The following is a 144,179-nucleotide window of genomic DNA, read 5'->3' on the forward strand; positions in this document are numbered from 1 at the left end:
TACATTCATTTTCATTCTCTAAATGTGCTGTTGAGTAATTGCCACAAGAGCACCTAAATACAAAGAAAACCACACCAATCTGTTGACTAATGATGTATTCCGAATCATCGTCAGGAATAGAGTTATTCTCAGAATCAGATGTTGTGGAGCACATTTTCATTTCCATTTATACGTATACAAAGAATTGATCTAAATAAAAATGAATACATAGTGATATACATAAATGAATACATAATGATATACAATAAATTGATATACATAAAAATAAATTTGATTTCAATTTATACGTATACGTAAAACGTTAGGAAAATACAGAATTCTTATGCTGCAGCACAATATATTTTGATGTTTTATACATGGCATTTAAACCCAAGTTCCTCGCCCATGAGCACTGGCACCAGTCCTTGCTTGTTGTCGCTTCGCTCGGTCAAGTTTCATATATGCAAAAAGTATATTCGTGTGAAAAACTTAGAAATTTATCAGAAAAATCAAAAACAAAACTTAATCTTAATTTTTAGTTGTTAATACTGTTAATTTATAAAATAAAAAAAAATTGGGTGATATGCACTTTAATTTGAATCTTCAAATTTTAATTTCCAGATTCTTCAAGTATTAAAAGATTTCTTTTAGGTGTTCGTGCGCATTCAAAATGACCACATCGAAGGAAGCCCATTTACGTTTCATGTCATCAAGTCTGTTGGTACCTTGTTCAAAATTGGCAAAAAGGGCAGCAACATTGGAGAGTTCAATGGTCTGTTTGGTGTTGCTGTCGATCCGGTTGAAGGAAGAATTGTAGCGACTGACTGTCATAATCATCGTGTTCATGTATTTAGCTCGTACGGAATGTTTCTCTTTTTCTTTGGTAGAAAAGGTGAAGGAAGTGGGGAATTTCGATGTCCCACTGGTGTTGCCATTGATGTTGATGGGAAAATCATTGTTTGCGAAAGACTCAATTACAGATTACAGGTAAAAGTCGTCTAATATGATTGTATTAATTAAGGGACCATGTTTGAATTCAAAATAGCTTAGTTCTTCATAAATTTATAAAATGTTTTTTCAAAAAAGCTGACTTACGACGTTAGACGTGGCTACAGATTTATTGTTAGTGAGATGGTATGACTACTTTTACCATAGGATATATAAATATTTTTAGGTGTGTATATATGTTAATACGTATATGTATGAGAATGATATGTACACGTATGATAAAGACAGGCAAACAAGAAAGCAGACAATACTATAAAGTTGTTGATTCTGTATCTTACTGCTCTAGTGTGATCCTAGAAATTTTTTATATAGCATTTGGAAAGATTATTATCTGTTCCTCAAACATTCTTAATTACCAGAGTCATTTCTAGATAATTCTAGTTATCTTTAGGTATTTCTAAGAACTATTAAGTGTTTCAGAGAAAAAATTAAATTTAACCATAAAGAAAATGAAAATAAACGCTTAACTTTTTAATAAAAAGTAGGTTGTTCATAAAGTAAGCAGTATTTCACGCTTCCTTTTCAAATTATTTATGCCAGATGTTTGAACGTAATGGATCATTTTTACGCGAGTACCGTATACCTGATCTGAAAGCATCTACATTAGCGGTTGGCAAAAAAAATCAATTAGTAGTAGCTGATTCAGCAAATCGATGTGTTTATGTCGTCAATATGGATACTGGTGAGTTGCGCACTTAGTTTAAGATGCGTACACACTCAACGATATATGACATCGATCACATATCACGTGTTCTTGCTAAGTATGTAAAGTCGCATGCAACTGCGTCAAGCACTTCAAGATTGAAAAAAATCAGATAAAAATTTGTGACAATATAATTTTGTGTAAACGCATATTTTGGATAATAAACAAAAGTAGTTTTGTTTTTGATCTGATGATCCAATCTAATTTTCTATAGAAATATAGACCTTTTTTCATACATGTTACCGTCATTGACTCTTTTGAAGACGAATGTTAAGTAATCAAAACCTGATGTTTTTTTCACTGCAGATTATTTGTTATATAATTCAGGCCATTCTTTAAAGTTTGGCTCTTTTGGAGATAAAACTGGGAACCTTTCGTATCCCTGCTACGTTGCTGTGAATAACAAATCTCATATAATTGTTTCTGATATGCACAGTCATGAAGTAAAGGTAATATTTTGTTACAAAGTCTAAAAACAGAAACTAGAATGAAAAATAGGACTTTTAGCTATGAAAAATTTTCTAAAAAGTAAAAATGTGTTCCTATGTATGCAGATAAACCTTGAAATTTGGCAAAACAGCAAAGTATATTTCATGATGACTAGGTAATTTTCTCATGATCACTATAATTTCTAAACTAAACTATTTCAGATTTACAATTAAACAAGCTTTTATCATATAAAAAGATATTTATCATAACCAGTAAGCATGACACATGAACCAATTTTAACATTCATGTAATTATATAATTAAAGACATGTTGGTTACATTCTGTTTGTATTTGCAAATACAATGCTACTAGTGATTGCTGTATAGCACACCTTGCATATACTTACAGAAGATAATAATCTAGTGAAATACCTAATAAACATTTATGGCATCAAGCTTTCCTTAACTGCAAATTTTCACTCTGATAAATTTTGCTTAATCTTTGGCAGAAAAAAAATTTGAGTTTGCTGGCACTGATGTGGAGATGGGTAAAGGGTTACAATAAACTTGCATGGTTTGAAGTCTGAGCTTTTCTATATCTATGAACTGTCACTAGTAGTACCAAATTTCTAACTTAACTCATTACATAGAGGTTTGAATGGGGGTCTCTAGGGGGTCTATGCCTGACAAGATGGTAGAAATTTTTAAAGACTATATCTGTTTTTGAATAGCATTATTTTAAAATAAATTTTACGTTCCTAGACATGGTAATGAGCCTAAATATTTCAAGTATTGTTCACTTCAGTTTTTTTTAAAGAAACGTAATCAAAATGTGTCGTTTTTACGCAAAAACGATGCCCACAAAATGCATTTTGTGTTGCTCTAAAACGCTGAAAATGGCATTTCCAAGGCTCTGAAATTCAAATTTCCCAGGGGAGAATGCCGCAGACCCCACAGGTGCGCAGCGCCATCGACGTCTTATGACTGATGTTTGAAAAATACTACAACCGCCCCTGGTTTACATAGAGTTAAATTACAAAAAGTTTGGTTTTATGCTGTGTGGTTTTTATACCAATCGAGGCAACAAAGTATATGAAAGGTTAATGGTGGAAATCACAGTAATAAAAAGCGTCAGAAGTTGCTCTGTGCAACTATGAGGAAGGATTTCAATCCGTTCACTCTGCCAGATTGCATTCCAGTCACCTACTCAAGGTATTCGGGATGGGCGTTTGAGTTTGTAATATATTTCTGATAAATATTGACATATCTATTCGTGAATGCATATCAACACGAAATGCATATAGGCCAATCAGCTTTTCAGCATACCATATAAATTTTGTTTTCATAAAATTGTTTACATACATGTAATGTATACAGGGTGATCCTAAAAAGGCACTATATAATATTCCTAAGTTAACTCATAGCTTCAGCTTGCACACATAGAATTTTATATTTAGGTAAACTGAGATGATTTTATTGAAAATTTTTTTGTTGATATAAATTAAGATGAAGCAAATCAACATCACGAAACAGGCACATAAACAATCAGAAAGAGAAGAATACTGCAATGGATATGGGTGGTGGCACTCAGATAGTTTTATAAGAGTTTGGTATATCTTGCAAAGTTTTAAAACAATTTGAAGAGTTTTTTGTATCCAATTCATGCCTCTATCCTGCTGTTGAAATCTAGGTCATGCTAGTTAACAATATAAAAGAAAGTTTAGCAAAGAATCTCTTTTCATAAAAAACATGAACAGCAATCCAATTTGCGATTGAAGAGAAAATCATCAATAAAGAAGCATCAGCAATGACGAAACTAGTTTTTTTGATATGACTTGATAACATTAAGATCTAAATCTACTCGTTGAAGTTTTTTTCATTCAAGTGGCCAATAACTACATTGTTCACAAAATAAAGATAATGCTGCCAAGTGAACCAAATTTCACCCAATACAGCAAGTGCTTCTTGTTGAAGGGATTGATATTCTCGAAAAACTTCATCCCTAATCTTATTCTTTTCTCCATAATACTGAGTAACACTTGTTTCCGTCGTTTGTTGTACTACATCTACGATGAACATTTTCATTAAAATGTAAACTAGCCAGTGCAAGCATGAAAGGTGAAAATACTTTCGCTGTCATTCTAAGAGTATTTATCATTCTTAGATTTTAATCTCACAATGTAACTATCATTATAATGGACATGAAAATTGCCCATTCAACTGACCATCACACCTGTTACATTGTGTACGTATGTACCCATCCATGAAAAACCATTTTTGGATGCCAGTGTTTTAGATTTGCATGGAAAACCTTGATGAAACATGTTTGTGCATCTGTTAATAGCCTCTATATATCATAAGGAGTATAGTCTTGGTCAGTATAGGACTTAGCTAGACAGTGAGAGTTAATTTTAAGCAGACAATCCATCAAATACATATAACTAATACAAAATGATACAAAACAAGGGTATATCTAATCAGTAGCGGGTCTTAAATTATAAATTTCAATACATATCATAGTTATCAAATTAATAATACTTACCACGCTTGATCCAGTTTCGTTCTTCAGTTCTTCATGGCAACACTCCTTAAAAGGCTGGCCCGTGATATTCTTGTGCTCATCAGAGATATGGTGTTAAAAAGATTTCCATTGTCATAAAATCATGTATTGAAAGCCAATCTTTTTCGATGCAGCGCACCAATACAAATGGTTCCAAGCTATTTTCATCCAAGCACATATAACCCAAAACATTTAATTTTCCCAGCTTTTTACATCTTTTTAGTAAATGATCTAGCTACATGCGAAATGTCAGAGTAATATTTTGTTTCAGGAGCAAAATCTCCGATCTATTTGTTCATTCTCATATGTCTATTAAAGAGAAATGTTGTGATGCCATGTTTTTTTTCCTTCATGAATTGAAAGCTTCTTTTCGAACTTTCAAGCTCAGTCTATTTGCTGCTTCCCGTTTCATTTGCCTATAATAAAGGTAAAAGTTGAAATATAAACATGTACAAAATAAGAAAGTACTAACAGAATAGCTGCATGCTCTTTTTAGAATGAGCATTTATAGTAATGTATAACACTATGTTTGGTTCACATAAATTAAGGCAACAGTTTGGTACTATCTCTTTACATGAAAAGTCTCAAAATGGATTATCTTTGTGATACTTGTGCTAAACAAAAAGTATGCACCATACTTGGCTGACTGCCCAATTTAATGCTCGGGCAAAACTAGAACGTTAATTAGGGGTATATATTCATATATTCAGCCCTGCCCTGCTGATTTCTTTTGTTTGCGATGTAAATATCAAAAGAAGTCAGCAGGGCAAAGCTGAATATATTAGTATCCACCCCCCCCCTTTAGCGTTCTAGTTTTTCCACTGATTAAATGGAAGCGTGTATCAACAGCCCACACAATTTCTTGTATTTGTTTCAACTTCTGAATCATCTTGTTCCTATATGTTTCCCTATAACACACGAAGAATGGAAAAAGGAAATTATTTCGATTGTTGTATAAAGTGCCAAAAACGGAGGTGCCTCTTACTTAAGGAGACACCACAATTCAATACAGCAAAGTTCAACAAAATACTTACTTTTGGATACAACGTGATATATTTCTAACGTGATATAAATACAACGAGATCTATTTCCTACTGAATATTTTCCAAATACAAGAGGTTGAGACTTCCAGACTAATGAATTTTCGCCGCAAGTAACGCATTGATATTGCCTGCTTTTCTACATTTGAATCATATTGTAGTGAACAGATGAGCCAGAATTGAATAGAATACCAGGAATTTTGTCCTATCATATGGAGGAGTTTAGGAATCGATCCTAAAAATAGTAATAGTGTCATGCTATTTCTCTGTAAAAATATGTAATAAGAAACCAGCTGAATTTGAACCTTATGAAGCTCAACTTTCATTTTCCCTGTGGATCAAGATGTATGGGTATTGCATGAAAAAATTTAACCACAAAAGCTTCACATAAAAGTCATTGAAGTTGAGGCCTCTGATAATGAAAGAGCTTGAAAAATGCAGTGAGAAACTTTGTTATAAGTAACCACATAATAAATGGAAACTTATTTGATTCTTCCATTTTTAGAATCATCGTATCAATTACATCATCATCATCATCATTATCATCATCATCAACAACATCGTCAACATCATCATCATCATCATCATCATCATCATCATGTGGTTTGAGTTTGACGAGTAATCGTAAGTAACGTTTAAAAGTTCTATTTTAGTCTGTGTAATATTTGTGGCCATGTGATTCATTTTATAAAAAACAATCATTGTTGTTACTCATACGTATTCAACCAACCATAAAGCTAAATAATATAAAATATGTATCAAAACGATAGCTCTTATTACTTTTGATTTTATCATTTTTAGCACCATTGCATTTCGTCAGTCTGCTTAGCAACACGCTTTACACCAGTATTTCAGTGGATATAACATCTCTAATAATCTATTAAAAGATCAGAAAATCTGTTTATCAGACCAACAAAAAGTAGTGTTCACATGAAATATTTGTAATTATAGTAACGCGTCATAAATTACCAAATCCAAATACTGAAAAGGAAGATATTTAGAATGGATTCGGCAAGTACAGCGCACTCGTAAGGACTTTCAAGGTCCACCATTGCCGTACAGATCGTCAGGTTGGCAATCGTGTGTTGTTTGTTATGACCACTTTTCAAAAGACTGCTTGAAAACATGAACCCTCTAGCAACTTCCCTTTGCTACATAAGTCAAGCACGTCTCAAATTGGATGCTATCCAAACTATTTTCAAACGAAAGGCAGAAGCTGCAACAGCAGTTCTTCTAATGTGTCGGTTGGTGTATGTTCTAGTGGCAAAATTAGAGATGCAAAACTAGATCGTCGGCCGGTAGATTATATATTTTTTCGTATATGCCCATTTTGCTGATTAGAACACCATTGAAATAACACCCTGTCCAGCACGGATGTGACAAATATTAATTATTTCTGTTTTTGGTTTTATAGATGCTTTCTTCACTTGTGGCTTCTTCAACATCATCAGATTCGGTTAATGAGCCTGTGGAGCCCATGATGAGGGATTGGAATATTTAAGTAATATGGGCGGCAAAGAGAAAATGTTTTCAGAAAAATATGTGCAAGTTAAAATGAAGGGTAAAGTAAATCGTGCTTATATGCGTATCAAACGTACATACAAAGTGTAGAATTTCCATAATTATTGAATAGTTTTGCTAAAATTTCACAAACAGCTGGCTATAAATGCGTAGCTTAACTGCTGTATTGTTATTAGGTCGGGGGGAAAAATTGTTTGCTGCTAGCAAGGAGAGATCACTTGAGCTATTTAAAGAGTGGAAGCCTTCTATATGTAAACATTTGTACTGGTGTGCTAACAATGGAGAAGAGAAGCCTGTCTGAAAAGCCCTATCTAACCACGTGATCCACACATTCCAGCCTGCAAACATGGTTAACTAGCGGAACGGAAATATTTAAGCAGCTGTAAGAATAAATATACTCTGAGAGTTCTAGATACATCTAGTGAGGTCTTATTAGTTTTTTTAAGAATTTGTTTTGAGCGTTTTGATTTATTTTAAAATTAAGTGGCTTCATATATTTATTATACATCCGTGCATGTAAAAATTGTTGTAAAGTGTAGTTTAAAGTGTAAAAAAAAGAATAACATGGACTATGAATTAATCATACCTAGCTTTTTTTAGATTATAAAGCATATGCTCGACTATCTGAAGTTGCATTCAAGACGACTGTGATGAAGGATGTTATGCAGTTGTCTACAAACCGTATCACATCAGGAGTTGAATCATTCCATTCCCTGCCAAATCACATAGCTCCAAAGAGGCTACATTATAGTTATCATGGAATGAAAGCAATGTAATTGTGTAAAAAATGGCAAATTTAGTTGAATAAGTTTTTTGTATGTTTAGGTACCAAGCTGCTGTTCTTCATCACAACGAAAATGTGAAATGCGCACAGGCTAAGACGAAGTGGGGAGAGGATAGATAGGAATTCCATAATTTTAGTTTGAACAAAGGTATATTGCTCAACAAAAATCTGATCATAGTCTTATTCCAATAATATGCCTGAGCTAAAGTACAGTATTTCGTTAATATTTCACAAACATCTGTGATGATTTTTGTGTTTGTTTAAGAAACTGAGCACCCGGAGGCGAAGGACCATTCAATCACATGACCCAAGGAATTTTTAATTAAACTCAAAATTTCAAATGTTGTCGGAGCTATGGTCGAAGCCACGAGGGCTAGTCGATTCATCGGTAATTCTAGTTTTGTATATGTAATAGCATGGTTTCGAGTACAATTTGGGAAAAACGTGCACGAGTGAGTTTTTCAAATACTATCAAAATTGCTCGAGTCCGAAGGACGAGGTTATTTTAATATACGTTAACGTACTGTTGCTTTAAATTTACAATGCACAACACATATCCAGTTCTTTTTTACCCGTGTTTAACAATTTTATCGATGGCGGTCAATCAAACACAACAGCCATTAATGTACAATTGGTACTACTCCAAAACTTAACAGGTACAACTCAGGTACAACCCGGGTACATACCCAGGTACAACTCCAAAACTTAACACACAACAGATGATTTGATGGAAGCTTCCGAACCAAGACCAACTAGATGATATCAAGGAAAATTTGGAGTAAGCAGTCTAAATATTATGTAAAAATTATTTTTATTATTCTTTTCCACTTGTCAATAAAAATCGGGTCATATATATGTTTGGATTAAAACAATTTTTAACTTTTTCTACTAATTGGAAATTTCTTAATCTAAAAATGTTATGGATATAGAACATTTACAACCATACATTTGCAAATGATGTATCTATTAGCTTGGTGGGTTTAACAATCAACGTCATAAAAAGTATTTTAGAAGTGTGCTCAAAGACTCAAAACAATGAATATTTATGTTAATCTGTCATTTTTCGTAACTCTATGTTTACACCAGCTGTTTTAAAGTCCTGAACCTATTTAATAACATGAGTTTTTATTTATAAGTTATGCTAGCCTCTTTTTACCTGGAACTGAGAAAGACACGATATGGAATGCAATATGCTGGAAGTATTAGATAAAAGATCAAAAGATGGATTGGCGATAAAACAATAAACACTGAGCTTGATGAGTGAACTTTAAATATGAAGTAGTTTTATTTCATAAGTTGCACCTGTTGTAACAAAGCCAGTTAAGTCAATATTCAAGTCTATTTACCTGTCATTTAAAGATATTTTATGTGCCACACACCAAATATTATAACTGACACATCTTATTTTTAACAAAACTTTTCAGAAATTTTGTCTTTACATCTTTGATACAACCGGTCTTACTTAACTAATCATGATTTCGATTAAATTTTGTTTTAAAATACAAGACATAGACTCTAGAAGCAGTTTTTACCAAAATAGTTTTGTTCTTATAACTGTATGGCTTATTATGCATCACATGTGAAATTACTTCATATATGAAATCATTTCAAATATGAAGTGTTTCAATTTCACATAAGGTTTCACATATTTTGTATATGAAATTCTAATGTGAACATTTCGTAAGGGAACGTTGAAATTCAACGTTCAGCGAACGCTGTTTGTACGGCTAATTTCTACACCGATAACGAACGTTGTATCAACGTAAATAAAACGCCAAAATGACTGCTTTAGATGATGCTCTGATGCTAAGAAGCATGAAAAATCTAAGTGGCATTTGACTGTTTTTGACACATGGAAAACGTATGGAGCTAGTGAACGAATTGATTGTAGTATGTCCCTCGCTAGAAGAAATGAGATTCAGCGTCACAGTGAGGAGGTAAGACCAAATCAAGAAATTTTAAAAACTGCTACTGAGGCAGTGCTGTATCTGTCAAAGCAACAGTTGCCATTTAGAGGTGACGATGAGTCCGAAGGTAGCTTGAACAAAGATAATTATAGAGAGTTGCTCCAATGTTTTGCTAAGTTTGACTCCGTATTTGAGCGTCGACTGCACAGTAGACTAGCAGAATCTGATATAGTTTGTGAAAGAAGATTTACTGAAGTCTCCCCAAAAATTGAAAATGATCTTTTTAGCTGTCTTGATTTCATTATTGAGGATAAAATCAGAAAGGAAATAAATGATTGCACATTATGAGTGTTCAGGTTAATCTGATGTGTCCACCAAAGAGCAGCTAAATGTTTTTGCTCAGTTTGACAAAGCAAGTGAAATTATAGAGAGGCAATTAAGATTTGTGGATGTAACTATAAACAGAAATGCGACAGCAGTAACACAAGTTGTCAAAGATAAAATTAGTGAGTGTTCTGATATTAAAGACTAGTTTTGCAAACATATGATGGTGCTTCTGTCATGTTTGGCCATATCAATGGTGTTCATGCATTGGTTCTACAAGAGTCTCCTTTTGCCCAATTGGTTCATTGGGCAGCTCATAAATTGAACTGGGTCCTATGCCAGTCAGCCTCGTCAATTTCTCCTGTTAAATCTTTTTCATTAGTATAGGTACATTCAGCACATTTACAAGCAATGCCACAAAAATAAAAGCTTTTCTCACACCTAACAACCTGGTGAAACAAGATGGTATTATCGCTCTAGATTAATCAATGTATTGCACAAAAACTATGGAAAACTTTTAGATATTTTTGAGGGGGTACTTGAACAACCAGCTGGGTGGGATGATGAGTCATTAAGTAAAATAAGTGGCTTACTGCATTATTTTGATAGCTTTCTCTTTTGTTTTCTAGTGTGTGTTTTTTACAGGATTTTAGAACAGTCCACAATTTTGTATTCCATTCTTCAAAATAGGGAAACCCATTTTAACTATGGCATAAGCAAGATTGACAATTTCAAGCAGTTTATTGTGTCACTTCGCACAGATCAAGCTTTCGCCGAGTTTTACCAAACTGCACTAGAAAAAGTATGTCCACTAGCAACCAGAGCAGATAGTAGATACAATTACAAATAGCTTAATTTTGAGATTATTGATTCCATTAAAGTCATGTTAAGTGAACGATTTCAAGATATTAATCAGTTCGAGTTTTTAGACCTTGTAAATCCTAAACTATTTACTACATGGAAGGGCATAGTTCCACAGGGCATAGTTCAATCTTCTCAAAGATAAGTATAGTCCTCTTTTTGACATCCAAACTTTGGAGAGTCAAGTTTCCTTCATTTACAACGACAAGGACGATTACAAAGAGTGCAGTAATGGGGTGCTTAAATACATCTACAAATTTTATCTCCAGTAGAGAGGACATTTCTTGCTTGAAAAGGGTAAAAAGCTATGTGAGGAATAGAATGGATCAAGGTCGGCTTAGCTCTTTGTGTAGAATATCTATTCACAAAAATATCATTGAACAAAAGAGGAATCAGATGTGTTGCAAAATGAAGTGTTTGAAAAATTTGTAGAAAAACCCAGGAGGCTGGCCTTTCTTTATAAATGATGGGTATTGTACGCGTTTTAATATTTGTTCTTATGGTACTTCATTGAGAAAATTGAGCATTACTATAAGGAAAAAGCCATCTCACTTTACCTGCCCAAATTAAAGAAGTGTAAGCTAACTAGTGGAATGGTAAAGACAATCTCTCCCTGTGCATTTTAGGAAGTGTCGTATACTATGTTTGTTTTTGTGCTACTACAAATTTCTTATGTTTTTCAGGGCAGTGATGAGTACGATTCATTATGTTTTAGGGAACAGTTGTTCCTGCGTAACGTTTCACTGAGCCACCTTTAGTACATTTTTAACTAGTTACAGTTTCGACGATTTACACATTAAGAATGCAGCTAGTAAAAACGGGTTTTTATAACTTATTGTACAAGGAATAATTCGCCCTCCAAATTTCAAAATTTTCCTGTGGAGTATGTCCGCCGAACCCCCTAGTGGGGGTCGCGCCTCTGGCGCAACAATAGTGGGCGGGAGTTACTGTTTTCCCTGGCTACGCCACTGTCGTTCATTATGAAGTAAAATTGCGTAAAGAACATACAAACACACAATAGATTTCTCTATGTTATCTGTATGTTACGTTCTACTTGCAGTTTCATCATACTTTATCCAACGATTCCATATTTCATCGATGGAAATATGCTCATCAACGCGTAATATGAACAATGATGAGTTAGATTATAATTTATATGTTACGTATCTAACATGTTGTACTAGTCCAGATTAAATCACAGTCCGTGCTTTACAGCATGCCTTCCCGTGAATTCCGTGTAATATGAGACTTTCAAAGCCAATGTATACATTGCATACATATTTACTTCTCCAACAACAAGCATTGTCATCCTGTCTACTCAATAATCATAGTAAGAGGTGATCATTAGTTTGTTTTCTGAATTTTGTATAAAACACTGCAAGAAAATGGACAAATCTTAAACGAGTCAATTAATCCCTCGACATCGAAAAATATATTTGCATTGTTACACCAAGACGTATGGAATGGCCAGCTCTAAAACTATTTGGCTTCATATTCTCTTGTTCGTTCTCAAGCAAGAATTATTGAAAGGTCAGTCAAGCCCATACATTATGTAAAATTAAGCAGACGAAGTGTACTTATTAGAATGAGTATTAGAAATTCTTTGCTGCGTATTTTATAAGAAATACCATGTTAAATTAAATGAAGATATAATCTTCGCACTTTGCTGGACAATTTAAGCAATCGTCTCAGGACCTGAAAAAATCAGGTGACTCAACGGGACTCGAACCCATGACCTCTGCGGTGCCGGTGCAGTGCTCTGACCAACTGAGCTATGAAGTCACACAGTGGTGAGCAGGTCAATATTGTTGGGCAAAGTGCGAAGATCATATCTTCATTTAATTTCAAACACCGCACTGCATAAAACATTCATACGACATTCCTTTCACGAGAAAACATGAGCCCAACAATATTGTCCAGCAAAGTGCGAAGATCATATCTTCATTTAATTTCAAACACCGCACTGCATAAAACATTCAAATACCATGTTAATTAAATTTCATATTGATGAAATGGTGTTTGAACAGGTTTTACGTGTATTGATATGATGGCAGATAATTGCCAATGTTATGTTGTCAATTGTCAAAGAATCTTTACAACTAATAAGATTGTAATCCATGCATCGAGTGTACGCGAGACATTTATTAAGTGACAATTTATATTAAAGAAACGTGAATAAGGTAATAAAAATAGTTTATTTCAAAGTAATAATGACATTAAATTTGGGCCTTCTTTTTATCTTTCTTTAAAGGGGAACTCCACCCAAAAATAATGTTGGTCTTAAAACTTTGTCTGTCCCGTGAAAATAAATATGCGGCAATTTTTTTGTTTGTTTGATTCAATATTTTCACAAAAAATGAGTTGAAATGCTGCAGCTAGGGCATCTGGTGCGTGGGAGCAGAAATATGTCAGCGGCTTGTATTGACGTCATATCGTCAATTGCTCCTCAAAGCTTTATGTAAAGTCATTGCACAGTCATAATAAACTTGCGTCAAAATGCTTCTCCTAATCACAAAATGTTTCTTTTCGAAACGTCAGAATTTTTTATTCGTAGGTATATACACAAGCAACTTTTATAGCTTACATGCAAATATTGAGCTGGTTATTTGTATTCTGTTTTAATAGAACGGTTTCACATCCATAAAGGCCATTACGCACAGTTTCCGCACTACATATAGAACTTGAATGTCGATTAATATTATTTTTTAAAAAATACGGAGGTTTCTTTGTGTGGAAACTGTGCGTAATGCCGTTTGCTTGTCCTCCGAATTCAACCTTAACAACAGTTTCCACTGATGTGAACCCAATCTATTGCCCTTAATAAACATTGAATAATAATAAACATGGTTGTGTAACTCATTACGGTTAGAAAATAATCCTACATAAAACCATTGTAAAAATAGCCTTTCGTGCATAGAATTAAGGTGTAGTTTCCTTGACGTAAAGTATGAACTTATAGTTTCCTAATTATTGTACATAATTTCCCTTTTTTAAGTCACATTTGGGACGAAAATTTATTTCCTACGCACGAAACCATTGGTATAAATAGAAGTAAAATTAGAGACTACGCAGTAGAGTTGTTATTTGATAAGAAAAGTCGTACTTCTTTCTTAATAAAAATTCCATAACTAAGAATCAGAGTGCAGATCAATTTGGACGAACTAAACGAATTCTGCGACAATGGTCAACTGTTGTGTTCCGGGTTGTACAAATTACTCGTCGAAGTCAAAATCTTCAGGTGTTAGTTTCCACCTTATTCCGAAAGACCCCTCACGTCAAAAGGCATGGATTGCTAGAATACGGAGAGAAAATCTACCTCCTCTCCAATACTGTTACGCTTGCAGCGAGCACTTTGCTCCCGATTGTTTTGAATCGGACCTAAGACAGAAACTTACACCATGGCAACCTTTAAAAAGGCGACTGAAGCGGGATGCAGTACCATCGATCTTTTCATTTGGCCCTCAACCCAGTAAAAAGCGTCTGTCTAGCGAGCATCGTACAGAGAAACGTCAGGCTGATCAAGACAAGGAGGAAGTTAGTAAAAGCATTTCTTGTTAAATTTTAATCAAGAAAAAGTTATAGCCTAAAGTATATTCTAAATATTTCTATTTTTTCTATTTTCAGCTTTCAAATGTTTTAGAACAATGTTCCTCCACAAATACAAATGTTTCTTAGTGGTTGAGCCTGAAGCAAATAACAGTTGTGATTTGGATGCGTCTGACAGTCCTGAAGCATTGCCAACTAATTATTCCTCCACAAATACAAATGTTTCTTAGTGGTTGAGCCTGAAGCAAACAACAGTTGTGATTTGGGTGCGTCTGACAGTCCTGAAGCCTTGCCAACTAATTATTGCAAGCCAGAAACCAAAGATGCATCAACACAGTGTTCATTTGTTGTGAGGAGTTTACATGCCATGGAAGTCCAAACTACACTGTCGATGCTGAATACTGTGGATGCAGAGGTTGAAAAACAAACACCCTCATATTGATCACCAATATGATGTGTGGCATTTGTCTAAATCTGTCACAAAAAAACTAACAAAGAAGGCTAACATTAAGGGAAATGATGACTTGACCCATTGGATTAAGTCCATTTCTAATCATCTTGGGGGTGCTCTGCATGTTGTAACAAGAATGCAGAAGAATTGATGGAAAAATGGAAGTCTGTCCTTAACCACATTTCCAACAAGCATTTCTGGAAGGGGAACACATATTTTCATCAATGTTGCCACCAACAATTAATTCATCGACGTTGAATCAGTGAAGACAACTTTTGTACTACTTAAAAAATGTTCATTCTTAAATATTAACATAGCAAAACCTTTTGCTATAGCTAGTTTCACCACTGCATTACACAAACTATTTATGTAATTAATTATAGTTATATTATAACCAGTGTAATAGCCAAGCCAAATTTATAATCATTTCTTTGTAAATCTGTTTTTATTTTTTTGTAATAAATTAATAATAATAAATGTGCATAGCATGACCTATATATGAGCTGGCTATGCCACTTTAATATTGACATACAAAGTAATTGTAATGGGTATACCTATATCATAATAAAATACTTCATTCATCAACATAGTGAAAGCCTTCAAATTGAAGTTCCTCTGCAAGGCCAGGTGGAGGAAATGTTTCTCTAATGCGAGTAACTGCGCATGATGGCAAGATGACTCTCACTCTCTGTCCAAGACACCCCAGCACCATCTTGCCAACTGTCTATATGCAATATGGTGGTACAGTTTGTCTTCAGGCCCATCATATGCTACCTCATATTGCTGCTTGTACTGGTACCAAGCTGTTTGTAAAAGCCACCTGTTAAGACAAACAGGCTCAAAACCAGGATGTTGTGTAATGCACAAAGGGACTTCGGTGGTCTCATTCGTTTCTACTGCCTCTAAATTTTTGTCACAAATATTGGAAATCTCTTTGCAGCATAAACATTCCTCGTTATTATCCATTATTTGGCAGTTACCACATTGACACCTGAATATGTTAAAAGAAAGGATCTTGAAAAGTAAATGTCAACACTTCAATAAAAATTGTATCTTACAATAAAAACTTTAAAATCTAAAGTATTATGTGTGTGTGGACGTGGTCAACTTCAAAAACTGAAAACGTACTTTTGAGATAGAAACAATGGTCTAGAATAATATAACATTTTACTACCCACCATTCAAGATTGTCGCGCCGAGATTCATCGTCAATATACAAAAATTCCTGTTCTTCGTTATCCTCAAACTGGTGAGCTTCTTCGTGTTCATCAGCCGGCCATTCGGGCTCAAACTGATATGGCCGAATATTGTTTGTTGTATTGTCTTCCATTTCACTATCGATTGGTGAATTAGGCCGAGGTTCTTCCAAAAAAGCCATTATAAGCGATTGTTTTGTTTTTGTGCTAGGCTGTGCGTTATTATTTTACTTTGTTGTAAACTCAACTCCAAATCGGTTTGACGATATGACGTCAAAGTAATTTCCGCTGACGCTTTCTGTGCCCACTCTGCTAAGCCTCAAAACAGCTCAAATAGCGCACTTGAAGACGCGATTTTGTCAAAAATAAAATAGCTGATGTAAAAATTTCAAAATATAGTAACCTTTGCATAAAAATGGAACTTTTAAGACCAACATTATTTTTGGGTGGAGTTCCCCTTTAACACTAAACGGGAAAAATACGAATTTGAAAATACAAATTTTGGCATTTCATAGTTTATACCAAAGAAAGAGATGCAAATCATGATAATACCATGACCTGACCACTGGTGGCTTGCACAATTTAATATCCATAAAATGAAGTAGATTCTTGAAATTAATTCATAAATTGTAAATCTGTAAATTTTGTAAATCTCTATTAAACATCAATATGATCAAAATTATACTTGAAAAATTCTCATGATTTAAACGATTTTCCTTGCGCCTAGTTCTCAGTTAAAAATTGGCCAGTAACAGGCTTAGATTGCTTGTCACGTGACATCACACGTGCTGAAATCATGGAAAGTTAATTCCTTAAGGTGGTACTATGACGAAAATTTTGCCTCTCGTTTTTTTTCATAGATTGATAGTGTATGTAAAAAATGTCTTCTGGCGAAATTTTAGCGCAATGTATTTCATGCTGCTCGGGCTACGTAGCAATAAAACTTGAACTTTAAGAGCCGCCATTAAAATGTGCCATATTTGAATTTTCAAGAAGGAAGGTGTTTGTGACGTCATAGTCTTAACTCACGGCTGTTTACAATATAACACTATATACAAATAGAGATTTAAAAGGTTGTATAACTCAATTTTTTTACATGCCTTCAACACCCTGTGTCGTGCAAGGTTGCAGTAATAAGTCTGATAGAAGTACAGGCATTTCATTACATAAAAGCTCAAACGACGAGTCTTTGAGAAGAATTTGGGTTAAATTTGTTCAGACGAAGCGCACAAACTTTAATTCGATTTCGCGCGAAATTCGATTTATGATTTGTTCGAATCACTTCTCGGATGATTGTTTTGAGCGTTTATTCCATTTGGGTGGTATGACTAGACGGCTCAAACATGGTGCCGTACCTACTATTTGGAAGAAATCACAAACACCAACAACGTCAAGAGAGCGGCGTCAGGTTAGCACAAGTTGCAATTATTATATACTTACACATATTGCAGATGATAAATTTTCACAATTTGGGAGAACCAATAATACATCCAGGCAAACCTTAATATAAAATATACATTTATACTAAGGTTTTAAAGGAAATACAAAATGAAGTGTCCGTATCATGCGATGACCTTTGCTCTTTAAACGTAACGAAGCTGCTTGAAGAACAAATTCGTTCTGGCAAACTTCGTTAAAGCCAGGGTGATCCAAAATGCATTTCCTTTCATCGATTTCGAACTGATACATTTTACCACGGCATTGCTCTATTTCCATGAAGCATCGGCACTCTTGAGGGTTGACAACAAGATCCAACGAACAATGGCCACATTTACACCTTTAATATTGGCCAAATTGTATGTTTCCATAAAGTTATCATAGCTAACGGCAGACGATTCAGATCAAAGTAACACACTAAGAATGACATCTTACCATGAAGTAACATCAACACGGGCATCAAAACGATCTTGCAGCATGTCTTCAACCCGCCGTTCTTCTGCGACTGTAGCTTCGTACTCAGCAATTTTATCGGGCGAAGCAAGCGGTTCAATATTATGCAAATGGAAAATTTCTGAATTAGATTCGTTCGAATTTGCCGTCACAAATTCCGATGAAGAAATCGATGCGTTTGTCTCGATCAAAGACTCAGAGAGCGAGCTAGATCTCGATGAATTTGACATTTTTTGCTCTGTTTATGTATTACTTTGTATACTTTCCAATGTGCGCTTCTTGCCGTGTTAAGACTATGACGTCACAGACCTTTGCTGATTGCAAATATTCAAAATGGCCGATTTTAATGGCGGACATGAAAATTAGACATTTCAAATGTTCATAACTCCCTCGTTATATTATTATTTTTGCTTACATTTTACAAAAGCAATAATTGATATGTGTTTAAACTATTGAATGCTAAAATCGATGATTTTTTAACGTTAAGTTTTCGTCATAGAACCACTTTAACTTACCTCGTGCATTTTAACGACAAATTTACTGGCATTTGTCATTGAAATTAAAACCAGTTTTAGTTTCGTTACTATATGCCATCAACAACTTGTATTCAAATACATTATTGCATGTTTTAGACACCGCTCACTAAACCGTTGAATCAACTTGCATATGACCTATAGACTATAGTCAACTGTCACTATGCGGAAACCCTACAACAACGGACATAATTTCTAAATATCTGAATAAAAAATTCTGAATTGAAGTAATCGGTTTTACGGTAATAACTACAGGTACTTTATGCTCCCCACACACACAAAAAAAACATCTTCATTGTTGTCTTTTTTGAACATATGAGCATATTATTATACTCTAACGCAGGTAACATATTTTAATGTAGGCGTGACCCGACAAATAGTATTAGACTAATACTTTATAACCAGAACAAGACAGCAAACTGGTGTAAATATTTTTACAACTTTGGAAATTTCCATCACAATTCCCGGAATACGAAATAACCGTGCCATGTTGATCTTCTATGTAGCCATGCACCGGGTTGACATTTACATAAACACCTCACTTATTATTCCATTTTTTGTTGTTTTGTTGTTATATTTTTTTATATTATTTTGTAACTAAGATATTTCCGACGATTGCGCGTCGACTGCAAGATAGTTTATGTTTGAATGCAAAGGCTTCGCACACTGCAAAAATTCATCCAATAAATTGTTCATAAATACTTCAAATGGAAGTATTCATTCTATAAATTCATCCCATATATTGCATTCTTCTCATGGTTGTTAAGAATTATTGTTTGACACGTCTGATATGAATTTTCATATTACATTTTTAAACGTTTCTTTTTATTTTCACGTTATGTGAGTCCAACACGACCAGGAGATCATTTTTTTGTCTATAAACAATTATTGGATGAGGTTGAGCATGATATCAAGAATTATTTAGACCGAGGTCAATGTTATATGCCGAAGCAAAGCTGAGGCGGATAATATTGACCTCGGTTCGAATAATTCTTTATATCATGCAAAAAACGAATTTAATAATTGTTTTATTATTCACCTCAACTAACTGAAATATTATTAAAACTGATCAATGTAAAAAATTTCAAATCTTCTCTAATGTTCCTTGTCGGACATTTTTTCACGTTCTTCTCGTTTTAATATGCTGTACATATGCTCAAAACCTGCCTGGTCCCTTTTTTAGTGTTCTCTTCATTCTCTTTGCTCAAATATAATAGTAATTTTTTTCTTTTTTACTTTTATTTCCGTTGTATAATCCTTTGTAAGTACTTCGGTGTATTAACAGTTTCACTTCAAAATATAAGTGTGTTAAAACTACACGAAAAAGCGTATTTTTCTTTGTCCATTTTTACCACACGTTAACACGTGTGTTATATCTGCACGGATAAACATGTGCTAAAATTACACGAAGAAGCGTGTGTTTTTTTTTCGTCCACTTCTACCACACGTTCACACGTAAGTTAAATTAGCACGGATAGATATGAGTTTAATTAACACGATGATATGTGTTGAAACCTTACGAGAAAATGTATTAATTTTTCTCGTCAAAACCACACGGCAACATGCGTACAATAACGACACATTTTTCAAATGTGTTAAAACAGCAATATATACAATACAAGTGATGTTCATTGCTTACATTGCATCAATACAAATGAAATGTTTATATCTAGGTAAAAATAATGAAAAGCAAAGAATAAATTAAAAAGACACATGTGTAAGAAAACAGGAAATATATATGCATGCATCATACTTACGTGACTGATCCTACTGTCACTGTAACTACAGAGTACGTAGATTGTCTTTTGCTTCATTTGGTCTTGACTGAATCGACCACTTTTTGTAAGAATTTCATGTCTGCATTGCGAAAGATGAATGTTTAGGTGCAACAAATGTGCTCAAGAATGCTGGAAGCCCTTATAAGATGATAAAAAAGTGATCAGTTATTACCAAATCAAAGTAAGCAATATCTTATCAATAATGTTGGGTCTTGATATTAAACCAAAATATAAACAATATGAAAGATTTATGCACAATGCTTTGACTTTTTAAATTTTAATGAATAATAATCACAGTGGCTTGCGTTTTTTGTGCTATTTTAACATACATGGACGCAAGTCAGCACGCGTGTTTTTTTTCATTTTAGCACACTTATTTTTTTGCAGTTTAATTAAAAAGAAATCTCATAAAGCGAATAATATGAAATTTTACATAAAAAGTCCAAACTTGCTGAGTGCATAGTGTTTATGAAAATAACTTTTCTGATAAAATGGTTGGATGAAGGCTGTGAAATGTTACTGAAAGTGACCTTTCATATAGATACAATTGTCTTCTGAGTTTTATTTTAGTTTCATTGATATTTTTACGTCGTTTTAATGTGCACTAATTATTGAATAGCAATAAGATGTGTTTATAAACACACTTAGAAATGACTTTTTGAGATAAGTTAAAAGGTACTTAGGATTATTTAATTTTGTTTTTTTTTTCGACACAAAGGCAGAGCAGTTGCGTCTACAATCAGGCCAAGTACCAAAATCATCATTGTTGTCAGCTCATTTGTTTCATCAACCAAATTTACAGACAGCATAGAAATTTTGGCGACAATACCATCCTCCGCAAGTTTTCCAACTGTGCCTACGAGTAGGGAACACACAGTCACAGCAGTTACGTTTACCACCACGCAAAGCGTCGATCAAAGAGCAAACCAATATGTAACTTCTTCATCTTTACCTATGGGTAGTGATCAATGCAAGCATGATGCTAAATCAAAACTACACCATCACGTTTGGCTGTTGATATGGATTGGTGGTGGGATGTTTGTTTTGATGCTGCTTTTCATCGTTGCTTTGTTATATGTAAGTTACAAGTGTTTGTATAAAATCTTATATTCCAATTTTTTGTGTCAGGAAAATATCAAAATCTGTTTATTTTGAGTAAAACGTTGGAGCGAGTGAATTCCAGAAGCTGATATAAAATTTAGTTACAGATGCTAAAAAAATTAATCACTCTTAAAAATTGTTCCTTCTATGTTTTAAAACAAACTCACAGTTCTCTTAAACGCATGCATGGAAGGAATAATCAGCATGTCTATACATCAGAGATAAAATTTTATCACATGGGTAACGCTTTTAACAGTTCTTTCTAATTGTCTATTTTCTTAGTATAAAAACAGAATGCTAACGAGGCGAGTAAGGTCTATGAAGGACTTTAGTCTTCCGATTAAAGAAAATGGGGACTGGATAGATAATCAAGACATTTCTCTTTGGCACAAGAGAGCTTCAGAATTTATGTCTGAAAATCCTGTTGCCCTAGAAAATCTTAATGATACTACTTAGTTATGAAGGCATTAACATTCATTACATACAGCTGGAAAATCTATCTTTCTAAAACCATACTATCACGTATTTAGTTTTACTTAAGATGTGTTTTAATCAAATATTGGTAGGTATAGTGCAATATCGAACAAAGCCAACTTTCAAAGATTCTTTGCTGCATTTCAAGAATGGACTTGAAATTTCAAATAATTGTTAGTAGCTAGTAGTCACTACACTGTAAATTTTAGGGGGTAAAAGTGATCTTTTTTAGGGTAGTATTTACTACCTTCAGAAGGGTAATTGACTAAAGAGTAATATTTACTCTAAAATCTTGGGTATTTTGCTATCCTTAGTTTAAATTTTACCCTCAACATAATGGTAACATTTACAATGACCGTCTTTGGGTGTAAATGCAACATGTGGGTGTAAAACTACTCCGTGTGTTTGGTGCAATGCCAAGTGCAACGCATTTTTTAAAATCAACATGGCGGAATTAAGCAAGAGTGAAAGAAACATGCTTCTTCGTAAACAGAGTCCAAACCACTTTGTCGGAATATTAACATTTATGGTCCATTTCTCCAAGATTTCTTGAATAAAGTAAGTATATATTATATATATAAATATACAAAGTGTATAGCAATGTGCCCTCCCGGCTATCACCATATTAAAATGGTGACTCCTGCACTTGGGACACAGGACGTACGGTTACACATAGTCTGGATTGTATTGTAGAGTCATCACAGTGCTCAAACCTATAAGGTGAGCTTTGCATATCGGCAAACGTCTCCATATGGGACTCTCTACACAATCCGACAGTGCTCAAACTACGCACGTGCAGTGAGCGTAATATACAAAGTGTATCTCCCGGCTATCACCATATTAAAATGGTGACTCCTGCACTTTTGGACACAGGACGTACGGTATATATATATATATATTGATTTACAATATATTTAAATAACACCACGTAATGTAAGAGTTGTAAACGACTACTAAATACATGCTCTCGTTACTCTGAAAGTCTGAGCTCCCTTGTATCTTGAATAGCCTCTTGTATTAAAAACCATTTAAGATATTTGGGTACTATGGAAAAGGCTGCATTTTGGCATTTCGGTTATACAAAGATGCCTGTCTGTACGGCTCAGAGAACATGCAACCAGACTCTCTTCTAGTGCAGTTGGCCCAGCATTTCTCTGAGCGCGAAAACGCTCAATTCCTGGCGACTCTACAAAATCAGTTCTCATAACTCAATGATCTCCCTTCACCTCCCAAAACTCCCTCTCTTATAGAAAACCTTGTATTCCACAACTATAAAATACTTCACTCAACCAAATCTATCAACTACCACATTCTTGCTTTTCTTGAAGCACTACTTATTAAACATAACAAACTTTTTCTCAACACGGGACTTAAGGCTAGCAAAGAATTACTACTCTTTTCTTAATTTATAACACACTCATTCTACCAGTCGGGTCGGCAGTTTGAATACATCCTTTTGAAATACTACACCTCTTCCAACTCATTGTAAATGTCACACTATTTAATTTCTTATGAATGTTTTATGCAGTGCAGTGTTTGAAATTAAATGAAGATATGATCTTCGCACTTTGCTGGACAATTTAAGCAATCGTCTCGGGACCTGAAAAAATCAGGTGACTCAACGGGATTCGAACCCATGACCTCTGCGGTGCCGGTGCAGTGCTCTGACCAACTGAGCTATGAAGTCACACAGTGGTGAGCAGGTCAATATTGTTGGGCTCTTGTTTTCTCGTTTCCAACATTCATACGACAGAGAAAAGAAAATGTGACCTGCTCACCACTGTGTTTCATTCAGTTCTGATTTCGAATCAAGTCACCTGATTTTCCTGAACCTGTCACAAAGTCATATCTTCATTTCAAACACCACAACATTCATACGACATTCCTTTCACGAGAAAACATGAGCCCAACAATATTGACCTGCTCACCACTGTGTGACTTCATAGCTCAGTTGGTCAGAGCACTGCACCGGCACCGCAGAGGTCATGGGTTCGAATCCCGTTGAGTCACCTGATTTTTTCAGGTCCTGAGACGATTGCTTAAATTGTCCAGCAAAGTGCGAAGATCATATCTTCATTTAATTATTTAATTTCTGTTGCTTATTTCCGTTTACTTATTTCATGCGTTGTAAATATATATGTGTATGTATGGTTTTAAATATCATTCTGTCTGAGGATGAGTTTGAAATAAAGTCGAAAATTTACAGTTTACTTCTCGTCTTGTTTTGATTCATATTTTGCAGTCTCAAGATGTCTTGCTTCTTCGGAATTTGTTTTATACTATATTGTTGCTCTTGATCAACTCAAATGCAACAGAGGTTGTGTTTTTTTTTTTTGGAAAACATATTTTCTACTAGAGGAGGTTTATGCTTCTGATTATGTTTTATTTCATATTATGCTCGCCTTTTAATTCATTTTCTCACTTCATGACGTTGATTCCGACCCCGATCTCACACGCGTGCCACTCAATCCTTGTAATTTGATTCCAAGTAACACCAAAATCTTATATCGCTGTAAAAATAATAATCCTAATCAACTTCTCATCTTAGAAGCACCTTTGATAAAACGCAATATGCCACAACTTAATAGTGGTCTCAAAGCGTGTAAGAAATTATCTGTATTTTAATGTAAGCAGACCTCTCAAGTCTAACGATTTTGTCGTGAGACTCACGGTTTTCAGTTCAATCTCACGGTCTCACGACAAGACAGAAAAATCTCACGATAAATAGTGGCGCAAGTTGGCAGAACAAATTTTTTGTTGTATTATTTCATTTTTGGCGTTTCTTGCGCCAATTCAGTGCTAATCCGTAGTTAAATTTAACAAACCGTTACCCAGCTATTTAGTTCATGACGGACTATCGACTATGGCCATATATAGAGTACTTGTTCCAAATTACGTCATCATTACCAGTCTCTCACATTTTATCACGTTTTTAAAATGGCGGAAGTTGCGGATGAACCTAATGAATATATATCCGACGATCAAGAAGAGAGAGGTTCAGTTTTAAACACAAAAGGAAAAGACAGAGGTGCAGCGAAATATAAAACCAAGTTCAACACAGAATGGGAACGTGCGTATCAAGTTAAACGTGTTCAAAACGATGCATATTCATTTTGGTGTGTTCCTTGCAATAAACGTGTTCGTTTATTGAAAAAAGACTGTCTCTGAATCAGAACCTGTGTTTACTTGGTTTTGTCTGCCGGTAGATCAATCACCAGATTTTTTTGCATCAGTCTCCTGATTTTATGTGTTTTGAGGTTGAGAGGTCTGTGTAAGTATACTGTCTGATTGTTTAGTTTTATAGTTCTCCAATTACATAACTGTCATTTCCGCTTGTAAATATTATACAAAAGTTTCGCAGCCTGCATTGTAAACTATAAGTCTGATAATGTCTTTGGAAAGCTATGTCTATTTATTGTCTTCTCGGGAATTTCAATGATGGTTTTGCTCATTGGTTTTTCAAAAATACGACTATAATTATTTTTTTTACTTTGTTTGATTGAAAACCTTAGGTAGCTTGGAAAGACATTTATAGCATTGTATTCTGTAAATGAAACTGTTTTTGGGCAGGATGGACAAAAATTTGAGGGAGAAACTCGTCAAATCCGGCGTAGAAGAAGCAACAGTTTCTATATTGGAAAATCAAAAGTAAGTGAAGTGCATCTTGCATAAATCATAATGTCAAATATCGCATTGATTTCCAAACTTTCTCTATTTAGTTGAATGACTGTTTTATATTAAATGAAACGGATATCAGTGTTTTGGTTTTGTGTGGAGTAAAGTCAGGTGATGCAACTGACACTGTCATCCCTATATGCTTTCCGCGTGGTAAATCTATTATCACAATATAAGGAAAAATAAAGAAAATATAACATTTTATAAATGCTAAGTTGTGTTAACTTTTAAACAGACTTTGAAACAACAAGTTCAGTGATGCTGTTAGTCCATTTGCTAACCAAGAAAACGTCTGAAAACAGCCCAGCATGATGGAAATGCTGTCGGTAAGCAATGATAAAGACTTCTTAGTGAATTGCATGCAACGCTTGTGTCCACGTTCTTCTTTAATTTACTAGGAACGTTTTTCATACAGTGCATTCATCGAGGCAACTTTCAAACACTGAAGCCTTTTCTTTTTTGTGTATGTTTTATGAAGATGATGATTTGCCGAACAAAATAACTCGCACCACCTATCCATGAGTTTTGGTTATTGGTGAAAACATACTGAAGCCTGACCGGCTACTATTGTGCGTCCATGGACGACAACTCGTTGACGTAACTTCATTTTCTTTAGACACAGTCCTTTTTACGCTCTATGCAACATACTATGTATTTTCTATAGCTTATCCACAAGATCATAAGGATGTATTTCTTTTTATTAATTCCGTTTGTTGGGTTGCAGCACATTGCTACCAATAGAATTAGCTTGCAAAAATTTATTAAAGCTCTTACCAGTTTAAAGTAAGCATTAAGTGGACATTCAAACCATTACACTGGACATTTAGACCATTTTTTCTGTTACGGTGTACGCATGTTTTATGTTGGCGTAGCTAGCTCAATTATTGAGGGGAGTACTCGAGGGCAGCGGAGTATCGAAAATTGGGGGGCGCTATTATTCATTTTTGCCCGTTCTACTTTACATTGAAATTAATTACTTTTAGGAATTATAGCATATGAATATATGAATCCCCCCCCCTCCCAATTATCAATGTTCTGCCAATGGTAGAGTATTTATGTTTGCCAATACTCTGTCAATGGTTGAGTAGTTATGTTTGCATGTTGAACCTCGTTACTTTTCCTTGAATCAAATCTTTTTTATTGATAATAACGCGCAATTTTAATATTTGCCACCCTTCACTCCATTCTCGAGATAGCTACGCTCATTCCTTTTCTGTTGAAATAAAGAGATTGTTTTTTTATCCATTTTATTTTATTCTTATTATAGATTCAGAGTTCGTGTTAACCCCATTGAAGCATTACCTTTTGTATTTGTGCCCTAAAAAATGCAGCATTCTGTGTAAATTCTTTTTACCCCAAATTTATGGGGGAATTGCATGTCTATCAAAATCACCCTTTTAAAATTTACCCCATAAATTTTACCCCTTGTTAAATTTCACTACTTAATAGAATTTACCCCTAACTAAATATTACCACAGTAAATTTTACCCTTAAATAAATGTTAGCCCCATAAAACGTTACCCTTCAAAACCGGGGCATTCTGTGGCACTCATTTAACTCCTAACTTTAAGGGTAATTTTTACCCCCCAAAATTTACAGTGTACTTTGACATTTTAAATGTTAAAAAACAGTTCGTTGCACGAAAACTCTTGCTCCCAATACATCCAAAAGTACATTCAGTATATGTTCAATAGCTATTTCTTCAATAATATGCCAAATATATTTGTATATATATATTTTATGGTATATAAGTATATATACCATAAAAAATATGAAAAGCAAAAGCGTCAAAAATGTGAAATTCGTTATTAAAACTTTTTTTTGTAGATCTTCGTGCACACGGTGTCACCCTCCCCCCCATGATCAGAATGGCAGGGAAAAATAGGTTCTTGCAGAGCAAACGAGACGCTGCGCAGAATTGTTTAAGCCGTTTCATGACTTATGAAATAAAATAAATGACAAGGAATGATTTTCAGAATAAGTTTTCCGCTTTTCGCGTCTTTAAATTATTAGTTGATACGAAAGTATCATTTTAAACTATAACTTTATAATCACACTCTGATAACGCGTTAGTAAGTAAAGTCTGGCATTTGGTCTCTGTCGCACTTCGAGACCGAAGTAAGTAAAGTCTGACATTTGGTTAGTTAAATTCTTGATATTTTGTACCTACAGGCACGTCAGCAGGCAGATAAATATGGGCTAATATCCATGTATACATGTTCTACTTTATTAGATTATATTATTGATTAAAGGTGAGTATAAGAATACGAGCTCACCAGCCCCCAATTGTCAATCTTTCAGTATTCCTCATCTAATTAAACACGAGTAGTATGTAAAGTGCATATGCAATCACGCGTATCTTCAATTTAACCTTGGTGACCCCTCCGTTATTTAACATACATTACATTACTATTGTCACAGAATAGATATCTTGACAGAAGGCCCACTAGTGTCAGAACATTTAATGTTCGTGTTCCCCACTTTTCTAAAGCAAATTCTTAGCAGACACGCCTTCCAGCAAGATACTTCCGCTAGATCGCAATACAAAATATAGATGTTTTTACAAATATATCGTTTTGCACTGCAAAAGATTGGAACCTTATTGTCTTTGCAATATGATAACTCTTTGTAAAACTCTTTGTGAAAAAATATGCCACGATTTTAGCCGAGTGGGCCTTTTTGTTAGATGTCTATTTTGTGCTATTATGCCGCAAAAAGATAATTATTAAAAATAACAGCACTATCTTACACTGTTTCAAAAATGATAATAGTCTTGTATTAAGTGAGCCACTGTTCGTGCAAACTGACTGTGTAATATTATAATAAACTAAAAAAGCGATACAAGCATACGAACTTTTACCTCATAATTAATATTATTATTAGAAAGTAGCTTGTTATACAAAAACAGTCCTCAAAATCGATAACAATTAAGTAGAGTGAAAATAAAAACTGCTTAAATTGCGCTATGATAGTTTTTATAGCAGAAAAAATAAACAATATCAACAATCAGTGAATGAGGCTCAGCTTGATATCCAGAATCATTCGGACTGAGTTCAGTGTTATCTGACGAAGCAAAGCTGAAGTACTGAAAGCAGTACTGACTTGTAATGAAGTGATCGTCCAAACATTCTGGTTATTAAAACCAGTTTGATTTTCCAGTGTGAAGACTTCCAAGAAGATAATATTCTACAAAAGCTTCAAGTAGACGTAGGTACATTTAGTTTTTTTAATTTTTCACCTAGCTATTTAAGGTTGTCGGGTGGTAACGTTTTAAGCATCACAGGCTATGCCAATGCTTTAGGCAGTACTTTCTGCCCATGTGTAAACTAGTAATAATACTCAGACTATTATGAAGGGGAATTGGAAATAAGGCGTGAGATATAAAAGAAGAGGCCTAACAAGGAAGAAGTTATACCTGTGGATGAAAACGTTATACATGTATTATGTGAGCAGTTAAGGGCTTTAAAAACAATCAAAATATAACTATTATCTGACTGGATTATAAGTATTATTTTGTCTTCATCTAGCCAGTTTAAAAACACATTGCAAATATTCTATAATTAATATTGTTCTGTTGGTAGTAGACTTCTAAAGTACCATCGTCAAAATATATGTTGATACGTACTGAAAACAAAGTCAGTTTCCTTGATTAGTCGTTAAACATTTTCAATTTGAGTGAGTTGTATTACTTAGTTCCATAATTTCGTAGCAGCAAGATTGAAATGATACATTTAACGTAAACGACAACTTTTTTAAAATTTTTTATTGCAAAAATGTTTCGGCAAAGTTATGCCATCTTTAGTTCGGTTTAATGAATTAAATATTTACATGGGGGTATTAGGTTATTTAAAAATTAAAGATAGTATTGACATGCTGAATTTTGTTGTTAAGATTAGGCTTGAGTTTTTTTATGTACAATGCTTCTTTTAGTTTTAAAGAGGAAGGAGTGCGGGCACTGTTCAACATACGAAAGCGAGATTTTGAGTATTTATATTTGCAGTTAGGTGATGAGAGGAGGAGTTTAAATATGTCATAGTTTTTGTCAGAAGTGGTATGCTCTTTAATCCGTGTGGAGAGGTGGCGGCAGGTTTCGCCAATATAGCGGGAATTACATCCCGCACAAGAGAATTCGTAAACCACATTGGATTTGACGACGAAAGGGATAAGGTCTTTGAAGCGGAAGAAGTTTTTGATTTTAAAAGAGGAGAATACTTGTTTTATGTTTAAGTTTTTGCAGTAACGTCAGACCAGGTTATGTAGTTTTCCTATTTGTAATTTGTGAATAGTGACAAATATAAGGTAGCTTGAAGTAATGGATTTGGGGCTTAGCTTGTGTGTGGTCTTGTTCATTATTAGTTGTTGTTAGAGTTGTTAAATGTTTTTATTACTTGGTTTATAAAATGCAAGGGGAATGAGTTAAGTTTTACAATGTCGATAAATTCGTTTAGGTCACGGTGATAGCCTGTCTGTATGTTGTTGATTTTTTTATGCGATAAAGAAGAGTTTTTATGATTCCTGTTTTGTGGGACATCCTTTCAACATTTGATCGCATCCATTTCAACATAGCAAATAACCTGAACTATCAAGAAGACTATACTCATATCTGGAACGAGCTAATCTACATTGCACAAAACTACACCTCTTCATATCGCTACGCCTTACCGTCTGACTTGAAAAAAACATCGCATCCTGAAAAACATCAAGAATAAAAAGAACATTATTGTACTAAAACCAGATAAAGGAATGGACAGAATGGTATACAATAATTCTTGTATGCAAACATTACATAATAAGTCATATTCAAAATACTGAAAAATATTTTACTCACTCTTTTAAGTGAAGGTATATTACAGCGTTTTATTTCAAAACTTAAAAAACAAGGATCCGTAACAGACTACGTATACTCGAGTATTTTCCCCAGAGGGTTACAACCTGCCCGTTTTTACGGTCGTCCTAAACTACACGAACAGAAAGATAACAAAACTACTCCTCCTCGCCATGACCTATGGTCTCCTCTATCAATTCTTATAACTACAACATTGCTAAGTACTGACGCAACCTGTTCAACCCTATCATACCAAACGACTATAAGACTAAAGACTCCTTTACTTGTGTTGACAAACTTCATAGCCAATTAAGATATTAAAAACAATGACATAGTTTCTTTTGACGTCCAATGCCTATTCACCTAAATTCCACTAAATGAAACCATTGACATTGCATTAGACCTTATTTACTTACATCAACCTAACCTCCCCATTAACAGACATGACCTCAAACAGCTTCTTCTTATTGCCACAAACCAAACACACTTTCTGCTAAACGGAAACTTTTACAACCAAATTGATGGAGTTGCAATGGGCACCATTACTAGCCAATATTTTCATGGGCTACCATGAAAGGAATTGTATAAAACACTACAACGGACCTGACGTACTTTTTTACAAACGCTACGTAGACGATATTTTTTTTATTTTTAATAACGAAAGCGATGCTTTATCTTTTTTCAAATACCTGAATCAACAACACAAGAATACTACATTTACTTTGACAAAGAACATTTACTACATTTACCTTTTCGGGATGTAGTTATAACTAAAAACTCTAAATTTAATACCTCAACGACATCAATTTTTATAAGAAAACATTCACTGGACTTTTATTGAATTTTTTTTGCTTCACTTCACAAAGCTACAAGACGAAATCATAAAAACTCCTCTTCATCGCATTAAAAAATCAACAACACACAGACAGGCTATCAACGTGACCTAAACGAATTTATCGATATTCTAAAACGTAACTCAATCCCCTTGCATTTCATAAACCAAGTAATAAAAATATGTAAGAAAGTCACTAACTCTAACACAACTAACAATGAACAAGACCACACACAAGCCAAACCCAAATTCATTATTTCAAGCTACCTTACATTGGCCACTATTCACAAATCACAAAACGAACACTACATAATCTGGTCAGACATTACTGCACAAACTTAAACATAAAACTAGTACTCTCCTCTTTTAAAATCAAAAACTTCTTCCACTTCAAAGACCCCATCCCTTTTCTCCCAAAATCCAAAGGGGTTTACGAATTGTCTTGTGCAGGATGTAATTACCGCTACATTGGCGAAACCAGCAACAGCCTCTCCACACGGATTAAAGAGCATACCACTTCTGATAAAAACTCACAGATATTCAGACACCTCTTCTCATTATCTAACTCCAAATCTAAATACCCACTGTCTTGCTTTCATATATTAGACAGTGCACGCACTCCTTCCTCTTTAAAACTAAAAGAAGCATTGTACATAAAAAGAACTTAAGCCTATTTATGCGACGAATTTTAGTCCCCCTTTTTTACTAGCTAAATTTAAAGTTTGAACTATTTGATGGAATATGACATGTCGATGGACTTAAACAGATAAATATAAGCTCATTAATTTTGCTTCTGAAGTTGGGTACTATTTGCTAACTTTTTACGACACATATTGAAACTTGTGACGTAATAGTTGAACACGCTTGTTTCCGTCAATATAATATTATATCATCGTAGATGATTTTATGTCGATTTTCTTGTTTTACAAACAAATAAATACACATATTTCGATAAAAAACAACAAAGCTAACAAGAAAAAGTATTCTGAAGACTTATGGCTTCAAACCATTGCTCAGAGAATTTGCAATCGATGTCTGAATCTGTTTATGATTCGAGCTCGAAATCCTTGGGTTGTGTCGGAGCAATCAAATAACTTTGCGTACGACGATGCACCGCTTGCTGAAACTGGTGATGAGTTACGCACTCCAAACGATCCTGATGGAATTCTGCCTTCAACATTAGAGGAACGTAACGGTATAATTCCACTCAATGAATGGTAAGTTGTTGTTTTTCTCATATGCTGCATTACTTCCTGTTTTCTCCCATTTATAAAATACCTAAAGTCAATTTACAACTCACAATGCTACGACGTGTTATGTGTAATTGTCAATGCTGTCATATTGAATTGTTAGAAAGAACATTACAGTACAGGTGTTGTAAAGAAATGGGAACAGTTTTACAGAAAATGAGTTTCAATAGCAGCATTGAGAAAATATTGTGCATTGCACAACATGCAGAACTGAGCTTTTACCCCACGAGGCTGTTCTTAAAAACCTAGGGCCACTGTTGAGAGACAGAAATGAACGTGTAAGATAGTAAGATTGTTCAAGAATTTTCTTATTAACAGTGTTCCATCAACAATAATTTGTCAAACCTCAATTACCTCAGGTACTTGAGGTTGAGAGCTGTGGCATGAAATGGTTGATGCCATGGTTTTGTGGATCTATGAGAGGGGAGAACAGTCGGCCTTTACCTGCTTGTGCTTACCACTTTATTTGGAAGGCATATCTAAGTGGTAACACAAAAGGATACGTACCGTCTGAGGGGCGATCATAAAATTCTGTTGACTGAAATTGAAATGATCAGGAAAAATTCCTAGATAAAGACCAAGCAGGTGATATATGTATGCACTATATAAGTTGACATGCAGTATACTGGTTTGAAACAAGAGGATGCAGTAAAGAGGCAAATACTGAGAGGTTAAATGAAACAATTAGTGTAAGAAAATCTTTTAACCTTTTTTACAATGTCATTCTCGCGAAAAAAAGATAAAAGAAAAAGTATAAGAAACTATATCACAGCATATTTAAATGTAAACATGGAAAATAGCATGCCACATGAACTTATTATATGAGGTCTTTGCACATGAATGCACTGTATCAGCAAAGGGCATACTTATCAATGGTCATTCAGAGCTTCTAAGTGCTTTAAACTTTCCTCGCCAAGTGCATGCGCTTAATTTAGCGTAAATAGTTCCCATTTATGCTTAAACCAAGAGAAAACCTATTTTCCTTGTTTTTTATTTTTCTAAAATTGCTTCCCATACTATTTTTTACTGATAACTTCTGTATCCCCTATTTTATTTTTGCAATGCGAAAACACTTGTTACGAAGAAACATCACATTTTACAACAGTTTCGCACTTATAGCTACTTAATATGGAAAGTAGAAAAATACGAGTTCTCTTGACCCTTTCCATACACACAGCAACAAAACCCAATATTGTTCTTAAGTAATGAGAAATGAAGCAAGTAGACGTTGGTAGCAGCGTAAAATTCTTAACTCAGAAAAACTTGTGAATGCTGAATTAGTACTGATGAAATAACAGCTTAAATTTTTCTGAGCAAGAATCAAAGTCATGATAGTACAAGTATAATTTCAGAATGTTACAGAACTTAATGGCATGAACAAATAAATCTACACAACCTGTTATCATTACAGCTTACTACAGGTTCATCCTGCAGTCAATTAAAAGAAGGCACATTACAAGCTGAGTCTATAGCCTGGGATAGAACACACACCTATGACACTTAACAAAGGTCTGTAAGGAAAGCTTTATGGCCATCGATAAGTTAAATGAGACATGGATGTCTGCAGTGATAACAAACAAACAGCAGCTCAATTATGGAGTGAAAAGAGTTATTTAAAAAGTACAAGCTAAGCGGAACTGTTTAAACAATCTTTTTAATTGCATTAAGTATAAAAAGATAGATCAAAGCATCCACATTATTGCATAACAAACTCACTTTAATGCACTGAAAATTTACTCTTAAATTCTGCTAATGCCAGAGGTTGATGTTGTTATAATTATTTAAAAGTCACTAAATCTAATGAAAAATTTAATGTGAACAACTTTTACACTTAAAAAAAACAAACACATCTTCAAAATCAAAAATGTGAATTAAATTACTTTTGATTTCAAAAACAAAAGATGTTTACTGTGTTTGCACAGGGTTATACAAACCGAGGAGACCTTTGAGAGAACTTGAGAGCTGATCACCGGCTTGAGAGCTCTCACAAACATCTCCGAGGTTTTCATAAGCCAGTGCAAACACAAAAAAATATCTTATTTCATTTATAAAATACGAATAATGTGAAAAAATAAAACGTTTTAATGTTCTTCTAACTTTTATTTATGATTGATTTGCAAATTCTCTTTGATTGATAGATCGATTTGATTGGTTGTGCTCAGATCGTTTTGCACAGGCTTATGCAAACACAGCTCAAGACCAATCAGCACACGCGTTTTATGGTGATTATTTTATAAATCAAGTTGAACATATTTTAATAATAAATCCATATAGACTGTGAAGATGACTACCGTTAAGTTTGTCGAAACGTGTCAGCATCAACACCAACAGTCCCTCTCAGGACTGTGCTAACCTGCACGATCCACATCTAAAAACATGTAAATTCCATCTATTTTGCTGCATAAATGCATAAATGAGTAAATTCAGCTCGGTTTTTATTTTTTGACAAACACAATGCTGTCTACTTTGCATAAAGCAGTTGAATTAAAAAAACAAGATTTTTGTATTTCTTTTGGGTCATTGGGTAAACTGCCAATTAATTAGTAGTTTATCCTAAATAGAAACCGACATATGTTCAATTTTGCTACATACACCTTTGCTCACACAATGTTGAAACAACATCAATCTCATAATAAAAGAATGATTTTCAAATTTTTCTTTATAATTCGACTGATTTGATGTATGTAGCTATAAATGCACGATGATTTTTTTCTGCAGGATTTCCCTTAGCCGAGGGGTTAGGGTTTGGGTCAAGTTCATTATGTATTGAAAAAGAAACAATTGTACAAACTATTGAGAATTAATATGCATTGTATATAATATCTTTAGATTACAACGTTTGGATCGACTAGAAAAAATAAAATTCTGGATCTTGCAACCACATTATGCAACGTACTTTGACGTATTCAGGATCGATTCCTGGTTACGTCACAGCTATCAAAATAGCTGCATCTGTTATTCTGTGTAAATTAATGATCTTTGTTTGTGACAAAAATGCTAATTTAACAGTCAAGTATCAAATAGATATTAGAATAGTGGTTAAATTGTTTTTGCGTTATCGTTCTCTGCAGAAATAAACACAAAATGTTCAACTTTTGCAAAAGCAACTCAAAAAACTAGAACATACAATTGGGAGTCCCAGGTTTGAAAATAAAACTGTCTATTTATTCTATTTCAAGGACTGTATTCGAATGACTTAAAGTCATTAGAAAAGTAAAAATCAAGGAATAATCATTATCAATGACAAATGCATTATTTTAATTTTTGAGGTACACTTGTCTATGGCAAGCCAAACTGGACAAAAGTATATTGAGAAGTGTAAGCGTAAGTCAAAAATTGAATACAAGACTTACGAGATATGTATGTTATACTCTAGCAAAGTGTAAGTGACAGTCGAGAAACATTCTCAACTGTCAGTTACACTTTGTTCGATTATAACATACTTGTATGATAACGCGTATATTGATGCAGTTCTCGACTTGCGCTTACACTTGTCGATGTACATTTTGATGCAGTTTGGCTTTCCATACTTGTAGTCTTTGTATATATTACACGCAAAATATCATTGAATCTTCAACCATCTATTACCATTTAGAGTTTGACGACAGCCTGGTTAATAGTTCTAAAAAATTACCTGTTAGGGGCTTGGGTTATGGTTTGGGATCAATCTCGCATATTTGTAGCACAAAAAATAATTACCTGCTATTGATTGATGAGTAGTGTTTTAAGCATGTTAACGTTCCAATGACGTTCGGTGAGCCTATGATAGGTTGCGTATTTTTCAATTAAATTCTCGAATTACGATATATTTATGCATTGACACAATTGCAGTGAAACTTCCCATTAAACCGAATTGCTTCCCATTGAGTTACATGTGAAAGAAACGTCGTGTATTTTGACAAGAATATTTGTTTGCAGTTCTAGCATTCAAACGGTCAGAAGAAAATATGAAGACCATGCTCATATTTGTTCTGTTGTTCTTTCTCCATTGTGCTGAGTGCCAACAGACTTTGAAGAATTCTCGAGGTTTGTTAAAGATTATAAAAAATAGCAGCTTGATTTCAGATGCAAATATGGCTTGCTAATTGAAGTGTATGTCGGCTTTATTGCGGGACTCGATTATTGTTTAATAGCTCCCCAGAATATAGTGATTCGTAAAGAATCGATTGATCACTACAAAAGATTTTCAACAGAAATAACAATAGCTTAAATTTGAGTTGCTTTGTAAGTGAATTTAAGTTCCATAACTTTATCAAGTAGGAGGCACGTATGTTTAACACAGTTCTGGTGGTAATGTGTGGTATTTATTTGAAAATTGTACAGTATTTGTGATTTTCAAGCATTGTATTGTTGATTTGAGTTTAAGAACACAAAAAAAAGAGGAAAAAAGGTATTAATTTTTGTTTGACATTGATAATAAGATATCAAGTTTTAAATTTTGCGCAAAGGTCGAAGGGTAATGTGAAACCGCAATTTTAAAGTGTTTTTACTACGAAGTTTAGCCTTACTTTTTTTATTGCATAATTTGAAGATTTGAACAATTTGAAGAACTATGACATGTTATGGACTTACGCAGACAAATACAAGTTGATTAATTTTGTAAAAAAATAGTAAAAGAGTTTGTATGCATTTCATTTACCAGAAGTTATGTCAACTGTTTTTGGGTAAAATTACGATTACGAACAACGTGGATGTGTCATTTCCTCAATCCGGAACAAAAGTCCTGAAATTGAGACCCCCCCTAAAATAGCAGTGTCGGCCTAGCTCTAACTTTAAGAAAAAAATAGGAATAAAATTTTTTGTAGTGTTTAAAATTTTTAAAAGGTTCACTTTTAGGGGTCGTCATTGGAGGAAAAATTTGGATAAGCTTATTTTTTACTGAGAAAATAACCGTACACCAGCTATTGTCAAATGCCAATTTGGGATAAATTATCAAATATTCTTAGCAGAGATCGAATTTTCCTATTTTCAAAGAAAAAATCATATAGGAAGAATAACCACGCACAACTCACTTTAATTATTTGTTGTCTCAAGCAGTTGACATTATTTTTCTGGTATACGATAGATTATATTTCCTATATCATTCTGATGAAGACTCGAAGCACCGAGTCAAAAGCTCACTAAAATAATTTAACAACAATCCGTGGAAACTTTCATTTTTATAAATTAAATGCCTGGATTACCAATTTTCAAGCCTAGATTATATTTCGTATACCTTGCTTCTAAACACCCCTTTCGTCATGTTTTACCGTCTTGTCTGCTTATTATAGCCGAATCTTAAAAGTTTTCTGCCCATCTTGTACAATTTCATGATTACTGATGACGAAATAATATTTCATCCCCAGTTTTGTCAATCTTAGACGCAGTGCAGAGTCCTGTTGTTTATCTTAGAAAAACGAATTATTATTATTATTATTAAAAAAAGGTATTTTGTACACGAACATTCTGTTAAATTTGGCGCCATTACGAACTGTCGTCGATTTTCTGCCTCCCGCTTTATGGACTTCATTTAAGAAATAAAAGATGTTTACTATGTATGCACTGGCTAATGCAAACCGAGGAGACCTTTGGGATAACTCGAGAGCAGATCAGTGCAAGCCCGAGTCAAAAGGTCGAGTCGCACCTGCTCGAGGTTGAACCTGCTCGAAAGTTCTCACAAAATGTATTTATTTTCCTCTAATATTCATGATCGATTTGCAAATTCTCTTTGGCAGATTGATTGTTATGATTAATTGAATTGGTTGTGCTCAGATGTGTTTAGCACAGGATAATGAAAACACAGCTCTAGGCGAATCAGCGTACGCGTTTCGTTTTGTTTATTTTCTTAAATATCTTGATTGCAGTATCGTAAATAAATGCATTGTATAATAGTAGCAATTGAAAAAATGAAAATATTAGCGTTATCCGTAAGGGAAAAACCTCTTATAGCACATTTAGGATCTAACTTCAAAACATAGCTCTAAAAATAACATTTAGATCACGTGCAAGCTTTCGTAAAATTATGTCGCATGCTTTTTGACTGGGGTAATGTATTTTCTGCAAGCGTTACTTCCATTGAGATTTATAACAACTGGAGAGGGGTATCCATTGAACTAAATACAACTGGAAGGCTATCTTCATATATGTATTGTTAACACATGAAACGAGGCAAAAATTTTCCGTGATCTAAGTTCAGCCTGGCGATGCGTGACTGTAACAAAATGAACAAGTATAAACAGCAGTAATAATAAACAGCATGCTTATAACGGGAATTTCGGCCAAGCTGCAAAATGGAAAATTATCGGATTATTTCAATATTGACGACTTCGGCTTTAAATTTCCTGGCTTTAAATTTCCTAAGTAGCCTTTGAGATATATTTAAACCCTGTTTACAGATATATTTATACCGGATCAGGGGCGGATCCAGCATTTTTTCTTGCTAGTTAAAATGGCAGGAGGCGTTCGCTGTCAAGGGGGCATCCAGTGGCATGCACCCCCTTGAAAAGGAGTTTGTTTAAAAAAAAAGCTTAAGACTATGGAACTTAAACCGTTTCGCTCAATATCAGAGCTCATCAGCATGCCTAGGATGCAGTTAATTAATGCACTTTATATACACTGCGGCATCCGACATAGACGGCCAGGTCTTTGCAAACCCAACCTTAAAAATTTCTTCATGATGAGCCACGATAATAAGCAGTTGTGAGCATGCTCATTATTACTGAAGGCACACCATCAAAGCACAAAACATGCCTTAAGTCCCAGGGGCGGATCTAGGATTTTTCAAGAATATCAAATTTAAATGTACAAATAATATGGAAGGCACACTTCTTACGAAGATGATTTCCGACACCCGAGGTTTATTTTTCGTATTGCGTGGATTCTGCGTGTATGTGAGCGATGAATATCGCTGCATATAATTTAAATAAAAACAACAGATAGACAAATGGTCGTGGTATTTTGAACAGACTATTGATCTAACCAAACTTAAAGGTAATTGCAGTATATTGTAGTATAATATATATTTATAATATTGACATGTTATTCGACACATTTGCATTCAAGTAAACAAAGACAAATTGTCTCCTGTGATGCTTAATCATTATTGTGATCAACTAAATGGAAATGTTTAGCAGTTTAGAAATTAAAAAATTTATACCCATACACATTTATTTAACTTTAAATGTGTTGAAACCTGAAAGCATAAAGCAAATTAAAGCACAATTTATTTTGAAATTATTTTGCCTACTGGTATTACATATGTAAGCTCTCCATCACTTGTTCTACAGTATAAACAAATCTAAATCAACTTATCAAGAAAGGTAAGATAACATTGAAAATTCTAGAAATTTTATTCTCCATTTCCCTGGTTTTTTGTTAGATGATGGTTTGATATCACTTTATGTACTAAATTTTTGACATATTTTTTATAGATTATAATCTTGCCAATTGTGTTTTATGCTTTGCATGTGCCAGTGGCAATTTGTTAACAACATATTCATGTAGTATAAAGGGAAAATCAGTAATAGTCATTTTACATTATATATGTAACATTTAAATGTTCAAGGTAACTAAGTAACTAAGGAAACTAATTACCATCTTAGATATATATTACATATTTGTAAAATAAAATCTACAAGTTTTTGCTGTCGCTATTTGTACATATTTGTATATATATCAAAAATGGAAAGTTGCTATTAGTCACCTTGAACATTGAAATATTGATAAAGTGGTTACTTTTTGTGTGCATGCACACATGAATGTACATGCACATATATATATAAGCGCGAAGCACCAAGTCGAAAGCTCAATAAATCATTAATAAAAATCCAGAAAAACTCTTACAATTGAATACAAAATATAACAATTCTTTCTATAGTTACAACTTTGAGTTTCCTCTAAAGCATTTTATTCTTTTGATTCATTATACGCGTTTTGGACACTTCCAAGTGACATTTGTCTTGTGGAAAACTGAATCTGGCATTGTTGGTGAACACTTTTTGTGGAACCACTCCAAGCATTTGTCACACTGAGTACACCATAGGTCAGGGTTTTCAAGATCTTTCTGGTTCCATGGCATTCGACAGTGGCACATCAGTGAAAATTTCAATTTTCTTTGGATTTGACTCTTGTCATCAATGTTCCTTTTCTTTGTCGAAGGGAAAGGAGTGAACTCATATTTTTTCAGACAACTCAACAAGTGTGATCGCATGGAACCTTCATTATACATCAAAGTTGTTGGATCTTGGTTAAAAAGTAATGACACAAGAAATGCAATTGCAAACACCCACAGTCAACGTAATTGGATTGATACTGGACATGTGGTATGTTGATTGTGATTGATGGTGATGGCTCATGGAGTAGGTTGGCAATTTGTTTTTTTGTTAAAGAACTGACTCTTCCATTGTACAAACTGTCATATAAATTGACTGAAGCAGGCTGACAGTCAATATTTGAAACCAATACCCAGTGATGAGTACCTGTGTGGAGAATCTGGAAAAAAGTACCCCGATGTACAAAAAAATTGGTGACAGGGCCAAGTGTTGTGTTTTCTAAACCAAGTACGACAGGAAATTGTTTCTGTAAACATTATGTGCAGCACCAATGATGTGATCTGTTAACTCTTTTCTGGTGATGATTATGTTCATGTCAATGTCACTAAGTTTAAAAAATCCACGCTTTGGGGTCTGAACGATCTTTTCCAATTTATCACCCGATTCTTTGTTCAAGGGCTCAATAGGTCTGTAATGGGAAGAGTTTATTTCATCTGTCACAATATTTGAATCATTTCGTCCAATCTTTGCTTGCTTTCCTTCAATTTCTGTTAATGTTGAAGCATAACTTCTTTTTAAAGTTGCTGCTTTTGCACCACTTCGACCTGACCAGGGATTTTTCTTTGCCGGTTTTGGGATGGGTTTAAACGGATTTACTAAACACTTGCTATTTTTGACGCGACATTTTGGGGCAGATTTCTTTGTATCTGGCACTTCCAACACTAAATCATTTTCCTTTGGAGAAACATCAGTCAGTATTTTATAACATTCATCCAATTTGACCTTTACTTCATGCAAAACATTGCCATTTCCCCATCCCTCAGCAACATAAGTTAAATTCTTTATTTGTCCCAACCGTTCTCTGCACCTTGCGGCTTCTGTTCTAGGTGAAGATGGCTTTCGTTTTAGCTCAGCTACAATGGTGGGGAAAATGTTCTTGTCCTTAGTTACGTGGATTTCGTTTTCCTCTGGTGCTTCGACGGTTTGTGAAGAATCATCGGAGTGACATTGGCTTACCTCAAATGTCTTTGTTTCCATTACTGACGTGCAACCTATTCGATCAACTGTTAAAAATGGAGATTCCGTGCACGACTTCGGTAGTTTATCGAATGACCAAAATGGAAAGTTCTTGAAAATCGCAAAGAAGTGCTTACATGGCAACCTGTGTCTTTCCCAGTCATAACAATCACAGCTTGGAAGATCACCTGGATCACTTCCAAACGACAATGTATAAAACTTGCATATGTCGTCTTGACTACGAACTTTGAAAATTCCATGCACTTCGTCAACAACCATGATGTGTGATGCAAGGGTATCTTTTGACGATGCAAGTCTTTCCATACAATGCCTAATCATAGAGTGTGGTCTTTCGTGAAGGTATGACGGGACATTATAATTGTACTGCCTGTAATTGCTCTGCAATTTCGTATTTAATTCGACGTATCTGTAAAATTAGACAAGAATTTCCAACGTTGTTGCTGCTAAAATACTAGCGCTAACAGCAGCAGCGAATTCCCCAGCCCGGTTTTTGTACCTCTACAAATCATATATTTTTGTGTTTAATCAATGGAAAGACAATGAATGGAATCGAATTTCTAAAGAAATGAACAATAATTTTGCTGAGAAATCTGATTTGTTGGAGGAAAAGATCGGGCTGGCTTCGCCTCTTATTTACAAGAAACTTGTTCAAGTAAATAAAAAAAAATAAGTACTTGAAGTAAAGGTCGGGCAAAAAGTCTTCAATTAGCACTGTCAGCATGACGCTCAACGTTGAATTCTTGTAACCATCCAAATATTCATGCTTGAAAGCTTTGTTTTGCCTTTCCACGCCATTATTTGTGTTTATGACTGTTAGCAGTCGATCTTTTCGAAAGGTCCACACCCATTTCTATAAATTTTGTCCGCGCGAGAAAATTAACGGAATCAACATGTATTGTAATTATTGATGAGCAATGTAAGAATGATATTATTAGCAAATTATAAAATTCTCTTGCCTTGTATTGGGATAACCATGTATTGCCAATCCAGTTGCGCAGTTTTGGGTTTGTCTTCCATTCTTCTGATGACTTAAAATTTTTAACATTTTCCTCGTAATCAGCCTCCGTCCTCGCTCGGGCAATTAATCGAAGTTTTGCAAGAGTCATATTTTTAACGGGAGCAGTCCGTTGCTGCTTTTTGAAAGCCATCGCTCCCACGCTTGCTCTCGATGGAAATCGCAGATGTACGTCTGACATTCTGTAATATATAAGTACAATTAACATGAAGTGTATTGACTAGATTGTATCTTTTACTCCACCCCACAAAAAAAGAAATTTGCATATTTCTGCCTCAATTAAAAACAAAAGACGTGTGTAGCATTGTGTGTGCCTTTGAAAGTAGTTTAGTTCTAGGTTTCTTGACTAACCTGGGAATACTCGGTTTATCACCGACATTTCCTCTTCAGAGTAATCTACCATGAAATACGCTGGATTCCACTCGTTGTTCCAACCTCTTATAACTTGAAGAGCCTCCGCAATAGCGTACGATGTTTCACTTTGCAGGACAAAAGAACCAACCACTTGATAGCTTACATTGGTTTCTACCACAAGAAAAAACAAAGCGAGGCTGTATTTTGTCGTTTTGTAAGTGGCATCTAGAAGGGTAAGTTCGTTACCATATCTCTTTAGAAGACGTTTCTGATTAACAGTCTGGTGAATGAATAACAATCCATTTTTTGACTCTGGCAAAACTGTGTTGTCATCATCATCGTCATCGTCGTCTTTTTCGTTATCAACACTATTTTCTTGAGTAATCAAAGACTCTGCTGAATATTTAGCAAGCGGGCGAAAGAAGAAAGACTCGTCGGGACACCTCAGTTTCCAGTCTTCGATTTTCTTTTGAAGATTTTCTTGGTCAAATTTTGAAAATCTTTCTTTGATGACTGCCTTGTAAATGTGGCTGCGTATAGTTTGTTTGGAAGGATAAAATCTCCGATTGGTTTTAGCGGGTGCCTTTGTTGCTTTGTACAGGTCTTGCTCCACGTAGATTTTAAGATGCCTCCTAACTTCTTTAACTGAGCAAGCCCCAGCAACAACCAATTCTTGGATCTTGGAGACAAGCATCTTATCAATTCCTTGATGAAGACCTCCAGCCTACATATAAAGGAGCCGATTATAAAACGTAAGGTTTAAAAACAATATAGCAAGACATTGACTTGCACCGTACGACAACTAGGACTAAATATATCCTTACGCTTCCTATAGGGTGAGTTTTGTGCTCAGATAGGCAAGGCAACTGGATATCGATCCACCTTTCTCCATTGGCATTTCCACCTTTTTGTAAGCATTCCCTAAGTTTTTTCGACATCGATTTTTGTCGCCAAACCGTTTGCTCTTTAATCTAAAGGCGCGTAAATTTATCAAAAAACCTGTGTGAGTAAAGTTTCAAGGCAAATTGATTTGGACACCTCGAGACATTTTTGTTGTTTACACCTGACAGATCGAGTAATGCATACGAATAATCGCTGTTATTTAAAATTACCCTAAAGTCTGGAAATCTGATGTATTCTCTCATGTGAACTTGTGCTGAACAGTTCAATTTTCTTGTTCCTTGAACCATGTTTCTGTGCTTCTTAAACGAGTGGTCGCTAGAATTTGACTAAAATATATAAACATGTTGGTAAATAATTACACCTAAAAGGAAAGGTAGCTGAAGAAATTCATGAAGAAGAAAGAAACCAAGATTACATGACAATGTTAAAATACAATAAAACTCAAAGTTTCCTTCAAAGCTCTTCACACTTGAAGTTTAATTGCAACGTACTATAAGGTTGGCAACGTCGTTTCACTTTTATTTACTTTTATTAAATCTGTAGTATTGCATTAGCAGATGAATAATATCTATTACCGTTCTGTTTTTCTTCTTTTGGCTTGAATACCTATCTACCCCATGACGACAATCGTAGACCCTATGGTTCACTTGAACGAACGGTATATTGTCAAATGGAAGCTGGCCATCTTCCCACCAAACCTTGTGATTGGCACTTGTGAGATTTAACTTTTTTTCGATTAAAAATAGAATAAGTGATTTCATTTAGTTCAAATTGAACCATTATATTCAACATTGCTGTGTGATTTACGTGGTTGTATTCTGTACACATTAAACGAAACCCTTTTTAACAAAAAACTGTGCTTTGCCTCTTGCCCTTTTTTAGACTAAAGTACTACCTATGAGTTGGTTTTCACCTTTTTTGCGATGAGTGTAGTTTCCCTATTCCTTGCTCGTTCGACACACAACGACAGACTGAGGATAGTAAGACTCAAATGTGCATGGACATTATTATAGTACTTCTTATATTAAAGAATATGACAACATTCAGGTTTCATATAACAATTTGATCTGGACAACAGAAATAAGGAAAGCGTATAGATTAATATAGATTAGTTATATTTTGAGAAAAAAAAATACAAACCTGTGTTCCCAAATCCTTTTTTTTCTTCATTTCCACAAAAATTAGTTGTGCTTGCCAACTCGTACTCTCTAAGGAGACTTTCTGCTTCCTCTACATTTTGCACAAGTCCAGAGCGTTCAGACAGTTTGATTTTAAATAAAGAAGTCGCTGCTGAAATGTCAATACTTTCCATATGTATAAAAATATGTGCTTGTTCTTATAAGAACAGTTTACCAGCGGAAACATAAACAGAAATTTAACTTCGTTTGTATTGTGTGGTGATGTACAATATGCAGAGACTGTTTACTATTTCAAATTATTTCCATTTTCCCGCGATAAGTTTTAAATTGCCGCGAATTAAGGCTTTACACGCAAATTTATCACGCAGAATCCACGCAATACGAAAAATAAGCCTCGGGCATAGAATAGAAAATATATAGAAGGGCAACTCGCAGGTGAAAAGCGTGGCATATTTCTGTGCGCATGCGTTAGGTCCGCCATTACTCTGGCCAGTAACTTGACGCTGGCGTACTATAAAATAATATTGGAAAAGTGCGATTTTGGGATAATAATCGCCTAAAACGCAAACTGTTTTGGAAGATCATGGAATTTTGTGACAAAACGTGAAAGAAATAAGGTGAGAGACCATTATTTAATTGCATGTTTCAATGTGGGGTGTTTATTTTACTGCTATAGAGTTGTCAGTATGTTAGGTGATTAGAAGTCCAGAAGTAAAATCTCTTGCGTTTTCGTCCATTCTGAATTATAAATTTCAAACTTTTGAGGTGTTATTATAAATGTATTATTTAAAACACAAACTTGTCAGAGTTTTACTTGTACCAACGCTGTAATATTTCAGGTTGCAACTTGCCAACTTGCTAAACTATAAATCAAGTTAATCAACCAGCTAACCAAGTAATCCAATAATGATTCATGATGCTTGTGTGTGAATTATAACTGATAATAATTTGCAACATTCAGTTTCAAACCATGGAGGGTTTGTTTATCATTTTAAGCATGAGTGAAATGTTAATATGTTAATAGTTGGGCATTTTTAATACCAAATGTAGTTTTAGTGAGGTATACACTCTGTTTGCCTTATTTATAAATTTTGCCTTGCTGTGATTTGTGCTCTATTAAATTTATTACCAATAGTTATGATTGATTTTCTGATATTTTTTTCTAGTTGTTATTTTGGCATTCAGTTCTAAAGTGAGGATTATGTTGCAAGTGTCTTGTGTTATGTAGTTTTAGTATGTTGGATTAGATTTTAGTGGCTACTTGTTGCAGTAGCATGTTAAACTTTGTTTATTAAATTCTATTACGTTTTTATTATGATTGGGTGGTTTTTCTAAGGGTGCTCTATTAAACATTGATCACAATTTCTTCAGCTTAATTGTTTAGTATACCAATATTTATAGAGAAATTAGCATTTCTTCTGCACCCCCATCTAGCTTAAGCTAGGAGGGCTGCACACCCCTCTCTTATACCCATCTCTGAATAAAGTTGTCATTAAATTTTTAAATGTAATTATGTGTACTGAATTGCTGTATTTTTTTCTGTATATTCTATTGCATGAAATGCACACATTCTAAATTTAAATTGTTTTGTGTTAAATATTTTTGTGCAGCATGTAAATCTTTAATGACAAAGACATGTTTTTAGCCTTGTAACCACTAAGAAAATATAATATTTATTATATTGCTGTTATTTTGTACATATTTTTCACTCAGAAATGTCTTTATCAAAATAAGTTTCCAATGTTATTCAATTCTCAAATTGCTCAAACCATTGTATATTGGGTTTGCTGTGTATCTTTCTCAGGTGTGTGTCTCTACTGCAACTTTTTGATTCGAGATTATAAAGTTGTACATTTTCCATTTTTGGTACTATTCGTCACCAGGGAGGCAATAGTGACAACCCCACTCCAACCCAATTTATGCAAGCATTTAGAAAGCTTTTCTTCAGTTCCCTTTTAACCTGTTCATCTGGAAATTGTGACAACGACCTTGATTCTATGCTGGTTGAGTATTCCAAAAATGTTGCAAAGAATTAAGTCAGCAAGAAGAAAACGGTTCAAGTCTTTCCACCTCCGCACAACAAATTTTAGCAATTGGTCCTACTGACTACAAGGAGCCAAATTTTGTTACTAAATGAGGGAAAATGCCATTGCATATGTGTCTGGTTTTCTTCTAATGAAGAGTTTCAAACTCCACTCTTGTCTGAAATGCACCAATGCTCTTTCATCTACAGAGCTGGATGATAGCAGAAAGTTATTCTGCCACCTTAAAGCATTCGATGAAAAGAAATCTGATTGAGGAGGACTACAATCACCATCTTATCCTTATCTGGAATACATCATCAAACTTGAAGACACATTTATTAAGACGTTTTCTGTCTACACAAAGAGCGAAGGTGTTGGTCGAAGTATATTAGACACCGTCAATTCCATACCAAAGGAATTTGATTGCTGTGCGGAATTCCCATTTGAGTTCTTGCAGAAACTTTTTGTAAGAATGCGCATTTATTACGCCATAAAATTTGCGAACCGCATATTCGCAACAACTAAAAAGAATGACAGAAATTACATTAAAGTCACACACTTTTGAGGGCTTTGTGCATATAATTTTTTGTCCTTTATAAAACTAAATTGAAAACAAAAGCTTTTTATATCACAATAATATATTTAACATGTAATACATCCAAGTTCATTCAAGTCCTCAGGACTTGTGAACCTCAGAACCTGTTCAAGCTTTCCGACTGAGTTTCGCTAATAAATATATTAAATAAATGCATTTGTTACATGATATATACAAAATACTTGCCTTTTTATTTCAATTTCTTTCAAAAAGATGCCAAAAACAGCCAACAGCTCAAAAAATCTACATTTTAACCCACTTTACGGCTTCCACTCCGTATATTTTCATAGTAAATGTTGTACACTTTACTGGCCAGAGTAATGGCGGCCGTCACATTTCCGGTATGCGCGAAGCAAACTGCGCGCCACGCTTACATCAAAGGTTACCGACGCGAGTTGCCCTTCTATATATTCTCTATTCTATGCCTCGGGTGTCGGAAATCATCTTCATAAGAAGCTTCCGAATGCGCCTACTTTTGCTAGATGTCCGAGTGTGCCTTCCATATTATTTGTACATTTAAATTTGATATTTTTGAAAAATCCTAGATCCGCCCCTGGGACTTAAGGCATGTTTTGTGCTTTGATGGTGTGCCTTCAGTAATAATGAGCATGCTCACAACTGCTTATTATCGTGGCTCATCATGAAGAAATTTTTAAGGTTGGGTTTGCAAAGACCTGGCCGTCTATGTCGGATGCCGCAGTGTATATAAAGTGCATTAATTAACTGCATCCTAGGCATGCTGATGAGCTCTGATATTGAGCGAAACGGTATACGAAATACGAAAAATAAGCCTCGGGTGTCGGAAATCATCTTCGTAAGAAGTTTCCGAATGCGCCTACTTTTGCTAGATATCCGAGTGTGTCTTCCAAATAATATGGGGCAAGATTTTCTGAATGCTCTGAACGAATTTTTTCGTCTACTTGTTGCGTAGAGAAGAATTTGATCAATTCGTCTATTTTGATTTAGCGCACGCAACATATATACAGGGGCGGATCTAGGATTTTTCAAACATCAGTCATAAAACGTCGGAGGCGCTCCGCACCTGGGGGGCGGGGTCTAAGGCATTCTCCCCTGAGAAATTTTGAATTTCAGAGCCTTGAAAATGCCATTTTCAGCGTTTTAGAGCAATACAAAATGTATTTTGTGGGCATCGTTTTGCGTAAAAACAACACATTTTGCTTACGTTTTTTTAAAAAAAAATAATGAAGTGAACAATACTTGAATGTTTTGCCAAATATTTAGGCTCATTATCATGCCAAATATATGGCTCATTAGCATGTCTAGGAACGTAAAATTTATTTTACAATAATGCTATTCAAAAACAGACATATTCTTTAAAAATTTCTACAAAGTTGTCAGACATAGACACCCCTAGAGACCCCCATTCAAACCTCTATGTAATGAGTTAAGTTAGAAATTTGGTACTACAAGCGACAGTTCATAGATATAGAAAAGCTCAGACTTCAAACCATGCAAGTTTATTGTAACCCTTTACCCATCTCCGCATCAGTGCCAGCAAACTCACTTTTTGAGAAAAAACTCAAAATTTTTTTCTGCCAAAGATTAAGCAAAAATTATCAGACTGAAAATTTGCAGTTAAGGACAGCTTAATGCCATAAATGTTTATTAGGCATTTCACTAGACTATTATCTTCTGTAAGTATATGCAAGGTGTGCTATATAGCAATCACTGGTAGCATTGTATTTGCAATACAAACAGAATGTAACCAACATGTCTTTAATTATATAATTACATGAATGTTAAAATTGGTTCATGTCTCATGCTTACTGGTTATGATAAATATCTTTTCAGATGATCAAAGCTTGTTTAAATGTAAATCTGAAATAATTTAGTTTAGAAATTACAATGATCATCAGAAAAATTACCTAGTGATCATGAAAAATACTTTGCTGTTTTGCCAAATTTCAAGGTTTATCTGCATACATAGAAAGACATTTTTACTTTATAGAAAATGCTTTGCATACGCCTTTATTTATGTCAATAGCCTTTATGGAATTTATGGAATTTATGGCAAAAAATCTGGTATGAGCCGTAGATTAACACACCTTTACATCTCTACATGAGGTGTTCAGTTAGAAAAGGCGACAAAATGTGACATGGGACAACATTTCATGTATGTGAAATACTCAGGTTTAATACCATTCCTGTCAAATTGTCAAAATAAAAAGCTTCATGGATCAGAAGACTCAATATCACAGGTTATAGTAAACAGCTTCTCATGTAATTAATGTTAGTTTCCTTAAATCTTAAACAATATGTAGTATAACTGTCCAATGATTGAATGATCAATGATCATAAACTGAAAAGTCCCAAACATTTGTTTATGATAAAGTAAATAATAGTATGGCGCCTTATGGCTACAGATTTTTTGTCCATTGAAATATATTTTCAGGAATGTAGGTATTCGCTGCCATATAACGGTCACGATTCCCCAAGCACTAAAGAAATCATAGCTAAAAGTCCTTCGGCGGCAACAATTTTAGAAGCATCAATCTGCTTACCATACGCCATATTAACAAAAATCGCATCACACACTCGCATAAATTGACTTTGATATATTACATTCATGCATACACTTCACTAAAGATTTCCATAAATTCCATCTGATTGTAGTTTAGTTTCTATCATGCTTATAAAAATTACTATGAAACGATCGAACATTCAATTCAGACAGTGAGCTTGACTATGTTAGTTCAGTTGGCTATCAGTCGAAATCCGTCAAACCAATCACAATAAAACAAAAATTCAAATGAACCAATTGTAAGATAGCAATTGGACTCCCTTATACGTCCGGCCACCCCTATTATCAGTCGAGACCATTCCAGACTGTCCACTGATCTGGCCATTGACCAATAAAATAAGCGTTTTGGCGTTCATAGACTGCTTTATCCGTAGAACCAGTCAAGGCACCCCGCTTAACAGTCGGTTATTCCAGTTCAATTAAAATTCAACTGATCTGGTTACCAACGAGATATTCATTGGATTAGTCATTAGTTTTCAATAATAAATAAAGCTGGATTTTTATCATGAAGTAAATGCGATAATAAAGTAAGAATAATTAATGAACTTTTAATTAATATGAATATGTAATTTTTGAATTTCAAACATCAGTCGCGCGACGGATTTGACATACTCTAGATCCGCCCCTGTTAACTCCATGACAAACGCGGAATGAAGTACACAGATCTTGCAACAATAGAAGCAAAAACAATCTACATCTTTAAGGAAAACAAAGTATAGGTTTTTCAGTACAATACTTCATATGAAATAAACTTTAAAATAGAAAACGCTTATGCTGGTTGAAGCATCTGATGTAGTAATTTCTTTTCAAGCAAGATGTACATTGTTAGAAGTTGTAAGTAAATAAATTGTATAAAGGCACTAAAAACAATTTTTAAATTTCACGAGGATAGCTTTTAAACTACAAAATAACCAATTGTATCCATAATGAAAATTCATGAGAGCGAACTGTTAACAACGCCCACATCCTTTGCGGTATAATACATTTTCTAGCAAAAAAGCAAGGCTCACTGCTTTGCACAACTTTAATAGTAATAGCAAATTAGCAATGAACTGAATAAAGCAACAATGATTAAATTCATTCATGGTGCACTTTCTGCCAAAATGTGTAAACAAAGTTTACTGCTTGAATAACGTCGATAAAAACATCATCAACACACAATCCATACATACAACAACATGTTTACAAACCTTATTGCAATTAAATCCGGATTGTTGTCCTTGGTAGCAACAGGTATGAAATTTTCCAAGTTAATGTTAAGATAGATATCCACCCCGATACGTTGCGCTAATTCTCCTTCGTGTAAATTTTGCGAGATCGCAAAGACGATAATATTTCTTCTTAAATCGACACCAAAGTTTCTACATCTTTGCTAGATAAAGCGGCTGCTAACACGATGTTGAAACAACGCCATCCTCAAATAAGGTCTAGATCTAATTACAAAAAATTTGACTGATCGACGTACAAGTGCAAGAGGATTTTTTGTTCTCCTGGATTTCCACATAACCGAATTTTGGTAAAAACGAAGACTCAAATACACGCAAAATGACGTTTATGATTTTGACCAATCAGATGTCGAGTTTAAGCTTACCCATGCCTCCAACTTAATCAAAACATGCAGGAAACGACGTAGTTAATTAAAGATTCATCATTCATATTATATATAGAATATTATAGCCTCGGCTTTCGGCTTAATGAAATTCTTCATGTAATTTACTTATAGAAATATCAATATGGCGGAGACATGCAATTTGCGAGATAAATATAAATGTGAACACCCCATAAAACTTCTAACGGATAGGAAATCAGAGTTTAGATTTTTAAAATTTTAAAAGTAAACTTTGCGTTACTTTTTTAAGTACTATTAAATTTGAAGAATATTAGTCAAACTTACAAACTCAGCCGAGTCAGAAGAAGCTACGATTTTTTTCTTAAATATAGATTTTCAAAACAGAGACTTTATTAAGTCCAGGTGGTCTTCGATTGTTCCAACATCACATCGCAGCTTTGCAAATATCAAAAACGTCCGCGTTTCTCACAGTTTGCTATGTTTACATTATTGCAGTAAATGAGTTTTCACGGTTTCTTCAAAAACACTAAAGTATCTTGTTTCGGCTGTGTTTATCACAAGCGTGGAAAGAGTGGAAACAATACTGCAGACTTCGGCTTCAAATTTCTGACGAAGGTATTCTTCCAGTTATATTTAGATCAACTAAGTCACTAAGTAAGATATATATCACTGGACCATTTTTAAAATGTAAGAGGATGTGAATCATATAAACTGTTAGTTTTATAAAATCCTTTAAATCTTGAAGTATTTTTACGTATTTTTCGGCATTTAGTCCGTCATTATTGTAAGAGTCATTATTTCAGTGGGGAGCTGATTAAAATTTAACTTCATGATTGGCATCAACCAATCATAAACTAAACTGTAAGAGTTGTCGTTCCAGTTTATATTAAAGTTCACTGTCTCAATCACGGCTTTAGAAATCCGATGTTGTCAAAACATGGCGGACCTATTTCCGATGAGTTTTACCAAAATTATCGTTATTAACAATTTTCACTCCCCCTCCCCGGAAGAACGAGCAAATAAAAACGTGTGTGTTTGGCATTAGACAAGCAATTTTACAATGAATATAAAGGTAAAACCTAAAATTCATAACAGCGAGTCAATTGTGGTTGCCAGTTTTCGGATCCTACGAGAGATGCTTTTTGTAACTATCAACGAAGGAGCAATTGTCGGCTACATATGAATGCAAATGATGTGCGTCGTTTTATTTCCAGCGTGAAACTTGTTTTCTCGATTAAAATCTTTAGTCTATAAAAGAAGTATATCAAAGTTTATCTACACATTCACGAAAGAAAAGTTAGCTCATTTGTTATCATTATGTTTTTGCTTCTTTTCATGGATTGGGCAATAGCGTTTTTGTCACAATTGCAGGATTTCTACTTGTTGCTTGATAAAAATAAACAAGAAATATTTGAATATTTACGGCTTGACTTAATGTACAGGATTTTCTGTCATTGAATTTCTTATTGAATTTCAAAATAACTGAAGTTTGAATAAGTTTTAGAAATGAAAATAAATAATATTTTATAGAAATCACTGAGTAACTTTTTGTGGTGTTCTGAAGTGGAAGTGTATAAAATAAGTTCGTAAAGTTCTAGCACAATTTGATTTTGTTGTATTGATAGATATAGAGCAAATAGCAAATAATCGTCAAAACACCTGTGCTTGCAATGGTAGTAGAGAGCCTGCAGGTATGTTCCCGTAAGTTGCCGGAGCTCTTACACGTGTCAATTAGTTTCCAGTCCGTGAAAATAAACCGGGCGCGTGCGTGTCAACCGGAAACTGGTGAAATTTGAGTGTAATAGGTTAATATGATGAATGGGAATTGAAACAATTGTAAATAGCGGTAAACATGGCGTTTGTCAAATAAAAAGATTCCTACTTAAAAATAATTTAAAAAGAAAAGCATGGCGATCTTCAAAGATCTTGCAGCTCAAGCGGTTTTTTTAAAACTTTATTAAACTTTGAGAAATGAAGGAGTTCAGATATCTTCAGAGATTATATTGACGTCAATCCTGTGTTAATTGGGGGGGGGCATATTCATATATTCTGCTATGTCTGGCTAATTTTTTGTCAAAACAATTCACTTTCAAAAGAAGCAGCCTGACATAAAAGAATATATGAATATGGTCCCCAGTTATCACAGGATTGACACCAATGAGAGATTATAACAGAAAATGTTTTGATGAAGACCTATGTTTGTGTCAAAGCTGAAGAAGTGTAAAAATGTAAGATGGCATACGGACAATTTTTGCCATCATTTTATTGGTGTAAACAGGAAAACATTGATAATAGACTACATGCAAGACCACGAACAAATGCACCTGTATACAGCTGAAACATTCAAATATTAACTTGAATTTTATTTAGCTTTTTGTTGCAATGATAAGTATACGTAAACGTGTAAGTTTTGAAAACTATGGGATTACTGTAAATCATATCATCAAATTTTATTACTTTAACGATCAAAGGGTCTCTAGACTGTATTAGCTACAGAGTAAAACTGGAAGTCCTTGGTAATATGTTAAGATGTAAATATAAACTTCATCCAATAAAGCACCAGAAATCGCTCCGTTTATATTTATTAGTTAAACGAGTATATCACAGTGATCTCATTAATTTGATTGTGCTGGAATTTCTCATTGAAAAGATTCACTAGTTACGAAGATCTGAAAACGATGGAAGTCATCCTGAACCTTTGGCAGATTATGAAAACTGTTTGGAAATGTTGACAAAGGAAGATCGATATGACAAAGAATGATCGTGCTTAGGGTTTTATCAATCGAGAACATGTGCGGCCTGGTAAATCAGAAGACTTTAAATTTCTAAAGTACCTTGGACCAGCTCATCTCAGAAGATGTACGTTGAAAATCTGTTAAACGAAACTTGGGTAAAGCTGATGTTAATTTATACAGAGGTAAAAATACCTCCTTTTTTTCATTATCTTTTTGCTTTTGTTGACAGTAGCTGTGAACTAAAGTATATATCAACTGTGTAATTGCTTCGACTGATATAAACTTTTCTTGATATTCCACGTTGCTCTCAGATGTGCGTGTACTGTTACTTGATGAGCTCGTTATTAAAAAAAATCGGAGAATTGTGTTTGCAAACGAGGAACACGATCATTACCACCTATCACACAGATGAGCTCGAGCTTAAAACCACTTATCACTGCTCATAAGCACTGCTCAAATGCTCATGTCACATGACTCACACGAACACTTTCATTTACATACAGATATACATAATGGCAATAGCATGAGTTAAGATTGCACCTTCATTGGTTTTACGATCAGATGAGTACTTGCTCAAAACCACTTATAATTGCTCATAAACACTTGCTCAAATGCTCAAATGCTCAAATGCACATCGATACCTGAAAACATCACATTTTTTAAAAGATATTACTCAGAGAATGAGCATCAAATATTGTGGAAAAATATTTAATCGAGGCTTTAATTACGTCATCACGAGAAAGAGTACTGCCCACACAGGGATCAGGGAGAAATGCCTTATTCAGACTCATACAGTTAGGATATACAGAGTGAAGACAATGCTTCGACAAGTTCCACCGATGAATCTAAATTTTTGATGTCAACAGAAAGGGATGCTTAGACTGAAGTGTAAACTAATCCTTGGATACCATACCAGGGTTTATAGAAAACGACGACTTTGATCCACAGGAAGCTATGGAAGCAGCTGTTAAGAAGGGAAAGTTCTTTATGAACAGACTTTTAAAAGAATACATCTTTACTGAAACTGTCAATGATGAAGATGATTAAATGTGATCATCGAATTTTTGTTATATAAACCATTGGATTATGTTAACATTTCAATGTTGAATAAATTAAAATCAACTATTGTTTATAGTGTGAAAAATCTTCATGTGGAACAAGAACCTTTATCATGGTCTCTGTTTCTATCTTTTATCATGAAACATAATAATCATCAACCATATATACAGCACGTGCGCAAAATTTTGGAGTTGGGTATTCGAAATTGTGTTTACAAATGAAATTAATTCATCCATTGAGGAAACAATTGTATTTTCACAAAAAAGCATTAAAATATCTCAAGACTAAAGCAGTTCAAACTTCAAACTCCCGTGAGCGATATATTTATGAGACCAAATTCCCATCATCACGCAGAAAATAGGTCAACGAAAGTCGCATCAATATTTATTGAGCTGAAAGATTTTTGTTCAGTGATTGGTAATTAATTTTTACAACATAGCTAAATGCATATAGCGCTGACATTTTTTAGCTGTCACTAAACACGACTATCGAAAGTTGTTGATATAATTCTGTTTTTATGGAAAATAATACTGTTGATCAAAAAGTGTTAGCTTTCTCTTTTTTCAAAGTATTCGACAGTTGATAAATTTTGCAACTGAATAAATTCCTGTAAGGTTTTAGGCAGGATTGGACAAGTTCTTTTTCGCACAGTAGACATGAACGTGAAGTTGATTGCTCTGTTCTTTTTCAACTACTCATTAAGCTAAACCGATTAAAATTTTATGACTTAGGATATTTTTAGACGGCGATCTATATAATAGTTTGCTATTTTGCATAAGGATTAATCATGCCCCAACTGAAAGGATGGGGGGGGGGATTACCGATGATTTTTTTAACGGCATGTTCATCTTTCAAATGTTATTGAACTATAGTTCCGAGTTTCACGAAGATTTGAGGTATTAGCTATGTATTTTTTAATTTACTTGCTCTCTTACAGTCTTACATCGCGGTAGCTTTTTTTTTTATTTTCAGAGTCTTTATTACAAGTTTCATTAGCTGTTTAGTAAACTAAAAATTGACTGATTAGTAAACTAAAAATGACTGATTAGTAAACTAAAAATTATTAAATCTTGTTCAAAAAATTCATTGTTTCTTATTTCAGTAGGTCTTTTTGCTTTGTCAAAAATATCTTTCTCCAGTCCTTGCAGGTATACTTGATCAATTCTTTCATTGTTCGGCATCATCAAACCTTCATGGCGTTTTTGCGAAGGTTGAGTAACACTGCAGCCGTAACAGTCTTTTGCAACAACACTTGATATTATGTACCCTATTTCTTCGACATATCACTTTAACAATCTGTCTTGTATAATTTTATGACTTTCCCCTAAAGTCTTGTACTCTTCATCGATATCAAATGCTTCTTTATATTTCTTTGCTAGTTCAATGCAACCGTTAAAGCCATTTTTATTGTCAGAAGAAAACTAGTCACTTTATATAATTGTAAACTCTTTTCTATATCGGCAAATAGTGGCGGATTTTGAGTATGTGTATCCATGTTGTTCGCAGTGGTTGTTTGTCATGGTCATTTTACCCGCAAACAGTTAAGATTTATTCTAGTAATCGAAATGCATACAAACTCTAATACAGGTCCTTGACTACCTGTAATGTTGGGTATTATTTGCGAACTTTGTAAGACGTTGTTGTTGGCACTTGTGACGTAGATAGTTAAACACGTCTGCTTCCGGAAAAATAATATTATATATAAATATTAGATGAATTGAATCTTTTGATTATCGTTTGTCTTGTTTTTTGAATGAATACACACAATTGTTTATAAAATAAAACGAATATACTGAGAAAAATTATTGCTAAAGTATGGTGTCCAATCAATTGTCAGCTTGACATGATAACTCAGTTATTCTGAATCCGTTTCCTCAAGTCGAGCTATAAATCATGTAGCTATGTCGTTATGTCGAAATTTTATGAATTTGTGCACGATTAGGAATTACAGCTTTCATCTTTTTTATCCTATTTATTCTCTTAATTTCTAGAAATATTATGTTTTACAAAGCACATCCTTTCGTGACAAAAGTAATTTTTTTTCTATATTACACGTACTTGTTTAAACATATCGTTTGTGGGTACATCCCATTCTGTTTTATTAACAAGTTAAAACTAAATTACAAAAGGTATTATACAAATACAAGCTTTGCAAAGGATATGCAAACATTATTATAATTAAAATATGTGAATTGACAGTAGATATTAAACGTAATAACTATAAGCACGTAATCCATGGCAAATTTTGATTATTTTCCCGTCAGGAAAATCGTTAATTTTGTCTTGGATCATCTGCTTGAATCATGTGGATATATTGTGAAAAATATTGATGAAATTAAATGTCTTGGGTCATAGTTCCACGTTTAATGATGTACACAATATACGATAGGCTATGATCAAGATAATGTTTAGAGACAGAATTATTATTCTCTTAGGCGTATATTCATAAGAAACAACATTAATATCGGAATTTCGTTAAGTTTTCCTTCTAAGTGGCTTCTATTTTCCCTTTTAGCTCCTGTCAATCCATATGGATGGTTCAAAATTCATAGCGAAGGATATAAGAAATGTCTAACTGCAGTCTATACCTCGACAAGAAGATACAGTTATTATTTGAAATATTTAAAAGGAAAGCTTGTAAAAAGCCGTAAAGTGGCTTCTCAAAAGGCCCGATTAGTTTTGAAACACTGTTCGGCAGCTTTTGATCAAGATTGGCGATGGCTTTCAACTGGTCATTTACAATCATCCTTAAACAACTATTGTCTGACTGTTAGAAGATCTTCACAATCGAAACTATTCCAGTACAAGGCATCTATTCAACCATGTATTTTACAAAGTGGTTACAAGCAGTGGACTTGTTCTGGTGGTTATTTAAAGCTAAAATATAAAAACTTGTATCTCATTCCATACCTGTTTAAAAATGCACCAAGTGGTGGAGTAGTAGCTAGAAGAAGTATAACAACCAGCTGTAAGTGGACACGCTACGGAACATCAAATACAATATGCGAAGATGGTAAGATCTTTTACGTTAAGTCAAAAATATTCCCAGAAACAAATATGCCATAATTTCAGTTTGGCAAGTGCTGTAGTATCATTGCTATATATTTCATTACCCACTGCAATCTTCATTAAGCAAGAAAAAATGATAAAGCCATTGTTTGTATGTTGTTGAAAAATATCCAAAACACATTTGGGAGAGAGTGGCACACATCAGAGAGACAAGCGTGGGGCCCTTCTCTCCACCCAGGCAGGCTGAAATTCAGATTGTGCTGAAATCAGAAAGATTAAAAAATAACATACCATGATGTGCAAAAATATCCGTATATTAAAACAAGAACGTTTGTACATGTATTTAAAATTTTAAACTCTCATCCAAATCAGCTTATATCAATAATATTAATTGACAATTATATTGAGAACTGATTATAAAGTAAAAATTAAACTTAATCAACCAGCTAAACCTTCTTAGGATTCAGTATACATGTGTGTGAAATGTACGTTTAAGTAATGTATCATATCTTTTACTAGAATCTCATTTTGCTTAGTAAAGTTGTGTTTGCGGGATTTCTTTAGAGCAAACTTGTTTACCATGGATGACATGTTAATGCTGCAAAGCAGATCGTTTTCGATGCTAAGTAGAACAAGGCTGTTTAATCGCTTTTGTGTCATACGAACTGATTCTTACGGTGGCCCACAAGGGCAACGTCAATTTCAAATTATTACACTACAATTAAATTCATCACACCAAATTCAAATACATCGCGCCAAATTCAAAATTTCAATTCGTGCTAGGCCCATATGGGATATTTACTAGTACTTTATGTTGCTTATTATTTTTTTGTTAATTTAAACCTCTCGTTAATTTCAAAATGGGAAATTGGCATTTTTGCGATGCTCAAGTCGCACTTCTGGATAAATTTTGTAATCAGAGCGGAATTAAATTGTGTTGTGAGGTTGTAGCAATCAAGTACTAGTGTAAACAAGGCTATAAATACGACACGATAACAGAATTTTTGGCGAAATTTCATGACGTCCATATTTGTATTCGAACTTTGAAAAGCCGCTTGAAAACATTAGGACTCTCTTGAAAATTGAGGAAATACAAGGAGTTGGAAGTAAGAAGAAGAATTATGCGCGAACTTAGATTCACCAGATTGTATGAGCGGATATCGGGGAATGTGGCATATTCTTAGCAGGAAAGGATTTATGATACCGAAGCAAAAAGTTCAAGAGTTGTTAAAGGAATTAGATCCTGAGGGCTGTGAAACAAGACGAGCTCATCGTTTAAGGCAGAGAATTTATGTAAATCCGTGTCCAAATTTTTGTTGGCACTTGAATGGATATGATAAACTGAAACCGTTTGGGTTTTTTTATCAAGTCTCATTCAACAAGACTTGAACCATGTAAAAGATCATTGGAATACACATTATATAAGAAGATCAAGGTTTGACACCATACCAGGAAGGCCAACCTGTAAGTCAACAACAGTGTGACCAGGTTCTATGACCAATTACCTTGATGAAAACAAAAAGGGAATAAGAAGAGTACTTTGTACATGTCATGGATCAAGCAGGCTTAGAGCTGCCTTTAGACTGGAGACATGCCTTGCATCTTTACAATGAATTAATTTACATAGCAAAAGACCATTGATTTTATACCTATTTGAGTGGATTGCCTTTTTAAGGTCAATTGATGACAGAATATTGCAAAACGACTGTTATTACAAAAAAGCTGAAATTGAGCATTTCATTTTACAAAATATGTTTTTTTAATTGTTAAGTTAACATGGTTATTTAACATCAGTAAACCTAAAGCTTGTGGAATCTTTCTGATAATAACATTGTATATAATTTTCTGTTTACTATGTCCGAATAACTGTGGTGACATCTTATAAAATTTACGATATTTTAAAGTAAAAGCCAAAAGATTTGCTGTGAATTAAAAGCAACATAAACTAATGTGTTATGTAAACTAAACCATACTCTTAAAGTCTGTGTCAATTATACAGTTTCAAATGCTTCTCTTGTTTACAACTTAGTTTTGGAAAATTAAGGAGTTGCAAAAATACCAATCTTACATATTCCTAGCAAAAGAGATGCTGAAAATCACCAGTTTTGCTCATGTGTGCAACAGAGATTGTTATGCTACGGCCACAAGCTCCAACAATAGGAAAGCAGGTAGTATGATTAGGATTCCTTAATAGGCAATTATGATCAAATCTGACAGTTATTTTTACAACATCACCATTTAATGACCTATGATTTCGGCCTGTAAGCCAACCTAAGATCCTGAAGGTGTCAGATTTGCCATTATGGAATGAGTGCTTTCATCCAATTTTTAATCATCAGCAGCATACATTAGCGGGGTTGGTATCATTCCATGAAATTTACTCTTTGTATCCAGATAGGTGATTATCTTCCAGTGCCATGAAGAAATCTTGAACGTTATCCATGATGGTTTCTTCAAGCATTCTTCTTGAAGTACCATCATCAGAATAATCAGGGCACAGCAGAGAAAAAATATAATTTGCATCTACATCGTGAGTTTCTTTCCCCTTCACCAAAACATTTTTGGCTACTTCTTCATTTTCTTTAACTGCTTGCAGTATACTGCAAACATTTAGCCCTTCAGCAAACTCCTAAAGAAAAAGAATTCGTTTGCCAATTGTGCTCACCATAACAGTTCCTATTATATCATGAGTGTGAAAGCCATCTATAATGCCGGTGTACCCACTCTCAATAATGAAATCTCTGTGAGTATGAACATCTTTCTTTATACTTTCCAAGAGCTCACGATCAGCTTCAGTAAAGTGCTCTTCTAATACTAAGTTATTCATATCAATATTAGGGTTAAGCATCAAGTTGTAAGTACTTTCATCCAAAATGCATAGTGGAGGACCTCTTTGAGAAATGGAAGTAGGAGCCATTTCACCACAAGCTCTAAAGTTTCCATTCTAATTATTGTACACGGAGTCAATTGGTGCTCCATTGGGAAACATTGTCGAACTCATTTGCGAGATTGTTTCAGATAAAAATTCTTTAGACATGGCACCCGAGTTGATGTATTTAACTCGAAGTACTTTTGGGGGGTCAGATCTTTTGCATTCTCGCTGCCATGAAGATCAAGATCGAAGAATAGAGGCACTGCGTCGCACAACAAGGAAAAACTGTCTATTGTAGTCCACTTTTTTCTCAATGCCTTTCATAAATGTGGAAAGATCGACGTTGTCAACTTTATATGAATTGGGAATGTCTCTTGGTTCTTCACTTTCAGTGACAACAGTTGTGGGCACTGGTAAATCATCATCAAGTTCAAGGTGTAACGTTTTGGCTAGGCTCTCATCTCTCACAACTTGAGAATTAACTTGTGAGAAATCTTCAAAGAAGTGAAGATTTTCATTAAAAAGTTCTGCATCTTTACCATCAGATGCCTCACTTGAAATCTCTTCCTGGAGGTGGAGGCTTTTTCTCTACAAACTTCTTCTTCCTGTAAAATAGAATCAATTTTGGTGCATAAATACGAAGTGATCTTGTTATAATCTCTTCTTAGTTCTTCTTTGTATTGTTTTAAAGTAAAAAACTGCTTTTTTGATCCAGGAAGGAAAAGAGCTTCTTTTCCATCTTGAAAAAGGAGCATGTATTCTTCATAATCATCGTAGAGATTACTATGAAAAGCTTTCCACTTTGTTTTTGCATTTTTCAAAATTTCTTTGTAAGGTGCTTCATGTGACACTTCCAGTGCCATTCGCTTTCCACGTTTTGGATTTAAGCTTTTTTCTTTTTCATTGAATTCAAACAGACCAATAAACACTTTAACAGTCTTGTCAGAGCTTTCCCCTTTCGTCCCTTCCCTTTTGAAACAGTAGATTTCCATTGAGACCCTTTAGTTCTTTGGTACTCATTAAATGTTTTATTGATTTCTTTCTGTGAGTGGATGCAGTTTTTAGATCTTCATCTACAAATTCTTCATATTATAATTCATCAAAATGTAAAAAAGATATTGACTAGTTCAGCTATATTAAAATCACCTACTGATGTTGGCTATATTCCTAAGAGCTCGTATTGTAATGTCATGACCAATCTAACAAATTTACCACTCAAAATTCAAGTCTCATAAATTGTATAAATGCAAGATGCTTTTAGCTACAAAAAGATTGGCAATTTTAAAGGTCACAATTTGTAGTATGTATTTGTGTTATCTTCAATAATTTTTTTCCTGAATTAAACCAGTACGTTAATGCTATAAAGGCAAACAAAGGTGTTATTAAATTACAGCACATGTCGTCGGGCTTCATATAAATGACAAAATGAGCAATATCAAGCATCAAAAAGATTTGTGTTTTTCTTTATAAATTATAAAAATGAGCTTTTGTATTCATTTAGTGAGTTTAAACTTTAAAATCAACAATTATATCAGTTCACCTTATTTTATCTGTTCAGATTTGATGATTTGACCAAATTCATCTACTTTGGATTGAGCTGGAGAACACTGAATAATAGGAAAAAAAATTTAAAATAATCTCACATTCACTTACTCATGCTGTAATATTCAGAAAATTAGTCTCATCAGTAAAATGGAAGAAGTTCAAATATGTCATTATCAAAGCCACATATTTCTTGCTAGTAATGAAGTAATAAATTCCATACACAGAATGTCATTCGCATGCAGTTAAAGGCATAAAAGCATTACAACAATTGCACTGATATTTATAGTACTCAGCACCCAATATTTTCTCGTCAATTTAAGTCTCGTCAATATTCGTATCTAAACCTGTGAAAGACTATGTTTATCAATAGTTCCTGTACAAGCTTACCTTTTCCACAGTTGGGGCTAAACTTGCAATCAACATGAGCATTTAAGCAATGACCACCATGATTGCAAAACATGATGGTCGCCAAATGAAATACGCACCTCTTCTTTATGATTTGTGTAGTTTCGCCACGTTTTTCTCATCAAAATTGCATCATTACATGACGTAATGAGTGTTCTTGAACAAAGCCGCTGAGGGCATGCACGGGCATAAGGACAATGCATGATGATGAGTGATAAATTTGAATTTGATGTGACGAATTTGAATTTGATGTGACGAATTTGAATTTGATGTGACGAATTTGAATTTGGTGCGATGAAATTCAATTTGATGTGATATATTTAATTTTAGAGTAATGATTTGAAATTGACGTTGCCCTTGTGGGCCACCCTGGATTCTTGATTAGCTTAAGTTCAGAAAAGGACCGTTCTCCAGAACAGTTTGAGATCATGAGACTAAGATATCTCCGCAGTGCAATTATAGTGCTTGGAAATAGAGTTTCGTGATTGTTCTCCAGAAGACGTCTATACATGCACGGTAAAATAAAGGTAAATAACAAGTAGTGAACCAGATGAGGAGCGAACACCTCGACACTGGTGCTTTTTTTCCGTCCACTAATACACCGAAAAAAATTAGAACTGAGTATAGAGCGGGGCCCATAAAGAGAGGGGTCCCCTTGGGCGGACGCCCCTTCTGCAATATGGTTAATCCTGCCCTGGATGTCCACCGCTAAGTGTGTCGAAACGTCAATTTCAAGTTTCAACACTCCTTCTCAACGCTTTGCTTAGCAACCTGAATGATCTACATCTACTAACATCTCAGTTTACTTACGAATGTATTTTGAGCTACAAACTAGTTTTAAGAAATATAATTGTATTTTACAACGACAGACTGGTACCACTGCTGCAAATAATTTTATTTTGCATAGACAATTTAGTTCCATTTCAAGTAAAGTCTAAATGCACACTTTTTCTTGTACATTTCAACTTACTGTGAGTAATTTAGCATTATTTTAGACTAAGACTTGCTTCCAGAACGTAAATTTGGCAAAGTAAAGCAAGTACCAAACAATTATTTATAGTCACGTGGTCAATCCTTCAAGTGAAAGACCTGTAACTTTCATTTGCCAGATATAAATTCTTTCATACTCTGAATAGTTATGGTTGCACTTACACAGGCTGAAAACCTTTATTTCCAGGCTTTTAAAATGTTTTTTTAACTCAGCTTCGTTATCACGTTGAGGATACCAAATGGCAGAATTAAAACACGTATAGAGGTTATATTAGGAGCTGGAAACAGTGATATTCTTTAAAAGGATCAAAAGACGGTTATTTTAAGCTCTATTCTCTGCGTCTTCTAAAAATCTATCGAAAGTGCAAAATATAATTATTCTAGGATACTGCTACGCGATTATATTATCACGAGACTAAGTATATTTTGCAATGTAGGCTGCAACCACAGTACCATTATACTCGCCAGCTTAAAGCGAAGCGAGGGTAATATTAATCTAAAAAAAGCGTATGAGTATTTAGTCCAACTTCAACCACTTAGGTAAGATGAGAAATAATTATAATTGGTGATTTTAGGTTCCAGAGTTTCGTTTGTATAATTTTTAATTTGTTGCTGGGTTGTGTAAATATGTGAGCTAAGAAATATTTAATACGCGACGTTCAAATAGTGGAAATAAACAAAATACCGTCCGAATTACAATTTGCCTAGCCTTTTGAAGTTAATAAAGATACATTGTCTGGTAAAATATCAACTCTTAAGGACTGGTCTTAAATAATACAGGAAAGAATTGATCTCGTGAGCTTCGGAAAGATGTAAATAAACTTGCCATTAAACTGAGGTCAAATTTACAAGGGCCTGATTATATATAGGTGAGCGGGCCCGGATAGCGAGCTAGCCCGCTAGGCGAGAGAGCATTTATCAAAATATTATTTGGCCAACCGGGCTGGGAAAATTACGGCGTGCAAAAAAAGCGCGCGTTTACAATAACAACACAACTCAATGAAAACATGAAAACATGAAAACATTTCAAATTTTGCATTTCTTTTTGTTGCTCTTGGCCACATTATCACACTAAACTTCTATATATGCAGGGGCGGGTCTAGAGTATGTCAAATCCGTCGAGCGACTGATGTTTGAAATTCAAAAATTACCTATTCATATTAATTAAAAATTCATTAATTATTCTTACTTTCTTATGGCATTTACTTCGTGAGAAAAATCCAGCTTTATTTATTATTGAAAACTAATGACTTATCCAATGAATATCTCGTTGGTAACAAAATCAGTTGAATTTTAATTGACCGACTGTTAAGCGGGGTGGCTTGACTGGTTCGACGGATAAAGGAGTCTATGAACGCCAAAAACGCTTATTTTATTGGTCAATGGCCAGATCAGTGGACAGTCTGGAATGGTATCGACTGATAATAGGGGCGGCCGGACGTATAAGGGAGTCCAATTGCTATCTTACAATTGGTTCATTTGAATTTTTGTTTTATTGTGATTGGTTTGACGGATTTCGACTGATAGCCAACTGAACTAACATAGTCAAGCTCACTGTCTGAATTGAATGTTTGATCGTTTCATAGTAATTTTTATAAGCATGATAGAAACTAAACTACAATCAGATGGAATTTATGGAAATCTTTTACAAATTCATATATTGACATGAATGCTGCTGTCCAAGCTGTGAATTTTTTCAAGAGGGTGAAAAATTTATAAATAAATTGTAAATGCTTGGCAAAGACGATCTCGCGAGCGACATTTCAGTCATTGAAGTAAATGGTTTGAACCCGGGAGTATCGTTATATGTTTGTAAATGATGATCGTTCAGGTTAATAAATGAATGATTACTTTAACAAAATGGACACCCTTGTTAACGACAGACAAACGTACGAACAACTCAAACGAGACCCAACACCATAACTAGTACGCAAACTTAACAGCAAGATCTTCTCTATGAGAAAATCTAACATTATATCTGAACGTATTTACTATCGACTCAGATGTTCAGTACCACGACCACCCAGACTATACGGACTACCAAAACTTCACAAACCACAAATACCCATGCGACCAATTGTATCATTCTGCGGTTCGCCTACTTACGAGCTTTCAAAGTACTTGACTAACATACTGCAACCACTTACAAACAAATCAAAACACAAGCTACAATCCACTGAAACTTTCATTAAAAAACTGAGCACTATACAAATACCGGACAACTATATACTAGTGTCCAGTGGCGTGGTGGCATAGTTTTTACTGCGGTGGCCAACACAAATTTTGCGCCCCTTTCACCTTTTGTTATTGCTATTTTCAAGTATTTTAGTTATTTTCATTTTATAAAACACAAACATGAATCTTCATAAAAAGAAAGTAACTTAAAAACAAAGTTTCATCAAGCAATTATATGTCTGTTACGTTTTTTGTTTTTCATAGAAAAATATATTTATATTAATGCCTTTGCAAGCGTTGGGGAGGTTTTCCCAAGTAAAGTTATGATTCTATCTTTGTGGATACAAATGAGAGTTTCCCTTCCAACGTTCATTAAAAGCAATGATTCCAGGTGTTCCTGTACCATCGTAGATCGAATCCTCGTTTTTACTCTCTTCAGCGAAGAAAAAGAACGTTCAGCAGTTGCTGAGCTAATGGGTATGGCCACTGCAATTTAATAAACTTTGCATAATGTTGGGTATGCGTCAACTAAATGGTACTTTGGAAAACAAAGCAGCTTCAAGGCATCTAAGAATGACGGAGTTTTAGCCTTCTCGGTAATTGACGCATTATTCGAATGCTTACTTATGTCAGTATCAGAATGATTTTCATCATCATCATCACCATCACCATCATCAATAGTTTCAAAGTTCTGCTCATTATGATCATGGTCACTTTGAGTTGTAAACTGAGTACAGTGAAATTTTTTAAATGTTTCTGCAAAGCTTAACAGTTCAGTAGCGCATCTTTGGGAGTCTATCTTATACACATCACAAAAGGCTTTCACTGCAGATTGAAGATCTTTTGAAGATGTCTTGTACTTGCTCGAGACTTCGTCAAATTGATTGGGTGCGAATAAAGCAAATGATTTCATTAGTGGTCGATTCTTTTCAAAACGATTCTTCATTGAAAATTGAATGGAATCTAGCACTTTATAAAATGTGTCTCGCCTCCATTGTGCTTTTGGTGAATCTGCCAAATCATCTCTGGCTTGTTCTCCGTCCATTGGTCGTCGATGACGAGGTCGTGTAGACCTCTATTCGACATCTAATGCAAAAGAATCGGACATTTCAATGATTTTTTCTGGTTTGTCACGTATGATTTGAATTCTAGAAATTGAGCTATCAACCATATCCATTGCTTTTCCAAAGTCAGCATTTACGCTCTGTAGATATCGACTTAAAGGTCCAGTAATTCCAAAATTTCTTGGAAAGACAGGCAGTCGCAACAAATTGCTTTGTCTGAAAAGCTGCTTGCAATCCATTTGCTGTTGCTCGCTGACTTTCAGTGAACGATCTTTCCTCAGCTACTTTTTGGAGCACTCGCATGATGCACTCGAATCTCAAAAGAAATACGTTTAGACAAAATTCTCTTGCATTCCATCGAACTGTATTAAGACGTTTAATCGAAAAAATTTTGAGGTTTTCATTCTTTTGAACCAATTGAAACAATTCGTGTACTTTATGAGAATTATTAAAGAGAACGTGCAGTTTTTCGAGAGAGTCAAAAAGAGTAATGACATCAATAGCAACACAAGCTGAATCGGACAAGACGTGATTTAGTGTATGCGCATAGCAGTGAACAAATATGATGTGGTTTCCGATTTTCTCTTTTACAATCGTGCAAACCATTATAACATCCGCTCATAGTGGATGCTCCGTCATACGTTTGGGCAACAAGTTTTTCAAATGAAACTCCATGCAATTGTAATATTGTTGTAATAGCAGTGCATAGGTCATGTGCAATTGTTCCAATTGCTTTTTGGCATGACAAAACGTGTTCAGAACACTCGCCAGTTTCATTAACAAGCCTTACGCATATACTCAATTGCTCTGTATGAGTTATATCGGGTGTTGTATCAGCAATCAATGCCCATGCTTTGCAGTTGCGTATTTTTTTGTACAATTACAGAATATATTTCTTTACCAATGATATTGATTAACTTATTTTGAATATCATTGCTCAAAAACGTTAGCCATGAGCCACGTCCTTTGATTCCTTTTTCATCAGTTTTACCACCATTCTTTGTCGATTGTTTCACTTGGCGATCACGAACTTTCTCAAGATGCTCATTGATTGGTTGATCGTACTCTGACAATAATTTAAGCGTTTCCAAAAAGTTTCCTGTATTAACATAGAAATTTGTCAGTGATTAACAGTGACCCCTAAAGGAAAGCCCTTGTCTTCCAAGAAACATAATAACATCTATCACACGTTTCAAAACTGTTTTGTTTAAAACAACTTCCTTTTTACGTCTTTCAGACTCGATTTTCCCCTGGTGATGAAACTGATCCGATATTGAGTTTTCTTGAAGGAAAAGACCTTCTGCAACTTTTGCGTTTAGATGAGAATTGCATTTTTCATGCTCCAGAATTCTAATATACTGCTTTTTCCATTTGGAGAAACCAATGTTTGCAAAAGCTTTTCCTTGATTTGACCGAATATTTTCTCCCCTAGACGTTACATCTGTAAACAGAATGCATGGTATGCTAAGCAAGCTGTCTTCACTTAGTGAATAGGAAATCCATTTTCGTCTTGTCCCATCATCGTGGAAAAAAACCTGCTTGGAGCAATAGCGAGTGCGATCTCCTTGTACTATCCTCCTTTGTTTCAAAACAAACAGGGATGGTTGGCATGGATTCATTTTAAGTAAACACCTTTTTTCGCTAATGCTGAGATTAAGATCAACAATTGTCCCAGGATCAAACGTGTTTTCTTTCGTATCAATAGAGGAATTTTGATTCAATTCATTTTCAGCAGATTCTGAGATGCCTTCGCCTTCCTTACATTCATTTGAATTGACAAAGCTGTCAATATCAGGGCATTCACCAACAGAATCATTGCTTTTGATTGATTTGAAAGTATGCTCATCTTGATCGTTTACTTCTGTCGACTCAGATTTTTCTTGCGCATGCACTTGTTTAAGGTCTTCACTGATGTTCGGCGTTTCCCTGAGTTTTAATTCTAACTTCTCTGTTGTTTGTGACAAAATGCATGGTGGGTCATTTTGTATAGGTTTAAAGTAATCAAGCAAAACTTCCCCAAGTTTTGAAAATTCTTCTTGTCTAGCTTTCTTTAATCTTCGATACTCAGCACCCGACTTTTTTCTCTTTGTGGTGTTGAAAGAATTAGACATTGCAGTTAGTCTTTAACATTGCACCATGATCCATGATGTACATTAAATAATATTAAAATAGACTTCCCAACACAAAGGGAATTATCAAATGAAATGTTTGTTGTGTGAATTACATCGGTATTACATCTGCTCAAAATGAGAGTTTTGCATTTTGAGACATTAGTTTAATTGGTCTTCAAATGTTGTTGTTTAAAAAATATTTTAATTTTAATTAAATATATGCTGTTATGCACATTCGATAACTGCTGATAAATGAATCTTGAACATTTACGAAGAACCTTTAAGTGATTTAAAAAAGTTTTACCGTATAATAACTTGCTTTACTACTAAAAATGACAAATGAATCGTCGTAACGATGAAAATGTAAATAACACAAAACAAACAATGCAGTACATGCTGCGGTATCATTAAGGGCTACTTCATTTTAGACTATGCATTATGATAGCAATTTACCAATGACTGCACTACTGTCATTTTTGAAAAATATATTATTACGCTCGGATTTATAAGATACAATGCCAGTAACGATTACAGTCTGTGAGGGAAGCAAAAAACATTGATTAAGATAGGCAAAAAATTACACATTTTAGGCCTTGTTGCGTCCCTTAAGAGGACAATTTGGCCGTGTACGCATAGGCGAAACTAGAATGCTAATTGGGGGGTGGTGTAAATATTCATATATTCAGCTCTGCCTTGCTGTTGATTTCTTTTGTTGGCGATGTTAAATTCAATAGAAATCAGCAGGGCAAAGCTGAATATATGAATATTCACACCCCAATTAGAGTTCTAGTTTCTTCCCTGCATGTATGTTGTCTACAGTCATCGTGACAAATTATGCAGGTGTTGTGGCCACAAACGAAACATCTAATTATAGAATTCTCGTCAATATCCTATTCTTTATTCGACCCCCTTACAAGGTTTCATTTTGGTCTGTCTACTTTTTACCTAATTCCCTAAAGTTAACTTCATTCACTGAATATATAACTGCGAAAATAACTGTTCTGTTTCAAATGCGTTTTTAATTTTTATAGCCCATTTTTAAAACTTGATGACTCGTATTCAATTCAGCGCCCCCCAAAATCAACAGCTAGGGGGCCCTGGCCCCCCTGGCCCCCCCTTCCACCACGCCACTGCTAGTGTCTTTTGATGTGAAATCACTGTTCACCAGTATTCCACTTAATCTGGCACTTACTTGTACAAAAACCCTCATTACAAACACCACGGACGTACTGCCATTACCGACAGAAGACATTATGGAGTTACTGGAGCTCTGCCTCACCTCGACTTACTTCCAATACAAAGGAACACACTACAAACAATTACATGGGACGGCAATGGGCTCGACGGTTTCCGTTGTAGTTGCTGAAATTGTAATGCAATCTATAGAGGAACGGGCGCTCACGACTACAAACATGCACTACCATTTTGGTTTCGCTACGTAGATGACACAATCACAGCACTACATGCAGACGACATTAATGACTTTCATACTCACATCAACAAACAGAACAGCCACATACAATTTACCAAAGATATCGAAGAAAACGGAACTCTTCCTTTTCTCGACTCTTTGGTAAAACATGACAATCAAAAACTACAAACAACAGTTTATCGCAAGCCAACACATACTGGCCGACTACTAGACCAATCATCTTACAACCCTACATCACACAAAGCCACCACAATCCGAACAATAACAAGACGTGCACAAATCATATGTGATTCACTGGACGCTCTACAAAACGAAAACAATTATCTCAAACGTGTTTTTGACAAAAACAACTATAACTCTGACTTTATCAAACGCAACACTTACAAACCCAACGAACCCAACGAAACGAACAACTCAGTGACAACAGCAACGATACCTTACATCAAAGGTACGTCTGAGACTATCTCGCGTATCTTACGACCATACAACATACGTGTCGCACATAAACCAATCACAAAGTTACGACAAGTACTAACGAACATAAAGGACAAAGAACAACCCAACGAACGACAAGGTGCAGTTTACAAAATAAACTGCTCCGACTGCCACGCCTCCTATATTGGGGAAACTGGCAGGAACTTAAACATAAGACTTACTGAGCACAAACGAGCTACTAAGAAACAAGACAAAACTGATCACATTGCCGAACATCACTGAATCACAAAGCACAACATTGACTGGGATTCGGCAAATGCATCACTTACAGTACTGACTATAGACAACGGCTTACATTAGAAAGTTGGTATACCAACTTGGAACAAACCCCCCGAACAGATCACAGCAATTACCTGCACCTTACAAACGACTTATTCACAATACAAACAAACGATCAACTAAAAACACTACACTTCAAACTAATTCACAATGACAATACACATTTGACACCCACACATTACAACTAAAAACGTCACACCTAAATCACACATCACAACGAAAAATAAAATATTTCACTTCACACTAATCCACAATGACAATACACATTTCCTGTACACACAATACAATGACGTAAGAACCAGATAACAAATACGGCTAACCTGACGTTTACTCCTCATTTGACTCTGAAGATGACTACCGCTAAGGTTGTCGAAACGTCAGTCAACAACAACAAAAACAGTCCTTCTCAGGACTTTATTAACCTGGACGATCATCATTTACAAACATGTAACGATACTATCGGGTTCAAACCATTTACTTTATTCATGTAATTATATGATTAAAGGCATGTTGGTTACATTTTGTTTGTATTTGCTAATACAATGCTACTAGTGATATATAGCACACCTTGCATATACTTACAGAAGATAATAGTCTAGTGAAATGCCTAATAAACATTAATGGTATTAAGATGTCCCTAATTGCAAATTTTCACTCTGGTAATTTTTGTTTTATCTTTGGCAGAAAAAAATTTTGAGTTTTTTCTCAAAGGTGAATTTGCTGGCACTGATGTGGAGATGGGTAAAGGGTTACAATAAACTTGCATGGTTTGAAGTCTGAGCTTTTCTATATCTATGAACTGTCACTTGTAGTACCAAATTTCTAACTTAACTCATTACATAGAGGTTTGAATGGGGGTCTCTGGAGGGGTCTATGTCTGATAACTTTGTAGAAATTTTTAAAGACTATATCTGTTTTTGAATAGCATAATTGTAAAATTAATTTTACGTTCCTAGACATGCTAATGAGCCATATATTTGGCATGATAATGAGCCTAAATATTTGGCAAAACATTCAAGTATTGTTCACTTCATTATTATTTTTTAAAACAACGTAAGCAAAATGTGTCGTTTTTACGCAAAAACGATGCCCACAAAATACATTTTGTATTGCTCTAAAACGCTGAAAACGGCATTTTCAATGCTCTGAAATTCGAAAATTTTCAGCGGAGAATGCCTCAGACTCCCCCAGGTGCGGAGTGCCTCCGACGTTTTATGACTGATGTTTGAAAAATCCTAGATCCGCCCCTGTATATATGTTGCGTGCGCTAAATCAAAATAGACGAATTGATCAAATACTTCTCTACGCAACAAGGAGACAAAAAAAATTCGTTCAGGGCATTCAGAAAATCTTGCCCCATATTATTTGTACATTTAAATTTGATATTTTTACCACTGGAGGCCCTTTTGATATTATTTAAATTACTTAGTGCGCATGCACTCAATTTGCAAATATCTTGGTCAGTGAGCTATTTAGTTTATATACTGTCTGAGCTAGCCAGCTCGCCTCAATATAATAAGGCTCTAAGTATAATATTACCAAATTGTACCCAAACTCAGCTAATTTAAGCCTTTCATTGCTTTGTATCGTTAAAACACGAAGTACATTAAATAACGAAGCAAAGTAGTTGCTTTTTGTAACTGAGCAACTCTGTGGGCTTTATTCTTATTCATTTATTCCTCTGTTTCAATTGTATGGCATGTACAAAGTAAGAGCAAAAGTTATATGCATGCAATTATGATTATGAACGAGTCAAATATCTAAACATGAAGGTAATACATTTAATGATAAATTATAGTCCCATAACAATGCTACTACTCCTTATTAGACGTGTGTAAACAGCTTATCAAAATTATGTGGTAGTCATTGCCTCATTCCATGTCAATAATCTTGCTGGTACTTGGTAGTGTTAGTAGATAATTTATTGTGAATATCCCACCTAATTCAGATATCATTCTCTTTATAAACTGTTCTTTCCCATTTAATACAATGCTCCTGTAGCCTATAGTTAGCAGTTAGCTCATTTTAATGTATAATTTTTAATATACAATGTTTGATTTTGAATTACCTGTATATTTTGTACTCATTTGCATTTGTGAAGGACAAATGTATATAAATGTGCATCTTTAGTAACTGTCGAGCTACACATATATGTAGCACATTATACTGAATATTACTCAAATAAGTTATATTAATGCATGACTATGCAGGTAATCACTTTGAAATGATTTTCTAGTTTTGCCAATGCCACTGATTGTATGAATGTAAATACCAATAGTTATATGAATGGCAATACCAATGACTATATGAATGACTGTGACAATACCAAAGACAGAATGAATGTCAATACCAATGAATACACTAATGTTATTTATATGTTTGAAAATTGGTGACTTCATAGCTCAGTTGGTCAGAGCACTGCACCGGCACCGCAGAGGTCATGGGTTCGAATCCCGTTGAGTCACCTGAATTTTTCAGGTTCTTGAGACAATTGCTTAAATTGTCCAGCAAAGTGCGAAGATCATATCTTCATTTAATTTCAAACACCGCACTGCATAAAACAATCTCTCATATTACTAATGCTATTATAAATGCAAACACCAATGCATGAATTTACAAATGCCAATATCGATGACAGTATGAATCTCAATATAAATAACTATAATATGTCAATGCCAATTGCTTTATACATTGTAAATGTAAATACCAATGAACAGCTGTACGAATTCCTGTACTATGTTTATATGAATGTCAATGCTAATCACCAAAAATTATGTGAATGTTACCGATGACTATATGAATGCCAATATCAATCACCATAAATGTCAATACCGATGTCTGAATGAATTTAATACCAATGACTGTATAAATGTCAATGGAAGTTATTACGTGAATGCCAAATTGCTTTATATTCAATCCAATGGCTTGAGACACTGTTATGTAAAATTTAAATGATACACCATGATGATGGGGCAATGCAGAGTTGCAGCTAAATTTAATCATTTTTGTAAGGAGGGCGTTAGTTTTGCTTGATATTATCCGTAGATAACAGTTTGTTTCATAGGAACTTAATACTGTACAACATGTGTATAAATAAAAATCTCCCCCAGATATTCTCTGGGCTACCCCACGTGACACATTATAGCGGTATACTGTATTTCATAACAAAGCTAGACTTATTAATACATCTTGCAGATATATGTACTGTAACAGATTTATACCCTAGTTTTTTTAGTGCAGTTTATTGAAAAGCAAGCATGTTAGATACTCACTGAGTGGTCGTCGTCAAAGTAATCTAATGTTGTTATGTCATGTCCCATAACAACCTAAAGTCAAATGAAAGATCATTTTTACTAACTATTTTGTAATGTTGAAAGCTTCGAGTAAAATTATGCATAAGAGAGACCTCAAAGTCATTAATTTTTTTTGTTTTACTGCTTGATTGTATTTTATTATGAAGTGCTGTTGCAGAAGAAGCTTTTTTATAAAATTTCAACTATCAACAAGGAAATGATCTTTTTCTTTAAGACATGTCTCATGTGCCTTTATCCTTTACTTTTAGACACGACAGCCAACGTGAACTGGTTCAAGATCAAGAATTCCAAATATCAATTGTGCCTAACGCTTCGTACTTTTCACTTTTTTGGGACAGTCATAACTAAATTGACACTAGCTACATGCTTGCCAAACGCATCAAGGCAGTTGTGGCAGTTTACGGGTAACAAAAATCTCCGCCTGAAATACAATAATAAGTGCCTCACCTTCGATGGACATCTCAAGTTAACGTTGCGTCCGTGTTCTTTTGTTAATTTGCCTCAACAGTGGTCATGTTCTCAAAGGAGATTGCTCTTGGGAAGAGCTTTACAATATGTAGTGCCTTATCCATACAGTGGTATGCCATTTGGATTCATGATACTTATGACACGCTCGTGTTCATCAAAAAACAAAGCTTGTCAGTGGACACAGTCCACAACAAATTTACCTGTGTGCAGTAGCAGCAAGGGTAAGTCAGTGTTAGCAAGATACACCCTATTTAAGTCAATTTTCCTATCTTGATCCTCATGCAATGTATCTAGAGAAACTAATTCAACAAGTTTTTATTTATTACGTCTAAAATGTCTATTCCAGCGCACAAGCAGGGCTATCCATTTTGTTTTCCACCAATCGCAAGCATTGAAAAGATTTGTTTGTAAATTTGGCTCCAAGCGAAAATGATGCCACAAATTGCTTACCATAAGATTTTCATAAACAAACACATATGTCATTTAAGAGATAATCTCCAAAATATTTATAATATTTTACAAACTTCTAGTTTCTTCTATATTAAACCTTTCCCACATATTTTTCTTCCATTGCTTTTTGTTTAATCGATCCTTTGAAGTTGCTGGTTTAAACTATTTTCTAATGACGATAGCAAATTAGCTACATCCTGTGAATAATTTTCAACACAAAATTGAGTGGGTGAAACAAAGCTTTGAAAACTCGTGTCTGACATAGCATCGAGCGAAGCTAAGGCGCTTTTTAAACGTCAACCCTTGTATGTGCCAAATGAAGACAAAAGAATATTAGAGATGTTCTTCATTATCTTTTGCTTTAATATTGTCTTGATATTTATTGGGCTCGTGTAATGTTTGACGCTTGAAATCAACCAAAATCTTTTTGTGCCCTTCTTGAAATATACAAGTACACAAATTTGTCATCACTGGCATGAGTTTCGTTACCCTTAATCCGCCTCTGTACAAAAATTAAAATACATACTTAGTTAAGTATTAAATATTCATATATTCAGCTCTCCCCGACGGATTTCATTTTAAAATACGGTGGCTTTTAAATCAAACGTTTTAAGTTTGCCCCTAAATGACGAACTTCAAAACAAGCATTAACGACACCACATTATTCCCTTTACATTCTGAGCATTTTCACCTACATTTTTTGAAGGAAACAGTTGACAAAGAATAAAATCTATTTGTAACAGTAATCCGACATCGATACTTGTCAACAGGTGCACCTCAAAACAAACTTGCACAGTTTCAATCAGCTCTTCACTGTAATCAGTGCTCAATCTATTTATGAGTCATCATGAATGATGGAGATACAACAATCCTACAAATTTTCATAATCTATATTTAAGGATGATCCTATTTTAAGAAAGAAAACCAACGCTTAACTTTTTCGTAAAAACATAAGCATCGACATGCCAAAATATAATATATCTTTAACAAAAACCCGTCAAATATTTGTCATTTATTGACTTAACATTTACTAAATACAAAAACAGGTACGAACTGCATACTTTTGGGTAGCCTGTAAAACATGACACGCAAAAGAGTTGAAAAAAAGTGGAGTTGTAATCTATTGCTACATGTTGGACACGAAAAAAAGCAAAATTTTTAAAGCAAGCGATTGCAATTTAATATAAAAGGACTTAATTATTTATTCTATATCATGTATCTCCTTGGTTGATACTTTTCTGAGACTTTGAAGTAATTGGTTAACAAGTTGTTTCATCTAGATACTCTAAATCCTGACAATAATAATAGAATTGTTATTATTTGTTGGTGGTTGCAAGAGGGTTTAACGTTATTGTTAATAAGTAGGATAATAATAAAGGTGGTGCGTAGGGTGTTATATGCACTGTCTTTTCTTGCCTAGCTTAACCTCGAAGACTAGATCTCATTCGATTTTTCAGCCTTAGCACTCAAGTATTTGCCGCTCAAAAATTCCATCTATTATGCTACGTGTACTTGTATGTATGCTTTGTAAACCATGCCTAGTTCTGTAGTTACGTTCCAATTACATTAATATTTCGGAAACATTAAATTCATTGATTGACAAATTTTTTATCCAGATGATTGAAGGTCGATTGCACGACAATGCAACTGTCTAGTTTTTCTTAACCAAATTTCTCGGAAAAATGAAATAATCCTGTTCCAGTTTTCCCCACACTCTTAAAATTTGGGGTGCAAAGCTAACACCTTTATTGGTGCTGATTTGATACCACGATGTTGGTAAAGGTAAAATACGGAAACAGAATAGCGGAACGGAATGGCGGAAGCGGAGTGGCAGAAGTGAATAAAGGGTAAAACGCAGTATAGAGGGTGAAACGCGCCAAATAGAACATAAAATACAGATTTGAGGGTAAATTGTTGAACAGATAGTAAAATAGTTTATTTACCATTGTTATGCTTTGTTCAGTTTTAGCTTATGAGCTCATAATATTTATCACAGTAAGTAACAGTTGCCAAAAATGCATTTCAGTATTGCATGGACGGACAGCCCAATATGCATACTGTTCAAAAATGATTCTGAGTAAAAGTGCTTTCATCTGTATCCTTGGTGATAATTGAATATATTATAAAAAGTCAGTCCAAGCTTGCTTTGCTATTTTTTGAGCCAGCAGTGTTGTTTGTTGGGTTTTTTTTTATGAAAATTTATACATTACGAGTATTCTTTGCATTGCAAACAATGTTTAATCTTTATAAGCTAAGTACCTCCAAGTATGTCTTGATCATATATTTGATGTGTACATTGTGTGAGTATTCGCTGTCATTTGAAATAATGTAAATTTACGTTAATAATATTTGCAATTTGTAAAAGACAAATGCAAAAGCGAAATGTATTCATTTGTTTTATATATGCCTTTCATTAAACCCATCAAACCGCACTGCGCGCGAAATAAACCAAGCAATAAAACGTTTTATGAAGACTATGCCTCCAACGATTCTAAGTCGATAGCAAATTACTAATGTGAGATCTTTAAATTTTGAATGAAATTATTGGACTGACTGCTGAAGCTTCACATGTATTTACAGTTGTATGCAAAAGTTAAAGCACCCCTGAATAAGCGTCAAAATTTTGCGTATTTTAGGCCAGATATTTAAGCAAACTGCGTGACATACACAATTATCATAGAAAGTAATGAAATTGTTAATTTACTCGACAAAAATATTTATTTCCTCGAAGAAGTGACACGCAGCATGCAAAGTTGTGTTTTTTGAGCACTGCAAAAGTTTAAACACCCTTGAGTGGTTGCGTGTTCTTCTATGATAAATTTTCAGTCATACTCCAATTGTACTATACTACTCACCGTTGTTCATCTGCTATTTTACGTGACTAGAAAAGCACCACCAGCCTCTATCTGTAAAGTTCTGTTCTTTTGGGGGAGAAATAGGTTTGCTGTAATTTGCAATTTCATGTTAAAGATGGCTCCTTCAAGACAGCTGTCTGATGGCTTAAAAACAGAATAAGTATATTCCATACAGCTGGAAAAGTTTACAAAAACTCTCCATAAGTTTGGGTATTCCAGTCTCAACTGCTCGAAACATTGTTACGAAGTGGAAAGAAAAAGTTAGTGTTAAAGCTAAGAACACGAGTGGCAGACGAAAGAAGTCGACAGAAAGACATTTAAGATCACTACTAAAGACAGTCACTGCCAAGGACCTCCAAGAACATCTGGCAGGAATGGAAATGCATCGTACTAAAGTTCAGCGTACTTTGCTAAAGAATGGACTGCATGGTCGTATCATGAGACGAAAGCCTTTTCTTCGTCCTCAACAAAAGACAAACATACTAAAGTATACGCAAAAAACATGTTAACAAGTCAGACGCTTTTTGGAACAATATACTATGGACGGACGAGACAAAAATTGAATTGTTTAGCACAATCATAAGGGCTACGCATGGCGAAATCATGATCCCAAGCATTGTTCAGATACAACTAAAGAATACTCCAGACGATAAAGATTTAGAGTGCAGAAGTGACCGCTCACAGACTACAGACTACAGACTTAATTCAATTTAAAATGTATGGAATAGCGTCAAGAGAGCAGTTCATGCAAGAAACCCAAAAAATCTAGCTGAGCTGAAGACATTCTGCATAGAGGAAAAGAGCAAAATTCTATATAAAAGAATCCCGAAGCTCCTGTCTAGTTATGTAAAATAATTTGAGGCCGTTGTATTTGCCAAAGGTGGAGTTACGAAATATTGACCCAGCAAGCTTTACATATTTTTAAGGGTGTCTAAGCTTCTACAGGTTTCAAAAAACAAAACTTTGCATACTGCACGTCTCTTCTTCGAGGAAATAAATATTTTTGTTGAGTAAATTAACAATTTCATTACTTTCTATGCTATTTGGTATGTCATTCAGCTTGCATGTGTATCTGAACTAAAATACGCAAAATTTTACGTTCCGTCAGGGCGTCCAAACTTTGCATACAACTGTATAATACCTATATTCCACTGTCATCTATGATACGGACAGAATTACATACACTCAAAAACGTTTTTTAACAGCTTGTAAAAGTTGGCTGATCATACGCACGAAATTAATTAGTATAAGTTGTAAATAAATATGGCCTTAAAAAAAGCAATTGCCATGGTAAATGAACTGCAACTAAAAAAACCGCGGAACCCCGATAAAAACCAAGAAAAAAACTAACCTGAGAAAACCAAGAAAAATGAAGATTTCTGAAAACTGGTGTTTTAAAATCCTAACAAAAAGTTCTGAAGAGAACTGTTGTAGAAATTTAAGACACTAGGCATTTCGGCTGACAACTCGTTTTGATGATGACCCGTTCAGTATGGGAGATTATTCCTCATCAAAAAAAGCAAATTTAAAAATGAACTGCTTCTGTCGACAAAGGACCGGATCATTAAGATTGATAATGACTGCTTCTATTGTTTTGAGAGAGAGGCAGACTTGCATTTGTGTAAAATTTGGCATCTGTGTATGTATCAGCGCACAGAGGTGAATCCAGGATTTTTTTTTCTTGTTAGTTAAAATTCCGGAACGCCGGAGGCGTTCGCTATCTAGGGGTACGGGGGCATAACACCCCAGGAAGATTTTGAGACACAGATGATAAGAATTGTAATCTCCTGCATTTTTGGAGTGGTCTTCAACCTATTTTTTTGTTGTGATCATAACTCGATAAAGATCACGTCTTTTAAAGTCACATTGAATGCACGCTGGATATATTATTACTTTGAAGAATAGGTTAAAGAGAAGTAACACAAGACCATCAAATTTTAGACGTTTTGCTTAAGACACACGTCATATCTTGAAAGACTAAAAATTTGTAGTAATTCTATGGCAAAAGTAGAATGTGATGAACAGACCTTAATTAAGCACTACATAAAAAATAAATTATATTATAAATATAAATTGAATAATGCTCACAGGTACATTCATGGCCAGTTATGATAAAACTGTCCACCGTAAGCCCACATTGGGAATTTTTCATGTTAGGTACCAAAAAGAGTAATGAGTTTCTCAAATTCAGAATTTATACTTTTAAAAAGTAACAGCAAATGCTTTATCTAAAAAGCAACTTAAAATTCATGGTCATACATGGAAATAGTTGCCTGAGGGACGCTGCTAGAGCATAATAAATGACATTTATAAATGTCATGGCTTTTTGATGACAGAAAGGATAAAAATCTTGGTGTCAAAATTAACTCTTTATTCCTGGTTACATTTAAAGAACCTGAATGAATAAGGCTCACACAAATAGAATGTAAAAATAATAGTTTACAATGAGGCCCAGTTATAATTGGTTTAGAAAGTTGTAGACTACAATTCCCTTGCCTTATTTCATACAAATAACAATGCACTTAATATGTGCTTGAATGATAAAAATGAAGTTAGTAAACATTCATATTAAAGTAAAATTGTTAACCAAGCAGAAATTTTGACTGCTGAAACTGTAGATTGATGTTAAATCTTTTGATATGTAACAACCTAAATCTATCCGATTAGGATTAAAAGTCAGGATAGTACATATATATGGTGCAGGATGTTACAGTGGGCAAATAATTGACACTACAAAATCTATCATCATTACAGTATACTACAGGTTTATCATGCAGTAAATTAGAAGAAGGCACATTACCGACTGATTCTATAGTCTCAAATTATACTCATAGCTATGATACAAGACATAGATATATAAACAAATTTTATGACTATCATGAAGTAAAATGAGACATGGGTTCCTACAGTGAAAATCAGCATTTTGCAAACAACTCATTTAAGGCTATTGATCTCGGAGTGGTAATGAGAGAGTTACTAAAGAAATAACAATGTAACAGGTTTAGGGGGTCATAAGTCATATAAAAGACATTAACTAGGTCAATTTATAAATTTTATATAGAGAACTCTTACACTTAAAGGTCACCTGAAATGCTTGATATAACTTTGCTTCATATGAAAGCTTAGCTAATGATTAGCCTATTCGCCAAATTTGAAAGTCCAATGTTTTATATTTTATGAGATATGGTCTTCTGAATTCATGACATTGACGATTTTCGAAGGCCGAATTCAAATAGCGCGAGCGAATTTGAATTACCCAAGCTGGGGTGAGTTTGACGTAATAGTTGCCATTGCATGTTTTTGCTCAGTGCAGCCAGTAGCAGTAAAAATTAAATTTCGCCAATTTTCTTTTTGTTGTTGCTGCTACTATTAATGCGTGTTTATTTCGATGTCTTCAACGGAGGAAGAAGTCGAATTTGACATCGAATATATTGCTACGGAGGTCCAGCCTTACATGTTTGAACCGCTAGCTAGTAGCAATAATGTTGAAACTGACGAAGATCTGTCTTCGTCGTCGTCAACGGACAGCTCATCTGACGAATATACTCACAGGATTGGAAATACAAACTGGTGTGTTGCTTTTTTTCATGATTAACATTTCAGATCGCGTCATAAAATTCTTTTCTTTATTTTAATGGCAGGTGTGAGTGTGGACACTGTGTGGCGATGACAACCGGCCGGGAAAGCATTTGTTGCCATGAGGAACCGAAGACAGACCCTAAAATTAATGGTGACCATTTATGCATCACAGAAGAACAAGAGTTTCACATGGTCTGCATCAACGAAACAGTCGTTAGAACAGCTATGGTTGTATTCGTTCACGATCACGGGGCAATACCAGACGCTCCAGAAACCGAGTCAGTTTCAGCTTTTTTGATATCTCCTCATATATCGACAATAATTTGCTTATGTTTGATTTTGTTTTGTTTCCCAGAACTTTGCGTTACACTGCCTATAGGCAATGGACAGCATGGATACATGGAAAGCTTGGCAAGAAATATCGACTTCCTATACCATCCTGTGCTGTTAAAGAAATAAGGAAAGCATTTCCTTCACCTTCTGGCATAGATAAAGGCTTTGAATATGCACAGCATTTATAAATACCTGTGAGTGTTAGACTTCAGTTTAGTTAAGATTGAATCGTGAAGTATGTGGTTGCACTGCTGTTACTTTATCAACTTTTTCAACTCTACTAGTCAGTGGATCTGGTATTTTTTGTTGTCTTTCTGTTGCAATTGCTTGGTTTAAACTGTAATTAGCATGTCTGCACCTTATCACTTCCTCCATTAGTTGTTTCACATAGTCTGTAAAACAGGGGGAGAAGAATTAAACTGAGAAGTGCAAGAAATGTACCATCAGTAGAACAATTATTTGGCTTTTGAGTGCTAAAACTTGTCCTTACCATAAGTAGTATCAATTTTAACACCTTTGATGACTCCACATGACTGTCTTGATTTGGGGTGAGACACTTTCCACATTAATTCCCTATTTTCTTTTGTACGCCTTTGTTCTTTACTTCCATTTTCATCGAAATGGAGAGCAGCAATCAGTAATCTAAAAATTTAATTTTACTTTTTAGTGTGCCACCTTGCAATCATTTTCAGTATGAAGACAACATTGTTTATTGTTTGTTTACCTAGCTTGCATTGCCTTGTAAAAGAAATGTGTATGCTTTGGTGCATATAGTATAACAACTCGATGAAAACCTTCAAGAGCTTATGTTTGTTTTTCATGGCTGAGCTTCCCAATATCTTTCATGAGATACCTGCTTTCAACAATCGATGCCAATTCAGTAAATGCTCTAGATCCTTGGAAAAAAGATAGAAAATTTTATGGTGCCCATTTATGTCATATGTTGACAAATAACACCACATTGTGGCATTGGCTGGCAATTGAAGTTTGTTGATAAAGAAAGTATCAATTACTGTAAATAACTATTATGTCTTATACCAGAGCATTTAGGATTAATTTGTACCTTTCTTTATCCATAAGCGAGGCTCAAGAGTACCATGCTCACATTTTGGAAATAATTCGCTATGACCATCATGAATGTTGCAAATGTGATTCATCAATGATAGCCATTTAGCCTTAAGTAGTTTCTCATCACCACCACTACTTGCAGCACACCAGTAGACATGGTTAGATATTGACTGTGCCCAATCAAGTAGCAATCTACATCCACTCTTCTTACTGGCTGCCATTACCTTTTTTTTGATACCTGTAGAAAAAAATAGACACTGTACATTGGTTAAAAAATTGTAATGCAAAACATAGCAATAATTGATCAAAATATCATGAAATTAAATGCAATTAGAAAAATTCTAAAACCTCTCAATCACTTGGTAATTTATGATTATAAAGATACTCTTTGATCAAATTAGGAAGTACTTTATTTTAAGACCCATTGCTGTACTTTGAGCAGCTTTTGGTAGCCTTAATTTTACCTTTTGCCACATGCCAAACATCAAAATAGTGCTTCACTCCTGGCTGTTGGGTTTTCATGTATTTTTTAACTTGGCAATGCCTGTCTGTGATAAGATGACTCACTTGAAGATTGTGTGACTGAATAAGTTTAAAAGATCTTTTCAGTCCTTCCAATTCCATTGCCCCTGAATTTGCAACTTCATTTGACTGTAATAGATATATTAATGTAAATAAAATCATACAGTGTTTGGGATATGTATGTCTGCAAGTATGCATGTATGTTGGTGTATATCACATGATTTTGTTACACACATTGTATTCATGTTGTATAAGTACATATTACACATTTCCTAAAATGTGTTTGCATACAATACTGTTTTGAATACAATACTATAAACTAATGAATTGAGCTAGTTACCTGAACTAATTGTGTGTCTAAAATTTTATTGCTTTCTAAATCCATGCAGCTGTATGAGCAATATTTTTCACAATAGCCTGGTGAATCACATCGTCCATCACCCCCAATAACAACCTGTTTTCCCTGACGCTCTGTCATCATAATAGTCTGGTGCTTTTTCCAAACATTCAAAACACTTGGAATAAGATATCCACTTTGTATATAGTTGTAGCACCTTTCAGTAATGAACTGTACATTTGCTTGTTGAAAATATTGCAGGATTTTGGATGGGCTGTTACCACTAAATAGAATACTGGCAGATAGCAAGAGATTACCCAATGGCATCTGACTATGAGTAGGTTGACTATTCCAATTATTAAGAAAGCCACATGAGCATTTAGCGATGATGTTCACCATGCTTCCAATGCTTCTGGTTGATATCTTGCAGTGACCACCACAGTGTCAACACTGAGAGAACAACTTTCTTAGACAGCTGTCAAAAACTATATATTTTTTTTGAGTAACATCATTTTCCCTATAACATAGAAAAATTACTTATCTTTTATATGAATGTTATCTTGCTCTGTAAAATACTTGAAATGAACTTATGTTTTGGGTTATCTTATTTCAAAATGATGCAGACTAACTTACTCGGCAATTGATGCTTCATCATCTGACGATTCAAATTCGCTGAAACTAAGATATTCATCTGCGGTACTGTTGTTTTCCGAAGTGCTTATTTCAGCATCTGATAGGAAATCATCATCATTGTCGTTTTCATCTACGGATAAACTACCTTCCGTTTGAGTGCTTCTTGCATTTGTCGTGATAATTTCGGTTTCTGTCCCTGTGCAACGGAATAACATAATTAAGGAAACACTTTTCAAAATGTTTATTTTCCGCTGAGTTCATGTAAAAAATTAACCTTGAGACGTCACTTGTGCATTCGTTTGAGTGCGTTTGCTTTTTGCTTCGACTGGGATTTTTTTATCAGATTGACACTTTACATGTCTGCGTTTCTACATCATCAAGCAACAGTTTAGGCTTTTGCACAAAACAAAACTGCATTGCATTCCCTTACCACTTTGTCAGTTTGTGTTCTATTGTCACTTATGTTACATTTATCTCTTGAGTCCAGTTGTCCACTCAAAAAAAACGAACATGTTTTGATGTATTTTCGTCCTCGTCAGGCTGCTCAATGTTTTCCACGGAGTTCTCAAGAGCTTCGTTTATTATCTGAATTGTATATACGTTTTTTTAAAGTAATGCACTATAATTTATATTAAAAACTGCTTGGCTACAAGACTTTACCTCTAATTTTCTGCGCTTTGCATACGCGTTTCTAGTTGCCTCCGGTTTCCGTTTATCACCAACTTTCGACCTCGAATAGTCGAAGATCGTTGGTATTGCGTCTTTCTTTAACCTTAACCTGGTTGGTCGCCATCCTAAAGATTTCAGGACTCCGGGGTTTTGGACAAAACAGCAGGCTTCAAAGTGTGCCGAACAGAGCTTTGACCTTTTCGAAGGATTCCAATCTTTCCTTTTCACCTTATCGACCCATGCTTGGCGTAAAGGATTTTAGCGGGAAACTGAAAACCCAACTTTTTCCGCCTTAGATTGGTTCTTAGAAGAACCGTTTTTGCAGTTAAATGCCACACAGTAAACCATCTTAAAATAGCCGATCAAAATCAAACTTTATTTATGAATTCATATTTGCCGCTTTCTCGCGCGAAATGTCAATGGCAACTATTACGTCACGCCGAGTACTTTCCGACGATAAACCGACGGAATATTTTTTACTTCTATTCAAAAAAAACACAAATTCACTCGTTGATATCTCTTAAAATAATCATGGGATTGTTTTCAAATTTTCTTTGAATAGTCTACGCAATATATAAATTTTATATGTCAAATAAACAGAAATATGAATTTTGCATTTCAGGTGACCTTGAAATGCAAAATTCATATTTCTGTTTATTTGACATATAAAATTTATATATTGCGTAAAACATGCAAATATTCCAAAATTATGAATATGAATTAAATGAGTTTTGATATTAAGCTGAACATATTATAATAATAACAAGGTCCAATGCTGCACAGTTGAGTATAGTGTATACTTTGTTCGCATTTCTTTAGTGAAAAGCACACAAAATTGTCAGCTTTTGTAAAGCCAACTGAATCGAAGCATTGATTATCATATTTTATTTGGATATAGTAATCAGTCCTGTCCATGAACACAGTCATGCGTCCTTTGTCTGCTTGTAGAATGAGGATGTTACTATCGTGTTTTAGTCGTTTGATGCTTGTTGCTCGTCCTTTGTCAAGTTGTTGTCACGTATAGAGGCCGATTGTAATTGGAAGCTACCCTACATCCGATCTTGTCTTTGGTGGTCCCTGACAAGTCTCTTTGATACGCTTGGATAGCCTCGACACTTAATACCATCGTCTCAGTCGGGATTCGTTTGGGTGTTATGGAATGTTTTAGTCCGTAAGACAGTAGTCGTTCAGTTTCTTCTAATGAGCGGGAATAAATATTCCTGACCATTAACGTCATGTTCATGTTTTGTACGTCTTTTAGGTTTTTGGAAATACATAACAATCAAAACGACGAACCACAGTTAATTGCAAACCAAAACACACTGATAGACTACTAGACCAATTATGGTACTAACCTACATCACACAAAGCCACCACAATTAAAACATTAACAAGACGTGCACAAATCATATGTTATTCACCGGACGCTCCACACAACGCAAACAACTATCTCAAACGTGTTTTTAACAAAAAAAAACATAACTCTGACTTCATCAAACGCAACACTTACAAACACAATGAACCCAACGAAACGAAGAACTCAACGACAACAGCAAGGATACCGTACATCAAAGATACGTCTTAGACTACTTCACGTATCTTACGACCATACAACATACGTGTCGCACATAAACCAATCACAACGTTACGACAAGTACAGAGTTTACAAAATAAATTGCTCCAACTGCCACGTCTCTTATATTGGGGAAACTGGCAGGAAGTTAAACGTAGAATTACTGAAAACAAACGAGCTTCAAATAAACAAGACAAAACCAATCACATTGCCGAACATCACCGACTGACAAAACACTGACTGCCGTGGGAAAATGATCATGTGCAAATAGATGACGACTACGAACTCTGTCATAATAGATTGAGATTATTGCATCAAAAACTGCTGAAGGATCTACAAAATCTTGAAGAATACAATAATGGTATTACTGAACAATTGGCAGCAGGAATAGTCGAAAGGGTTTCGGCATCTGATAAGGATCGTGGTAAAATTCACTATCTTCCCCATCTTTGTGTCATACGAAAGGATAAGGTTACTACGAAGCTACGCGTTGTATATGATGGATCGGCTACGACGAACTTGCGTAGCTTTTCACTAAACGATTGCTTACTGACTGGGCCAAACCTCATTCCTAAAATCTTTGATTTTCTCGTCAAAATTCGACAAAACAAGATTGGGCTACTTGATGACATTGAGTAAGCATTCTTAATGATTGGAATTGACAAGGAAGATATAGACATGCTTCGTTTTTTGTGACTAAGGGATGCTAGGGATACTCATTCGGAAGTATTAAAGCTAAGGTTTTGTCGATTGGTTTTCGGTCTACGAACTTCGCCAGCAATTTTAGGAGCTACTATCAACCATCATTTGAAGACACAAGAGAAGCAGGAGCCAGAAACTGTTGAACACTTGAAAAATTCTCTGTATGTCAATGATTTTGTGTCCGGTGCTGAAACGGATGAAACCACTTTGCAAATATACAAGGAAACAAAGCAGTTGATGTTCAAGCGTGGATTCAACTTGCGAAAATGGAACTCGAATTTCAGTAGCGTAGCGAAGTCTATCGAGGCGTTAGAAGGTAGCAAGAATTTGAGCTTGATTGGTTACAAGTCAAGTGTTACTCAAGATGATCAGTCCTTTACAAAATCGACAATTGCAAAATCGACAGTTCCGACTCCCTCTTCACGGAACCCACTCAAGTCAAGGTACTAGGAATGGTGTGGGATACGGTGGAGGACACATTTTTGTTCAATTTGACTAAGATAATTGAGTACGCCAATTTCTTACCTGTCCCAAAGCGACTGTTATTGAAATGGTCATCTAAAATCTTTGATCCCCTTGGATTCTTGTCTCTTTTACGATAAGGCTCAAATTCTGTTTCAAATCATGTGCTTGGATAGACTGGGATTGGACTGAACTTTATGGCAATCTACGTGAGCAGTGGAATATTTTATTGTCAGAGTTAAGGTTTCTAAATGATGTTCGTGTACCGAGGTGCTATTATCTAAACCAACCGAGTTACTTTACTACACAAGTTCATGGATTCAATGATGCATCTGAAAGTGCAATTGGTGATGTTGTCTATGTAAGAACAGTCTATGAGAATGGTACCATTGACGTGAAATTAATCGCTTCAAAGACAAAGGTCGCACCAGTGAAAAAGCAAACGATTCCCCGTTTAGAGCGAGCTTGTGGCAGTGACTGTATTAGCGAAGTTAGTAGAGTCTTTGTTAGAGGCACTCAAGTGGAGTCTGGAAGTTTTTTATTGGGTTGACTGGATGACAGCACTTCACAGGAAAGGAAACGATCGAGCAAGGAAACCATTCGTGCAGCATCGAGTGAACAAGATTCGAAGTATTTCGTTGACGGAATCTTAGAACTTTTGTCCTGGATCGCTTAATCCTGCAGATTTACCCTCACGAGGTATTTCTGGGCAGCTCAACAAGGTCTATTCAACAACTATCCTTTGAAAAAGAAATATTATTCCCTCTGTCAAAGAATTCGAATTCTTCAAACGTATTTATGTTAAGCAATTTGGGCTATTTCTCGACGGTGATCACTTGGTGCGGTGCCATAGAAGACTGAAGAATTCATCGCTGAATCTGGAGAGCAAAAATCCTGTATTGCTTCCAAAGGAATCAAGATTTGTCGAGTTATTAATATGCGAGGTTCACCACAATGTGAAGCACAGCGGGATTCGTGATACACTAACAACCACTGGAGAGCATTTTTGGATAATCCGTGGTCGAGAAGCAGTAAAGAAAATCGTCAGGAAATGTGTTTTTTTTTTGTAAAGATGAAGGTCTTCCTTATGGGGAAACGCCTCCTCCAGATATTCCTGTTAGCAGAGTGTCGGATGATCCCCCTTTCACAAACTTAGGTTTGGAGTTTGCAGGACCGTTGTTCGTACGAGAGAGTTGCGATGGGAATAATTTGTCGGATAATCCAACAAAGGTGTATATTCCATTGTTTACGTGTGCGTCTACTAGAGCCATTCATCTGGAGCTCACTATTTCCTGAAGCTTTCTCGGCGCGTTCCGAAGATACGCTAGTCGACGAACACTGCCAGCTCTTCTTATATCCGATAATGCTAAGACTTTCCGAGCTGCATGCTTAGAAATTTGCAAGTTATGTCGTTCTGAGGAAGTGTTACGCTATCTTGCAAACCATCAGATTACATGGCAATTTATCGTGGAAAATGCCCCTTGGTGGGGAGGCTTCTGGGAACGTTTGATTCGAAGCGTGAAACGTCCGTTGCGAAAAGTAGTTGGTGGAACCAATCTAACCTACGACGAGTTACATACTATTGTGGTTGAAATCGAAGGCGTAATAAATGCACGACCCATAACCTACGTGTACGACGATGAAGAAGCTGCATCTCTTCCTCTAAGCTCCTCGCACTTGGTGTATGGAAGACGAATAACGACCATGCCAAACAGTGAGCACTTTGAAATTCAGAGCACCTATCAACCTTTGACGAGAAAGGCGAAACATCACAAAAATTTGCTGCAACGTTTTACTCTTCAATGGAGAAACGAGTATCTTATTGCCTTACGAGAGCAATACACTTCAAAATCAAGAGGTAATCAAAATCCCGAAATAGCAGTTGGAGATATCGTAATTATTCGCAACGATAAAACAAAACGTATCTTTTGGAAGGTGGCGAAAGTTGAACAATTGTTACAAGGTGACGAAGGAATTACACGAGCTGCACAAGTCAGAGTCCTTCGTGGAGACTCTAGTCATTCACACTTGTTGCAACGTTCTATCAGGCAACTTATTACAATTGAGGTTCATCAGCAAGAAGACAGTAACGAAAGTGTAGAGAGCGATAAGAACAGCCAAGAAGAACAAGTGCTTCGTCCAACTGATCGACCACAGCGCAGCGCGGGAAGAAAAGGAAGTTCTAAATAACTGTACATTCTTAGCTAGAAATAGTTTTGTTTTTTTTTGTTTTGTTTGTTGACAACATTTTATTATGTTAACCCTGGGGAGTGCAAGAAAGATTGATAAAAAAGGATAGTTCTGTGCATGTGGAGATCAGACTAATAATTATAAATGCAAAATAGAAAGAAAAACATGTCAATCATACGTTAGTAAAAGATACATATAGAAAGCAAATACATCTTGTTCATTCCGTCCAAAGATTTGTGAGTATATTTCGAACGATCATAAAACAGACATCTTCATTTTTCTTGGTTTTCTCTGGTTAGTTTTTTCTTGGTTTTATCGTGGGTTTTGTGATTTTTATTTAGTTGCAGTACATTTACCATGGCAATTGCCTTTTAAGGCGACATATATTCACAACTTATACTAATGAAATCCGTGCGTATGTTTAGCCAACCTTTTATAGGCTGTCTGAAAACATTTTTGAGTGTATGTTATTCTCTTTGTATCTTAGATAATAGTGGAACATATAACTATTATGAGAGTTTGGTAGATATTAGAGTTTTTGTTTGTTTTGAATGGTATGTTCCCAGATTCTGGTGGATAAATGGCGCAAAGTTTCGCCAATGTATCGGGAATTACATCCCGCGCAACTGAATTCATATACCACCATTGATTTAATTGAATCAGGGATTGGGTGTTTGAATGATAAAAGGTTTTTGATTTAGAATGATGTGAGAATTAGTTGAATGTCAATATCTGTATAGAAGCGTTTCATAATGTTTGTAAGTCTGCGCTGTGTGTGTCGTGAGCCTACAACTTAATTGAATCCTATCTGTCAAAGCGAACTCAAAGATGCCAAGTCAAAACTTTTATTTCATCCCAACAACTCCTCTCCTGTGGAGTTCCCCAGGGCTCTATTCTAGATCCGTTATTTTTCTTAATATATATAAATGGCTTACCCTCATGCTTAGAGCAATGTAAACCAAAAGTATTTGCTGATGATACTAGCATAACTGCTTCAAATAATGATATAGTTGAACTAGAAACAACAGTAAACTTTGACTTACAAAATCTTGAAAAGTGGATGATAGCAAACAAACAGCTTCTGGATCCTCTCAAATGGAATATTGGCCCATTCGTATGTGCAGAATGTCTTCAGCCCAGCTAGAATCTTTGGGTTTCTAGCTTGAACTGCTGTCTTGAGGTCATTTCATACATTTTCAATAATAATTATGTCTGAAGGTTGCGGTGGGCACTCCTGCACTCTAAATCTTTGTCGTCTAAAGTATTCTTTAGTTGAATTTGAACAATGCTTGGGATCATTATCCTGTTGGAACATCCAGCATCTGCGTAGTTTAAGCTTGAATCCGTCAGGCTTTAATCCCTTCGGGCCTAAACTTTAGCTCTAAGCCTAAGGCCATTATGTATTTTTACTTTTCCATTGCTCATAGCCCTCGAAAAACGGCTAATTATGCTTATTGTACCATGTGCCACTCTTAAAAGAAATTTTCAAACTAGAGCAAACTTTCGTATTAAATACACATAAACGGCAAAACTTTTAAAGTTAGACGTGGCTTGTAGCACTAAAAATCAACCAGGAATGTATTGCTATCGCTTATTGAGGGGGGGGGCTTTTATTCATATATGCATGTTATAAATCTTTCGATAACAATACATATCAAAAGATGTTAATTCAGCATATCATGCATATATGAAAAAGAGCCCCCGATTAGTGATAGCAATTCATCCCTGAAATCCATGATTGGGGTTCGTAGCCAGGACTAGGATTGGCAGGACTGTTTCTCAATGAAGGAAAAGCCAGTTTGTAACAATTTCAAAAAATACAATAATATTGTTTTACAACAATTTTGAATTGTGCATAACATTTAGGCTAAGCGTGAGATATCCGGATAGCGTGATTTCCAAATAATTGTTTTGTTTGAAAGCTTTATTTCGAAAATATTCAATAAAATTTTAACATACCTTGTAATACAAATTGGAAAACCCCAATTACGCCAAGTGCAAGTAAATTTTCAGCTTATCGCGCATGCAATAACAATTGTACAAGATGCATATTTAAACTGCATCCCCTTTAAGTTTACAATTTTTTCCAACAGCAACATTGCAATATGTTAAGTTTACAAATGCCATGATTTTAATGGTTTGTATTTAGATAAAGAAACAACAGCGCTGACAACCATGCAAATTAGTTCTACGACAAAACCCACTACAAAAGAAAAAACTTTTAAATCAACCGTCAAACAAACTTTAACAGCCATACCATCAGTGCTTACGAAAGATAAATTTGGAACCCCACCCCTTCCTCCATCAGATATACCGATTGGCACAAATGTACCTCCTGCTCCTCCTCTCCCTGAAATCATAGCTCCCACTCCACCACCAGGAAATAAGAATGTTAGGTAAGATTTCTTTTACGTCATCACAGAAAATTATTTTTTGAGTTTAGGTTTTGATATGGAGTTTTGATTTGTTGGCAATTTTCAAATCAAAGGTCTCAATGAGATGACCCATGGATAGATCAAAATTAAATAGTAGACAAGAAAGTTGTTAATTTCGTAAATTTACAAACGCAAATGTAAAGCAGCGTATGTTAAGGAAAACTACTTGAGAAACAAATATAAGTGTTAATTTCGTCAATCGGTTGTAATAATTGACACATAACTCCTTACAGCCAGGGCTGAACCTAGAACAATAATTGCGAGGTGGGATTAAGCTCTGCCTGACTGATCCCTTTTGAAATTATAATCGCTAACAAGCAAAATCAATCGGGCAGAGCTAAATATATAAATATTCTTCACCCCCAACTAACGTTCTAGTTTCAGTCCTACTGACAACTAGAGGTGTACGTGTCACATGCAAGTGTTTCCAGCCTTCTCGGCGAACAACAGAACGGTTTGAATAACAAAATCAATAACTAAATTTTTTGACAGTTGACATGCAGGACTGCATGTGTTCACTTCAACTAGGGCAAATCGAATTAAATATCATGTGCAACGGAAGTTAGTAGTCGCTAGTTCATTAATACGTATATAAATATGGTAGTGAACAGCATCTTTTTAGATAGGCAAGTTTACTCAATAAAGACACTTCTTCTTTTACGAACCTACTTATTACATGGTGTCAAACGTGGGATGACTGACTCAGGATTTCAAAAGCCAGGACCAGAGCCCTCTGTTTGTAAGAGCTGGGACACCAGAAGTAAAATTGCCAAGCGTCCGCCATTTTTGTTCAATAAGCCAGCAAATACAATATAGCTTTATAAGGAAAGAAGACAAATTTTGGGGGTTTATTGCTTGTTTAGGGACAAACATAGATTGCTACATTCGGAATTTGGTTGTTTATACTATTATGAATAATTACATGATGCACAGCATTTCATTTAATGGATCACCGTCGAGTACGCAGAGAGATAAATCACATCGTCACTGCCTCATGTGCATATGGTCATGTGCGAGCTTTGCTATTGTAAATATTGCAATTAATCTAATCAACATTCCCCTTGTCTTATGTCAACTTATACGTAACCCGGACGCCTGGGTGCACTTGGCGAATTTTGGTTCACTTGGCAGCATTATTTTAATTTGTAAACAATGTAATAATTGAGCAGTTGATGAAACCAGGAGATGTAGATCCCAAGTTATACCAAAAACTGGTTTAGTTATAAAACCTAGATGTTGCCGATGTTTCTTCACTCATGATTTTCTCTTGGATCAAACATTGGATTGCTGATCATGTTTTAATGACAATAGATTCTTGGCTAAACTTTATTTTATTTTGTTAAAATCCACACTGGATTTCCATTACTTAACAGTCCAAGTGTTGTTTTACTGTCAGGTCACGAATTGCATCATTATCTAACAGCTCTTCGTACATTGCACATTAAAACAACATACGTGTGTACGTTGTCATTACAAACCGCATAATTTGTCGGGCAACTAACTTATTCTCCAGTTATTACGAATTTTAGCCCCCCTTTTTTATTAGCTAAATTGAAAGACCTTGTTTCAGTGATTTTAAATCTGCAATTATAATTGATATTGGATTGGTGAAAGTGATTTTACGGACGTTCAAAGTCACGATTTTCAGCATTTTTTTGCGAACTTTTTGATCGGTATGCTAATGACTTGTGACGTAGAAAGTTGAACACATATATCAACATGGCGCATTCTACTAGTAATCTTAATAAGAAACGCGGAGGAAAACGCTGTGTTGCTGGCGGACCTAATCAAATTAGTTGCGCCAATGACTCAAAAACCGAAGGAATGTCAATGCATCTGTTTCCTAAAAAAGAAACAGAGCCGCAAAGACATAGAAAATGGGTAAATTTTGTGCGTAAACATAGACCGGGTTTTGAGGCTTCCTCTACCTCGTGTCTGTGTTCTGCGCATTTTGAAGATTCTTGTTTTGACCTTATTTTGAGCGTGCAAGTCAAGCTCAAAAGAAGGTTGAAGAAAGATGCTATCCCAACCATTGACGTGGCTGGGATTCCTGAACCATTACAGGACGAAATAACCGATCGAAAGCGAAGACAAGTAAGTTTACGCTTGTTTATGTTAATTTTTCTTTTGTCATATGTAAATTCGATATAAGTTTTGTAGATTATTCGACATACTCTCCATAAGCCATCGCTGAAGGAAACATGTTCTCTCGATGAGGAAGTACCATCTACTAGTGATCTACATGAGTAGTTGCACCAATTTGTTTTTATTGTTTACTCTTGTTTCAAACCATTAAACTGCATGTCAACTTATATAGTGCATCCATGTATCTCCTGTTTGATTTTTATCTAGGCATATTTCCTGACCATTCTAAACTCAGCAAAGAAGGTCAACAGTCTCTATAGTGCACAAGTTAAAAGACCTTTCCATCATCGCCCCTCTGATGGTATGTAACCTTTTGTGCTACCACTTGGATATGCTTTCCGAATAAAGTGGTAAACACAAGCAGGTAAAGGCCGAGTATTCTCCCATCCCATAGACCCACAAAACCATCACATCAACCATCTGTATGCCACAGCTCTCAAGTACCTGAAGTAAATAAAAAGATTGGACTAATTATTGTTGATGAAACAATGTTGATGATAACATTGTTTCTCATACAATTTACAATCTTACATATTTCATGATTGTGATGCTTGGCGGCGATAAGCACGTCCATTCCTATCTCTCAATAGTGGCCCAACGTTTTCAAGGACAGCCTCATGAACTAAAGGCCCAAATTTGGCATGCTGTGTTGTGCATGATATTTTCTCAATGCTGCCATTGAATGTCATTTTCTGCAAAGCTGGTCCTATTTCCTTACAGCATCTGTACTCTAATGCGTCTTCTAACAAATCGGTATGAGAGCATTGACAATTACACCTGAAACGTGGGAGCATTGTGGTTTATAAAGTAACTTTATGTATATTACAAACAGGAGAAAACAACAACTTACCATTCACCGAGTGGAATTACGCCATCACTTCGTTGTTCTAATGTCGCAGGGAGAATTCCATCGGGATCATCTGGAGTATGCACTTCATCACCATCTCCTGCGAGCGCTTCATCGTTATATGCGAAGTCGTTTAAATGCTCGACATAACCCACGGATTCCGAGGTCGAATCAGATACGCATTCAGACATCGAATTCGAATTATCTGAGCACTGATTTGAGGCCATACTTTCCGGAAAACTTCTTTTTTAATATTTTATTGAAAATACTGTCATTATTTGTTTTTAAGACAAGAAAAACGACTACAAAATCACCTCCTATAATATAATATTATATTGACAGAAACAGACGTGTTTAACTATCTACGTCACAAGTATCAAAATGGCATCGTAAAAAATTCGCCAATAGTACCCGACTTTGGAGGCAAAATTAAGGAACTTATATTTATCTGTGTAAGTCCAGCTACATGTCATAGTTCTTCAAATAATCCAAATTTTCAATTAAGCTCATAAAAAAGCGGGGCTAAAATTCGTAATATAAGCACTTTAAAAATTCTTCAATAAGAGTGGAACATCTGGCGTGAATTAGAGTTCAACAACAGGATGAGGGCATGAACTGTATAATAGGAACTGTTAACATTTTTTTAAAGTTTGCAAGATACACCAAACTCTTATAAAACTTATTGAGTACCACCTCCCATATCCCTTGTGATATTTTTAATTTTCATATTGTTCATATCCTTGTTTTATGTTGATTTCCTTGATCTTACTTAATATCACCTGCTTTCATAAGCTAACACCTGCTCTCATTTGACACAATAGAAATCGTCTCATTGTACTAAAATATGAAGTTCTATGTGTGCAAATTGCAGTTAAGAATTATATATGAATATATATAGTGTCCCTTTAGGATCACCCGTAGTCTTTACATGTATGTAATGACTTATTCAGTAGAAATAAAATTGAAAGAAGTAATCAATCATTGTATTAAACAAAATTCATTTTTATTTTCAAATGTAACAATACAACAAAATTTATATGGCATGCCTGAAAAGCTGAGTTTAATATTTATCGGAAATATATTAAAAATCAAAAGTCCATGCCGAATGCTTTGACATACGCTACTGGAATCAATCTGGTAGAGTGAGTGGGATTGAAATCTTTCCTCTTAATTGCACAGAGCCACTTCTGACGCTTTTCAGTACTGTGTTTGTCACCAGGGACCGCGTACGTTTCATACCCTTCGTTGCTTTGATTGGTAAAATAAACACACAACATAAAACCGAATTTTTGTACATGCAGACCATAGTTTTCTATTGCGCTCTTGGAACAAAAAGGGAAGCAAGAGATCCACGTGACCATATTTACCCAATCATCATGCAGAAAGCAGAGAAGAATACGTGTCCCAACTCTCTCAATACAGGGCTCTGGCCAGGAACCCAGTCCTTCGATGGAAAGGTTACAACTGGAGAAGATTAGCTCAAGAATACGACATATTTTAGCGGCAGCACACAGTCGCAAATCAAAGAAATGGCATGCATATATTCTTTTAAATCTCGCCGGAAGTGAAGCAATTGAAAAAGAAAGGTCGTTCTCATATGGTGACGAAGGCAAGAATAGAGAAGATCCCGAATGTGGCAAAGCCAAATTCGCTGAGATATGCATTCCCCGCACAAATATCACAATGGGAAGACACAAATTTAATACAACAGTTTAAGATTAACAGTCCTTTCAAGAATTCGCGCCATAATTGGAAATTAAAGCAAACACGTGCTAATTTGGTTGTTTAAAAGAGAAAATAATCCGTGAACGATTAGTTTGTAAAATAACAAATAACGTCTTTTCCAAATTGCTTTTACATGAAGGAAAATTAGCATTGGTAAAAGCTATTCAAATTTGCGAAGTAAATGAACTAGCAGATCAAAACAAAAATCAAACGATATTACAAAAGAAAGAGGCTGGCAAATCGAAGCAGAAAAATATTAACTGTGGTAATTAATAACAATAATGCCCAGCTTAGGTAAGCAGTGCAAAACGTGCGGAAAGGGGAACCATTTACAAAAATTTATAAGTCTTCTAGAAAATCGTTCACAAAACCTAGCAAAGGCAATCAATTGGCGAAGTCGCAGACATTGCTGACAATTACTTTAGGCCTGCTCCAAACGTCGCATTTTACATGAGCTGAATGCATTTAAAACAAAAGATAATTAGGAATTTTATTTTATTTTATTTTGTCTTTTAATGCATTTGGCTCATGTAAAAGGCGACGTTTGAAACAAGCCTTTCATATTGCAAACAAATCCTAGATGAATATTTCAATGAAAGTCCACAACAACCTACTAATAAGATGCAGACATTCATTATCAATTCAGTAGGTTTATGTGAAGCGTCAGAAAGGAAATAAATTTATGATACTATTGAAATAAATAATCATGATGTACGATTTAAAGTAGGCACTGGAGCTCGTTGCAATGTTATGTCATTTTATTTGTTCAAAAAAGTTCGAGACATAGAAAAGATCGATAATAGTCGTCCGGTTCAGTTAATAAGCTACATTGGTGATCCTATTCAAAAGGAGAAGATGTGTTTAAGTGTTACTTTCCTGGAAAAACTGCTAGTTTGAAACTTGATGTCATTGAGAAAAGAGCAAAACCCTTAATTGATTTGCAAGATACTCTCAGTCCTGAAGTGAAACCAATGGTTTGTCCACCGAGAAGTTTACCAGTTACGTTGCATGAGAAAGTGAAGCTAGAGCTTGATAGCATGGTTACAAAAGAATTATCATATCCATAAAAAAGCCAACAGAATGATTATCTCCAGTTCGTTTGAGCTAAATACACCAATAAGACATCTAAAATTGTTATACAGAAGTTAAAGCGCATTTCTGAAGATTTGGAATAATTCTTGGTTCACCAACACAACGTCCTTCAAGGCAGAAGATTGAAGTCCAAGCTATTACTAGCTTCGTCATTATTGGTTCATGATGTGATTAAGCCTCAGTCAGCAAGTGAACAGTTGTTGGAAAAAAGATTGCAGCAGAAAAAGTATTTTGATAAGTTCGTGCGCCCATTGCCAAATCTGGAAACTGGTGATAAAGTATGTGTTCAACCTCCGGTTGGATATGCTCGTAAGGGAGAAATCTAACGAACTCCAACTCCTAAACAACCAAGATGATATGTAGTAACTGTGAAAATTAAGAATTAACGACGAAAGGAAAGACATATTTTAAAGGTAATTAAACCCGCTAAAGATTCCGTGACTCACTGTAATCATAAACATCATGGATCAACACCATATGTTATGACAAGAAGTGGACGCATATTTAAGCTAGTGTAAAGATAAATAGTTCAATACTTTTTAGAAAATTATTAGAAAAAATATAATAGTAAAGTATACGTAGTCATGATCAGTGGCGTAACTAGAACGTTAATTTGGGGGCATATTCATATACTCCGTCATGCCCTACTGATTTCTTTTGAAAGTAATTTGAATTTAATAAACAAATGTTTGGGGCTTTTCAGTTTATGATCATTGATCATTCAATTATTGGACAGTTATACTACGCATTGTTTAAGATTTGGGAAAACTAATATTGATTACATGAGAAGCTGTTTACTATAACCTGTGATTTTGAGTCTTTTCTGATCCATGAATCTTTTTATTTTCTTTTATTTTTCAAGTATTGTTCACTTCAGTTTTTTTGAAAAAAACGCAAGCAAAATGTGTTGTTTTTACGCAAAAACGATGCCCACAAAATAGATTTTGTATTGCTCTAAAAGCACCTCCGACGTTTTATGACTGATGTTTGAAAAATCCTAGATCCGCCCCTGACTGCAAATGCCGTTATAAACAACAAATACTTATTATTAGAAGATCAATGTCGCGACAATCCTCCCGGCGACCCAATTCCTTCATTGAGGAATAATGAAAACACACAAACGAGGAATGGAAACTACAAAATCGCAAATAGAACAAAAATAAATTGGACAAAAATTCACCAACTTCAGGATCTCAACGAGACAAAGATAAAAACAAAACATCAGCTCTCAAAAACGCGAATACTCATAATAACTAGGGCAGTGGGGAATGCGATCGCGAGACAACAAATGCTGGAGACTCCATGATAAAGCACGTAAATGGATATAAACTGTCAAATGCCAAAACAAAAGTTAAAGTCGCCGTATTTCCTGGTTCCACAACTTTGGACATAACAGATTACATAAAACCACTATTAAAGAAAAATCCCGATCGCTTAATACTCCATACTGGAACAAACAGCTCGAGACATCATACAAATCCTACAGACTGTGCTGAAGAAATTACCACGTGTACCGAATCAATCAAGAAAACCTTGCCTGACATAGATCTCTGCATCTCAGCGTTAATTACTCGGCTTGATGACAAATCTTCAGCAACAAAAGTTGAGCAAATACTAAAAGTTAAGCAAATTATATAAATGATTTGCCAAATTGTTTTAGTTCCTCCGTACCAACACTTTTTTCTGATGATACAAATCTCACAGTTTGTGGCTTTACATCAAACGAGATTCAAAAAACTTTAGAAATTGAATTAAATAAAGTCCATATATGGCTTTTAAGTAATAAGCTGACCTTAAATGTCAAAAAAACTGAGTATATGTTAATTGAACAAGACAAAAGTTTTCCCATGCTTGTACTGATCCAATTTTATCGATAGGGACTGAGGCTATTAAACGTGTTTCGTCCACTAAGACACTTGCTGTAGTGGTGGATGAATGCATCACTTGGAAAAATCATATTGAGAGTACTGCAGAGTTGTAGTAATTTGAGTAATGCGTAGATCAAAAAAAAAATTACTTGACAAAGACACGCTTAAAGTCATGTATAATGCTTTTGTATTGCCACATTTCGATTACGTTGCTTTGGTATGGAACAACTGCTCCAATAGTTTACAGACTAAATTACAAAAACTTTAAAATAAAGCTGGCCGAATAATTACAGGTGATTGCTATAAATCTGCCTCAGACTCTGTAAAAGCTAAACTCGCTTGGGACACCTTAGAGGCAATGAGAAAAGTGCAATTAGAGAATTTAATGGTACAAATAGTGAAAGGTTATTCTACAGATTATCTTCAACAGTTTTTCTCAACAGTACTAATGAAGTGTATAAATTACGTAATAACAATCACGTTCTCAACTTGCCAAAACCAAAAACAAATGCCTTAAAACGTAGCTTTTCATATAGAGGTGCGGAGGCTTGGAATAACATTGAAGACAAAAGAAAATATCCATTGCATGCATAAACTTTTTAAATTTAATATTTTTATTTTTATACAGCCCATACATTGGTTTTTTTTTGTTTATAATTTTTTTTATTTTATACCTAGATCTAGTATCCTTCTTAATTCTATTTTATCACACGGCTTTCTGAAAATCAACTTTTTTATTTTTATATGTAGTTGTATTTTAGGATGCAAGTTGAGATACTACCGTGTTTAATAATTGTAAATAAATGAATAAATGAATAAATAAATTAAATAATGCTGCTCTTCAAAACACGTGTGCTAAAAGAAATTGGCATTTCAATGAAAATTAAAATATCACTGAGAATGAATTGAATCCAGGAAAGATCCATCTTAATAAAAAGGGAACAATTCTGCTATCAAGGAACTTTTCAAATTTTATTTATAAAAAGAATGATTAGGACATTGCCGCATGGGAGTCTAATGATAATATACAACCAGATATGGATGACCATTCATTATCTATTGAGGGTGAACTTAATAAAATATTACATTGCAATGATTCATCTGAAAATAATCATTGTAGTTTCAGTAAAATACCACAACATCGTGGTATTGTTATGGCTCTATTAAACATAAATAGTTTAATTACCCACGTAGATGAGCTTCGAGTTCGCATTAATACTAACAAAATAGACATTTTGTGTATTAACGAGACCAAACTTGACTTATCAGTTAAGGATCATGAGGTCTATATACCAGGTTATGAAATTATTGGAGAGACAGAATGATAAATAGACTAAAAGGTGGGTGTTTGTATTTATGTCCGTGATATTATATCTTATAATGTTCGAGATGATTTACACCTCGAAACTCTTGAAAATTTAGTTCTGGAAATTGAAAAGCCAAGATCTAAACCTGTAATAGTTAGTACCTGGTATAGACCTCCTGACTTGCCAGTCAGCCACTTTTCAGATTTTGAACAAATGATAGGATCTTTCGATGCTGAAAATTTAGAATACTACCTGTTTGGTGAAATGAACATGACCTTATGTCAACAAATGAATCACCAAATATACAAAAAATGATAGAAATAATAGATAATTACCAAATAAAACAACTCATAAAGGAACCAACATAAATTACTAATTCCTCAAAACTCTAATAGACTTATGTCAAACAAACCAGTCTGTTAACATTATAGAATCTGGGGTCCTACATTTAGCAATTAGTGACCATTAACTGGTCTATATAATACGTAAGGTGCATCACAATCGTTAGAGCCCCAGAAAAATTAATACTAGATCAATGAAAACCTTCAATAGAGAAGCCTTTTTTAATTATTTGAGGCAAAAGGAATTACAAAATATATCTCATTCTCAAGATCCAAATGAGATGATAAACTATTAAAGATAGCTGCCGCTGTGATTGCACCTCCTTTACTAGAATATTCACTGTATCAATTAAAACAGGAATATTCCCGAACGAATTGAAAACAAGCAGAGTAACACCAATATATAAAAGCGGCACAAAAAGTGATTCTAGCAATTATCGTCGTATATCTGTCATTCCTTGTGTTGCTAAGATGTTGGAAAAATTGTCTTTCATCAACTTTATGATTACATTGATGAAAATAAATTACTAATTACCTCTCAATCAGGATTTCGAAGTCTTCACAGTACATTATCACCTTTTCTGGAGGCTACCTGTGATTGGTCTGTTAATATCGACAATGGCCTAGTAAATGCCGTCGTATTCATTGATTTAAAAAAAGCATTTGACACAATTGACAATCAAATTAATCTATCAAAACTTAAAAATTATGGTCTTAACGAAAACAGCATAACTTGGTTTGTTCTTATCTAACTAAGAGAACTCAAAATGCCTTGTTAATGATGTATTGTCGAACTATAGACCGGTGAAATGTGGCGTCCCACAAAGTAGTTGTCTGGGACCTTTATTATTTCTATTTATATACATGACTTCCTAAATTCCCTTAACTATGTAACATCGGGAATGTTTGCAGATGATACTAGCATTAGCTATGCATCTAATTCCGTTCAAGAGCTCCAAAATATCATTAATTCTGAATTGAAGAGACTTAATGAATGGCTTGTTACAAATAAACTAAGTCTCAATGTTGTAAAAACAGAATTCATGATAATTGGATCACGTCAAAGAATAGAAAATCTAACTGATACAATAGATATTAAACTGAATAATAATAAAATTAAGGAAGTAGACTGTGTTAAATGTTTAGGAGTTTTTATTGATGTTCATCTTACCTGGTCAGTGCATATCGAGAATCTTTGCAAAAAAATTGCTTCTGCCATAGGAGCATTAAAACGTATAATGGCGTTTATTCCAATGAGTATAGCTATCCAAATTTATCATGCACTAATCTAGCCTTATTTTGACTATTGCTGCTCGGTTTGTGATGGGCTTGGTGAAACGCTAAGCATAAAATTACAACAGCTACAAAATCTGGTAGTTCGAGTAATAGCCAGAGCTGGTTATGACACAAATGTTGTGGCATTACTAAACTTCCTATATATAGATAACCTCTCACTTAGGCGGAAAAAATTAAAAATTTGCTTAATATTTAAAACTCTTAAAGGCCATACTCCAGATTATGTAGAGAGTTTCTTCTCGATGCGAAGTGCACAATAAGATCTTAGAAACTCTGAAATGAAGCTGAATTTACCGAAGCCTCGTACAAAATACCTATAACGAAGCTTTCATTATAGTGGAGCCTTGCTTTGGAATAGCATCCCAGAAAATATTCAAAGGCTTCAATCTTTTGCACAGTTCAAGAAAGCTGTAACTCAATTCTATAACACATTATAGCTCCCACACGGCAATCTTGTAAATCAGTAAATGTTTCTTTTTTGATATTGTAATTATACTAGTCTTTATATATATCTATATATATGAATGATAATATTAAGGAATCTCTGGACTTTTATTTTGAAATTTTTATTAAGCTTTCAACTCGGGGCTTCGAGCTTTCGTCAGAATGTAAGAATATATTATTTACAAAGATTTTGTAGGCGTTTGGAGCGTCTGATTGGTTGGTTAGTAGTTGAGTTGATATTATTGGATAGTATAAGATGCGTTGTCATGGTTTCGGGTGTATGGATTGCGTTGATGAAATTCGAGTGTTTATTTTAGTCGTTATGTTATTAGTGTGTTGTTTTGGTTTTGTCTTTAGTTGTGAATAGATAATGGGGATGTCAATATGTCTGTTTATTGTGTTGTTGTCTTTGCTGTACCATGCCTCTTTGAATTCTCATGCGTGTTTTGTCTGTGCGCGTCGAAGAAGTTGTGTTTTTGTCCAGTCAAATGTGTGGTTGGTATCGTAGGTATGTTCTGCTAGGAGTGATTTTGGGTCACGTCGTTTGATGGCATTCTTGTGTTCAGTGAGTCTTGTTTCAATTTTCTTGGATGTTTGTCCTATGTACTGTTTGGGGCAATCTTTACATGGTATCATGTAGATCGCGTTGGTTGTGTCAAATGTCGTTGTTCGGTCTTTATGTTTAGTGAAGTATGATTTGAGTTTGTGTGTTGGTTTATGTGCGATGTTTATTTTGAATGGTAGGAGTAGTCTTGATGTCATTTCTGATGTTCCGTTTACATATGGTAATGTCACTATTTTTACTGGTTCGTCTGTATCTTCGTTAGGTTTTTCAGTTTGCGGCTTGTTGTGTATTTTGTTTAATACTTTGTTGATAAAGTTTCGTGGGTAATTGTTGTTTATGAATGTAGAGTATAAGTAGTTGCGTTCATTCTTCTTGGCTTTCACTTTTCACTTGGCTTCCAAATATGAATGTTGGAAGGAGAATTCAGTGGAGAGGCAGACCTCGAGCAGATCGATGATATCGTCTTGGTCTAGTTCGGTTGTGATTTTCCACGAGTTGTTGTTAGTAAGTAGTTCGTTTGTGACTTGTTTGGCTATGCTTAGTGGTATGGATGTGAAAAGTGACGAAGCTAAGTGAAAAGTGAAAGCCAAGAAGAATGAACGTAACTACTTATACTCTACATTCATAAACAACAATTACCCACGAAACTTTATCAACAAAGTATTAAACAAAATGCACAACAAACCACAAACTGAAAACCTAACGAAGATATAGACGAACCAGTAAAAGTAGTGACATTACCATATGTAAACGGAACATCAGAAATGACATCAAGACTACTCCGACCATTCAAAATAAACATCGCACAAAAACCAAAACACAAACTCAAATCATACTTCACTAAACATAAAGACTGAACAACAACATTTGACACAACCAACGCGATCTACATGATACCATGTAAAGATACCATGTAACGATGCGACCCAAAATCACTACCAGCAGAACATACCTACGATACCAACCACACATTTGACTGGACAAAAACACAACTTCTTCGACGCGCACAGACAAAACACGCACGAGAATTCAAAGAGGCATGGTACAGCAAAGACAACAACACAATAAACAGACGTATTGACATCCCCATTATCTATTCACAACTAAAGACAAAACCAAAACAACAAGCTAATAACACAACGACTAAAATAAAACACTCGAATTTCATTAACGCAATCCATATACCCGAAACCATGACAACGCATCTTATACCATCCAATAATATCAACTCAACTACTAACCAACCAATCAGACGCTCCAAACGCCTACAAAATCTTTGTAAATAATATATTCTTACATTCTGACGAAAGCTCGAAGCACCGAGTTGAAAGCTTAATAAAAATTTCAAAATAAAAATCCAGAGAATCCTTAATATTATCATAATATGCCTGGGTTACCAATTTTCAAATATATATATGGATATATTAATGGAGAATATTCCTGGATAAAAGAGTGCTCAATATCCTATATATTAGAAGAGCGTAAGATAACAAGAAATAAAATGGACAAGTGTTTGCTGTCGCTACTCGGAGTTTCACGCCGTAGGAGTTGCCTGAAGATCGCCCTGCGGCGTGAAAGATCCCTCGGAGGAGTAGCGACAGCAAACACTTGTCCATTTTATTTCATGTTGTATACAAAGTGTATATACAATGTGCACTCCTGGCTATCACCATATTAAAATGGTGACTCCTGCACTTGGGGCACAGAACGTACGGTTACACATTGTATGGATTGTATTGTAGAGTCACCACAGTGCTCAAACCTATAAAGGTGAGCTTTGCATATTGCGAACGTCTCCACACTGTTATTTTTGAGGTGTTGAACTAGCACTTTCTCTAGTGCTAAACTGACACCCACCGGTGGTGTTAAATAAAAGGTGTTATTATAACACCAATATTGGTGTTGATTTAACAAGATATGACCTTAAACATATTGTAGCGTCTTAAATTTACGCCTCAACACTTTAATACCTAATTAATAGTGCTGAAATAGCACCTTGTTCTGCCACAAAGGTGCTAAAGTAACACTGTTTTTTGGTGTTAAGTGGTTGGTGTTAAATTAACACCATTAGCAAGAGTTACAATAATTTATAAAGGGCGTTATTTCTGCACCACTCTCCTTGTAAAATCATGGGTGTCAAAATAACACTTATTTTAACTGTTTTTTTAACTTATTTTTATACTTATATCAAACTGCAGCTGTTTTCGTTCTGACACGGATAACAGAACAGTTGACTTATGCGTTCATTTAAACAGCTTAAAAACTTCGTAAAAAATAGCGGCAATACATATGTTATATTAACCAGAGCTGGATTAAGCATGGATTTTTTCATTTTAAACATGGCTGCGTTTTTAAGGCAGCTAGTTATATCAGACTTTAAAAGATTAATGCTTGTTTGAGTAACCTTCGTAGCATTCTCAACGAAGGAATCAACAACAGTTTGAGGTACACGTCCTCTTTCTTTGAAATTTAACAAACATAAAGTATTCGCTCTAGATAAATTGTCCTGGTCAGCCATAATGTAAACTCTTCTTCCTGTTCAGGGTCTGTATTATCAATCTCATGATTTTGATTAGCATCGTCGTTTCCCCTATCAGTATTCAACTCTGCGCTGTTCCTCGTATTGCGCACGATGTTATGTTTTCGAATAAGGTAATTTCTCAATGATAAAAATTTCTTAAACGTCCTGGCACAACCATCGATGCCACAAACAACATGAAAATTTGGTTCATCACGATGAACACGGCCAATATGTGTTATTAGTAATTGAAGAGAATCTGAAACGAATTCTAGGCAAATATTACATCGATATAGACGCTCCATGACATAATTCACTTCAAGAATACAATTCACTTCTGAAGAGAGTGCCGGCTCAACTCTGTTACCATATATGGTGTGAAATGTGATATTAGCGACTATATGCAAAACGCGGTAAGATGTTTATAGCCTACTGTCACTGTCACACTATTTCATATTTCATTTCATGATTTTCATCGTGATTTCATCTGTTTGTGCAGCGTTGTCAACTAAACGTAAAAGTCAATATTACCAGGCTTAAAGAGCCATTGGATTTAAGTTATTTGGTTTCGACGATCTCCCTTCTTTTAAAAAGGTAAATACAAAGCTTTTTTGAATGTATTTTCTTATGAAATTTCTTGTGACACATACTTCTCCTCGTGCTTATATTTCATGTAGAAATTTTTGTATTTGTGTTTTACAAATTTTTATGCGTTTAAGGTCGGATGGATTCCACGTTGCTTGATAATCTTAAGAAGGCAGGGGTAAAGGACAGTGTAATTTCTATTCTTGAAGATGAAGAGGTATGTGTATAAAATTAATTTTATCATGAGTGCGTGAATTTTTGCGTGTTGACGTTGTGACTAGACGACTTTTTGTTGCTTTTGTTAACACTGCTTGGTAAATATGGATTCCATACCGAAAAAACAATACTTGAATTTAGTGGGGAAAATTATTGAGGGAAATAAATTGTAAAGATAAAAAATGACTGGGTAATCTAAGACGTCAAGCATTATGCGTGAAGATTCAACTGCCGTGGTTCCAAACTACAATAGACTATGAAGTAAAAATACCAAATCATTATTATTGCAGCATGCTAAGTTGATGTTCGAATAAATTACTTCATTTTTTTTTATTCCGGTCCGCGGAATCCTGGCAAATGTTAAAGCCAATAAATTAAGCTGTTTTAGTAATTTAAAAAAGTTATTTGGAAAACGTTTATAACAATGGATTTGAATGATAGTTCTCACTCGGAAAGCGAGTTTTACCATGCCGACGAGCTTGGAAATATCGTGGAAAATGTTAGCAAAAATATAGCAGAAAACGTAAACATGGATGAAATGGACGAAAGTGTTACGCATGAAATTCAAGATTACATTATGGCACAACGGCCATAACCGCTTGACAAAAAATAAATACGTTATTTACCGTTTATATTTCGGTCCGAATAGAAAAATAGTTCCTCTCGACATCAAAAACGGCCTTTGGCCTCGGGCCGTTTGGGATCTCTGGAAAACATTTTTACATTTATTTCAACCGCGTTCTGATTGGTCAAAGCCCAATCCAAACATCAAATGGCTGTTCTTTTTTCGCTTGAATGGACCTCCCCAAAGTCTCGGTCCGTACAAGCGAAAAATCAACTTGACCAGTATCCTCCTGTACGAACCTCTCGCTCAGTCATTAACATATATATATATCTTTTTAATTTAATTTTGATTTTTGTACTTGAATAGTTTGATTCAGCTGGTATTTTAAACAATACATGAGCTGTTGAAGGGATGTGGCATAAAAGGAGGGCGAGTTATACGAATCAAAAATGCATTGGCAACGATTAACAACTTGGACAAGTTTCTGCCTAATAAGGAAGCTGGTATGTGTATTCAATTAAGTCTGACAATTTACAGAGTTCCAGCGGTGGATTTATGGGAGGGGTGCACAGGGGTGCTCACTTCTCTAAGCTCTCGTCAACAGTGTGGTGAATAGAGGGATAAAAAATGGCATTTTTCATGACTTTTAAGTTTTAATTAACGCTGAACATTTATTATTATTATATATAAAATATTTAGCGAATTTATTTGTTTCTAACATTCAGATTTTAGTTGCTCACAAAACCAAGCCCCCTCTAAAAACTCTATGCTCGATCCACCACTGTAGAGCTTCATCTTAAAGCATGAGCACTTAAATCTACAACGGCAAAATGCGTATATTGTAAATATTAATCAGTTGGTTGTATATTTTGCAGATATAAGGAGTGCAGTTACAGCATTGATATTCAGGTTGTGTTGAATGAAAAATCCACGGCAAATTGCTTAGTTTTCAAGATCTGCTGCGTAAGTAATAGATACCGAAACTATATAGAAACTGCATGGATAAAATTTTATGTATGCTTTAATATAAAATATATTTATACTACTGCCATGACATGACAATATTGTGTCTCACTTTCAATGACCTAATAATTCTAATTGTGTTTATGTTTATGCTGTTGTTTAGGAAGATGACTCTTTTGATGATGAAATAGCAAACACCACCTACCCACGACTAATTGGATCGGGAGAATTAGGGAGTCTGTACCCCCTTGTAATTGCTACCGAAGGGCAAATTTTTTTAAATCTGTCAAAAAAAATATAGAAATTTCATTGTCTATAGTACTACTTCTAGGTACATTTTATGTACTGAATATGGAATATACACCAAAGGCCTGTAACATTTATGCCCTTTTGGAAGCAGTTTTGATGGGCAAGCCCGCAAATGCAAAGAAAGAAAAGGTTTCAGTTCAGAAATTTGTGAAAAGTTTGGGACTTTAGAGATTATAATATAGTAGTATTTCTAAGATGTTTTATATATTTAATTTTATATATACATTTAACTTTACTTGTTTCATATATTGACTTGTTTATAGTATGTTTTATGTTTTGTATATATTTATATGTGTGAATACATGCATATAAATCATTTCATTTCTTTAAATATATTTATTGCTCAGCATTTTTGTGTCGCGTGTTTAACTGGCCTTACATAAAACAATAAGAAAAGGGGTTACAAAATAACACCGAATTTAAGTGTCATTTTGACACCGGACGTTAAGGGCTAAATTAGCACTTTAACAAGTGCTATAATAACACCAAGAATAGGCGCTATTTTAGCACCAAACTCGGTGTTAATTTAACACCAGTAAGAAAATAACACCCGAAATGGTTTTATTCTGTACCTTTTAATTTAACACCACTTTTTAGTGTTAAATTAACACCTTAAAATTTACAGTGCATATGAGACTCTCTACACAATCCGACAGTGCTCAAACTACGCACACGCAGTGAGCGTAATATAGATATATATATACAAAGTGTATTAAAATGTGCCCTCCCGCCTATCTCCATAGTAAAATGGTGACTCCTGCATGTGGGACACAGGATGTACGGTTACACATTATATATATATATATATATATATATATATATATATATATATATATATATATATATATATATATATATGAGGACAAGAAGAAAATAAACAAAAACTACAATTTCATCCCGACAAGCCTGTTTCGTGATTTCTCACTCTTCAGGGGATAATTTTAAATTATTATCAATATTTACGCTCTGCTCTTATGCATCGAGCACTGTAATTACGGAGATTCAAATAAACAAAACTTCCTATGTATATATAGCTTTGTCGATGTTTTAATAGATAATAATATTTTTTATTGTTTATGATAACTGAAGATTTTACCGTGTCAAAATAATTTTGAAATAAATAAATAAATAAATGCTTGAATAATTGAACAGTACACATGCAAATGAACACACGGATGTTTCACTGAGAATAATGCATAAAAAAGACTAATAAGACCATAGTTCAAAAGATTTTTTTAAAAGAGTAGACGGTTTTTTCGAAGAGCAGTCATTTATATCATTTGTTTTCTTTGAAGCAAAGTGATACGATTATCAGTTTGCTATTTTCGAAATATTTATTACTAGCTATATTATGCACTTTTTCAAATTTATACAAAATGACAGTGTTTTAGTAACACTACGTAAAAACTGCATACTCCGATTATATTTTTTTCATAAACTGTGTGATAAGCACAAATCCTCATAAGCAATATTTTGAACAATGAAATGAAACATATTTAAACATTATGTGTAATCACAATTAACATCACACGTTATAAATATAGTGCGATTTATATAAACGGATTTAACACCTCTCGACATAAAAACCCCAGAACTGATAAATTATTGGCATGCAAGTGATTGATCATGAGCTGTTAATAAATGTTATTTATTTCTTTATGTCATTTTTACAAATATGCTTACGAAATACTCTGTTTATTTTATTAGTTGTGGAACTAAAGGAAACATTGGTGAGGTTGTAAACGGTACAAAAGTTGAAGTTGGAAACACACCGTGGCAAGTTGGAATTAAAAGATGTCATAACTGCAACATTAGATGCGGTGGCACGCTGATCAACGACCAGTGGGTGGTTACTGCTGCACATTGTGTCACTGGTTGGTTAGCTGAAGAACTCTATCTTGTAGTTGGAGAAGTAGATCAATCGAAGATCTCTGGTCAAGAACAGCAGTTCAAATGCACTGAAATCATAACTCACGAAGACTATGGTCTTGGTGCTCCATTTGATAAAGATATTGCATTACTAAAACTTGATAAATATGCAGTTCTAAACGACTACGTGCGTCCCCTGTGCTTACCAGAATCTGGTACTGTTCTTGGCAGTCAAGATTTTTGTCAGGTGTCTGGATTCGGTAGAGTAACGCGGTATGGAGAGAAGTCTACCTTCTTACTTCAAGCCAACATAAACATTGTAGATCTTGAAACGTGTAAAAAGGTATTTATGAAAACTTTCACACATTTGAAATTAAAAAAATAAGATCACTTTTAAAAAATGCATTTACAAATAACTAAACGGACCAAACGGCTTTTAAAGCAATTTTTGAAAGTTCAACGCACATTAACTCCATTGCCACCAACAATTTTTTGTGTAGAAAAAGCGGCGCCTAATGAATACCTAGCAAGTAGCAGTAAATAAGTCGACTGGCTTTAAAAAAATATTGCAAAAATATCGACTTGTTTCATAGGTACATGCTAGCACTGTAAGAATACACTTTGGTAACACTAGTGTATTCGAATTCAAGTTTTGCTTTTCACCGATGGCACTCTTTAGTAGTAATTACTAAAAAAAATAAGAAAAAAACTCAAAATTGACGGGTAGAATATCTCTAATATTTAAAATTTGATATTTAATACATAATATTTAATATTTCATATCTAGCTAATATTTAATATTGAGTATTTAATATCTATAATATCTAATTTTTCAGGCGTATGAAAAGTTATCAAGGAAGGTAACCTCAAATATGTTATGTGCTGGTTATAGAAAAGGTGGGACAGATGCATGCCAAGGCGACAGTGGTGGACCTTTGACCTGCTACAATCGCAGCAAGGTTCGTTTTACCTTGGGTGGTATTGTGTCTTGGGGCGTCGGCTGCGCACAGCCTGACAGGTACGGGGTGTACACAAACACAGCAGTTTTTACACCATGGATCGAGAAAAAGTTAAAGGCCTACAGCAAATAAGCACCTTGTAATCAAACGAACAAAAACTTTTTCATTTTTAAAACTTTGGGTAATAGATCGATTTCTATCAAATTTAAACGAGTAAATTTGTATTTTCTATGTATGAAATAAGGTATATGTCATCTTATCTGATTTTCAATATTTTCTTGCACGTGTAATCCGTGAAATATTAAATGAATTGTATCAAATTGCTTAAAACAAATGAAACCTAGGCTAGAATCAAAGTGGGAGGGCTGTGAAATTAGAAAATTAAACGAGACTTACCTGGAAGTTGAAGTTTGATTGAAATTCTATGAGCCATTGGTCTGGAGCGAAGAAGTCACGTTAGACAGCGTGCAGGAAGTTCGAGCTTCAGTTTTTAAAGTATGTGAATGTCCATTGAAATATCTGTGTATGGGTAGGGTAATTTTTAATACGTAGTGTATTTTTGCTCGTAATGTAACTGGGTGGGTACGTGACTTCTTCGCTCCAGACCATTGGCTCGTAGAATTTCAATCAAACTCCCCAACTTCCAGGTATCTCTTGTTTAATTTCCTAATTCTACTTCACCATTGGTCATGTCACTACAAAGTCACGTGAGATTTTAAAGCAATGGCCATGAGCATGAAACTACAAATTCTTTATGATAGCGAAGAAAGTATATAAAAAAAAATCAGGTAAGTCTAATTATCAAAATAATCTTGTCTAATCTATATTAAGTGACTGTAGTATGCTATGGCCAAAATTTTAAGATTTGGTAATTGCCCCTGAAATCATAGGTTTATCATAGAATTTGCTAAATGTTGATGCATTTGTCCAACCAGCTGCATTCATGATAGTATTAATTGATATGTTAACTGCTTTCGCACCTGAGGTTGAAACTGCTCTGGTGCTATGGGCATGGAAAATATTTGTGTCACTTCCTGCTTTATCTAGGACAGATTTCAGCCACCTTGCAATGGTATCTGTTGTCACAGGCATATATGGCTGTTAATAGCTAATTAATAGTCGTGTTTCGCCTGTGTATTTTTTCAAGTACACTTTTATTGTTTTGAAAACGCATAACTGTTCGTCTGCAGGATAGGCTTGTAAAGCCTGGCGACTGAAATGTTTCCCAGTTCTTGAAGTTTTCGATAGTTTCTATATATGGAAAATATACTGCTTGTGTGGTTGACATACTACTTGCATCTCACCAATTTCCAGAGCATTGATTGTTTGACAACGTTGCTCGGAGAGCAATGCTATCAACATAGCCATTCTCATTGTAAGGTCCCGAAGATGCAGGCCGTTAATGGGTGTAGTGATTTCAGATACTTAAGTACAAGTGCTACATCCCAAAGACAGTGGTTACGGGGAATTGATGGTCTTGTTGTGAAGACGCATTGAAGCAAGAGGGGTTTCCAATTGTCCCTCTCTCTGGAGGGAATATAACCAAGGATAAGGCACATCTAGTGAGGGTTCATTGCACTATATGTTAGCTTGTAGTTAAAATATACATCAATAAGGAAATTGATACCTTGTGTTACGGTGACTGAAAAAGGATCAATTTTCCACCGGAAAGAGTACTTTTCCATCGTTTCAGGTAGGTTGTGTACTGCTTTCTAGTGCCATTTGTCTAGGATTGTAGCATGATATTTGTAGCTGAGTCCAAAAGTCCTTGACTCTTTAGTAAGTGCCTGACACTTTGCATAATAGAAGTCTGATTGTCTTGTTGAGTGGATGCATCTTTTGACGCTTTGATGGCAGGTACAAGAGGTCTGGCTTCCTAGGTAAAATAATGGGTTGTTCAATTAGCATGTCCGTCAAGTAAGGCTAACAAGACTGTGTTGGCCAGTGAGACAAAACTTTAAGTCCTGTGGCTTCCTCTTGGTCACCCCAAGAAATTAAGAAAGCATTGACTGCTTTTTTCCCCGGATCAGGGTGATATGAAATGCAATTTTTGCATTCTTTTATTTAAGCGTGAAGCTAACAGGTCAATTCGTCGTGTGAATTAACACTTGAGTACTGCTTTTTTAAAACATGTGAATCTAATGCCCATTCATCTCAGATGTAGTTTTTCTAGATATTTATCAGCAATGACATTCTCAGAACCTGGAATGTGGTAAACAGTGAGCCAAACATTATGGCTTATACACCACTCCCTGAAACTGACAACTAGTGAATTTAACTCTGGTGAGTGGCATGAACCCATTTGGATTATACATGACACTGCAGTAGTGTTATCGACTAAAACTTTGACATGTGTGACCTGTACTAGGTTTTCAAATGATTGCAGAAAGTTAATTTGCTTGGAAGCCTCTTTTGATGACCATTGACCTCCAGTTGGGGTATTATGTATCGTTTATCCCAACCCTAGTTTTGACACATCTGTAGCAAGGGTATGGACAGGTTCCCCTTTAACTCACCTTAATCAAAGGTAATTTTTCTATGGCTGTATTTATTTACTCAATTGCGGATTTTGTCGTTTCTTGTTCTGGTTGAACTGGCGCCTCGGATTGCCGTGGTACTTGGAATTCGTCGTCATTCGACTCTACGGCTGAGGCGCTCGCCCTAAAAAATGGCGCCTTTGAACGTAACGAGAGCTTGATAATTTCAATTTTGCCCTTGTGGGCCTTGAGGGCTCGATACACTGGCCGTGGAGCCAATTTTATTTGTGGCCCGGATATGTGTCAGTTCTGTTAGGAGGTTATCGACAAATAATAAAGCTGTCACAGGTACGTTTAATGAGCACAACATGGCGTAGTCATTGTGTATGATTGGCTTGCTTCCCTCCCGGCGTCATTGTGTTATTTCTGACAAGATCGACTAGGCAAAGTTTGGAGCTATCAGCTTTTGCCTGAAGTAACTGCTCCGTGTTTTTCAGGACAAATTGTCCGACCTTCGTAACTTGCTCTTGAAGGCGGAAAAATTTATGGTCTTTTTTTCTGGCATGGCGGTTGAGTTTCCCCGAGCTTCTGGGTTGACTTGTGTTACAACGAGTTTCTCACAATTTTCAGGTTGGTGATATTTGCCAATTTTCTTCTTAAGTTGATCATCAAAAGCTTTTGCAGCCAGCGTTTGTTGGCAATGATCGCTAGTTTGACGGAGACAGGATAATCAGTTTTCTCATCTTTGTTAAGCGAATGTTCGATCTCGTATAGCAGTGTGTCATTTTCCTCGCTTTGAGCCGTAGCAGATGGTTCCCTGCTCATTGCTATATAATTAAGTAACTCTTCTGAGTCGCAGGTATCATTTGTGTCTGATTCAGCCTGGCGGTTATTAGCCAACTTGGCTTTTTTGGCAGATTCTACCAAGTTGAGCAGATTGTCCTGCTGCTCATGTAGTCGTTTGAGCGATTCACCCATGGTCAACATTGCGTTGTTGATACCACAGTACAGGTATTAGTGACCTTATCTACAACGCAAGCAGAAAAGAATTTTAAACCAATGCGCATGTGCGTGCGTCGTTGAGTTTTGAAGTGGTTCTACAACGTGGCGTCTTTGCTTAAGCCCACGTCGTTCTACATCTAAGGTGGAATTTTTCACAAAAAAGTTTTAAAGTATTTGAGTTTTTAATTCACCATACAATTGTCTGTGGAATCTGGTATGTGGCTGATGTGTTGATATTTATCTGTGAGTAAAATATTTTTACATTCCTGATTTTAGCAAGGCATGATTATGTCAGAACAACAGTTTTCATCAGCATCAAGTGATTGCTCACCAAGTATACCACGAAATTCACCGTGAGTTAAATTAATTTTGTAGCTAAATTAACATCCAGTGGCTTTGAATTTATCTTACTTTGCAATAACGGTTTGTGTCCCCCTTTTTTTGTTTGCATAAAAATACTATGCAACGGGTACTAATATATCAATTTTGGCTACTATATATTTCTAAATTGTTTTAGAATCAGTTTTTTTATGAAGTGGACAACAAATCATGATGTCGAACTGTGCAAACAAGTTGTTGTGTCAAGACTTTTTGACACAAGAAAAAATCCCTTGAAAAAGGAAAGTGTGGGAAGCCGTTGCTAAGAAGTTAGAGCAACATGACCACCTTTCCTTTCATGTTGACAAGCGCGCAGTTAGCGAAAGAATGCGAAAATTTCTACAAACTATCGCAAGAAAGAAAAAGAAGAAATAAATGCAAGGTTTATTTCTCAAGAAGCAACTGAGCAGGATGATTTACTTGAAGAAATTCATGCTAGAGAAGAAGAAATTGATGTTGTTGCTGCTGAGGCTAGAGCTGCAGAAAGAAAAAAAAATGCAGACAAAGAAGCCCTAGTAGCTCTTTTGCCAAAAATTGCAGACAAATAAAATAATTTGTAATTACAATGTATGAGAAACAAGAAGTACAAACATTCAGAATAAAATTATGAGAAATATGTTTGAAGAGAGGGTGGCTCCAACTGAAAAAAATCACTTGTCATATTTGATTGAAGACAAGTTAGAGCATTTCTAAGCAGTGATGCAACTATAAACATTTTGCCCACAGCACTTAAGCTAATTTTTAGATTCTTCTTAAAATCAAGGAATTTAAAGAAGTTTATAATGTCACCAAAAATCAATTCAACTGATATTCTCACAGCACTCATTGACTTATTGAATTCTTCTATTGGCATGGTTAGTGGTACGTTTCGGTATGGTGCTTGCCAGTGAATGCGCAGAGGATATGCGGGATCTCCATATAGGCACATGGGTTTTCCATTCCAATGAGCAGACTCTTCAAGGTCATTCAGAAGTCCTGACACAGCCAGCATGGCAGAATCATGCCTTCTTCCTTCCAAAAGAAAAATGACTCAGTTTGTTTTTCAACAGAATTTACCCTTGACATTGCATTTTCCTATTGGTCCAAACATGTTTGCAATTATTCCATTTGGAAGTGTAACTGATTGGAACTTAAGAGCATGGACCCTATTGTGACCATTGTACACTATTCGCTTCATTTCACCTGGTCTACAAATCTGTCTTACTGTCCCAGCAATGAAACCAAAGCAATTATCAAGAGCTGCTCCTTTTTGATGGATAGTTTCAGCATAAATCTTCAGATTTTCTGGGCTGAGCAATTGGTGATTCCAACTGGTTATTTTGTCCCCATGCCTCACAAAAATGCAGTCAGCAACGGCATTCATGATCATGCTGAGTTCTGGAACAGACCTTCCAAACTGAGATACTAGATTACTGTATCTACATGGATAAGAAAACCAACGAAGGACAATGCAGAGAGCTTCCAGCCCATCACAAACTGTTCCTTGTTTACATTTAAAACGATGAGAAAAGTCTCAAGCTTCAGCCAAAAAGGAATTTCGTGTTTCTTGCAAGGAAAGTCTACAGCAGATGTAACTTCATCAATTTCCTCCGAATCAAAAGATGAATAGTCGCCGTGTTTTAATTCTGGATTCTTTGAACGCAAAACATCACTTTGTTACCGCCTAACATTTGTGGAGTAAAGATTTCTGTCGACCCAGATACTGGTACTGACGTTGACCTAATTCCAAGTGATTTCAAGAAAGTACTAGAATCAAATTCAGAGATAAAAAAACATATCAGGAAACCGGAGCAGAGAATATATGCCCCAAATTGTAACAAGATCGACGAAGAAATAGCAAGAAAAAAAGAAGCAAAGTTATCGAACGACAATGCAGAAACATGCACCAATATTTACATCATTGGACATGGCATCCATAAATACCAATTGCTATCAGAAAAGGCATTGATAAGACTCGGCTTGTTTTAATATAGTGCCGAAAGAACGTTTTTTAGAAAAGTTTATTTAAAAGTCAATATATGACTGAAAAAGCGTATGCACAGAAAGATAAAACACACTAACAAGACATTAAAAAAATTTTGCATGAAAACAAGAAAATGTTTAAAAGAATAGGAGCATTAATAAATGCTGACACAAAACAACCGATCTTAGCACACGACGCGAAACCAGTTATCACTCCTCAAGACCTGTTCCTCACCACCTAGATGAGAGAACCAGAAGGAAACTAGATTATTTTGTTCAAGAAGAAATCATGACTTGGACAAAACCTCGGGAGCCGATAGCATATGCCAGTCCTCTCGCGACAATGAAAGGGAGACAATGATGTTTGTATTACTTCCAAATGGCAAGCAAAGGTGTATCAAGGACTCGTATCATACCTGGTCTACGGATAAATTAATTATCAACAACATTTCATGATTGTAAAATGTTTTCACATCTTGCCATGATCAATGGCTATCACCAAATGAAAATCGTAGAAATTTGAAGCACGAAACACTAGCCCAAAGGTGGATAACCAGCCAAGACAAATCAAAAAAGACAAGCAATGAAGTCCAAGCTGAAGTTCCGGGAGTTAAAAGCAACCGAGACGACTGCTTAATCGGTGGTAGAGATTGGAAAGAGCACAACAAAACCCCAAATAAAGTTCTGAAGCGTTTGGAAGACCATGGTCTCACGTTGAAATTGGAGAAGTGCGAATTAAGAAAAGAAGAGATCGAGTTTTAAGGTGTTAGATTTACGCGAGAAGGAATTAAACTATCGAACGTGACAGTTAAAGCACTGAGAGAATGTGGAGAAACTATATCAAAAGAAGGAGTGAGAAGTTTTCTACAAGTGGTGGGATATATGTCTCTATTTATCCCCAACATTGCTCAAATTGCAAACCCTCTGCGAAAGTTATTAAAGCTTACATCAGCCTTCTACTGGAGATCACAAGAACAATCAATTTTTGAAAGTCTGACAAACAGTTTAATGCAGCAATGGCTTACTTGGCTTATGTGACAATGCGTTTTCCATGCAAGTCTTTTTTTTTCAGACAAAATTTTAAAAAATCATTATCAATCCCAACTTTAACAAAATCATTGGAACATAGTTTGTTTTGAAAATAATACTTTACATTTACAGAAAAATCAACATTACGTAATAGGCTACTAATGATAGAAAGAGAACGTTAATTTGGAGGATGGGGTGTTTGTTCATATAAACTTTTAATACAGGTAGAGAAGATTCGTATATTCAGTGAGACAAAACTGTATTTTAAGAATCAGTGGTGCTTTAGGTAATAATTGAGAAAAATATAACAGGCAATATCAAAAATGCACGAGTAAAATATGACTCCAGTGAGTCATTTTCATTTGATTGTTTGATGTTCAGAGAGCAATTCTACAATTGAGAAACCTAGCTTTCAACCTGTTAACTGTAGTATCGAAATCAAGTTTGCTCCCTCGATCACGATGAATTCCTAGCATCATTAGGCTGCCCTTGAATGATCACTGATCGCAGATCGTTCTTTATGAGCCTCCTGGAGCTGAAATTTCGTTCACATTCAGCTGACGAATCAGGCAAAGTAGAAGCAATCAACGCAAGTCGGTGAACCTCAAAAAAGGCTTATTTTAATTTTTCAAGATAGGTTTTCAATTGCAGGAGACTCTTGGGCTTGTCTTCTTCCTCCTTCCTTTCCAGCAAGTGCATAATCGTTAAAACTTCGGAGAGGAGGTCTGTGGCATTGCCATTGAACAAGTCAGCAAAAGCCATGAGACGATTTTCGTCCGTGAATGTTGTGGAGCCATGAGACAAAGCAGTGATACCTCTCATCACGACTATATTCTTGTTACCAAATCTCTTCTCCACCTCTGCACTAACTTTGTCTACGATCTCATAGACATCCCTAACGTAATGATCACATCCTACTCCAGTCGCATGGTTTTCAACGCTATGCTCGACAATGCAATCTGCCAATGCTGCCGGGGGCCGCCTTCTAAACGTTCTTACATTTTTGGGACGATTTAAACGATCGCCCACTCCCAAAATTCCCGACACTTTTCTTATTAGCGACATGCTTGCAGCTCCTCTTTTAACACGGCAATTAGCATTATGGCTTCGGTCAGAAAATATTTTGGCTCTTGCCACATATCTGACGCAAATTTGGCTTTCTTTAGGATGTGCTTGATGATCAATACTTATCTTATAAAGCGACGATCATTCTCCAACAAGTAGCCAGTTGCTTCAGTGTTACGGCTGGAGTTAACAATAGTTGTCGATTACATCTTGCAAAACTGCGATTGTGATGTCAATGCGTTCCCATACAACGCTGAACTGTTTTCGCTTGGCACGACCATCGAGTATTGGAAACTTTTCCAATTTCCATCATCTTTGCACCGTAAGACTCTTGCTTCTTCACCACTTAACATGAAATGTACTGCTGATGAAAAACGAATGTAGCTTTTTAAAGAGAGATATCATATTGGCCATGCACTTAGTCGAATATACTGCTTCAACAATTACCAGATTTAACCTATGGCAAAAGCAATGGACATAGTAAGCAATTTCTGCCCCTGTTTTTTCAAGGATTTTTTTTTGAATTCCGTTTAAATGACCAGAAACAGCAGAAGCACCACCATAACCCTGTTCGACACAGTTTTTTATGTTGGTTTTAACCCTTTGTAGCATGAGGACTATAGTATCAGATAAACCATTTGCGTCCAAGATATGGGCTTCTGCAATGCCAATGAACTCCTCGTGAATAGTGTAGTTAAAGTAGTATCGTACTGACACAATGACTTGTTCTTTTTTGTTGTTGTCTTTGGATTCATCTGAATGATGGATGTACTTTGCATTCCCAGCACCAGATCGAATTTTTTCAGTGACAACCGGGTGGTGTTTCCCAATAAGCAAAATATTGCAAAAAAATTTCCTCATGATGGACGAAAATGTAGACGTTCTCTGTCGGTGTAATTTACTCGCTATGATCGACCGGTCTTACGCTGTGCAATTTTTCGCTTAGCTGTAAGAAGCAAAACTTCACATAATGTGCGCACATAGATTCTGTTTTCTCTGACAAGAATCCTGAAGCTCTGCAACACACTGAAAAGTGCCAGACTTAAGAGCCATCAATGGACTCGGCATGTTGAAGGCTAATGTTGTGTTGCAGTAGCTTGTTGTTGCTGCCATCTTTCCACAACATTTCTTCCAACTGCGCAAACCATGGCTAACAAAAGCCGATTCCTTTGTGTTTGTGGAGACGTGACGACAGTGATAGCAGTAGATTGCATCTTCACTCCGCGAATACTCTATCAATGGATATCTAGCGCCCTGTATTGATTGCCAGTCATATGCACAGGTAACTTTATGTCACGAGGCTGCACTGCACGACTGTCTTTGTTGAGTGAAATATCCTGAGGGCCACCGCAGCTATTTGGTATGCTACTGTTTTCAATGTTAAAATGAAAACCAGCCCTTCTCTCTGAAACAATAAAATATTAATTCATAATATATCTAATAGGTATTATTAACCTTGTTTGTTGTTATCAGGCACCGTCTTGTCTATATGTATGAAACACTTGGAAAATATGAAGTGCTCACATTGCATGTTACCAATGGACGAACATATTTATTTTTTACGTATAGGTCGGACAGATTGATTTGTTAAATGCATTACTTCATATCTTATCGCTCAACAGCAGAGTACACTGGTATTGACGCATGTTAAAGAAACATACATGCATGAAGTAATGCTACAGACAAAGATCCACCATAATGGCATATAAGACACATGCTCATCATACGCGTCTTTCAACCCAGCTGGATCAATCTCTTCTTCCGTCTCATTTTTTGTTGAATGGTCCCTTTTGTCATTTGACTCATCTAAAATTTCTTGGATTTCATTAGTCGGGATTGTCCTTGTTTGAGAACCAGTGCTATCTGCATCTAAAACATAGATTGCAAAACATTTCTGTTAAAACAGTGTTAAACACGTACTGCTATGATTAAATAATAAAAACATCATTTACACTTTACCGTGTGTTTGTGCTCCAAATGCTATGGTTTCCAATTGTTCAGATTGTTTAGTCTTGTCTAGACGTCTCTTCATTGATTCTTCTTTTCTTCGTGTGACTGGAGGAACCAATAAATAAATAAATCGTCTTTTGTCGTCTTTGCGAATCTTCAATAATAACTGTCGTCGGCACAATGCGACCAGAACTGTGTAAGTCTTTGTGCTTTGACTTTGTATGCCCCAATACGTATCTAATCATTTTGAAATACCTGGTTGCATAGAGTACAGCGAACGTTGTAGCGATTGCCTTCAACATGATAGTATAAAGTTAGTCTGTTGATTGAAATATTTTCGCGTTCTTTTCAACTTCCCAATGATTACAGGTCAAGTAAGCAACGTAGCTTTATGCGTATGGTGCAATTTGACATCTGTTTGCGACACTATTTCAATCCTATGACATATGATCATACGAAGAGATATGGCAGCTAGACACTTGATCGTAATTTTTCATAGGTAATAGCCGAAAAACATGTAAAACTCTCAAAATCCCATGCTCATTGCTGAGTTGATTTGAAACTCAAACAGCATAGTTTTTTCAGTTTTGTTACATAAATCTTCGTATCAAAGTTGAAAAGTCGAGTTGCTATACAATCGACAGAGAACTGAAAGCGGGTGAGCGTCGTTGGCATTGTATATGCAAACTTATCTCATGTCGCATTTGCATGTCTGTTTCATGCACGATTCAAAAATAAATATTTCACAAAACTTTTTTTGGTTTTTTTTTAATTGATTTTTGATAGCTGGTGTCAATGAAAATTATAGTGACAATACTGAGTGCTAATATTACTATAAATGAACTGCAATGATCAAAACAAGAATTACATTTTTCCCGTTCATTCCCCCATAAATTGTCAAATTTGGTCAAATATGGTCAGACGGATTAGACTTTACGCCTAATTACGTCATCTGCTTTAATTCGGCTCTTTTGAAAAAACGGCCAAAGTCCAGTTTCTGTGCCAAAACGTAAACTCATAGAATACACAGATATATGTAAGGAATGTGTGAACTTCATGTCATAGAAGTATTTTTTCAAACGCCTGGCCGTATAGTAGGCTGTTATCTCCTTTCCTGAAGGACTAATATCCTACATGATTGTTTTAGAAATGACTAAATCAACTCTTACCAGTCGCCAAACAACAGAACTTGATTTACAAACGTTTGAGAAAAATTCTTCTGTGATACGATAATTACCTATTACATACATAGATTTGTGCATTTTATACGTTTACAGTTCAGGAAATAAAGAATAAGCTAGGGATGGATTCAGGGGCGGATCTAGGATTTTTCAAACATCAGTCATAAAACGTCGGAGGCGCTCCGCACCTGGGGGGTCCGTGGCATTCTCCCCTGGGAAATTTTGAATTTCAGAGTCTTGGAAATGCTATTTTCAGCGTTTTAGAGCAATACAAAATGCATTTTGTGGGCATCATTTTGCCTAAAAACAACACATTTTGCTTACTTTTTTTTAAAAAAAAACTGAAGTGAACAATACTTGAATGTGTGAAAAATTAGTGGCTATACTTTATTTGCTAACCTTGGGTGAGCTACTGCATACAGTATAGCAGCCAATAATATAATTGACCAGTGAAACATCGGGTGCTAGGTTAAATGAACTTGAGAGTACATTGATTAGACAAGGGAAACTAACTTGTCGGGGCAACTGACTTGTCTGGCAAACTACAACGTGGGCAACTTACTTGTCTGGATTTTAAATGGAGACACTTGTTTCAGGGCCTAAAGGTCTCTTTAGGGCAAACTGCGATACAGGATGGGTTAGCTTAGAGGAACAATATCATAATACAGCAAAGAAACCTTTTCGTTTATGATTTTTTTCCTATTTCAGTTTCGCTTCACCGCATGCGTTTCATGATTGTTGTTGATGGACAACAACAAATAGAAAAGTGTTACGCATTGCAATTATCAAAGAAACTTTATTGAAACATGAACAAATACTTATAATATTTAAATCTCTTCATAAACAAAGTACTAATATCACCCACATGTGATGCAGTCGTCATCAATAGATTGGCGAATAGCATTATTTTTTGCTAGAGCCATTAAATATCCGTAGAAGGTGACACGGTTAGCAGAAGATAAAACTTGCTTTAAAATTGCAACATGTGGTACTCTAAATAAAATTTTAACAAAATAAGTACATATACTGATAAATCGTATTTTTCTTCTTCAAACTCTTTATTTTTCTACAGTATTGTAAATTGATAATTCACTTATATAAAATTTGCAAGTTTGCGTAATACAAATAATGACCAAAACAAAAATTCATTAGCAGGGCATATTAGCCAGCTAGCAAAGTGAATGAAAAAGTTCGCACATCGAATAAAGATCTAATGTTCTAATATTTTGTTCTCAAGATGGATGGGGGGGGGGAGTCCTTTGCATTTGAAACTATTGCACACGCAACTTTTAAAAAATGTATAAATGGTTTAGAAGGAATGAACAGTGCAGCTTCTTCCATTTATTCTTCATGTATCCTCGTAATTTGAGGGTGAATAACCGCCAGCTCAATGGCTTGCTGATCAGAAAACTGTTCAGGCCAGTGCTTAATCCTCATTGACTCGTCCTCTAAGCTTATTCAAGACGTGAACTATTGGTTATAGTATCTTGATATAGTTAGTGATACAACCTACAGCTAAAAATATCACTTTTGATGATTGAGAGATACAAAGCTGCTGGTAGATATGATGCAGGTATAGAACACTTAGTCAGCACTTTTTCACGGAGCTCTTACCCAGTTTCTCGAACAAACAAGAAAAAAAAATTGAATAAGAAGAGTGGAAATCTACTGACTGCGTTACTACCACTTGTTTTACGTGTGCGTAAGGAAGTTTGCTGACAAAATGATGCATGTTTGTTTGATTTTAGTGCCTGAAGACGTTTATAACATGCACGAACAAAAGCAAAAACTCGAAATTTCGCCCATTACAATGAATATGTAGCAAAAATATTCTCAACTTTCTCATATTCTTGAACAACCCGACTTGAGCGGTGATCAAAATCAAAAACTTTTCAATGTCAACTTGGAACAATTCCTCAATTTAAAACAACAAAAAGATACTCGAATACCAATGGCACGGGTAACGGATGAAGTCGATGGCAAAAAAAAGGAAACTGTAAAAAGGGACGAAGGACATAGTTTAGCTGAATCCATTATTGTCGAAAATGTTCCAAAGACAATGCGTAAAGAGCAATATTGCATCGTCCTAAAACGCACCCTGTTGTTATTTCATGGGATGAAATTGGACAAGTTAAACTTAATGGTGTCACTATTCCTCAATCAAACATATCCAACTTAATTGGGGACACTGTAAGAGGGAGAAAGAATTTCAATCCTAGAGGATCCAATAGTATTCGAACTCAATTTAGTTGGTAAGTTAAAGCAAGTTGATTGTGACCTTTTTACACGTTTATACTTTTAAGACAATAGAATGCTGTGTGTCTAGCGCAACGTGCTTGTTTAGTTCAAAAGTTATATCAAGTCACAACAAGGAAAATCAGGCAAGGGTGGAGGAGATGATGTGGGGAAAATCAAACCTGAGTTCGAATATTTACGCTGGCTCACCATCTACATTAAACATAGGGAGACAGTTACAAATCAGAAGATCAACCACTCAATATCAGAAAGGAGTTCTCCTGGCGGTATGTGTGCTGCTGCACAGATATACTTGTGCTTGCCGCCGCAATACAAGCCATCCACACCGAAGACAAAAATATCACATCACAACTGGGTATATCTGACAGAGTAGACTCCACCGCTAACAAAGACGCACTCATAACACTCAAAGATCACAAACCGAACTTCGCAAATAAACCCACCTGCCGACTAATCAACCCGACTAAATCTGAAATTGGAAAAATTAGCAAAAAAATCCTTGACAGAATAAACAACAGTATCATAAAAGCCACCTCGCTGAACCAATGGAAAAACTCGTCATCTGTGATCAAGTGGTTCAACTCCATCAAACACAAACAAAATCTCAACTTCATATCTTTCGACATTGTAGACTTCTACTCGTCTATCAACCAAGATCTCTTAAACAAAGCACTTGATTTCGCCTCAACCACGACAACATCACAAACCAAGAGAGAAACATTATCATCCATACCAAGAATTCATACCTCATTCACAACCAACAACCCTGGCAAAAGAAACACAACTCCACATTCGACGTGAAGTTGGGTAGCTTCGACGGTGCCGAGACATGCGAACTTGTAGGAAGCTATCTCCTCTCATAACTACAACACATCAACGCTAACATAGGACTCTATCGTGACGACGGACTAGCCATTACTAAAGCAACACCTAAAGAAACGGAAAAAATCAAAAAAGAGATATCCCGCGTGTTTAACAAAAAAGCCCGCCGCACACTGGTGAACTTGCCGCGCGTACTTGTTATTCGTGAAAAGTGCGATCGACAAAATTTCCTAGTGTGCGCGGAAGTTTTGAACAACATTTGTCATTCGTGACAGATGAGTCAAACATCAAACTCGTTTGTGCGTCGGGCTTAACAGATTGCGTATCACTATCGAAGTTAACAAAAAAGTCATTAACTTCCTCGACATAACGTTCAATCTAAAGAATTCTTCCCATCGACCTTAGACTAAGCCCAACACCTCTTTGCAATACACCCATCACGAAAGCAACCACCCTCCAAGCATTACAAAGAACATACCCGATGCCATTAACAAACGCCTTTCATCCTTATCATCCGACGATGCATGATTCGACCAAGCAATTCCTCCATACCAAAAAGCACTTGACGAAAATGGATATCACTACACACTGAAATATGACCCGAACGCTAGTACCGAACGGAAAAACAGACTTAGAAATAACATACTCTGGTACAACCCACCATACAGCAAGAACGTCAGCACAAACATTGGCTACAAATTCATTTCACTAATCGACAAGCACTTTCCCATAGACCACAAACTCAGAAAACTATTTAACCGCAACACAATTAAATTAAGGTACAGCTGCATGAACAATATGCAACATATTATCAATAACCACAACAAACGCATATTGAGAGAACCTGACAGAACTAATGACGCCATCAATGACAAAAATACACAAACTAAGGCCCTGTTCACACGATACCAGATTGGTCTTGTACCGGATTCGCTGAGCCATCCGATACGAAAAATGCATTCTGTTCTCACGATGCTGGATTCGTAAGACGATACATAAGTTTTTATATCGCCCCAGTACTTGTACGTGCAAGCGATAACGACGATGATTGCTAATTCAAATATTTCGTGAGAAATGAGAAATTTTTTTGACAAATAACTAAGTAGAGTGTTTTCTTGTGCGTATTAAGGTTGTTTACGAATGGGCGCAAGGACTGGAAGAGTGTAAAGTCCATATACGACCGAATATATGTTGCCATTACAATAATACTAGAAAGAAGCTTTTCACATTGCGATAATACATTGTTAAAAGCTTAAACATGCCATGTTGCGTTGGTGGAACGTATCGGATTAGTTCACACGACAACGGAACGTATCGGATTGGTTTTTATACCACTTCCACAGCGGAGTCAAATCGCTCCGGAAAAACGATATAAAGCGTATCGGATTTCAGCGGAGCCGTATGAACGCAAGGCCTATCCGGTACGAAAAGTAACCCGGTTTCTAACCAATCCGGTATCGTGTGAACAGGGCCTAAAACATGCAACTGCCGACAGAAACAAAACTGCCCACTTAACGGAAACTGCCTACAATCTGTCATCTACCAAGCAACTGTTAAACGTTTAGACACTAACACAACTGAGACCTACATCGGACTTACAGAAAACGAATTTAAGACTCGACAAAGGAACCACACTGCCTCTTTCCGCCACAAAAAACTAAGAAACTCTACCGAACTCAGTAACACATATGGACACTAAAGCCTGGGCCACGCTATCGTCTATATTGACGAAAACGAAAACGAAACGAAAATTCGTGCACGAAATGCATGCCAGACACGACGAAAAATTTCAAGCATGTTTGCAAAGCCAAAACATTATTGGCCAATAAGCAAGCGGCATTTTTGACGGATTAGAAACAATGGCGATCTCTAAAAGAAAAAGATTACTTCTTCTTAAGAAAAAGTTACTGCTAAAATGTTTAAAAAGTAATGGAAATGAATGATTTGATATAAAAAGTTTGTCGTCGGACTATCAATAATACTCACTATCCCACGCCAAGTCCGTAATTTTATTAAATTCATCCAAAACATCTTGCCAGTGATTTCTTTTCTTGTTCCTCGAGTCCTTATTATCCGGGTGACTTTTATCATACAAAATTGGTTTTTCTTGCATCAGATTTATCAAAACCTCTTGCCACTCGGCCATGTTTGAGAACAAAGTCTGATATTATCAAGATATTTTTAGCCAATAGTATGCGTTTTCGTTGACGAAAAAGGTCAAAAGTTCAACCCTTCTAATATGAACGAAAACGAAATTTTCGTCGAGTTTTCGTTCAAAATTTTCGTTGCGGAAGTTTTCGTTCTAATTTTCGTCGATATGGACGATAGTGTGGCCTAGGCTTAAAATGAATGTTTATCCTGCTAAAAAGTGTTCGAATGCAGCTTATTTTGTGTTGTGGTGGGTGATTACTGTTGAAATCGAGTATTCGGTCTGTGTGGGTGGTTTTTCGGTATACTTGTGTGTTTAGTGTACCGTCATCTGTTTCTTCGTCTTTAGTGAAGGTTATGTTCTTTATGATATTGTTTATGGTGTATAGGATTTGTTCAGTTTTGTCTTTCTTGACTATGGCAAAAATGTCGTCGACATATCTTTTACATAGTCTGATGTTTGTGTTGTTTATGCAACGAAATATCACTCTTCAAATCCATACCACTAGACATAACCGAACAAATATACAAACGAACAACTAACAAACGAGAAAACTTGGCAAAGCTACAGCACAACTAGACAAAAATGACATCCTAGACTTACTCAACCTTTGCCTCTCTACTGAATTCTCCTTCCAAAACTCATACTATAGACAAATTTCGGGCAAACTAATGGGGTCACAACCATCCACCTTTCTCGCTGAAGCCGTCATGCAACACCTCGAAACACAATCAGTCAAAAACAACACAAACATTAGAGTTTGGAAAAGAACATACCAACGCAAATAATCACACATTTGACTGGACAGAAACTAAAGTACTCGTACGCGCACAAACAAAACACTTACGCTATTCCAAGAAGCTTTGTACAGTAAAGACAACGACACAATAAACAGACATATCGACATACCTATCATATATTCACAACTAGAGAAAAAAGACAAAAGTACAACAAACAACACCAAGACTACAACAACACACTCTAATAATGTCAACACCAATCACATCCACAATACACTAAAACCCATGGCAACGCATTTCACACCATTCAATCACATCAATCCACACGCTAATCCAATTAGACGCTCTAATTATCTACAAGCTAAAAGCAACTGTAAATAGATAACTTCATTATTCTGAAGAAGGCTCGAAGCACCTAGTCGAAAGTAAGAAATCACGAAACAGGCTTGTCAGGATGAAATTCTAGTTTTATGTATTTTTTTGATTTCATACATGCATATTTATGCTATTTTAATATTCTCGATATTTTATGCAGCATAAATAAATGCCGTATTGATAGTCAACTTTTTTGTTGATTGTTCTTTCGTATTAATAAATGTGCCACAGCGATCTTTGAAAGTCAAGGTGCGTAATTGAATGTCAAATGTGCCGTAATGATGAGCAAATGATGTAATTAAAAGACAAAGCGTTAGCACTTTCGTAGATTTTACTTTGAATGTCATAATTTAATGGTTTATGAATTCTTTGCTGGCAATAACATTAATTCATTAATTACGCAAGTATTTTTGCGTGCAGCATACGCACGTGTAAAAAACGGGACAGTAGAGCTCATTCTTAGTAAGGTTTATGAGATAATAGTTACTCACCTTATCGCATTTGCAACAGAGCTGTGATAAACTATCCTGTGTAAAATTGCATTGTAGAAACAAGTGCAATCAATACCATTTACGTTATTTCTATCTTCCTTATAAAAGTTTTCCATATTTTTAGGTGACTCAGATTTTAAATCAGACGTAGGAACGACTACGACTTGGCTACATCTACGTGAACCACTAGCTATTTCATCGTAAATAACACTGCATTTGTCCAAAAATTCTAAAATAAAAATAAGGTTTGCTTGATCAGTTTAAATAAAGCTAAATGCCATCTATATACCAAAACCAGCAATACTTCTTTTAATTTATTGAGAAAAACACTGCGTACAAGCGCTTTAGGAGCGACTTTGCAAACTTAATGTCTTTGTTTGATCCTTGATTTGCATGGGTGTTTGTCTACACATTGGTTTCTAAGACAGAAAAATTGTCATACAAAATAGTGGAAAATGCAATAAACGCAAAACTAAATGTTACATATCGTAAGTAAATATCATAAAGTGTGTGTATGCAAAGCCTTAAAAAGATAATTCAGGAATGTCGTACAATTGAATAAAATATACAACAAAACAAACTCCAAAGATAAATTCCATCTTTAGCTCATTGTTTCAGACAAAAGAAAGGACAAAATAAGATGAAGTGATATTTCGCACATGTACAATTGTAAATTTGAGAAACTATTAGCATGTCATGCACTTAGTCTGATGATAAATTTGTAATAAATTCGAAATTTCACTTTATCTTATTTTGTCTTTTCCTTTATCTCAAATATTGAGCTAAACGTGGAATTTATCTTTGGAACTTGTTTCGTTTTATGTTTTACAAAACTATCAGCTGGCAATGAATTTATGTGCAATTGAATAGCAAGCTTTTATTAGCACAAAGCTAACTGTAACAATTTTCTAAATAGTAGAGGGCTCACCGGCCCTTCTCGCCAAAACAATTGGCTTTCCTGTGCGGCTCAGGTGGGTTTTTTTCGCTTTGTAAAGATGGTACCTTAAAAATTGCACTGAGCAATTATCAACCTTGATGCGGCTTTGTAATCGTTCAAGTTTTTCACCATTATAACTATCACAACAAAATGTTTATTCATCATGTTAGCTGAATAGAGCTTATGCAATAATTACCATTCAACTAAAAATGTTTTTTTACACAGGAAACTCACAAATGGGAAAGGTTTGTGCTTGGATTCGTTCTGGTCAGAGAGAGAAAAAAGTACAATGTTTTCCGTAAATATAGCACTTTAAAGCATAGATTTGTTTACGTTCAGTTGCTCTTCAATTGTGTTTTTATGTCAGTCTCGATAGTGGTTAAATATTTTTTTAAGAAATGTCTACATAATGCAGCTTTACAAAGTGCCGAAAATGTTCGTATTTCTTAAAGTTCGTTATGTTCGTTTCTTTGACAAAAACGGTGGTTATAATACTGTATATTAACCAAAAATATTGCTACAAATAATTTGGTCAAATTTATATCTTTTTGAAACTATTTATTGCCATTATTTCAATTTTTTCCAGTATCTTCAAGAACACTGAAATATTATATTTTGAACATGCTTAACACAAGCGTGGAAAAACTGAAAAAAATACTGCCACTTCGGCTTGAAATTTCCGGGTGAAGGTAGCCTACCAGTTATATTTAGTTCAATGATATTAATTAAGTGCGCATTGCATTGTGGTCTACGTGCACACGCAAGTGTAAACAATTTAAACAATACGGCTGGTGATGACAGTGAGTCTTCTGCTGCTTCACATTGTTTTTCTGGAGTTGTTAATTCAACCGAAGAACCTAGTTTTATAATAGCGAAGATAACGAAAAAAGTTCGGTTTGTGTGCATTTTGCCAGGTGAAATAAGGGCACTTCATATGGTCAGGCAAGTGAAGAGCAAGTGGACCCGAGCACTAAAGAAGATATTGTGAGCTCCAATACAAGCGGTTGGACAGATTCGTTGGAAAAGCTGCCAATTTTACGCATAAGAAGTTGGACAACCAAAGGCTGAATAATAGCCGGACTATGGTAGAAAATATGGCTCCAAAAGCGTTTCGTAACATGAAGAAAGGGTAAAGGACTGTGGAAAAAGGACTGTGTTATGTCAAGAGTTCTCTGGTAAAAGCTAATGTTAGGGCTTCAAAGCTACATTTTTGTCGAAAATCGCGTCAGCGCTTCAATAAAGAATGCCAGCTATCTGGTTCAGGTGCATATTGATAAACCTAGTGGTGAAGTAGAATAAGCCAAGGGTCGAGGCAAGGCAGGACAATCGGGCTGTTGTAAACATTAGGCTACTCCACTTTATACGATTTTGGACTTTGTTAATTTAAACATAAACATATTCCTGCTGAGTTTACGTGCGCACAGCTTCCTTAAAAATGCAATGCTCCTTGAGGAAGTTCAAAAACTTTGGCTAAGGTGGTAAATTTCGAGGATTTGATTGTAATAAGACTAGGAAAAGGAGTTTATTTCAACGAACAAGGAAATGCTATTGTACAACTCCCCCACTTGCTCAAACATTTACAAAGGAAGATATTAAAAACACGATCAATGCATTGAGGGAAGCCAACATGCCTCACTATTCTGAAAAGCTCTGGAATCAAACAAATGCAAACATTGTTAGCTATTTGACACTTCTTACAGTAGGAAAAAACAGCAAGAACTACAAGATGATTAATCAGCCTGTTTGGAAGAAAAATAAGATTTCTTAACGGTTGATAAAAAAATATTTAAAAATGTTCCTAGCAGTTAGTACCGTCCTACATATTATAATAAGGACTAAGTTAACATGTTATGATATTGGTTGGCTTAACAACATATGAAACTAAAGAAACCTGTCTTAGCACCAAACCACAAAGCAAAGATCTTTGCTGGTACGAGGAAAGATGAAAAAGAGTTAATACATCCTTACTTGGAAAAATAATGAATAGACGGAAATCACTTCATCCTACAACACTAATAAATGAAACAGTTGAAAAGCACAAGCACCAATGTGATGAGGTCTTGATACGAAAAAAAAGCTATCGAGAAGTATGAAGACATGCTGAAAGAACAAAAACATATTAGATCTTATAGCTTTGTTGTCAGTCTGAAATAGCCATGGCTGGAATGTAGTCCAGATGTTATTATAATAGAAAATGGTGTTCCAGTAGGTTGTGTAGAAATTAAATGTCCTCATTCATATAAAGATTTATGTACAGCTAATGCTGTTAACAGGGAAAAAAATTTTTCTTAAACAAATCCACACGTAGCCGGGTATTTTCAAAAACGAAAGTTTTTTTTCTCTGTTTTGGCCTTCCGTCCACACGTAACCGGCGTTTTCATTGACAAATAAGGAGATTTTTGAAACCGCTCTTCAAAATGCATCTTTTTGAAAACGCCGGCTATTTGAATACGTGTGGACAGCTAAAACGGAGATTTTCAAATACGATGGCATCAAAACTAGTATTCCGACAACAAACTCTAATGATTTGTACTTACTCTTGTATATTTTGGCGATTTAGCGTATTCGTGTGAAGTACGATTTGAAAACGATACGAGTGGACGCAATTTTTTTCAAATACGGGGAAAAAATATCCGTAGTTTTAAGTTTCCGGACACGTGTAAACAAGGCCTTAAATATAAAGAAACCCATCCATACTATTTCCAGCGCCAAGGTGAATATTCTAAACCTAAGGTGGATTGACTTTGTTGCATGTTTTACTATTGCACGTAGAACAAGGACATAATTTTATGGCAGGAAAAAATGCTCCCAGAATCAACTTCTTTTTATTTTTCATTCACTCTTCCTTCATGTAATTCATAAATTACTAACCAATACAATATAAAAGTAATTGGTTTCAAGCTGGGAGTATCGTGACCCACCTATTTTGGACGTAGATCGTTCATGTTAGTCGTCCATTGACTGTTGTTGTTGATGTTGACTGATGCTGCGATAACCTTAGCGATAGTCATCTTCATAGTCAAATGAGGAGTAAACGTCAGGTTAGCCTTATTTGTTATCTGGTTCTTACGTCATTGGATTGTATGCCCAGAAAATGTGTGGGTGTCACTTGTTTAATGTAGATTAGTGTAAAGTGTACTGTGTGTAGTTGGTCGTTTGTTTGTATTACGAAAAGTCGTTTGTAAGGTGCCGGTAATTGCTGTGATCAGTTCATGGGGTTATGTTCCAAGTTGGCATACCAACTTTCTAACGTAGGTCGTTGTCTATAATCAGTGCTGTAAGTAATGCATTTTGCCGAGTCGCAGTCATTGTTGTGTTTTGTCAGTCGGTGATGTTCGGCAATGTGATTAGTTTTGTCTTGTTTCTTTGTAACTCATTTTAATTCAGTAAGTCTTATTTTTAAGTTCCTGCCAGTTTCCCCGATATACGAAACGTGGCAGTCGGAGCAGTTTATTTTGTAAACTGCACCTTGTCGTTCGTTGGGTTGTTTTTTGTCCTTTATGTTCGTTAGTACTTTTCGTAACGTTGTAATTGGTTTATGTGCGACACGTATGTTGTACGCTCATAAAATACGCGAGATAGTCTCAGACGTACCTTTATTATAAGGTATCCTTGCTGTTGTCGTTGAGTTGTTCATTTCGTTGGGTTCATTGTGTTTGTAAATATTGCCTTTGATGAAGTCAGAGTTATAGTTGTTTTTGTTAAAAACACGTTTGAGATGTTGTTTTCATTGCGTAGAGCGTCCGGTGAATCACAAATGATTTGTGCACGCACGTCTTGTTAATGTTCTGATTGTGGTGGCTTTGTGTGATGCAGGGTTGTACAATGATTGGTCTAGTTATTGGTCAGTGTATGTGTTGTTTTGCAATAATAGGTGGTTCGTAGTTTTTGATTGTAATGTTTCACCAAACAATAGAGAAAAGGAAGAGTTCAGTTTTCTTCGACATCTTTGGTAAATTGTATGTAACTGTTCTGTTTGTTGATTTGAGTGTGAATGTCATCAATCTCGTCTGCATGAAGTGCTGTGATTGTGTCATCTGCGTAGCAGAACCAAAAAGGTTGTACATGTTTGTAAGTCGCGAGCGCCTGTTGCTTTATAGATTGCACGACAATTTCAGAAATTACAACAGCTTCTAAACAACTACCAAAAACTTCACAAACCACAAATACCCATGCAACCAATTGTATCATTCTGTGGTTCACCTACTCACGAACTTTCAAACTACTTGACCGACATACCATACCAACCACTTACAAGCAAATCAAAACAAAAGCGACAATCCCATGAAACCTTCATTAAAAACTGAACACTATACAAATACCAGAAAACTATGTACAATGGCGTCTTTTGACGTGAAATCACTGTTCACAAGTATTCCACTTGATCTGGCACTTACTGGTACAAAAACCCTCATTAAAAACACAACGGACGTATTTCCAATCCTGACAGAAGACCCTATGGAGCTACTGGAGCTCTGCCTAACCTCGACTTACTTCCAGTGCAACTGTACACACTACAAACAATTACACGGAACAGCGATGGGCTCACCCGCCTCTGCTGTAGATACTGATATTTTCAATCTATAAAGGAACGGGCGCTCGCGACTTACAAACATGTACTACCTTTTTTGTTCTGCTACGTAGATGACACAACCACAGCACTACATGCAGACGAGATTGATGACTTTCACACTCATATCAACAAACAGAACAGCAACATACAATAAACCAAAGACGTCGAAGAAAACTGAACACTCAAACTTCCTTTTCTCGACTGTTTAGTAAAACATGACAGTCAAAAACTACGAACCACAGTTTATCGCAAAACAACACACACTGACAAACTACTACACCACTCATCGTACAACCCTACATCACAAAGCCACCATAATAAGAACATTAACAAGATGTGCACAAATCATATGTGATTCACCGGACGCTCTACGCAATGAAAACAACTATCTCAAAGGTGTTTTTAACAAAAACAGCCATAGCTCTGACTTCATCAAACGCAACACTTAAAAACAATACCCAACGAAACGAACATCTCAACAACAACAGCAACGATACCTTACATCAAAGGTACGTCTGAGACTATTTCGCGTATCTTACGACCATACAACATACGTGTCACAAATATACCAATCACACGTTATGACAAGTACTTACGAAAATAAAGGACAAAGAACAACAAAACGAACGACAAAATGCAGTTTACAAAATAAACTCCTCCAACTTCCACGCCTCCTATATCAGGGAAACTGGCAGGAACTTAAAAATAAGACTTACTGAACGCAAATGAGCTACAAAGAAACAAGTCAAAACCAATCATATTGCCGAACATCACCGACTGACATAACACAACATTGACTGCGACTCGGCAAAACGTATTACTTACAGCACTGACAATAGACAACGACTTACGTCAGAAAGTTGGTATACCAACTTGGAACAAAACCCTCTGAACTGATCACAGCACTTACCGGCACCTTAGAAACGACTTATTAATATTACAAAGAAACGAGCAACTAAGGGGCTGTTTACATGATCCCGGTTAACTGGATTAAGTGAGGCGTGAAATAATTTCGAGAGATTGATAGGAGGCAAAACTTCAAGATCAAAATTAGAACTGTTTGTTAAATGCCACAATTCATTCCTTTTGTAATTCTAAAATTAGGCCAAATTGTTTGTTTTAATTTGGAATGTTGTGCGTAGTTTTTAAATCAGAATATTGTCATATTGCTCAAGAAGATTTATCTGATAAGTATTGAATCGTTTCCATTCGCCAAAAACATTAAACGCTTGGTTAAATCCCGGCTACCCGGGCTCATGTAATCAGCCCCTAAGCACAGTACACTTTACACTAATGTACGATGATAATACACAATTGACACCAACACATTTCCTGCATACACAATCCAATGACGTAAGAACCAGATATCAAATACGGCTAACCTGACGTTTACTTCTCATTTGACTCTGAAGATGACTACCGCTAAGGTTATCGAATTGTCAGTCAACATCAGCAACAAAATTCCTGTTCAGGACTCTACTAACCTGGACAACCTACATCCACAAACATGTAACAATACAATATTTTTAATGTGGAGAATTTGGTATAGTAATTTGTAGAAAAAAAATGTTAATTTTAAATACAAAGTCAATGTTATTAAAAATGAAGAATTTTGTGGTCGATATTCCCAATCAAAAAACAGGAGATCTTGGCGAACTAACACATAACCACCACTATCCTACATCGGTTAATCATCTCTTCATTATACAATATATTATTTCGAAGAATTACGGCCACGCCACTTCCTTCGATTTTTTTTAATACCTCGAAATCGATGATGCATCGTGCAATCGTGCATACTTCAAACTGCCGTAACCACCACATCTTTTCAATTTTTTTTCCAATTTTAATTGCTACTGGAGCTCTGGGCATTGCAAAGCATAGATTTAATTTTCAATTAAGGTGCTAGTCTAAGTTCAAGTTATGTAAAGGACATTACAACGCAAAAGTTAAGTTATGTAGTAACTTGAAGCCCACGATGCCCAAAGCAGCCATAAGCTACAATTATTGTACGGTATTTGTATGCATTAATATGCCAATAGATTGAGGAGCATTAAATAAATTTTAAACACCACAGTTATCCATTTCTTTTTGCTCAGTGGGAACAAAAAGTCTGGCTGGATACGCCAAAGTTTATTGGTTGTTACACAATCCAGTCATTGTACATATCATTGGATGAAACTTTTAAAAATCCGTTCTTATTGATGTTTCCATACAACGCACTGATAGTCGTGATTTATTGATCAAATCTAGTACAGCTAGCATACAATTTGCATAAAATTCTGTAGGTGACATAACTAGCCCACAAAATCTCTACTTTTACGCCCTTTCCTATCAATTTACTCACACTCGTCGAAATAGGCTTTACGAAATCCCTGGGTATTTTCCTTCCCCCTGATTAATTGATTAGAAATATATTAATGAAAATAATGCCAGCGATGGAAAAATGACTGAATTTGTCACTGTGTCGCACTCAGTAAGTGCACGTAAGTGCGAGTGAGCTTTTACAATACGGGCATTAGTTTATGCTGTTGAAAAGGACGATATAATTCGACCAAGTAAAGAAGCTAACGGTCATTGTTCAGAAGAATCCTTAAATTTATATTGACAAAACAGATGTAAGGTAAAAAAGAGCAAAGGAGAAACATTCGTCTATTTAACATTATTTCATGTTATTTGGATATGTGATGTTCGGTGTATGACAAAAAAAAACAAATATTAAATGACAATTAAAATTGTTATACCTTCGTAATATAATTGAATTTGAAACGCAGCGAAAAAATCAGAGAAAGACATTAAACAATCCATTGCATCCTCCATTAAAACGATCCTGAAATGTGAAAACACAAACCACGTGTAAAATGGAAAACACTAAGAAATGTAAAATAAATTATTTATCAAAAAATGTGATGTTTTTTTGATATGGTTTTTTTATCATAGCACGCTATGTGCAAATGGCATGAAATTATTTTTGCTTAAAAAATATATTTTCTAAAACTGTAATCGACATAAACGTTTTTTATACATACTTCTAGATCTATCAAAATATTCGCAAAATGTAAATTAAAGACGTTATGATATGCAGTCGTTTCCTAATCAACATACTTGCTTCTAAGACTAATTTTAGCGAATTCTATTTTGTGTCTTGATGTTTGACGTCGCAAAATAAAATTTATATCGCTTATATTTGTTTTTAAATTATTTCGTTAATCAAATATATTTGTTACACTTGCATGAAAATTAAAAATATTTGCGTAAAATCGAATAAATGACAAATTTTCATAACAAACAAATTACCAAAATTTCGTAGCACCACGATTGAAATAAGGCATTTAACGTAAACGACAATTTTTTTTTAATTTTTAATGCATGCATGTTTCCGCAAATTTATGCCATCTTCAGTGCAATATAATGAATGAAATATTTAGATAGAGTTACAACTTACTTGTTCTAACAAAATCTAAGATTAACTAAGCCACGATTAACCATAAATTGTCTAATACAATTATCAGAAAAAGTTTTAAACCTAGAACACACGAGCCAAATAAGCATGTAAGCACAAACACAAACGTAAACGCTCGACTTAAGCAATGAGAAACAAGTACTAGAATGAACACAAGAAAAATACTTTATAAGGTTAAATAGTTGGAATGTTATTAAACATTCCAACTAAAAAAATGATAGCATAATGCTCTATCCAACAACTACAAACAATAACGACCTTATATAACGACATTTGAGAAACTAACATTCCACTCCTCTTTCTTGTAAACGAGACAAGTCTCCTCAAAAACAGAGAGCCTTATACGCTGTAAGCAGGATACTTTCACCGAGGGGCAGTGATGTATTGTCTAACAATAACACAGGATAATGTTACTGACATTTAATATGGAGTTCAAGCTTTGTCCATATGAACTGTTCAACATGCTTCCAAACAAAAATGAGCAGGAATATTCAGTTGATTAATCTATGATAGACCTTTCACCTTTTAACTCTGCTATACTAGTCACAAGCCCGGGCTTGTAGTGTATAAGGCTCTCTGCTTTCCAGAAGACTTGTCTCGTTTACAAGGAAGAGGAGTGGAAGGTTAGTTTCTCAAATGTTATTAGATAAGGTCGTTATTGTTTGTAGTTGTTGGATAGAGCATTATGCTATCATTCTTTTTGAGTAAAAATACTTTAATTGTGCTACTCTTTTTGTGCTAATTCTTGAGCTTATGTCACGGTGCGAACTGGCGTAAAATTAATACAATTTTATTTCCGCAAAACGATTCAAATACGAATGCTTACGTCAGTTTTGGTTATCATTTTATATGATTATGGAACGCTGTGTTTTTTCAATCCATATCACATTTGTTAGTCAGCATAGAGTAAAAGGTAAAGGGGGTGGTATTGAAGCGCATGTATCGGAAAAGTTAGTAGGAAAGCGCCGGACTGACTATTACAGGGGGGGGAGTGTGTGAACATGAATTATGCTTTACCAGCAGAAAATAGGCAAATAAAATTGGTTCTAAGTTTGTTTGACTTAAGCAATTAACAAAAAGACCAGCAAGAATTACCCAGTTAGCAGACACTCTCATTGTCTTCATAGCAAAGAATAACTAAGGGTATTCCTATGTAAATAGGAGATCATGATATGATCGGAAGTGTTCGTAAATGCAATAACAAAATTGGAATTAAAATCCATTTCCCATCCCAACTATAAAAACTATGAACCAGATAAGTTGATAGATGACCTCAGCAAAGTTGACTTCTCAAGACATACGCTGAGTTTAACCTAGGTTAAACTTGGATTAGTAGTGTTTACATCCAAAAAACTGTGTTAATAAACTAACCTGGGTTAAATCCAGATAAATAGCATAAGCTAAGATTAGACCTTCATTGGTCTTATGAGCCTTATAAGTGCACTTGATTAAAACTACACATTTTTTCTTGTTAGTCAAAATGCCGGAACGCCGGAGGCGTTCGCTATCTAGGGGGTACAGCGGCATAACACCCCAGAACATTTTGAGATACATATGGTAAGAATTGTAATCTCCTGCATTTTTGGACTTATCTTCAACCTATTTTTTGTTGTGATCATATCTCGATAAAGGTCACATCTTTTAAAGTCACGTTGGATCCACACTAGATTTATTATTACTTTGAAGATATGGTTAAAGGGAAATAACATGAGGCCATCAAATTTTAGACGTTTTGCTTAGTTTTATAGCTTTGGCCGCAGCTAAAATGTTAATTGTGGGGGGTGTGATTTTCATATATTTAGCTGTGCCTGACTGATTTCTTGAGAAAGCAAAATCACTTTCAAAAGTACTAAGTTGCGCCGAATTGAATATACACCCCCCTACCCCCCACCCCCAATTAACATTGTAACTACGGCCATCATCATAGCTTATCAGCATGCCTAAGATTGATTTTACAAATGAACTTTTTATTCACCAAAGTATCTTTGCATACCCAGCCTTTAAAATATCTTTATGATTGGCCTATATAATAAATTGTGAACATCATAATTATCACTGAAGACACTCGTCATACCTTGAAAGAGTAAAAATTTGTAATACTTCTATGGCAAAAGTAGAATGTGATGAACAGACCTTAATTAAGCACTACGCGAAAAACAATGTATATTATAAAAATGAATTGAATAATGCTCACAGGTACATTCATGGACCAGTTATGATGAAACTGTCCACCTTAAGAAAATTCCCACATTGGGAATTTTTCATGTTAGATACCAAAAAGAGTAATGAGTTTCTCAAATTCAGAATTTATACTTTTAAAAAGTAACAGCAAATGCTTTATCTAAAAGCAACTTAAAATTCATGGTCATACATGGAAATAGTTACCTGAGGGACGCTGCTAGAGCATAATAAATGACATTTATAAATGTCATGGCTTTTTGATGACAGAAAGGATAAAAATCTTGGTGTCAAAATAAAGTCTTTATCCCTGGTTACAATTAAAGAACCTGAATGAATAAGGCTTACACAAGTGGAATGTAAAAATAATAGTTTACAATGAGTCCCAGTTATAATTGGTTTAGAAAGTTGAAGACTACATTTCCCTTGACTTTTTTTCATACAAATAACAATGCACTTAATATGTGCTTGAATGATAAAAATGAAGTTAGTAAACATTCATATTGAAGTAAAATTGTTAACCAAGCAGAAATTGCGACTGCTTAAACTGTAGATTGATATTCAATCTTTCAATAAAAAACAGCCTAAATTTATCCGAATAGGAATAAAAGTCAGGATAGGACATATATATCGTGCAGGATGTTACAGAGTGTAATGTCATAAATAAATAAAACTACAAAACCTATCATCATTACAGTATACTACAGTAAAGGCGGATCTAGGATTTTTCAAATTTCAGTCATAAAACGTCGAAGGCGCTCCGCAATTGGGGGGGTCAGAGGCATTCTCCCCTGGGAAATTTTGAATTTCAGAGCCTTGAAAATGCATTTTTCAGCGTTTTAGCGCAATACAAAATGTACTTTTGGGGCATCGTTTTTGCGTAAAAACGACACATTTTGTTTACGTTTTTTTCAAAAGAAAATGAAGTAAACAATACTAGAATGTTTTGCCGAATATTAGGCTCATTATCATGCCAAATATATGGCCCATTATCATGTCTAGAAACGTAAAATTTATTTTACAATAATGCTATTCCAAAAAAGACATTGTCTTTAAAAATTTCTACCAAGTTGTAAGGCATAGACCCCCCTAAGACCCCCATTCAAACCTCTATGTAATGAGTTAAATTGGAAATTTGGTACTACAAGGGACAGTTCATACATATAGAAAAGCTCAGACTTCAAACCATGCAAGTTTATGGTAACCCTTTACCCATCTCCACATACAGTGCCAGCAAATTCACCTTTTGGGAAAAAACTCAAAATTTTTTTCTGCCAAAGATTAAACAAAAATTACCAGAGTGAAAATTTGCAATTAGGGACAGCTTAATACCATTAATGTGTATTAGGCATTTCACTATTATCTTCTGTAAGTATATGCAAGGTGTGCTATATAGCAATCACTAGTAGCATTGTATTTGCAAATACAAACAGAATGTAACCAACATGCCTTTAATCATATAATTACATGAATGTTAAAATTGGTTCATGTGTCATGCTAACTGGTTATGATAAATATCTTTTCATATGATCAAAGCTCGTTTAAATGTAAATCTGAAATAATTTAGTCTAGAAATTATAATGATCATCAGAAAAATTACTTAGTGATCATGAAAAATACTTTGCTGTTATGCCAAATTTCAAGGTTTATCTGCATACATAGGAAGACATTTTTACTTTAT

At 35.1% G+C, this 144,179-nt stretch overlaps 6 protein-coding genes, 6 long non-coding RNA genes and 1 other non-coding gene across 15 annotated transcripts in view; 10 read left to right on the plus strand and 3 right to left on the minus strand.

The window, feature by feature from the left end:
- Positions 1-2,163, plus strand: part of LOC124456082 (E3 ubiquitin-protein ligase TRIM71-like) — an 18,159-nt gene extending 15,996 nt beyond the window's left edge. The window contains exons 7-9 of the mRNA XM_047006618.1: positions 631-966; positions 1,528-1,669; positions 2,018-2,163. Coding sequence (XP_046862574.1) covers positions 631-966; positions 1,528-1,669; positions 2,018-2,163 — 624 coding nt within the window. The remainder of the gene's footprint in view (positions 1-630; positions 967-1,527; positions 1,670-2,017) is intronic.
- A 4,105-nt stretch (positions 2,164-6,268) lies between these two features.
- Positions 6,269-8,025, plus strand: LOC124456027. 2 transcript variants are annotated; one of them, XR_006952078.1, is made up of 5 exons: positions 6,269-6,342; positions 6,670-6,788; positions 7,133-7,279; positions 7,416-7,621; positions 7,840-8,025. It is a non-coding gene; the product is annotated as an uncharacterized LOC124456027 (long non-coding RNA). The 2 variants fall into 2 exon arrangements; XR_006952077.1 differs by lacking the exon at positions 7,840-8,025 and having other exon boundaries at positions 7,416-7,734.
- Positions 8,026-8,027: 2 nt separating this feature from the next.
- Positions 8,028-9,439, plus strand: LOC124456026. The gene is made up of 4 exons (XR_006952076.1): positions 8,028-8,171; positions 8,289-8,411; positions 8,680-8,801; positions 9,160-9,439. It is a non-coding gene; the product is annotated as an uncharacterized LOC124456026 (long non-coding RNA).
- Positions 9,440-14,295: 4,856 nt separating this feature from the next.
- Positions 14,296-14,891, plus strand: LOC124456083 (THAP domain-containing protein 2-like). Its single transcript, XM_047006619.1, has 2 exons — positions 14,296-14,653; positions 14,740-14,891. Exons 1-2 carry the CDS (start codon positions 14,296-14,298, stop codon positions 14,889-14,891), a joined length of 510 nt encoding a protein of 169 aa, XP_046862575.1.
- A 902-nt stretch (positions 14,892-15,793) lies between these two features.
- On the minus strand, positions 15,794-16,599 carry LOC124456084. The gene is made up of 2 exons (XM_047006620.1): positions 16,291-16,599; positions 15,794-16,103 (listed from the first exon to the last, which is right to left on the minus strand). The coding sequence occupies exons 1-2, from the start codon at positions 16,488-16,490 to the stop codon at positions 15,794-15,796; spliced, it is 510 nt and encodes a 169-aa protein (XP_046862576.1). The 5' UTR covers positions 16,491-16,599.
- Positions 16,600-21,241: 4,642 nt separating this feature from the next.
- LOC124456065 lies at positions 21,242-22,374 on the plus strand. The gene is made up of 2 exons (XR_006952092.1): positions 21,242-21,586; positions 21,893-22,374. It is a non-coding gene; the product is annotated as an uncharacterized LOC124456065 (long non-coding RNA).
- Positions 22,375-23,697: 1,323 nt separating this feature from the next.
- On the minus strand, positions 23,698-23,772 carry Trnaa-ggc. The gene has a single exon. It is a non-coding gene; the product is annotated as a tRNA-Ala (tRNA).
- A 12,714-nt stretch (positions 23,773-36,486) lies between these two features.
- LOC124456063 (serine proteinase stubble-like) lies at positions 36,487-113,790 on the plus strand. Of its 2 annotated transcripts, XM_047006602.1 has the most exons (6): positions 36,487-36,692; positions 58,405-58,902; positions 75,829-76,269; positions 93,571-93,817; positions 112,350-112,854; positions 113,348-113,790. In XM_047006602.1, the coding sequence occupies exons 1-6, from the start codon at positions 36,614-36,616 to the stop codon at positions 113,600-113,602; spliced, it is 2,025 nt and encodes a 674-aa protein (XP_046862558.1). In that variant the 5' UTR covers positions 36,487-36,613; the 3' UTR covers positions 113,603-113,790. The 2 variants fall into 2 exon arrangements, with proteins under 2 accessions (XP_046862558.1, XP_046862559.1); XM_047006603.1 differs by lacking the exon at positions 58,405-58,902 and having other exon boundaries at positions 36,495-36,692.
- LOC124456067 lies at positions 43,319-45,027 on the plus strand. The gene is made up of 2 exons (XR_006952094.1): positions 43,319-43,555; positions 43,704-45,027. It is a non-coding gene; the product is annotated as an uncharacterized LOC124456067 (long non-coding RNA).
- LOC124456066 lies at positions 45,806-46,676 on the plus strand. Its single transcript, XR_006952093.1, has 2 exons — positions 45,806-45,981; positions 46,204-46,676. It is a non-coding gene; the product is annotated as an uncharacterized LOC124456066 (long non-coding RNA).
- LOC124456064 (P2X purinoceptor 7-like) lies at positions 82,628-84,680 on the plus strand. Its single transcript, XM_047006604.1, has 4 exons — positions 82,628-82,923; positions 82,995-83,210; positions 83,288-83,459; positions 83,994-84,680. Exons 1-3 carry the CDS (start codon positions 82,742-82,744, stop codon positions 83,451-83,453), a joined length of 564 nt encoding a protein of 187 aa, XP_046862560.1. The 5' UTR covers positions 82,628-82,741; the 3' UTR covers positions 83,454-83,459; positions 83,994-84,680.
- Positions 108,153-108,587, plus strand: LOC124456068. The gene is made up of 2 exons (XR_006952095.1): positions 108,153-108,417; positions 108,504-108,587. It is a non-coding gene; the product is annotated as an uncharacterized LOC124456068 (long non-coding RNA).
- Positions 113,791-125,290: 11,500 nt separating the features above from the next.
- LOC124456030 (UPF0705 protein C11orf49 homolog) overlaps positions 125,291-144,179 on the minus strand; it is a 56,002-nt gene continuing 37,113 nt past the window's right edge. Inside the window, exons 7-9 of the mRNA XM_047006575.1 lie at positions 139,602-139,687; positions 131,348-131,576; positions 125,291-125,507 (exon numbers count right to left, since the gene is read on the minus strand). Of these exons, the coding sequence (XP_046862531.1) occupies positions 125,372-125,507; positions 131,348-131,576; positions 139,602-139,687 (451 nt within the window). The 3' untranslated portion in view covers positions 125,291-125,371. The remainder of the gene's footprint in view (positions 125,508-131,347; positions 131,577-139,601; positions 139,688-144,179) is intronic.

The sequence above is a fragment of the Xenia sp. Carnegie-2017 genome, unplaced genomic scaffold, assembly GCF_021976095.1.
Source record: "Xenia sp. Carnegie-2017 unplaced genomic scaffold, XeniaSp_v1 HiC_scaffold_41, whole genome shotgun sequence".
Lineage (NCBI taxonomy): Eukaryota > Metazoa > Cnidaria > Anthozoa > Malacalcyonacea > Xeniidae > Xenia > Xenia sp. Carnegie-2017.

What these genes read in the sequence shown, in the direction of transcription:
- LOC124456063 (XM_047006602.1), top strand. Translation starts at nt 36,614, where the DNA reads ATGAAGACCATGCTCATATTTGTTCTGTTGTTCTTTCTCCATTGTGCT. An exon ending in AAATACAATATGCGAAGATG is followed by an intron (nt 58,903 to 75,828) that starts GTAAGATCTTTT and finishes CTTTACTTTTAG; the next exon opens with ACACGACAGCCAACGTGAAC. An exon ending in TGTGTGCAGTAGCAGCAAGG is followed by an intron (nt 76,270 to 93,570) that starts GTAAGTCAGTGT and finishes GTTTGTATTTAG; the next exon opens with ATAAAGAAACAACAGCGCTG.
- LOC124456064 (XM_047006604.1), top strand. Translation starts at nt 82,742, where the DNA reads ATGTCTTCAACGGAGGAAGAAGTCGAATTTGACATCGAATATATTGCT. An exon ending in AGGATTGGAAATACAAACTG is followed by an intron (nt 82,924 to 82,994) that starts GTGTGTTGCTTT and finishes TTTTAATGGCAG; the next exon opens with GTGTGAGTGTGGACACTGTG. An exon ending in CCAGACGCTCCAGAAACCGA is followed by an intron (nt 83,211 to 83,287) that starts GTCAGTTTCAGC and finishes TTTGTTTCCCAG; the next exon opens with AACTTTGCGTTACACTGCCT.
- LOC124456083 (XM_047006619.1), top strand. Translation starts at nt 14,296, where the DNA reads ATGGTCAACTGTTGTGTTCCGGGTTGTACAAATTACTCGTCGAAGTCA. An exon ending in TCAAGACAAGGAGGAAGTTA is followed by an intron (nt 14,654 to 14,739) that starts GTAAAAGCATTT and finishes TTCTATTTTCAG; the next exon opens with CTTTCAAATGTTTTAGAACA.
- LOC124456084 (XM_047006620.1), bottom strand. Translation starts at nt 16,490, where the DNA reads ATGGCTTTTTTGGAAGAACCTCGGCCTAATTCACCAATCGATAGTGAA. An exon ending in CGGCGCGACAATCTTGAATG is followed by an intron (nt 16,104 to 16,290) that starts GTGGGTAGTAAA and finishes TAACATATTCAG; the next exon opens with GTGTCAATGTGGTAACTGCC.